Source organism: Anopheles funestus, chromosome 2RL, assembly GCF_943734845.2.
Source record: "Anopheles funestus chromosome 2RL, idAnoFuneDA-416_04, whole genome shotgun sequence".
NCBI lineage: Eukaryota > Metazoa > Arthropoda > Insecta > Diptera > Culicidae > Anopheles > Anopheles funestus.
This window is the reverse complement of record NC_064598.1, coordinates 22,068,609-22,178,774: the sequence shown is the minus strand read 5'-3', so window position 1 is coordinate 22,178,774 and position 110,166 is coordinate 22,068,609. Positions and strand designations below refer to the sequence as shown.

The 110,166-nt window shown below is 41.9% G+C and overlaps 5 protein-coding genes across 20 annotated transcripts; 3 read left to right on the top strand and 2 right to left on the bottom strand.

Annotated features, from left to right (window-relative positions):
• The first annotated feature begins 9,900 nt into the window (after positions 1-9,900).
• On the top strand, positions 9,901-56,840 carry LOC125766072 (cuticlin-4). Of its 3 annotated transcripts, XM_049431662.1 has the most exons (5): positions 9,902-10,587; positions 42,170-42,409; positions 52,170-52,679; positions 52,745-54,020; positions 54,316-56,840. In XM_049431662.1, exons 2-5 carry the CDS (start codon positions 42,350-42,352, stop codon positions 54,336-54,338), a joined length of 1,869 nt encoding a protein of 622 aa, XP_049287619.1. In that variant the 5' UTR covers positions 9,902-10,587; positions 42,170-42,349; the 3' UTR covers positions 54,339-56,840. The 3 variants fall into 3 exon arrangements, with proteins under 3 accessions (XP_049287617.1, XP_049287619.1, XP_049287618.1); XM_049431660.1 differs by having other exon boundaries at positions 9,901-10,587; positions 52,745-56,840; XM_049431661.1 differs by lacking the exon at positions 9,902-10,587 and adding an exon at positions 36,897-39,408 and having other exon boundaries at positions 52,745-56,840.
• Positions 56,841-58,450: 1,610 nt separating this feature from the next.
• LOC125764402 (signal peptide peptidase-like 3) lies at positions 58,451-83,095 on the top strand. 4 transcript variants are annotated; one of them, XM_049428602.1, is made up of 7 exons: positions 58,451-58,640; positions 61,267-61,480; positions 79,411-80,070; positions 80,152-80,274; positions 80,361-81,009; positions 81,077-81,197; positions 81,259-83,095. In XM_049428602.1, exons 3-7 carry the CDS (start codon positions 79,743-79,745, stop codon positions 81,325-81,327), a joined length of 1,290 nt encoding a protein of 429 aa, XP_049284559.1. In that variant the 5' UTR covers positions 58,451-58,640; positions 61,267-61,480; positions 79,411-79,742; the 3' UTR covers positions 81,328-83,095. The 4 variants fall into 4 exon arrangements, with proteins under 4 accessions (XP_049284559.1, XP_049284560.1, XP_049284561.1 ...); XM_049428603.1 differs by having other exon boundaries at positions 60,843-61,480; XM_049428604.1 differs by having other exon boundaries at positions 58,451-59,708.
• On the bottom strand, positions 64,518-66,148 carry LOC125764404 (fatty acid hydroxylase domain-containing protein 2-like). 2 transcript variants are annotated; one of them, XM_049428609.1, is made up of 4 exons: positions 65,691-66,146; positions 65,414-65,589; positions 64,866-65,323; positions 64,518-64,748 (listed from the first exon to the last, which is right to left on the bottom strand). In XM_049428609.1, the coding sequence occupies exons 1-4, from the start codon at positions 65,755-65,757 to the stop codon at positions 64,586-64,588; spliced, it is 864 nt and encodes a 287-aa protein (XP_049284566.1). In that variant the 5' UTR covers positions 65,758-66,146; the 3' UTR covers positions 64,518-64,585. The 2 variants fall into 2 exon arrangements, with proteins under 2 accessions (XP_049284566.1, XP_049284565.1); XM_049428608.1 differs by having other exon boundaries at positions 64,866-65,589; positions 65,691-66,148.
• Positions 75,703-78,755, bottom strand: LOC125764403 (solute carrier family 25 member 44). The gene is made up of 2 exons (XM_049428607.1): positions 78,306-78,755; positions 75,703-77,967 (listed from the first exon to the last, which is right to left on the bottom strand). The coding sequence occupies exon 2, from the start codon at positions 77,582-77,584 to the stop codon at positions 76,619-76,621; it is 966 nt and encodes a 321-aa protein (XP_049284564.1). The 5' UTR covers positions 77,585-77,967; positions 78,306-78,755; the 3' UTR covers positions 75,703-76,618.
• A 1,612-nt stretch (positions 83,096-84,707) lies between the features above and the next one.
• LOC125764401 (monocarboxylate transporter 13) lies at positions 84,708-109,831 on the top strand. Of its 10 annotated transcripts, none has more exons than XM_049428592.1 (11): positions 84,708-84,768; positions 86,175-86,607; positions 104,087-104,205; positions 104,291-104,836; positions 104,939-105,363; positions 105,463-105,665; positions 106,817-107,048; positions 107,125-107,303; positions 107,380-107,602; positions 107,704-107,935; positions 108,019-109,831. In XM_049428592.1, exons 2-11 carry the CDS (start codon positions 86,497-86,499, stop codon positions 108,284-108,286), a joined length of 2,538 nt encoding a protein of 845 aa, XP_049284549.1. In that variant the 5' UTR covers positions 84,708-84,768; positions 86,175-86,496; the 3' UTR covers positions 108,287-109,831. The 10 variants fall into 10 exon arrangements, with proteins under 10 accessions (XP_049284549.1, XP_049284548.1, XP_049284550.1 ...); XM_049428591.1 differs by having other exon boundaries at positions 84,715-85,622; XM_049428596.1 differs by lacking the exons at positions 84,708-84,768; positions 86,175-86,607 and adding exons at positions 92,335-92,463; positions 97,236-97,674.
• Positions 109,832-110,166: the final 335 nt, after the last annotated feature.

Here is a 110,166-nt window from a genome sequence, read left to right as displayed (position 1 = left end):
CAAAAAACCGTGTACGTGATTCCCGACTGATGCGGGAAAAGCGGCTTATTGATCGGGGCAAATAGTCCCGACTATTCGGTTCAGATCTGGTAGCACCCTCCGGCAAACGGTGGAGCAAACATTTGCTCGCTTTCGGTTTCACTCCTCGTTAGCGACGAGAAGACTCATTTCCCGACCGCATTACCGCAACTCATTCGCTTGCCTCGGGGTTCTCAGTCCAAAAACAAAACACAAAAAAAAGCGCCGACACGTCTCGGCGTATTGGGTGCTAAGGGTGAATGGTACAAAAATTGTGACCCGATACAGCTAGTGGCATGCGTGCATGCCTGCATGCATGCATGTAAGCACGAGATCGTTATCGTATCGTACGGCCCCCCCAGGGGTGGGGAACTACAATTCCAGGCAACGGAGCAAACCACAGCATAGCCTCGAGATCGGGAAGTGAAATGAAAGTGAGTTTCCTTTATCGGAGAAACAATTGTTGCCGGCATGTGGAACTGTGTTTGTCGTGCGTATGTGACACGCTGATGCCTGGGAATGCTAGCTGATTAGGAGTTTGTTTGCATGGTTTGCGTTTTTTTTTAGGTAGATCGGTAGATGGATTAGTTTTTTAAACGTCTAATCTTGTGTGTTGAAGAAATCCGTTTAGGGAACTTTTGTAGTAATGAATTTTGAATAAATCATGAGCAGGAAATCGCTTGCAACACTTTACATGTTATATTACTAATTATATTACTATCAATAATAACTTAGTTTTTTTTCTTAAAACATTTTTTCCTAACTAATTTTATATGTACGACAACAGAACCATTTCTTGTTTTCTGATTGCAACATTAATATATGTATAATTAATTGAAAAACAACGGCTCAAAATTGGGAACAAATTGTTGGGCAGCAGATAAGATAGGATTTCGTATCACAAATATCTCTTGCACAAATAGCATCATGCATCGTACCATGTCGGCTGCATGTGGACAGTTGATGTGAAATAAATTCTTCTATATCAGTGTTCTGCATCGCTGGTTTCCCTTTCGTTGATTGTGTGCCAAGTTTTGCGCACATTTTCCGTACGGTGCAATAGTTACCAGCTGGTGTTGTAGGTCATCTTTGCTACGGGGTGATAAGCCGTATCAAAACCATATCCACCAAACAAACCAAAGAAGAGAAGAAAGAAAGAGCCCGATCGCATCTTGTTAGAGGCTTTGTTGGCAATCATCTGCTGCTGCTTTCGTGCTTATGTCCTGCTGCTTCACCTTCCACCATTAGCTACAATCGGTTGCGTTTGAATGTGATTTTTAACGTGTTTTTTTATTTTATTTTCTCATTTCGTTTTTATTTCGGGGGAAAGTACGATCTCTTTTACCCTTTTTTCTTTTTTTTTTTGGTTGGGTAATTAGAAATGTGGCATCGTCACGGCGTCTGGTGTGCGTGGTTGTGCGTTTTTCCACTTTTTGTTGTTGTTGTTGCTTGGCTAAAATGACTTTTCACCAAAAACGTTGAGAAGGAGACGTTACAGAAGCTGTGAAGGAAGGGTGTCCAAATTTTCCAACAATCGTTGCGCAGCTTCGTAAGCCGATACAGACAGCGTCTGTGTTGTTCGCTCAATAAGAGTGATTATTTTGTGCCCCGACTCAATCCAAAGATTCGTCTTATCGAGGTGACGACCGTGGAATACACACGTGTGCGAAAAAGAAAACAAGCCCAAGAGGGGTAAGCAGGGATGGGGGACGGATTGAGAGGGATAGAGGGAGAGAGAAGCAGCATAAAGTATGATCGAGTGCTGCAGCAAAGAAGGCTCGTTCGATCACAATTGCTCTTTGGGTTCGGTGGACCGGTGAGGTTCGTCGCTTGATTTCGTTGAAGTCTTTTCGAGAGAGTTAATTAGAGGCACATACACAGGAAAGCACCGTTTGCCGGCAAACAGGGCCGATGATGTGTCAATGAGCCATCACCGGAGGCATACATACGACCTTACTGCACACGTACACGGCTAGAAAGCTTCATCAGCCCTACATTACAAGCCACCGCGATAACGCGACAACGTTGGTTTCGTACGATTGAACAAGTGCCATTGGGCAGCTTATCATTGATGTTTCACTTTCTACCGACACCGGTTCGTGTGGCTGGTGACATGAGGCAAGGTGCCAGCTATCACTTTCAACATGCACGACAAACCCAATAACTTGCCGGCATAGATGGTACGCGTCGAAGGGTCACCTCGTCGTATGTAGGCACGCGAGCATAAAATATGTTCATGCAGCGAATCAAAATGGTCACGATTGGTGTTTTTTTAATTTTAAATTTATTTTTATACACGCAATGTTACTCCCATGGATTGATTGCATTTGCTACGGTACATCCCTTTCCAGCAAAGTGGGAAGTGATAAAAGGTAGTACTTTTAGGGGCCAAAGCAAATGAAAAGTTTGAACCATAATTTGTGGAATCAAAGCTCAAAAATCATTAAAAATAAACATAAATAAATTAAACGTCAATAACATTTAACATTCCTGACCCTTACCGCCTACCTCCCTCAAAAAGGCGTGAACATCTTTCGCTTCTTCAAGCGAACTCCAGGAAAAACCTTCGTCGGAAAACAGCTCAAGGGGGAACACAGTGTTCGTGGAATGAAAAGCCCTCAATCTAGCTTTGGCATAGCTTTACCATCATCGCTTTGCAACAGAGTGTGCAACATCTGCTGGAACGGCAGCCCGGACGGTAGTAAAACGGTGTGTTATCAACACACCACTTAATGATGGGGGTTGTTGGCCTTTACCTCATCGCGTCGCGAATAGGAAGCGCAATACTTTGCCGATCGTTTACAATCGCGTACACAAGCAGATGCATGGGAAGTGTGGCAGAATGGTACTAAACGCATCGGCGGAGGTGATCGGCTGCACTTGCTTTGGAGCAGTAACTTGAGTAATGATCGTTCAGTTTTTAACGACCTATCTTTGATTTACGAGTGTGTACTCGTTTGTGTATGTACTTTTCCTTTTAATATTTGCTACCTTTCCGTTCCGTGAGGTTCGTTCTTCCAATTGCAGAAGTGTGTAGGGTGCATATCTTATCACTTAGACGGATGGTGTTTTGTGCTGTGCGGCGGAAAAAGTTTGCTCAAACGTTGCTGACGCGCGTGAGGGCGTTAGAAATGCGATAGAAAACAAGTTGCGTTCACATGCATTTCTAACGCAAAAGCATTCCATTTGTGTAGCAAGTGAAAGAAAATCGAAATTTGTCATGTTGGAATGGTGGCGTTTTAGTTGTAATTGAATTTTTAAACATCCGACATCCGGTTGGAATGAGATTGAAATGGGATTTTTTTTTAAATAGCATCATTTGTTTCTGGTTTGTTTGCAAAGGATTCTTATTTCTTGGAGAATATCACTAATTGAACCTTAGACATATTATTGCGAGGAGACACTCATTCAAAGCGATCTAAACGATCGTACAGCTTAGAGTATTGCGTGAGCATTGAAGCTTTTTTTTTAATAAAGGAGTAGAGTTATTAAATTCACAAATGAAGTTCTATTTACTCTTAGAAATATTACGCCTCTTTGCCATAACCATCCAAAGCAACAATTAATAAGATGTTTGTGTTTAAAATCAGATCAACCTCAAACCACTTTACGTAACATCATCCGGTATCAAATTTCAAACGCCACTTTTTGGGGAATCTGCAAAACAGAAAAGAAAACCCTTTTCCGGTTTCCACTTTCGTTTGCTTTCTCCGCTTTGGAAACGTCTGACTAGCAGTAAACCTAGCACATCGTTGGTTAGTTCGATTCGATTTGATTTCCAAAAAAACCCACCACCTTTCTAGCTGAGCGTAAGGTTTTGATAATTGAATTTCGATCAATTTCCGTACGATAGTTTTCCGCTTTGCTGCCACTATTTTATTACATTTCCATCGGCAATCTATTCAAATACGGTGCGCATTCGAACGCTTGTCAGCGTCCTTCAAGTTCGGGCAAGGGCGTACAACGGACGCGCCACGTAACGTTCATCCCCCCAAAAGAATGAAAGCCGCCCTGGGGAGATGTTTTTGTTAGTGCAAATGGGCAGACATAAAAAAAACACAAACACACACTTTTAAATAACTGCTTCCAGCCGGGGGGAAACGGTGGCCGTTCGTAAAATTTTCTTTCGCTCCGATGGTGCTCGAGGCTTTGGCAAGATAAGTGAACACGCCGTGTGATGAAACTAATTTCACTTTCTTGCAACCACTTTCGGAAACGGAAAAATTCAAATTTGATTTTCTTGGTTTCGGCTCAATATTTGGCGGACGGTATTTTCGCCGTACGTCGTTTGTATGATCAAGGATGCAAAGCATTGGAAAATTGGAGAAATGCTAGTTCCATGAAATGGAGACAATAATCGCAAAACAAAACGCATGTACACCGTGGGTGACTTTGGCAACAACCACACCCAGTTGTTATCCAAGTTTAAAAAGTGAAATTTTTAATAAAATTTTCGTCGCGCGACATTTACGGGCGCGAGCTCTGGATCGATTTGAATCGTTTGCGTATTGTGAAAATAGATATTAAAGTGACTCACCTTCTCGTTTTATGCGGTGGCATCGAAACCCTGGATGTGAAACAGTATTGAGTTTATTCATAATTTTTGGGTAGACAGTTTTACCTGTTCACTGTTGATGGAAGGCCGTGACGATCGTGCGTCAACAGATGGCGTCAGCCAGTGTGAAAGTATTTTACTTATTTATTTCCGGGTCGTAGTAGATTTGAAAAATAAAATTTGACATACGATCAGTATGACCCACATTAAAATATTTCAAATAAATATTTTTACGTATGAAGTCAGCCAATTTTCGATTTCTTCAGCAGAGTAGGTAAACTTATATAAATATTTTTTTTGTCATTTCACAATATCATACAACCAAACGTCATGTACCTAATGGTCACGGTTGTAAATCAACCTCTTCCGTCCGGACTAGACAACATTTATCACAGTTTCCATCGCCTTTACCGACACCGGCACTGTAATGTGAAAATGTCTTTTCCTCGTTTTTGCCCATTTGCGATGCATTTTCGCTTCAATCCCATTCATTTCATACGCCAGCCCTACGGTACAATGATCTTTATCGCGTACATCCAGACGATGAAGTTCATTTCTTCTTCTTCTTCATCTTCTTCTTCTCCCTACCTCTCTCTTTCTCTCTCTCTCTCGTAGTTTAAAGAAAAGCGCACAGCTTATTAAACGGGAGCAAAAATGAATCAATAAATCTGCACGCCACATCAAGCGACGAACCCGAAGTGTAAGTTAGAAGCACAGCAATTTGATTTATTTCTTCTGCGTTGCAAATTGAGACGAACTAAAACACGTGGACATATTTAGCGCTAAAGTGCATTAGCAACACAAACACACTCACATACGTACAGTTACACTTGTAGATTTAATCCTTTTCGATGGATTGTTTATCTCATTTTCTCTTGCAATATGGTTGCATCTGTAGTTGGGTGGAAAACAGCTCACCGGGCTCGTACATTCACACTTTGGATGGCATTTTAACATAGCGACACGTTTCGTGGTCATTGCCATCGGTACAGCTGCACTGGTTTTTCTTCCCTTGTTTCATTTCCCGATGGGATGCACGTAGATGCTACGCTCCTGTCGGCATTGAATGAACAAATAAGATCTGCACGGAGGAGAAAGAGACAAGTAGTAAAAATAAAAACAAAACTATGCCAATGAACTGTGCCGCGGATCGGGTCGGTCCGGTGCATGTGCATCCCATGTGCATTTGGGTTTTTGCTTGCTTTTATTTCGCTCCATCTCCCGGGCTTTCCGTTTCGCTTTCATGCGAACGGTTTTATGCGATCCGTTTTGTGATTCCGAGCCGAAACGAATTGGCCAGCGTCCAGTGCATTAGTTTCCGATGCGTTGAATATTTCCCTCCGTCGGTTCAGTTTCGTCTCTCAGGGGCTTTTGGTCCCACGCTTTCCTGTTTCTGCTGCGGTTGTGAATTGTGGAGCACACGTTGCAGACGCCTGCAGGTTTTGCAGACAGGGAAGAGAATACGATGGAAATGATTTTTGTGTTGTTTTTTTTCTTCTCTCTTTTCTGGAACTGACCACCGCCTGCAGCCGAAGCTGCAATGTCTGGCCCGGTACATGAACTGGTGCATCACTAACAAACCTTGGTGCAATGTGTGTGTTTTTTTCCTTCTTCTACCCTTCATTCCAGTTGGCCGCCACGGTGGGTAGTTGGCAAAATGAGGATTTGAAAAATAATAACCGTTTGAGACACTTTCTCCGTTTTCGCGTCGGTGGTTTTATTGGCACATCGTATACCACCATCACCACTAACAACGACTGGTTTGATCTTGTTCCTGAAGCCATCATCGATTGCTTCGAGTTTAATTCGAGTTCTCCAATCACCGATCTAAAGGACGGTAAACCAAGGCTTTCCCTAAAAAAAATCTTCAGAGGAGAATCGAAATCTTCCTGCTCACTAAAAGAGTATGCCATCCGATCGGTTTGGGGGAAGAAGTTTTAACGATTCAAAGGAGACAGTTGAAATCTTCGCAACCGCGGCTAGCAAGTGCGGCGCCTTCGTTGATAGTGATTTATAGCGATGTTTACCTGTTTAGTAAATTCATAAAATGAAGGAAAGGTGTACTATTTAGAGGATTATAATTGGAACTCGTTGTGACGGGGGTTCGGATCGCAAAGGACATAACAATTTCTTGAAGAAGAACAAAAACACTATGAAATAAAAAAATAATTGTAAATCCAATACACAATATATCCATATATTTTACTCAAAAAAGAATTTTATTCATCTTTTTATTTATATCATTTAGATATACTTTCTTACTTCAACCATACCCGCGAAAGAAACCCGTTTGCGTAACGGACGATAACAAGCGCCCACATTGCTTCGCAACAACTCTAAGCATTCCAAGCCTTTCGATACTGTACTCTCCGTGCAAAGATTTGCAGATGCTGGGAAGTCTGGCTTCATATGTACGAAAAAAATGCACTTACTTTAAACACTAAACGAAACTTTCTTTGGCATCTAACGATTCGTCGAAGCTTGCCAAGTATTGGAGTCACTTGTATGCATTTTTACGTTCGTTTTTTTTTTGGTCCACTGGTTCAATACTAATAACCTTGGCATGTCGACGATGAATCGGAAAACTAGGAACCGGTTCATTGAGGTACACTATCGGCCAACGACCATAGAGATTTACCGGAATAGGCAATAGTTTGTGGCAATGCACTTGCAACTATGGAGCGATATGCAGTTTATGTTGTGGCATGTTTTGACGTGGCTGTCTATGGGAGTGGCGCTTCGTAAGCGCATAAGTCATTGATGATTCCATTTTCTCTGTCAGCTTTTATTTTAATCGCCAGTCTGGCACTGTGAAAAAAGTCAAGCCAACAGAAAAAAAATGAAGAATCAATACTACTGTTTGGTTTTGCGTTTACTCTTATGAAATGCTACAAATTTTCGTTTGTAATTTTATTTTTGATTTGATTTTTGATAATTAATAATAGTTATTAATTATTAACAATATTTTCACATATTCCTAGCTTGGTACATGATAGACGATAACACGGGTTGTGAGGTATTTTCTACTTTCATCGATTTATACAAATTAATCTCTAGTAAATTAAAAATTACTAGACTTATTTACCACGTGTCTATCGATCATGTATGTTTTTTTTCTGGATTGTAAGTGAATATGCAAAATGCGATTTTTCGCCAACATTTTATTGAAAAGTTCCGTGTTACAACGTTTTTTTTCATTCCTTTCCCATTGGCAAGAACTTCCTCATCTCCATCGCTGTCAATCTTAACCGAAAAGTTCAATCAACCTGCCGCAAGGATTTGCAGCGTGTAATTGGGCTACTGTGGCCCGCTCCGCTGTTTCTCTACTGCTAGTAAAACTTCAATCGAAAGCGAAAGAAAAACAAAAACAAACAAAATTTCAAGCCTGCCACTGTTGTACGAAATTTCGTAGCGGCAAACAGACAGTGAACGAAAACAAATATGCAAATGAATTCTACACCGCTGTGTGGCTCACAGTTTTCCTGCCCGATCGAGTACCACTGTCGTTAAACTGTATGCTACCGGGAGCCAGAATTGGGTCATCACTTTCATTTTGCGGCTTGTTTGAAGAATGCGAAGTAAAGAGTAAGAAAGAGAATGAATAACTTAAAGCTGGTGGAAAATGAAAATACTTGGAAATTGAAAATATGGTTTTTGTGAGTGTGAGTATTATCACTAAAACCATATTATACCAAATAATATTTAATTTCTTTCGTTTCATGTTTATGTTTCATTTTGTTATTAATAATGTTAAGATTGGTTTAATTTATTTTTTTTATTTTATTACATGATTACGGCTTTTGCTGTATTGTATTGTATTGTAGGTTTAATGTTTTATAAATAATTTACAATTTAAAAAAAGTACTAAACAAAAATAGTATTAAGTAAAATTAGTAACCAGACGAATAAACAAAATCAGTTTATTAGATAAATTTAAATCGTTTGATGAAATATGATAATGATTATAACACATAAGATCTTTAAGATCGTAAGCGACGATAAAAAAATCTAATTAACTCTTTTCTTTTGTCTGCTCCATAAACACTTCTCAATAAACACCACTTTGATGTAATTTCTTCAAACTAACACACATGTTTTCCATAAAATGCTTGCTAAATCAGTAAGCCAGTGATGAGCCAAAAATGCACGGCAAACCATTTGTGTTGCGAAACATTTTATCATTTCACAGCCGTTGTCACGGTTGTTCCCTCGGTTGGTTTTGCGAAACTTCTCTCCCCTCGACGCGATCTAGGTGAATCGATAAAACCTACTAGAAAATGGTCTGATAATGTGTGATATAACGATATGTCACCGCACCAGTTCCAGTGATTCGGGAGTACAGTTTTCCGCATCTCGTCTTGTGTTACGAGGCGTAACGTATGTGTTTAGTAAAACGTTACATATTTATCACCTTGTCAAATGTTTGTCCTGGCCGTTGATTAATTGGTGTTGTGTTTTTTTGTAAAACCGTAAAAATTGAGGACGCATACTTAATATTAAAAACGTTGCAAAAGTTTCTATTATGTTTACGTGAAAGACAGTTACAAAGTTGCAATTTTCGAATGTGTAATTCAGTAGCAACTGGAGACAGAACGGAGTTTTTGAAATTGTTATACATAAAATGAATTATTTTAAAAGAAAAACTCAATTTAAATACTAATCATTGCTTCTTTCACACTTTCACACAGAACCTATTAAAACAAACAGACGCAAAGTTACTCATAACTACCGTTGCGAAATTTGTTTTCAGGACCGTTGTTACACCTTAGTCATCGACCACTACCGACTTGGAATGCGCAAATATATCGGACGGTAATGCAGTGATGGCTTGAAGCAGTTACATAAGCCGGATTTGTGCTGGTTTTGTGCTGCAAAATCCGTGTCGAATCCGAGTTCCCTTTCCTAACGCGTCACGTTTCAATGATACATACTGGTAGGCGTGAAGAACAAAAAAAAAACCGCAAAACCAATATGAGAGCATCTGCAAAAACGGAAATCCTTTAACGTGTGTACGTACCCAACTTCAAGGACGCTTTCGGGACCAGTTGATTCACCGGGCGGGGGACATTTTGATCCGGTATATACCTCCGAAACATCGGTAAAAGCGGTAAGTACCCTCTGACGTCATGTGGTGGTACGGTAGCAACCAAACAACAGCCGACGTGATGCGTACAACGTTGAAAGCGAAAGCTACACCACACACACCATACTACCGTTTCCGCCCATGGAACTCGTGTTCGGTTCAGTGTGTCAGTTGAGTGAGTGATGCGGCACACAGACGAAGTGGCCTTTGGTGCGAAGAAGCGACAGCATAGAAGCAGTTGCAGCACCAGTTCGATACGCACCACGAACCAAAAAACCCGAATGCGCAATCGACTACACGTAGTAAGCCCCCGGTAGTGTTACTCTCTTTCACTTGCGTTACCGCTAGAGGGCGCTCATTGTAATCGTGTGTGTGTGCAGGGAGGAGGTAAACAGGGGAGTAAAAGGAGGGCCACAACTTTCACGTCATATAAAATCGCCGTACAGACCGTGTGCCGGCGTTATTGCCATACCGAACGTCAATGCGAGAGCACACGAAAAGCTGCTCCGGTGGATTGGAGCGCGTTTTCCTTTAAGTGCAACACACTACCAAGTGTCGGAATAGTGGATGATCGTTGGTTGTAGAGTGAAATAGAAGAGAAGAAGAAAAAAAAACCATTCAAGCGAAAAACGAGTGCACACTGCCAGTGAGTGTACGACTTAGAATAGTCCTGGAAGAAGGCTATACGGCTGCTAATCAGTGTTGACAAGTGACGCGTCGCGCTGTACAACGAATTCCCCGTGTTCAAACTGATCGGATCACAACGAACGAAACGCCGACGTGAAAGTGAGTGTATGAAAAACGTTGTGCACTCACAGCACCCACACCCGGAACGGATATATTTTGTGTGTGTGAATCGGAAGCAATTTAGCAGTTACTCGTGAATTGACCTTTTTTGGCAGTTTGCAAGTCTGTTGGCAGCTAAGAACAGGTAAGAAAAAACCGTCGAGCTGCATTAGGAAGTAAAGCCTAGACCACATTTCATTGGAGATTAAATTAATATGATCAATCGATCGTCGCGATCGAACACATGATGCAGAGTTAGTGCAACGTGCAACTACCGGCTTGTCGGATTTGTCTGAAGACTTGAGTGAGGGGTTTAACGATCGCGATCCACGGCCAGATCTCGGACAAATATGCCCACATGCAATCGTGTCTTCGGTGTGCATGTATGCGGGTTTAGTGTGTGCTTGTGTGAATGAGGTGTATGTGCTTCAAAGTGCTCCAATTATGATGGTTGCTGGTTTAGGATAAGAAACTGGGAAACACTTTCCGCCAGTCCTGCATCTCATTTCCATCCTCCCAAAAATTCGTTGGCTATCCGGAAACGTGCAACAATGTGTTTTGTTGCTTCCAGTGTACCGAACGGTGCGCGGTACGGCAGGTTCGCCGCTGCATCCCATTCACTACTTTCGCTGCACCGATGCACCCCGATGTGCTGGAAATGGAGCAATCCAAACTAATAACAACTCGTGCAGATGCAGATCACGCACCACCATTGTGACGCAGTAGGAACTGCATCGCGCAAAGGAATGGTCTTTGTTTTGGCCGTACCTTTAGCTACGCTGCTCCCACTCATTACGCACCGACGATGATTGACTTTTGTTTCGAAGGACCGCTTCTTGCCCTGTCTGTCACACGATCCGTCAGATCGTTCGAACGTATCGTGACAGTGGCCCATGAAGGCTATGCGGCTGGAAACGTGCCAACGATCTGGCAACCATCGTTAAGAAATTGTGTTTTTTTTTTCATTCATTTGGCTTTGTATTCACTTTCCGTTTCTGCTGTCATCGGTTTGCACCAACACTGGTGCATTCTTTTAAGCATCTTGCATATCTTTTGTTTATGGTAAAGCGACGAACCTTAAACGCTGCAGTATGAGAAAGCGAGAAAGATCGAGCCCATTTTGCAGCCCTTTCTTTGCCATTCAAGCTACCGCATGGAGTAAAATTTACTTACACCCCATTTCCGCAACCAGAAACGACCCCTTCGATTAACCTCTTCACCAATATCGTAGAGCGACAGATAATAAAAAGCAGGTTTCAGCGAACGAACGCACTTGCAACAATGTGCAACAGCTGTATGCTGTTTGTCACTCTTTTAGCAATGCAATTTTGTACAGAGCCGTCAGAGGCATACAGTAAAGTAGGACGAAATTACAATAACATAATTTAGCGCAGTTTACGATTCCGGGTACGTGTTTGGATGCGTGTCACTTTCGATAAGCAGCTAAAGAAAGCGTTTAATTAAGCCAACAAGGCTTCATCTTTTGTTCCTTTTTAGTTGCGACTTCTTATCATATGAAGTGTGACAAATTTTTGACACACAAAGTAGTTTTACGTTTGATTATATGCCGTCGTCAATCAAGAGATATGAAGGACTTTTATAGCAATGATTTTTTTTTGTTTTACTAGCTCGTTATGATTTGACTCATTTGTTTGCAGAAACACAACAAATATGGGAATGCAACCGGATGTAAAAAAAAGAGTTGAAAATAAAATAAATACCTCGTAGAAAAACACGACACGAAGCTGCTAATTAAATTCATTAAAAGAGTTGACGAGTTTATTATTAATTTTGCTCCACTCTCAGCTTGTCTCGAGACGTTTCATTTTTTTTTATTTTTGCAACCATAAATTTCTGTTCCTGTTTTCGTTTCTCATTGAAGATTTTTCGTAAAAGTTATGGTTGGGAGAAACCAAATTACTTTCTTTTTATGTATCCATTCAATATCGCTCGGTTCCATTTCTAGTGCTGACATTCCACAAGAGGCAATAGAGTTTCAATTTGTACTTTCTGGTTTGCTACAGTTCGGATTTGATTAACGATTTAGCGTTCAACTATCATGTGAACGGGTACACGTGTTCACGTGTTTTTACGCTCAAAGGTAAAGCAAACAAACGGTCAAAAAATCGCTTTGAATGATTAATTGTGCTGCATACGTTACCTACTGCTTTAAATATTAGTATCCGCTGGTAAAGACAGCTACTATTTCTAAACCAACAGCTGATCTCCATGTGTCACGACAGTGATTACAAGTGGCTGTACAGGGGGACGGATACAACAAGCTAAACGAAAGCTGAAAGCACCGGAGAGTTCAAAACAAAACATAAAACCTTCACCTTTGCCCTATTTCTCGCATCCTTCGAAGGTACCGTTGTCAGTGGACCCTAGTGGAACGGACTGATCAACACCTTGGAAGAGTGTCAATTTCATTTCCAAACCCCAAATCGATACGCAACGTGACTGACTAATGCAGTGAGAGAAAAGGCAGGACAACCAAAAGGGAGCACCGGGAACAGTTGATTTATCTTACCGGTAGGTTCGTCGCCTATAAGCCGGTGCAAGCGTTGAAATCTATCGTTTTACTTTTCTATTGGGAATCAACAGGAGCATTTTTGTTCCCCGCGCTGGAATGAAGCAGGACGCGGCAAAAACGAAACAGAAAAGGGTTTATTTAAAAGAATGGAAAAGGAAAAACAGGAGAGAAAAAACATACCGAAAAATCGTAAAGCTGATGTGGGTGTTGAGGGTTTGTAGGAAAAAAAAGGTCATGCTAATGAATGATGATCGTTTACAGCATCTGGGTTGATCGTTTTCCTCCGTTTTTCTCCCCGTCGCGCTCAAACGTGATAGATGATAAATGTGATGCATTGTTTTGTTCGTTGTGCGCCGGTTCGGCAGTGTTTCGTGTGGTTTTCTGGAGCAAAGGCAGCAAACAACTGAAGTGAAATTTTTATTCACAGCAAATTCCTGCAGCAGAACGCCTGTGGAGTAGGTGTGCCAATCACGCAAAGTAAACATCAAATCAGTGCCAAGTGGTTTGTCTGTTAAGCTTCAAAAAGGTTCACATAAACTCGGCTTTTTGGTGAAATGGTTCATAGTTCGCCAAAAAGGTAATTCACTTGCAATGAAGTACAAGAAAAGGAAGAAATACGTTAAAATCATACTGTACACCCGTGGTTACCATTTTGCTGTACCGTGCACGATTAAAACCTGTTAAAGATTCGTCCGTTTCTTTTAGTGCACGGTCGAGTTTGCAAAACAATTCACATTACCGAGCCCCGCGTATGGTTATGATGCTCATAAAAGTTAATGAGTGAAATGGAGAAACAGATGAACTCGTCTGCAGATCATCTTTAAAATGAATTACATTTAATTTTAAAGCGTTTAGTGCTCACAAAGAATCGATTCTTTGAAAAATCGGAATTGCAGTCTTACCATATGGACCTGGATTTCTTTCTCTATCAAAGATGTGCCACGAAATTGAGCTATCTTTAAAGTTTAATGTTTTGTGAAATTTTAATTACATTATTACGTGAAAGTTGCCTCAATTTTGAATCCAAAACTAATGTAAAAATTGTGCTTTCTTTTCTATATTATTCAAGTTAATTTTCTTGTGTAATATTTTACATATTTCATGTGCTGGTGAAGCTTTTTCTGATAATTTTATTTCCTTTTTATTGGAGATTGTAGTTTTCTCATGACCTACCTGCACTGGACAGAACGAAGGAAATGTGTTAAAATGTAACCTCGAAAGCAGACAACCTGTGTGATGTTGCTATGCGCTCGCATCTCGCCACTGAGGTTAATTTCCACACCTAAGTGTTAATAGGAAGCTCGATTGGTATTCAGTTCGATCAATTTCATCTATCGATCGGTTCGACCTAAGGGCTGCATCGTGTGTATCCCACTTTCCCCCATTGTGATGTGCTAACTGTGCCCGGCGGGCACTGATGCACTCTAATAAATTCTTGTCTTCCGGTGATCGCTTTCAAACGGTCGGCGTGGCAAAACGGATCGGTCAGTTCTGTTATTTGAGAGCTTTTTCTGTTTTGTGCTTAAATATTCATCAAATACAGCAATTGGAGTAGAACAGTTTGGGTTTTTTGTTTTTCTTTTGTCATGACGTTGTACTGATTTAGCAATTAGTATTCCTCATCGCTTATAATTTAAATCAATGAAGTATAAGTTCACTTGCTATTAGTATGCCACCCTATTCGACCTTTCTTGTTTTAACAACATGTTCTTACATTCACCAACTTCGCTTTGTTACGATACTTTCACTTTTTTCCTACCTTCTAGCGTATTTTCTTTTCCACACCTTATTGTCACGCCGGTTCTCACTTCCTTCGTCGGTATTTCATGTTGCAAAATGTTGTCCCACCATTGCCAACAGTGCAACAACAAATGCCAAAAAGAAACAAAGAAAATGCAACCAAATGTTACGTCGGTCCCAATATCTGTTCCCCAAGCGGGGAACACTTTTGCAAATCCGGGACCGACAACGAGGCTCCCCAATAGCAAGTAGTAAAGAAAACGAATACAGATTGTACACATACACATCCACAAACCATACACCCGGTTCAGTTTCCCTGTGAAAAGTGAAACTGAATTCTAGCAGTTAAGCAACGAACCCCACAACGAAAGAAAGGAAAGAAAGAAAAAAAAAAACGTTTTGGGGACGCAACAGACATGCCGCTTCTCAGGTTTCCACTTCGCCGCCTGTAAGATTCGTTTCGTGTTCTGGCTCTGCTGGCGTCCATCACCCACATGGCACATGCATCCGGTTAGCTCTTGTGGGGGGTTGTTGTTTTTTTTATGATACTTTCGCTTTCGCGCTTCCCTACCAGCAGGATAGGGTTTGTGGTTTTGCCTTTGAAATGAAAAAAAAGGAAAATGAAAAATAAAACGCTGTAATAAAATTGCAACACAACCAGCGGAAAGGTCGTTTACTCGGTGCCAGACTTGATCGTGACTAACGATTGGGCCCTTGAAACCGTCGTGGTTTGCTGGGTGGTATAATAATTCTCTCCAACACAACCGCACGTTGACGTCTGGCCTTTTGTGGGAATGCTTGCGCTGTAAAATATTCCTCCGTACATGTTTGTACAAGCTTCCGTGGAGGAGAAAGTGTAATACTTAGCACCCACAATATTGCTTTTGATGGTTCAAAACGATCGATCACTTTACAACAAAAAGTTACAAACATCCGTAGAATGATCGGTGCTTTTCCATCTCCCATGTAACGCCTGATCATTCACTGAAGCTTAATTCGTGTTCATTTAATAAACATCCTATTGATGTTTTATTTTTGTTTTGTTCTGTGTGTTTCTTGTTTTCATTATTGCTCTCCTCTTAACTTGCGAGTTCCGGTTCGGAGAGTTTTCTTTCCCTTCCGCCTACTAATAACCGCCAGTTCCGTTATTACCGTACAAAGCTGTGTGTGTGTGTCCCTACGAGAAGTTTGTTGCATGGTGAGCAAGAAGTATTGAGGACCGTGGGGGGAATGCAAAATAACTTTCACTTTGCACACCATTCGGATGAAGTACCCAATGGATGAAGTTGCGCTTTTTGCAACCAGAGCAGATCGTGTCGTATGGGGGCGGTTTTCAAAGTAAGTCAGGTAAAACAACTCATCCGTAAGAGGGTTGGAAGAATCTATCTGAAAAGAAAAAAAATTTCAATAAGGGGTTGTTATAATAAAACAAAGTATTACGATAATATAAAATATTAAAAAGAATAACGCAATCGAACTCATTAACATACATTTAATAAAATATTTAAAATTCAATCATCCACCAAGACATACCTTTTCTACGCATATTGCTCATAAATCCTTTGTTTTCCTCTTCAAACATTTAATCGCTTTGGTTCATGCTCTTCCAGCTACTAATAAAAGACTACGAAACCGTCGAATCAGGTCAACCCAACCCCGGAAGGTTTATCGAATTTGCCGGAATCATCTTCAATGTTTGCTCAACTGGGCTACAACTTGTGTTGGATGATGTTTTCTGTTGTTTTTGTTGCTCTTTCTATTAAACTTAATTAAATCCCCCTGATGGTTAGCCATGTTACACCGCCATAGATTAGTGGCCGGACCGTGTAGTTCTGGTGTAGTTTTATATAACTGCACATGAACGAGTGTGCACGTGGCGGAACTAACGCAAGCTCATTGAATCGCCAATTGCCAGGTGGCGAAAAAACATATACTCCAACTATGCTGTACAACTAGCGCCGAAACACTGATCGGGTGATAGTGAGAAAGTGCCCTGAATTGTGTACCGTTTGTGGTTGAGATGAAGACCATTTAGTTTTGTATTTGTTTCATGCTTGACGCCCGATAGGAGTTGTATTGCTGGGTGGGATTGTGTTTGTTGTGGAGAAGTGATTTGGTGATTTTTTGTTTGTTTATAGTAGATGTTATCACTAAAAACTTAGACCTTTGTAGTGACTTTTCGTAAAAGAGAATATTTCTTATAAATTCGTTTGTGCCATAACATATTTATAAAATTTTATACCTCACTGTAATATTATTTGTTTGAATTTAAACATTGAATATAAAACTAAGGAATGTTTTAGTAAAATAAAAATAATCCGTTCATCGTGATTTCTCCACGACTGTTGAAACATTAATCTTCGTTACATTTCAATTCATGCCAACAGATTAATTATAATTGCTCACTTCCCTTTCATGCTAGCAGTAGCGTGTTTATAAATTACTCTATTTACAACACGTTTGTATTGCCACACCAAATGAACCAAAGGCAACTGGGAAAAACCGAAGATCAACAGAACAAATCAATTAAACTATCGTTTTCGATAGACTTGGCTGGGGGGAAAATTCAAACAAAAAGGTAACGCGGTTAACCGTCACACCATATTTATGTCCGAAATTGCCTTCCACTGAACGTCCGAACAATCGAAGGAGATGATCATGTTCAAACGATACGTTTCATCGAAATGTTAGCAACTGATAGTGCACTATTAGAAAAACATTATGATACATTCACCTTTTTACGCGTGATAATGTCCATCAAAATAGCGATCGAGATTACTTTTGCTTTCTGACAATAATTATCAACTTTCTAAAAAAAAAATGCTGGCTGCTGAGTCTGTCCAGCGAGACGCATAATCATACACACATTAGATGCCAAAAATTGGCCAAATACGCAGCAATGATACCCACCCAGATAGTGTTACTTCGCTCAAACCGAACCTTATTATTAAAGCTTGTATCCTATCACATTAAAAATAAATGAACCAGACGCGAGGGGGTTTCTCGCTTGTGGTGATGAAGTCTTTCGAATGAACGATAAAATGTAATTGCCAATGTGTCATTTGTATTGAACACTGACGCCTGACGGTACAATGAAAATGACTCGTTTTATGGTAAAGCATATAAGAAACACATCCCCATTACCTTCTAGTGGTTCGGTGGTACCATTATGATGTCACTTTTTTCCCATTTCGCGTCATTCTATTCCGATCCGATCCTTAAACGAACGGCAAAGAAGGTGACATTATGTGAAGATGTTTTAGACACAGAAACGAACTAGAGACGGTTTCGTGACACATGGAGAGAAAGTGTTTGGCGTTTTTGCTAAAAATGCGCTACCATCATCCGTGTGACAGCGACTGGTGATCGTCCTCCATCGGTGAGCGCGATGGACAACCATTAGAGGCTGACGGTGATGACTGGCGTTCCTCTTGTTTGGTTATTGATATAATTTTCCACTCAATCCACCATTGGAGAGATGATCCAGTTTGCGTGCAGTGGAGCTCATCGATCGTCGAGCTGAAAGCGTAGGAGCGTCACTTCACCTGTTGTGTCCGACAGTGAAAGTTCAATCCTGTACTTGACGCCCATACCTGTACAACTCTTCTGTTCGAGTGGTGTGAACTTAAGCGGTGAGAATGGAGAACGTGATTTCTCCACCGTCGGTACCCTTTTTAACCCACCTCACTCATGCACCCACCAAACTTCAGATGGATTCTTCATCGTTTGCATCGAATGGGGCAAGATTTATGTAAATTTTTCTCCCACTTTTCCTCTCATTTCCTTGATGGATGTTTTCCGTCACTATGTGGCGAACGATCGCATGGCGATCATTACTCATCGGAACACATCGGAACGGAACGGCGTCGGTTTGATTGGCAAGACTAATGGATGACTAAATACCATTAGTGTGCACGGTGACGGAATGGCGGAAGGTTTCGGTCAAACGATACAACCGATCCTAAAAACAAATTCCTTGTGAAAAGCAAAAATAAAAGCCCATTCATCCACCAGTGCACATCGGAAGGAAAACGAAAGTTAACTACACACTTCAATTATGAGATGCAAAACCATACATTTTGAACATCTTCACTAAATACTAAAGAGAAACATCCACCCGTCAAGGAACGTTTGGCTTAATATGCAACAGATGCTTTGGTTTTGCTTTTATTTCACTTCCAAATCCAATCAATCGACGCAAGCAAACGGGATTATCGTACGCTTTTATTGCAGTGTACTAAAACTCCCAAACAGCCATGTTTTGGGAAGTTTACGCTTTAGCATAGCATATTTGTCTGTGGGAGGAGGGTCATAAAGCTTCATCCGACCGATAGCGTCATAAAAGGAAAACTTGAAACTCGTTCGAACATTGTTTGTCATTTTCTGCCCATACCAGTATCCTGTCCATCACCACACGAATGAAAACGAAAACTCATACCAACGTCACTTTCCATTTCTGTGGTAAGATTTTCATGTTTTTTTCTTTGTTTTGTTTTTCGTTCTAGGTAATAAACTGACCCAACGACGGTGGGGTTTCTTACGTCAGGGCTATGAAAAAGGCCATACAGGCCACCTATTCCAGTGGAGGTAATTTGTGGGAGCTTCTTGGTGGGAGTCATAAATCTCGACTCGAATCATAGAATCGTAGCGGGAGATTTTATTTATTTATTTTAATAGTCAAATTTGATAAAACCAAACATTGAGACGAAGGTCATCCATCGGTTTGATCGGCTTGATAACGATTTTTCCCCCTATTTTTCCGGCATAAATTACCCAGTGCAAGCTTTCGATAGACACACATCGATCAGTCGATGCAATTAAACGGTGAATAGATGCTGTTTGATTGAACTCCCGGTGTCGTAAGATGAAGGGTGGGATCAATTTTAATATTACTACCATTCTTGGGGCTATTAACCTTACGCCACATAAGAACGGAACACAATCGTAAATCAATCAGCCGATGGTTGCCGTTTGATTTGGCACCGGACAAGACGGAACGGAATGAAAAGGGGGAAAACGCAACAAATTAAAACAAAGAATGAAAAAGCCAAGCCGGTCATTGGGCACTTGAGTGCGAGAGGGAACCGAACTATGGTAGCTACAAGAATGCTTATTAGGCATACCAATGACCTTTCGGTGAGATAGATATGTGGTAGAAATCGAAAGTTGTTTACTTTTCCCCGCTGATAAAATCCATTTATCTTTCCTGTATGATAGAATATTTTCAACTACACTTGGCCAGTGAACAAGGAGCTCCAGTGGCTTGAGCTTGGACGGCTTCTGTAGCCGGGTGTAGATTTAATGATAAATGAAAAGCCTCGGCGGCTTGGAACAAATTAATGGTGAAGGATGTGAGAAATTATTTCTTAACCTGTCATTTATTTGCTTCTTACAAGTGAAGAGCGTACGATCGAATGATCTTGTACAAACATACTTTACAGCAGAAACAGCTTTAGTAGGGGAGAAATCGGATAAAACATTATTATTGTAAGAATTGTTGTAGATTCTTTAATTTAGTATAGAAACAATGTTACTCTTGACAACTTTGAAAAGTAAAGGGCTAAGAAATTCTTTTCTAAAACTGAAACAAAAACTTCTATCTGCTATTGAATACATGTTGTGAATGAAAAGGAAAACCCCCTAAATAATTATATAGCATCAAACCAATTTTTCCCTCAAACGAAGAAAGAATCTCGCGTTTCGGTATAAATGTGTGTACTCCTAAGGTTCAAGGTGAAGTGTGTGATTAAAGCGCATTACCAAGTAACTTACTATGCTATTTTCCAATTTGTTCATCTGCGGCTGCTTGCCCCCCCTTTTCCCATTTCGTGAAACTAATCATAGAGACGAAATGTACAGAATGGAAAACACTGGAAACATACCCTTAAGACACGCCTAAAGCTAAGCCTACGAAACTTTGTTTGAGACTGTGAGTGGGTTTTTTTTTCAAACCACAAACGACGACGATTTGTGATCATTAAGCATGTTGGAGCAGACACACAAGTCTGGAGCAATAGAGCAATTGTGATCCGGGAATTACTTCCCATTTCTCATTCGATATGGTTCATTTTCTACTTTCCGGGTGTTGAAAGTGAGTTCACTAGGACAGGAGTATAGATGGAATGTATTTATTTTATTGAGAAAGGTCAGTCCCATTGAAGGAAAGGAATCAAGTTTATTTGTTTGTTGTGTGCTAGCAGGGCCAATGACCTGAACGAAGGGAAGGGAACAAAACTCCCTTCTGATTATTAACATTACTTTATCTTCAAAAATCCACAAATAATTGCACAAATCCATGCAGACACTTTTATGTATAAATAGAATGTATTTTAATCCGGTATAAAATTTAGATAAAAATCCCACCGACAAATTTATCGACCAGTTAAAAGCTAAGAAGTATTAAATCTCTAAGGCTTGGTTATGTTCATCTTGTTCTCCCGTACTTCAGTAGTTTTATGTTGCCCGTTAAATAACATCAGCCAATCATTTGGATGCTTCATAATGTTGATTGTCGATTTTTTCCGGACTCAGCTGGAATGTGACATGGATCGTAAAACGGAATCGGTAAAGAATATCACGCAGGAATAGCTTCATTAGAATTCCAACCTATCAATTTCACACCCGATTAATCCGTCAATTATTTTATTAACTCTCACTTTTCGGAACACGCCGGCAGGAAAGATGTCGATGGCCTACAGTTGGTATGGTGCACGTTTGATGACAAGTGCGGATTACCATCGGCTTACATTCCACCCATGCTTGGACATCACTTTTTCAAACCTTAAAGCTTCATTGGAAAAGGGAAACCCTTTCATTTGACAAGTAGAATAGTGTTGGATGTGGGTTTGGTTTGTTTACAATCCCCTTCTAAAACACTTGAAGTTTTTGACATATCTTGGCAGTGAAGACTTTCAACGATTGTTCAGTTTATCGGTGCTTTTGATCGAGTTGTTGTTCACGCATTATTGGAGGTCAAGAGTGTATTTAAATAGTGCTTAAGTGGAGTCACTTGCTCAAGAAAAACGAGAAATTTAAAATGTTGCTCTCTAAACAGTTTAAATATCGTTTAACGATTAAATAAGTAAGTAAGATTTCCTTTGATACAAAACTTGTAAGGATGACAAAATCGCTAACAAACGGAATTCAAACGACCTTCAGTCAACCTTCCCGGCTACAGTCAATGGCCTCTGGCAGATGCAGTTTAGAATGCACTTGCAAACTGGATTCCTACATACCTGAATTCCTTTGCATTCCGATCGTAAACATCCTGCAACTTTCATTAGACGGTTTTGAACCTTACCAATGGTTTGCCACCATGGCTCCTTGCATGCTGCCGTGAGTCGTTCGGATTCCCGACCCAACCATTACAGATGACCGACGTATAGCTTACTCCCGGAATTGAAGTCACGTTCTCTTTCTTCGGTTCATTGAACCAACGGACTACGGGGGAAAAAGTTTTCTCTTTGCGCATTGCCATTCGTTGTACCTTTCGGTCCACAGACAAAACAGGTCCCGGAAGGTACGTCAGTGTGCCAGCGGGTTCCTTGGTTTGGCGTCAACTTTGGAGAAGGAAAAAAAACACGAACAACAAGAGAGAGAGAGACAGAGAGATGGACCGCCTCACCGAGATAACTGACCGATGCAGCAGCTGTTTGTTGTAGCTTGCGCTGTTAGAAGTGACAGAACAGGGACACGGAACCCATTTCTTCTCTTGCGCGCTGGGTTGTATTTTTGCCGCGTCACGAGTCAACTTCAAGAGCTGCCTGACGTCTTTCTACGGGCTCGTGCCCCACAGCCAAACTGTACTTAGCCGTAATGGGTTTGTAGCAGCTCGTGGCGGAAAGAAAGTGAGCGTGAAGCGTGTTTAGCGGACAGTTTTTTTCTCCCCTTTACATCCATCCTAGATCGGATTGGCATGGTGGAGTTTTTGGGACAAGCAGGCGCTATTTTGTGAACCGACTCGAACGATGATGATGTCGAAGGTCGGGTGAATGCGTTTTGGACATTGAACGAATGGACGTCCTCTAATGGGCAAACATAATCCAACGTGTCAAAAAAAATGGAGGTTTCTTTCACCGATACCCGGGAAAGGTTGAAGAATCTCCTCACCGAGGCGGGATACACTTGTCAAGGGCATCAATCGTGGGTTTTTTTTTCCTTCAAGTCATCCACTTTATTCGGACGTATTGGGGATGGTAATGATCGTTCGATCTTGCAGTACGTGCCTGCTTTGAGATGCATTATGAAAAGATGTCCAGCGCACAGGTTTCACTCTCTCGTGTGTGATCGACATTTTTCTGCACTGTTGCGACCCAACACTCACCCGACTCAGCATCTAATCAATGGCCGGGGGGTGTGGCAGTGTGTGGTGAGTATTTTCTTTCTTGAGCCCAAACGGGTACCCGAACCCGATAGTGATAGCCATCGTCAACGCCATCATTATCAGCAGCATCATTACTGCCGTTGATGGACCGTAGCACATGGCATTGAAATTCAATCACCAAAACCAAAACCTTCCCATCTCAATCTCTGCCTACCTACCCCGGGAGGGGGATGGATTCATCCGATCGTATCCTCAATGTGTGCAGCGTGTGTATATGAGAGAGCGCCCCCTATCGTAAATCGCTCAAACGAACGAACGAACACGCCGTGCACTAATTGCGCACCCGGTTTATCGACGCTTTCTTCTCCCAACTTTCTCGGCACAGTCGCAGCCACCAACAAACAAACGGTGAGAAGTGGCTGGGCGCCACCTTTTGCCATACTTTGCCGATTGGTGTGTTGATGGAGGGAAAGGTAAAGGGGGGATTGAGGAAGGGTTGTTTGGAGTCAAGCTTTTCGGAGCGCATCAATAATATATGTGAAACTTTTCACGGGACCTAATTTAATTAGCACAGCGAGCAAGCGGCCACCCAATTACCAATTGAAAACGTTCAGACGAGTGGTAACCGGCGTGTGACAAAATGTGAAAAAAAAAAATCCGTTGCAAAGCTAAACAGCAACGAGCGCCGGTAAGTGAAAACTTCCAAACCGACCTTCACTCGGGGAGGTGAAATAAAGTGAGAGTTGGTGCAGTTGGGTACGGTTGTCAAAAAACAAAATCTCTAAGCTTAAGCCGAGTTCGTAGTTTGTTACGCATTGAAGTCTCTCTAAAATTGATTCCATCTAACACGTACCGTACAGTGATGCTTAAAAGCATTTTTTTCCTCTTTCTCTCGTCAATTTTGTGTAAAAAAACGATCAACAGATTGACGAAAGATGTTACAGACCGTGCCGTTTTACCATTGCCAATTATTTGCAATAGGAAAATTTCGCAATTTTCAACTGTCAACTCATTTGTTGATCGAGTAGCAAGATCTTTGTTTGTAATAAGTGGGACGATTGCAGTCTTTGATGTCTTACAGTCGGCTACAATCTGGCTTTCTTTCGGTAATATGTTATGCTTTCAACTCGATTTATCTACCCTTCTCGACGATGATACTTCCGTAAAGCTTGGTGCAGAATCATGGTGCGGATGAACATGCTTTATACCAACCCGGTCCTATTAGCGTCTTACATGAAAAACTAACCCTTGCAGATGCACTGACAAGACAAACGTAAATTATTGAATAAAAAAAAATCGTTTCCATCCTATCCTCCACGTGAATGCGGTGTGGACGCCGCGGCTCAACAAACGGCACATAGACAAAGTCCAGTTTGTATCTATGTGTGGTTGTGTGTTACCCAGCTACCGGATCGTTCATGCGATGAAACTAGGTGAACCAGATAGTAGGAAGCTTCCTAGTTCCGAGTGGCGGAAGGTGCGAAACCTTTTCTCCTTCTTATCGTATCCACCTTGGCTGCAATCGTTTTTTGCCTTCCGGAGTCACAATCGTACCATCGTGAACGGAATCAGATGGAATGGTTAACATTTTTCTTCTCTTACCACTTTTACCAAAGCTTCAATGGTCAAGGTGTAGAGAAAAAAACTGGGAAAGCAAAGAAAGAAAGATCGATTTCCAAAGTCGGCATGATAATTAATCATTTTTATTGATGCGGGTTGAGCGTGTTTTTTTGTGTGTGGCTGTTGTAATATCAATTGAACCCTTGGTATTTGTTTGATGAACGGTTGCAAGCCATAGCAGTGTAAAAAGTAGTGCCAATTGTGTGATACATCTGTTAAAGGTATGGATTACAGTGATTGTGACAATTATTTATGGAGCTATTGTGTTACATAAAAGGGAGAAAACAACACCTCATACCATGTTTCTACATATTCCAGGGTAAAAATGATATATATCCGGTTTTACTGAACAATTAAGAATACATTTAGACATGGTTGTTTAGTTAAAAACATGATCCATTTTAGCTTTTTTCGTGTAGTGTCGTACAATGTTAAGCACTAGAACTACCGGCAGCCAATAATAAACTTTTACAAACTGCTTTTAAACATTCGATAATATAACCTCTTTTCCTTCGCTATCAGAATGTCTGTATCTTAGAATGAAAGTGAAACTTTACTAACGGGCACCCTTGGGCGATGAACCACTTTCGCCAAATACCCGCATACACGGTAGCGAAATGGCGACATAACCAAACAACCCTCCCGGAAACGGTGGAGTGAGGCAAAGGGTGACACAAACCCGAACACACCCATAAACAATAGGTGAACGGCCCGTTGTCACCCGCGGTGTTTGTCGCCTTACCGAGCGTAGAGACCACCCGAGCGGTACACCATTTATCGGCGATATGGTGACATGGGACCAACCGTGAAGCCCATCCACCCATTTTATGCAATCCAATTTTTTGAGGTAAACGAAATTGATCCACCACCCGTTGCGATCAAAGCGTGATCACGTGTCGTGTGCGGTGACAAAAACACATTGTTCGATGTCAGCGTACCGCATCCGTATTTGTTTGATTGCGCATCGCATTTTTTCACTATTGTTATATCGGCTGTAGGACGTTTGGTTGGTTGTGGTTGCGCAAAATGTGCAACAGTATGTCGCATAAAAGCAAAGGAACCTTAGCGTGAACAAATGGTTTGTGGAAAGGTGAAATGTATGGTTTGTTTTGAACTAGTAAAACTGAAGCTGGAGTTTTGCTGGAGGTTATATCATATGCAGTAGACCATATCAGGATCAAGATTTTACAAGAAAAGATCACTTTTTTTCTCAACATGTTTGCATAACAGACGAATTGATATGAGCGTTTAGTGTTTTGCTAGCGTGAAGTTAGAAAGGTTTTGCATTTTTATAAAATATGATAACACCTCCAATTGTATTAGCATAAAATTTCCTGAACTTTATATTTCTATCATCAATTACGGTAAGTTCGTTTAAATAAGCATCACTGTCAGCACGTTTCGATCAATGGGATAGCAAAAAAAAACCGCCGGTTGGGTGTTTTATGTTTTAGAAAGTTACACAGCACGCTACCATGCTGTCCCACTGAGTCCTGCTCCAGTTTCGATCGATGGCGCTACGTCAACCGTCCCACGAGTGTTGGTTCCCAAACTTTAGAAATAAAACTAAGCGAATCAAAAAAAAAATGTTAACCAATAACCTGCACCAACCCCACCCCTCAGCTTCAACCCAGGAGGGGGTTAGTATGCTGGGGTGAAAATTAACCGAATTAGTCAGCATTAGCTGCAGGTTTGTGTAGCACCTTGGGATCAAAATTTCCTTCCCGGTGCGACTTAACGAAACGTGTCGAAGAACTGTGCCCGACCCTTGCGCCAATGGAATGCATCTTGAGGAAACCCGTTCGGCGCAGTGACTTACACCGGACGAAAACGGGACAAAAAAGTTTCACTCCCGAGGCGACTAAAGCCAAAGTGAATTTACTATCACTTTTTTTGGCGGGTCGTATCGTGGTGTTTTTCGTACACGTTCACGTCCCGGCTCGTTCCCGCATCTAGGATTAATCAATCAATCTACACCGAAAGCGTTTCCGTTTTCCGGTCCTACTGTGGGTCTCACGAAAATGAAATATTCCACGCATGTACAGCTAATGGACACTTGGCGGAGTAGTATTTTCTTTGTGTGGGTAAATCCTTTCCGTGGGTGGGTGTTGAATATTGATGTGATAAACCGCATGGAATAAATATGAAGCTGATGATATTGAGAGCATGTTTAACTTTCGGCATGTTTTTGTGCATGTCAAATGAGGCAAGGCTGCCAGCCCTGATTACAGGTTTTTTTTAAATATATAACAACAACCGGAGTAAAGATAAATTTATGGACATCAGATGGCACGATAAGAATATCAGGCATAACACGATCGCAGCACATGATAGTCCGAGACTAGCTATAATTTACGGTGTGAGCGAAATATGTCTGATGCATTTGTAGTGTTTTCTGAGGCAGTTATAATATGATCTACTGTACAGTAGAGCGCTGAATATCCAAGTACCTTTTATCCGGCTGTCCCATGAGAAAAAAAGAACAGATTTACTTTGCACAGTGTAAATAAGAAAATTGACATTTAGCTTTATAAAAAAAAGTTTTCCCATTACACACTAAACTCTAATATTTATCAATAAAAAGAGTTGTACCTATTATCCGTGATATTCGCTTATCCGACAAGGGCTGAGTTCCGATGAGCACGGATAATCGGCGCTCCACTGTATTTGTTTCTTCCGCTGCTAACGTTACTTTAAGTTCGCGTGTAAGCCACGTAAATATCGCGTTATTTTTACAGTTTATAGTGTTTACTAAGCAAATTTCTAAAATATAAATAAGTCGTTAATTATAAAGTTTATATAATGATCTAAAAACCGTTTAAAAAACGTAAAAAATAGCAATATACAACTGCACCGTAAAAGAGTGATTATACGTGCTTATCATTTTTTTCCAATTTATTTTAACCCGCATGGTTTCACCGCCATCAAGCGAGCAAAGAAAATGTATGAAAATTTCACCAACAAACCACGGCAGCCAACCCATTTAAAACTGTGAAAAGAAAAGTTAATTCAAAATAAAAAAAACACTCACACACAAGATGAATACCAATCGATGATGAAGTCAATGAACGAACGATTTCAATGCCATCCCTGGAAAGGAACGCTTCCGAAATAATAGCTTCAGCTAAGAAGCAAATGAGAGGAACGAAAAAAAACACATACTCACACACACATGAAATAAAACTTCATGCACGACCAGTTAAAGAAAGACAACGCACGCATCTCACCGGTATAACCTCCCAAAACAAGGCACATTAACTTTCATCTTCTATTTTTTTTTTCAACTTCCCTCTTTCTCTCTCTCCTCATTGTGCCATCTAATCACTGCAGCATCGTACCGTTTGCGTCTCGTGCGCAAAATGAAAGTGAAAACCCATGTTTGGAAACGATCCGCAGTGGGCAGGGCAGTTGAACTCTAGTTTTCCTTCGCTTCATGTGCGCAATTGCCTTGCCGAAAAGAAAAGCCTAATTTGGATGCGCGTAAATGATGTGTTGCGTGAATTGGTTTGGAGGGAGATTTTTGGGAAGAGAGATTTTCTACACGTGAAGCTAGGCTTTACTCTTCACCTGGGAAGGGGGTGGGGTGAGATTCGATGTGCCTTTGAGGAGGATGTTTTTCTACGTGTGTTTTCGGATGTTTTTGTTGTTATAAAGGTGCTCTTAGTTTGAGGGGTTTTTAGCAAATCTCACTAGGAAACAACAAAAAAAAATACTAACAGTATAATCGAAAGCTGCTTCCGTTTTGAGGCGCTCCATTAATGGGCGCGAAGGCCGCACAGGTTACATTTTCTCTCGAGACGATTATATGCGTATACAACAAAAAAAACCCACACGTGCTTTCTTCAGCATCAGTATGTTTTGGAAAAATTTGGCTCTTTCCATGACGAATAAATTGATTCATCTTTATATCGATGTAGCACCTGTTATATATTGAAGAACAGAAAATCAAAATAATTATTTATGTACACAACACTATTGTTACAAAACTTTATATACATAAGCAATAAAATTCATTCAGAACTCGGAAGTGCTTGTCACTTCCTTGGTTACATAATTCTTATGCCATCGATAAGATAATGGCGTGTCTCAATTAATCTGTTTGGGTTTACATTTGCTGTTTGGGTAACATTTTTGGAAGTCGCACAGTACTATTAATGTTTTCTTCCGAGTCCTAAGGTGCATCTACCGAACCTCAAAGTACCAAAACTGCATTCTGAAGTATTTATTTCAATTTCCCCTCGACCCTCCGCAAGCAAAAAAGGTAATTCCGAACAAATTAAAAAAAAACGGATAGCACTATTTCTGCCGCCTTATAATCATGTTCCTTTCGTGTCCGTTTTCTCTAACCATCACTTTGCAATGCACTCAGCGAACGCAACAGCCAAAACTGCATCCATCCGGAAGTTTCCTTTCGGATATGTCAATCATAGCCAGGCTGCGATCATACTACACCCAAAAACAAGGGAAAATTAAGTGAAGGATAATGAAAAGGAAAGGACAAGAAGGCAAACAGTTGCTGTGTGAGAATGAATTCCTATCTTTTTGTGTGTTACATTCCGCGTCACTAACCGAAAAGTGTGTGTGTTTGGGCAAACAAAATTAGAAATAATTGATTGACCAGAAAGATGCTGTAGCAATTCCCGTTTTTAAAAAAGTATGGTTTTTGGTAGCTCAGTCATTCGTCTTTTGATGGTCGCATGTTCCGTATGACTTCGGTCCATTTATGTGTCGATTCTTCTGTGTTGCATTCGCATCACAGACAACACAAAACAGATTTAAAAATTTGTCTCGTTTGAATAAGGGTTTTCATGGTATGGGATGGTGCAACATTGGGACGATTACTTTACGCCATCCGCAAAGGTCTATTGAGTTGTGTTAATGTTGATGGTGTTAAGGAGTTCTGTTAGTACTTTCTTGGAAATGGTCACAAATGATGCTTGAAGTGATGGTGTTGTTGGTTCAATACTTGCTTAGCTGATAGAAGATAATAGTTGTGGAATGATTCAACGAGCTTTCTTACTGATTATCTTTTTTTTTCTTTTTCCTTTTGTTATAGGTAAGAAGCACCAGAATGCCGTATGCTGCAAACAAACTCATACAATTCCATCTAGCTGATCTGTAAGAAGAACAGAAAAAAACATCTTTCCATAAGCTATTAGATGTTATTGTGAGTACGTACGTGTCGTGAAATTCTAGTTACTAGCAAGGGATTTTGTGAAAACATTTGGTTAAGTTAATTAAAAAAAATATATATATTTGAGACAACAATAATTGCAACATTAAGAAAAACTTCCCCATCGGTAAACTTTTAGAAGTGAAATTTCTTTTCGTTTGCTGCTTTTGATTCGGAAGCGGAAAATGCCGACTTACGCTGATGAATCAACTTAGCATTCATCAAGTGAACGATGAGGCCGAATCATCAACATAAATTGCTGCTTTTAACCCTTCGCCGAAACGCCATTAGCTAATTTCGTTCACTCCCTTCCTCTCTCTCTCTCTCTCTCTCTCTCTCTGTCCTTATTTTTGTACTGGAAAATCCACTCGATCATGATGAAAACGAGTTGCGAGTTTTCCGACCACCTTTTGTGCCGGCTCTTACAATAGTGCTACTTGCTCCTAAACAGATGAACTGCAACAGCGACGGCAGTTATCAACAACAACAAAAACGCACACTTTCTAATGGATTAGACAACCGCAAACCTTGAGGTGGCGTTCATTTTTTTTAGGAATATAACTATGGTCATCAAAGGAAATGATCGTGCGAAATCGTTCAGGTGGAAAATTTCACTCAAGACCCCTCTTGTTTATAAACTAATGTTTGTAACTTTACCTAAACCTTACTGTTATCATTTCCTTCGTTCATTTTCCCTTTATTTCATGATTTACCGTCGCTAATCGGTTTCCGACTTCGGTATGTGAACGTTTCGAATGGTTTTTCCCCCCAAATTTTTGCAATCCATTTTCCGTGCGTTTTTTTGATCACTGTTTATCGTGCTGATAGCAGGCGTATTATCAGTAGGCCGTTTTTCATTCCACGCTACACTCGCCACAGCCAAAAGGTCAATAAAAATTGAAAGTTTTTCACCATGTGGCGTGGCAAATGGCGAACGTGTGCCGACTTTCGTTTCCGTGATCGTGTTAGGTGATTGGGTAGTATAAAGTAAGCAAGTTCAGCTAAGTTACACATAGAACGAAAGGAAGAGAAAGAGAGAGAAAAGTGGTGAGAGAGAGGCTGAAGCAAGTGGCGTAGTTGTTGGGGCAGATCGGACGGATCGATTTGTGTCGGGTGCTAGTGCGACACGGAAATGCAACCACGCACGGAATGCAAGCAGGTTTCACTCTTTGGCCACTAGTACCACAGCAGCAAAAAGAAGCTGTTTCATGGGATCCAATTGGGTCGATGACCACGTTTACAATCGAACGATCTTTGGAATCCATAAAATGTCGATCGGGTACATTGCTCCTTGTTTTTTTTATTTCTGTTTTCTTTATGACCGACAAATTAATAGGCAAAGAAGATTGCCAAAAGGGGGAGAACGAATAGATGTAGTTCTATGTAAAAAGAGGAAATTAATTAACATAATATCGGGTTAACACATCGCAGCAAAAGCATTCATGTTGTTTGTCAGTCATTTTTGGAACAAAAAGCACCAGGAAAGGAACCAGTGACCATGGCCCCAAAAAGCGTAACCTTTAAGTGTATCTCGGCGTGATAAATGTCTCGCGCATTAGCCGCCAACACCCATTACACGCACCTTCGAAGAGAGATTTTATTTTGTGATTTAAATGAGGTGCAATTCGTCGGAAGACGAACATTCTATCGACAAGTGGATTTTCATTCTAATTGCGCCCGTCGGGAAAATAAAATGATGGACACTTGAACCGATGGCCCCGTCACAATCGTTCGACGAAGAGAAGGAAGCTACACCTTTCAAGAGCTAAGCTTTAAAAGCCTCTGTAATGCGTGATGTGGCATCTTTTTTCCTTCTCCTCCTCCAACGGTATGCTTTATGCATTTGGTGTTCATCACGAGACCGTAATTTATCATTGCGAGGGTTACGGCTTGGTGCGAGCGTTTGTGTCATTTGGCTAGAGTGATGTTTCTGGGTTATTATGGCAGTACTGTTGTGTCCGATATCAAAAGTGTTGTTTTCCAGTTAATGTGCAATCCAAATGATTTGTTTTGGGGGTAATTTATTATCCTTATTAGGGGTTGATGTGAAGTAGATTTGTAGCACATTCTTCAACAGCAATTGAACAGATAGCAGCTAGGTTGTGATGATGGTATATAAATACTTGAAGATGGTTATCAAAATAGCATTTTAAGTTTTATTATAGTGGCTACAATGTTGCTAAGCCATAAATCAAATAATATAAAAAAAATTGTAAAAACTTTGAACAAATCTTAAATTAACAGTACTTTTACATTGTGAGTTGAACTTTAAACGTATTTAGATGCATTACTTAAAGACAAAAAAACGATTTGGTAGTTGATTTTAGGTTAAGTTTTCTTTATAAAATTTTCTTAAATTTCATCGCAGAATGCAGGCGAGGATTGTCTAATGTGAAAATTATGAATCTGATAATTTAAATCCATTCTAAACGTTCATTCCTCGATCACATTTCATCTCGTTCAGTGCTACCAGATGTAAACATTAGAAGGCAAAAAAACGATACAACACACTAACAAATATCGATTCGATTCATCTCGTACCGTAAGCGAGTAGGCCGTACGTGCCTAAGCTACGGTTTGCGGCCACCAAACCGAACGTCATCCCTTTTACCCAGTGACGGTTGTTTACAATTTCTCCATCCAACAACCGTTTGAACAAACGTGTGTCTTTTCCTAAACGTTCACATTTCGCCGTACGATCACCAGGATCGCTATGTGATCTGTGATCTGAGTGAGTGTCTGAATGGGTGTCATATGTGTAGACAACTTTTGTTTTTGTTTCATTCTCTCATGCATCGAAGGGAAATAGCAAAACGCAAATATTGTGGTCTCAGGTTTGTGAAAACAAAAAAAAGAGAGTGTAAAAGATATCCCCCCATACCTAGCTCAGCTCAGTCCCATTATCAGTGGGTCAAGTTTTTTGGAACAGGTTTCTTCAGTTTTGCTTTTTCGTCTGGTACGTGGAAACAAGCACAATCCTGGACGTTTCGTGTAGGTATATAAAAAAGTCATTGTGACGTTTGCGCAAGAAAGTGCATTAAAGGTCGTTACATTAATGAAAAAAAAACACACACACACTTCACAACATAGGCATCTGGTGAAAGAGGAACAGCGTTAGAATAAGGTTTTCACATGCTGCTTAACCAGTAGCGGTGAACTATGGTTAAAGACACAATTAAAATTCCTTTCACGTGAGTTCCACGGGTAAACAAGCGATTGCAAACGTTTTTATTTTTTTATTTTATCTTCCATTTTACTGCTACGGTTCCCTAAGCCATTCAGACAAATTTCACGGCTATGATGGATACGTTAAAGATACCAGATAGGGCATTTTACTTCCACCGACCGACCATACACTTAATGTCAGTTTTAACGAGTTCCCCTTTTTTGGTTCGGTTCATTCGGATTTTGAACATTTGACAGCTTCTATTTGTCATTTGTTCGCGTACAGTAAAGTTTGGAGCAACAAACAAACACATTACACTCGCTCAGTCACCATTGCTTGCTTTCATTAACCATTTCTCTTGGTGATTAGGACTCAAAAAGAAAAAAAAAAGATGAATTTTGATTGATATCTTACCGAACACATTAGCGTACGCGAGGAGAAAGGAATATTTTACGCTTGATCGTCCTTATGCAGGATATGATGAGCGAAGATGAGCTCAACATTTCCCTTAAACACTGAAGGTTTTCGGGTGTTTCTTCCTGTGTGGTGTAGCATTCATAAATGCCCCAATCAGCATCGGTATTGATCGAATGTGCGGGATACAAAGCGGATCCTTTTTTTTCCCTTTAATGGTAGGAAGGATAAAAGCACAATGTTAACCCGTTTGATGAAGCGTGGAATTGAGCGTAAACGAAGCGTATTTTCTTTTAACCTGGTGAGCTTATAAGCTTGAAGCTAGTGGGTACTGTTTTCTTTCTTTCTATTCCAATCATCATAGAAGGAAGCCGCCTACCGTTCCGTAGTTAGCGGAGGAACGAAAGCGAATCCTTTTAATACATTTTTAATTATAAACCAACCCCTGCCTCTTTCTGCTGAGCTAGGATTACCAGGTGGATAAAAGGGATTGAATGAAAAAAAACAGTTGTAGATACAGCCCGTTCTATTCCGTGTTCCCAGGCGGGATTTTTATGCCACTAAAATGGATACGTGCATAAATTGATTTAAATTCCTTTTCTTACATAAAAGTAAGGAGAAAAACAAAAGAAAATGATTGAAAAAAAGGGAAGCATCTAGCTGGACGAATTTCATTTCAACTGCGAAGAGGAACAAAACGAGGTTCATCGCTTGTTTGACGTATACCGCGCATTGAAGTTGTTTGTATCCATTTCGGTACGGTAACGCCCGCTTTGTCTTGCAATCGCAGCAACTGTTCGCGATATTGTAGTAAAGCTTCCAAAACGTCAGATTTTTTGTTGTTGTTTTAATTTCCATTGCAACGCTCCCTGTCATGTCAGCATGCACTCCTGTTGCAGTGAAATGGAATCGATGAGCATCGTCATGTGCCAACCGCGGGCACCGTAAACGTGGGTGAGCACAATAAATCAATCACTCTCGAAGGGTTCCGAAAAGGTCCCGCTCAAAAATGGGTGTGCGTGTGTATGTTTTTGTATAACAGAGCGCACGCCTCGATCGATACATCGCGCAGGAAGCGACGGCTAATGGTGTGTTGATCGATTCCAGGCGGGTGGTTTTATCTCCCAGCTCTTGCTTACCGAGCCCACCTGCTACGCTACTGACGACGGACTGACAATGGTGCGCTTATGGATGTGAGATGGGAACTTTGTCCGGTATGTGAGAAATTTGTTCAATTTAGTGTAGTCATTAGATGATTCTTCTTCATTCATTGTAAGCTGTGACATGTGAAAGAGGGAATACGAAAGAAAGAGTTTTCATATCAGTTGTTAATTTTAATATTAATTTTAAAAGAAATTCAAATAGTGAGGAAAAAAAACTACGATTGATAAACATGATTTCTGTTGGTGAAAAACTTTATTAAAGAAATTTAAAGCTATACCTCATAGAAACGTTCCAACCGTCCAACTGCTTTCCATTCGGAATCATAATGGAATAATTCAGTTGCTACTCTGAAGGCGGAACTGAGATTTGTGAAATTGTTACAGAAGAAGAAAACAAAAAAAAACTTTTGCCAAACACGTTTGTTTTGTTTGTGCATTTAATGTTTCCTTTTTCGTTTCACTCGTTGCCTTTTAACAGCGTCTTTAGTGTTTGCTTCCTCTCCCAAAAAAACCGATTTCAGTACTGAGCTTAAGGAAAGTCGAACAGTACTTTCTTCGGCTAAGAAAAATACCGACCAACATAAAATAAAGTTTATTTATTGAACGACCCATCTGCGACAAGCACCGGTTTTTGATCTCGTTTTTATTTTTTATTTTTTCTACACGCAATAAAACCTCACGGTATACGTTAACCATAATATTTCTTCAGAAGGTGTTACTGTCGATGTCGTTGTTGTTTTTTTTAACTATAAACTGTTTGCCTTCCTATAGCTGGCTCTGCATTTTTTTTTCTGCACTAATAGCAAGGCAAATAAAGGGTATCATTATTTTCGCATTATCACATCGCACCGTTTTAACGTAGAAAGTCAATATTGAAGCTTTCCCGAAGAGTGCCAGGAAAGGGAAACAATCATTCTTTGTTAAATGTTTCTCGAATTGTCTTCTCGAATATGTTCAGTGGATTCAATGAAACTAAAGAGTATAAAATGCGATACAAAATTATTCTGATGCAAATAAAAACAACCGAATTCAGAATGCACTTGATGTTTTCCATTCCATAACGCACCGCCCCGTACCATAAAGGAAATCAATAGGAACGCTGTTTTTGATTTCATACTTACAATCCAAAAAAACAAAAAAAAATCAAGACAGTTTCACTTTTTCTTAGCCACAACAATTCGCCCATTTTAAATTGTCAGATGATTGCGGTAGAATGAACCACCGGAGAAAGTCCCATAATAAACGTGCTTGTGCACAAGGAAAGATCGAAGCGAAAAGCAGAGAGAATGAAGTCAATACTCAAATAAACATACTCCACATCCGGATTGCTCGACTGTTCATTGCCCCGTCTGCGTTATGAACAATCATCATTAGGTAGTAAAATCACCCTCCCCAAAAAAAAACCGAACTCGTTCGATCGATCTGAAACAACTTATCGAGCATTTTTGGCGGCATCATCCGTAACTGCCAAAAGCACAAGTTTTAACCAAGGGCAGCATCAGCATCGTTGCTAAACGTCGATAATTAAATGACAGCTTTAATTTTCGGATGCCTTCACTTCCGTCGTTCGCAGGGATGCTATCGGTTTAAATTAATGCTGACAAATAACCACGAACTGTTGGGTGTTGTTGGTTCGGTTGGTATTATGTGTGCAAGTGTAATTGGTAGTTTTTTGGTATTCTTATAGCGAGTTTAAGAATATAAGTAATGTTTTTCTCTCGCTAGGAAACATTTGTCCTATTCAAATGAATATCTACAAAAAAATACTCTTTCTACTATTTTACTAGTTTGGCATTGTAGACACAATTTTTAATATTTAATGAATTAAAAAATATAATTTGCAAGAATGAATTATTTAATGTACAAAAAAAACAGAAACTTTCTGGTTTCTCACTTTGTTTCAATTTGTAATTGGAAAATTACACCCCAATCCCGTAGCTCGCGACAGCGAAAACAGCTCCAAAACAGCGAAAGCACCAGTTCCAATTATTGTCCACCGGGGGTTCCGTTTTGTGCCACCTTGGTGAGTATGGCAGTGTATTTTTTGTCGTTGTTGTTTGGTCCGTTTGGTTATAGTAAAAATGTTGCCTCCAACCATTTAATAACCGCGCACCGTTGATAAGGCGCACGAAACAACAATAATTACGCGCCTCAAAACCCGGAACCACCACCACCGATTGAGTGACTTCGATGCCGGACGTTCAGTACAAGCGACGAACGGTGCACCGGTACGATACGTAATGATCGGCGCTGAAATAATTACCCCATCAGATCCCCGCTCGGGACGGGTTCGGATCGTTTCTTTCATCTTACATCGGACCGCCAGTTAGTGACCCACATTCGGTGGTGGTCGGTTGTTGTTTCGGCTTTTTTTTCTTTCTTTCTTTCTTTTAATTCCTTTTTGTTACCCAAAAGGTGCAAGTGACTTTGACCGTTGTCTCGATTGCAAAGGAGAGACGATGATGAATATATGTATACAAAAAAAAAGAACAAACCCTCCACAAGGGAAAGTGATGTGCAAGGGTCGCGAAAGCCAGGATCCAAGGGACAAAGGGTTATCCATCATATGATATGGGTTAAAGTTCCTTTCTTGGGTGCGATTTTTAAATAAAACCGAACACTAACTAAGGTCTGTATTAACAGTTTCCTTTTGAAGCCGTAAATAAAATTGGGAAGGGAGAGAAAAAAATATCTAATCACCACAATACCAGTCCTATCTGTGCGTTAGTAATTCGCTTCAAAACCTGCCTCACATGAGTGAGATGAAAAATAAAAAAATGTTACAATCATCCACCGTGCAAGCTTTCACCCGAATAATGGTCCCGTGCCGTTCCGAAACTTCGAGAGCGTGAACAGCCGCACGATGAAATCATGCATAGCGACCAGCGAACAATTGCTAATGCATTACATCTATTGAGCAATTTCACTGCACCGTGCTTCCACGCTCCACAGGACGTTGGCGATGAGTCACCGGAAGCAAAAACGGATCTAAAATCGTTCGACGCCACTCGCACACACCAATCACGTAATGCGAACTGACGCAAAACTCCCTACTGCCCTAGTCTCATCCCTACCAGAGTGTTTGCATTTTTGTTTTCTACCCGCAAGACGGTACGGAAGTAGGTCGTGGACAGTCTTGTAATCGATCATGCGAAGGGATTTTCCAAAAAACGTTTCTGCTTAACATCGTGCGGAAAGGGATGGTTCAGAGCGGAGTGCAGAGGTACAGCAATTAAAGGAAAACATGACGCCCGACCCCACTTGTTCGGGCTGATCATTATGAAAAATAAGGAAAAATGATCGCACGCGAACGAGCGTAGCTGGTGGTGGTACGAGAGACTAAGACTATTCAGTGGAGTGGTCATAAAACATTCAGCAAGGCGCCAAATTATCCACATCCGGCTCCAACACCGATGGCATCCGGTTGCAGGCGTGGTAAAATTATGCAAGCACAACTATGGAAGGTTTTGTCTTATGACGATCACGACGAAAAGAGTTTGCAAACGGTAAACAATTCGTTCAAGGGCATTGGAGATACAGACGGGATACAGGAAACAAAAAGAAAGTCTCCAAAAACCTTGGAGTTGGAACCAGGATGGAGTCCAGGAACAGCTTAGTATTAACAAAATGCTCCCATTTTTTTCTCTTACCGTTTAATCAAGCATTTGAAAATATAAAACAATTGCAAATGTATGCAGCAGACAATTGAAATTCCTTGTCCGATACCAAATTCAGCTTGCACGGTAGGATCGACCCGGGCACAAAACTTTCTCGTTTGAATGATTTATCAGTGCGCAAACATCGCCATGATCATGATCATCATCATCATCACTCCGATTCGTTTGAGTGTCTCGTCAGTTAACAAAAGACACACGAGGAAACCACTCGGAGGGGGTAACTAAAGAGAAGAAGAGACGGGATTGGAGGAGTCTTCTGGAATTCGATATAACTGCGTACCCCCTCATTGGTGTTGCTTACGAATCCGACCAACCCATCCAATCGCTCTAATGTTCACAAAAGCATGGTGCAAAAAAAAAAGCTCCCCACTCACACACACGCACACACACACCAGGTTGGACACTCACGCAACGAAAATGAAAGTGAGATCACCCGGGTTGCTCCGTGCTGATGGGCGAATCCCTCCCTCCCCAACAATCAACCCGGCACGAGAAAGTTGCCCCCGGTGTCCAAATTTTCTCCAACTCACCAGACATCTTCTCTTCCAACATTGCCAAGCGAACTGAACGGTGAGATAGAGCAGCGTGCGATTGGGACTTGCCCATTCCCTATTTCTCTTCTCGTACGGCCGCAGTAGAAATGAAGCTGCACGCAAAACGAATGAGTGAAGGCCACCGGCTCGGCAGCTTTCCACTTGGCCGGCGAGTGAAGAAAAGAAAGTCTTGCGCTGGCGAGCGAACACGCGCAAGAGAGCTAGAGATAGAGAGATAGAGGAAAATTGGAAAGCATTGAGCATCCGAGGGGCCTGCGTAACGGGCACTCAAAACTAGCAAAACCGAAGCGCTCGGAAGGTGCGCACCGGTCTGGTAGCGTTTAGTTGAGAGCTACTTTCGAAACGAGACGGTCGCACGACGAAACACACGGTACACGGTCCGCGAGACACGTCCGGAACACGTCGGTCGGTCCACCAACCAAGGGTTAGTTGTTTGGTTGTTAGGGAAGTACTCGCACCGAGCTAGTGGAAAACCCCGCTTGGTGGATGGTTGTGCGAGTGCAGCTATTGATCGTTGCACTAGTGGTTGCAGTGTTTTGCTTACGATCTGTAATTCTGGATGCTGGAAATCCTTGCAAGGCTTGTGCTTTAACGTATTGAAGTGTAAGTTTACATCGAGATAGTGTGGTAGAATGATTGTTTTTCGCAGCACCTCAATTCTATATACAACCACGAAAATAACTGCGTTTTGTCGCCTGTTCACCTTAATCCGAATGGAAGGCACTCCCGTTAATGCGCACCGCTTACCGGCAGTTAAAGCCCATAAGAAATCGATCATCTCCCAGCGTATAGTATCGTAGTGAAAATATAAATATATTTCTCCTAGTGACCCAGATATACTACACCTGTGCGTTTGTGTGTGTGCGCGTTTTTTTTTGCGATACTAAACCGGACCCATCGGCAAACGAGTGCGTTTTTGGAATTTTATTATATTTTTATTCCGACACACGCGAGGAAACGGCAAACAACAGCTACTCGCGTATGTGATGCGCATCGAAGCCGAACCCCGAACGGCTACCAACGGATCTATATACGCTACAGCTATATGTGCGGAGAAAATGTTTCGCCCCCCGCCCCGGGAAAAAAGGGATAAATGAAAAACCGAGTTAGTGGAAAAGCAGATTTTGTCGAAGCGATGAGCGGAATTGATTTCGTTAGTGGATGATTTTCTTCTGTGCACCTGTTCGTGTCGTGGCACCCGTTGGGCTGTTGGGTGTTTAACTGGTGTTGGTTGTGATGAAATAAATGCCAAACTGCCCGTTAAAAATTATCCATAGAGAAAAACACTGTGTTAAATATAAAAAAATATTTTTTACCAAATTAATACAAAACTTGCCCATATTAGTGACATTTACCGATCATTTGAACTGTGGTAGTAGTGAAAGTGGAAAGTAACTTGGTGCATTTACAAGATCGAGTAGAGGATTTGAAATTGCAAAACGTCAAACAAGCTGTCAAATAGTACTAAGCATTGAGTGGTTTTGTTGTCTCACTAGCGTACTATTAAGTGAACTATGAGCATTAAAAAACCCGCTAAAACTAACATCCTCCGTTGGCAGCTACCACAGAAGACAACGTGAAAGTGCCGGTTTCCGGGATGTGATGCATGTTCCGAATTCTCATATCGATCAATCATCGCGTTAAAAGTTTGAAGGAAAAAAAATGAAACACCTGTGGAATTAGTTCAAAGATGCATGTGGCTATTGGAATATGATGGATTTGTGTGATGTGAAATTTAGGGAATGACAGAAGAGACATCGAGAGCGAAAGACCCCAATCCGAAATGAACGAATTTAGAAGGATAAACGATGGTGGCGCAAACGATCGAACACGGATCGTGCGGTGTGGCTGTGAAAGTGAATGAATGGCAACTGGTTTGTTTGTTGGTACGGGTCGGAACCGGATCTGGCTGGGACGAATGTTCAAACATGTTGGAGAATGTATTTTTTTCTTCTCCCTTTGCCGCTGAGTGTGTACTGCATAAAGGAGAAAGTAGACTTTATACGCGTACGATTACTACTGGGTTATTTGTTTAACGATAAGTTTACTGGTTTCTGTTTCTCTTTCGATTGAGTTTTATTCCCAAAAACCATACAGAAACCATAACAGTTTAAATGCTGGCCCCATTCCGTGAAAGAGCTTTAAAATATCTGCCCTGCTTCTGTGTTCAGGTCCAGAACAGAAAGCAACTCCCAACTATTAAGCTCCCAATAGCTCAATTACCTGTGCGGTAAATTCTTGCTGCTCTTGTTCTGAACGTTCTCCCATTCCAGGCAGCAACCAAAAAGCTGCTTCTGTTCTCGTCTAAATCACCCCGAAAACCCCCGGAATGAACTGCGGAAAGGTGTAACATAAACAAGAGCATAAACAGAAGCGCAGAAAACCGCTAAAATGAAAAAAGGTGCAATAAATAATCGGGTCAGTTGCCCGGTAGCCACACGTTGAGGTGTCCGAATGGCGCTAGGCCCCCTTCTTCCGCTATCCGGTTACATCCCTCCGACCAGACCGACTACACTGTCCCGGTGGTGCTTTCGTTTGGGGAGATTTTCATTTTGGATAGTTTGTTTTCGCAAGTTCCTTCGTTTTGCCGCTTTTGCCTCATCATTACAGAAAAGAGCATCATTACGTAATTTGTCCTGTCCACCGTGTTTCGTGTTCCGTTGCACACGAGTTCAAAGCTCGAGCATCAGAAGTGGCAAGTGTTTGTGGCCGGCGATTTACCGTTTTGTAGCGGAGCATCTGCATGAACCCAAACGGAATGGACCGTCTCGTTTACTGCTTGAAGGCTTCAACATAAATTGTTGAGTTTAAAAAATGTACCTTTCCGAAACTCGTGACCAACTCGGGACTTACCAGGCTGGAAAAGATGGATTAATCTTCATTTGGATTTTGTAGCGCCCCGTCACGATTTTCGCAACCTAAGCCGCGCTTTCGCGCACGATCGATACAGTCAGTGAAGGAAACCAAAAATGCTTCAGTGCTTTAGTTAAACTTGAAAATATTTCTCTTACTCCCGAAAAGCATTTAAGATAAGAAGCTTTCGTACGGGAAGCAAACGGGGTAATAATCCGTTTATTTGAAATACCATATCGAAAGCAAAGTAAGCTGTATTGAATTAATATCGTGATTAAATAGATTAAAGTGGTTTCTTAACTCAACTGTGTATCGTAATGACCGACTCTAACTTATAATTGGATCAATGTCGAATTGAATAAAACATTCAATAATGTGCATTGATTTTCATTAAATGTTCCCTACCAACTGTTCCCCCCGAAAAAAGTAGCTTTCCTCATTTTCTCTGTTTTACCTTTTTCTTTCTTTCATGTAATCACCGAACACCGATGGGAATTTTCAACAACCGCAGATAACGGATAATCTGTACCAACCAAACGCTGCCATAGACTGTTGTAGTGATATTTAGATAGAAAAGTGAACGAATAAAACAAAACAACGAACAAGGACAATCGCACAAAAACCTTGCGCGAACACGAACGACGAACACGAGCACAAAAACCTACGACAAACAAACGAAAAGAAAAACAAGATGGGCAACCGAATGCGATCCTTGGTCGCTACGTTCGTGCTACTATTCACAGTACTCGAGGTAAGTCCGGTGTGATGGAAATTGATTGGTAAAAAGAAAAGCGATGGTTCCAAATGGCTAACGCCTCAGGTTGATATTTTGTTTGCTGGTAAAAAGGAAAACCCGGCGAGCAAATCATTACACACTTTTCTATCTATTGGTGACGCATTTTCATCTCAATTTTCTATTACCAATGCAACGTAAACCAACCATTTCTATGTAGGGAACATAGAGAAAAAAAGGCACGATAAAATGAAAATGAAAAACTAACCCACCACTACTTCGTTTTCCACCTGGCAAAAGGCGAACGATCAACAGTTATGGAGCTTCTCTCTCTCTCTGTCTGTACGATTCCCGGCCACGGTGCGAAGGTTATTTGTAATTTGATTTGTATTTACTGTGAAGATTTTTTTTTCTCCCCCATTTTCAAACAACTCCATTTGCCCTTTCGGCGATAACCATTTAGCTGCAATCAAGGTGTGCTTCAGAGTGGTTGTACATCAACTCCGCGGAACGAACTCAATAACAGACTGTTTTTTTTTGGTTTCTCTCTTCCCGATGGGCAATGATGTCCTAATTTCCCTCCAAGATCTATCCCATGGGCGAAAGGTTTGAGATCAAAAAGGTTATCTAAATGGTTTAGATAACTTTTCCTTGGGGTGGTAATTTTACCGACAGTTTTTATACTCCATCGAAGCATCAAAGCACAATCACACATTGGTACAATATCGACACAAAAAAAAGCATTGCTACATTTAGAGCAGCATGCAAATGTGGGTAATTCAAATTTGTTTTGCTATCGTTCATGTCCATTTCGTAAGATCGTTTCACATTGATTGTGAACGATCACGTAAGGCGTAGACATGTTTCCTGGTAAGCAGAAGAAATGGTGTTACACTAACATAATTTGATACTTTTTTGTGTTGTATCTATGTAAGTACAAAGCAATCCACTAATGCTGCGCAAGTCTTGCGCATGTGATTGATAAGATAAAGATTACGTGAGCAGTAATTATTCGAATTGTATTTTGTGTCTTGTGCGGGTTTCATTGATTTGACGATAATTTCAACGACCACATTGCTATTATCATTTGAGCCAATCAATTCAACTCACGTACGAGTGGGTAAAGGAATGTAACAAAACTAGAGTAACGACTGTAAGACTTTAAATTATTATGTTTTTTTGTGTTTTTTTTTCTTTTTCGAAAAACATGTTTAATGACGTCTTCAAATGATCATTCAACTTGAATTGATTTGATTATTAAAATATTGTATGCTGTAATCTAAAAAGCATTGCTTGTTATGAAATTCCTTCATTTTACACACATTTAAATAGGAATATAATCTGCAAAAAACAGATTTTAAAAATTCTTGCGTTGAACAATAAAACAGCAAGATGAAGATGAGTTAAATTTCTTCATAATACTGCTGACACTTTCATAAATTATGCTTCCTTTACAAGCACATAACAACGTCGACGAATCCCCCGGACATTGTTTTTTTTATTACCTTTTCACTCTATATAATTCGGTGCAATCCAACATTGGTTCGGGTTTTATTACACCGACATCGGCTATAAAATGAACCGAAATAAACAAATGGCTGCCATTCGTCAACGCATTATCTATTGGATTGTTAAATCTGTGTAACAACAACAAAAAGACGAGTTCCATGTGAAAAGCTCCACCAGCTGTCGTCTGGTGGAAGGGTGAAAACATTGGGAAAATCAAACCTCAAGTGCAAACTTTCACCTTCACGAAAAATGTTTTTTGCGGTTTTTTTTGTTCAAATGTTTTCCACGCAGATCACATTGAGTGACACGGCTACATTGCATTATCTCGGGATTTTCGTTTGGTTGGGATACAAAATGGGTCGTTCATACTGTACCGCGGCCACACTGGGTTTTCCCATTGCGCCCGTAATAACAATAGAATAGGTGCCGACTGATCGTTGCATCGCAGATCGTAGAAGCACACAAACACACAGCTGGTCGTAAGCTCATTAAAATATAAAACTGCACTGCGCTGTGCATTATTTTGTGTCACTTTCACCTTTCAGCCGGCATCAGCGAATGTTCGCACACGGTCGCAAAAGTAAGCCTGTGCGAAAATCGACGGGAAAACTCTCACTAAAACAAAAATGAAAACACTTAATAAGATCTTCATTAATGGTGGTGGTATGAAAATGGGCGAAAATCTGTTAGATTGCCAGTGTGATGAACTAAATCGATCGTCACCTGCATTCATAAAACGGACGTCCAAATCCACAATTGAAATATGGTGGAATTTTCCTACGAATGATTGGCAAACCGATTGTTGCTTAATACAATTTTATTTAGTATGAATGCTCCGCACTTATGCATTTCCTTCAGCACTGGTTTGAAATTAAATCGATTCGCTTTTTCTTTAAACCAAGTCCTTTGTTGGAATTAGTAAGGAAGATACGTTGCGTTGAATGAAATATTGATACCGTCGATATATTTTTATTGCATTCCATTCTCATTAATATTTCCCACCACATAACTCTCACAGTAATGGAGCAAAGCAAAAACGATTCTTGTTATGCGGAAATGGTGTAGAATTTGGGTTTTTCATTACTTCGTTTCTTCGCTATCCGCTCGTTACCTTGAGGTTATTTGTTTCACCGCTAAATAGCGGTTTACCGAAAAAAATATATCTACCCCAATCATCCATCTCAACATGTTCTCCTCAATCGAAACAAAAAAAAATTCCACCACGACAAGTGCAGAGAATTTTAAGTAGCTTTGTTTGTTTGCATTTTTTGTTCTGTTTGCAAATTCTATCGGTAGTTTTTTTTCTTGCTTCGTCGATTTATTTGTAAAAGCGATAGACCAGAAACGGAAGAAATGAAAATGGAATTATTAGAACACATTTTGCCCCGTTTTGGAGAGAGGTTTTTTTCTCCTCATTTTACATACTTAATTCGATGATAATCTAGCATTATGCTTGTTCATAATAATGCTAATGCTTATCGAATTAACTGTCGGTTACGTTTTAGAAGGGAAAACAATAAATCATTTTTAGTAAGCATAATAGGTATAGGTTTCATATTTTTCATCGTGAACTTGATTAAACTTGTTACATTTTCATTTACCGTTGTAGAAAAGGGCAGTGAAGAAATGATCTCAAATTTCATTACAAATAAATTATTCCAAATCACAATGGATTCTGTTTCGAAACTGAGATCGTAAAATATCCATTTTCGGTAAAAAAAGAAAAGAGAAACGAGGATCGTCTCGTGATCCTATTTTGTGGTTAAAAATTGTACTATATTTTAAAAGAAACCTGTCACATAAACCGAGCCAAAAGCATTTTAAAGACAATTTAAAGGAACCGTTGTTTTCTTTTTACGGCCGAAAGAATGGCTTGTAATTTATAACATTTCAATTGAATGCCAATTTTTATTCCCATTTTCGTACGCATGGAATTGATAATATAAATCTTCACCCAGCGAACGTCTTAAAAGGTGCAGAATTTACTCGAGTTTCGGGTTGTTCCCTTTGGGATATGCTTCTATACCGTACGGGCGTTCAATGAAAGGGAAAAGGATTTTGCTGGCCGGTTCTTTGTCGTTTGCAATTGTAGTGAAAGTGTATCACTCAGAACAGACCGGACTAACCCCTGTCTGGCTTCCCAGTTTTCCCCGGGGGTCAGTTTAAGACCCGCTAGTTTGTGGGCAGACTTCGACCATTCCCAGCACATTTTACTCAATACGCCTCGATGCACTCGGTTGAACCCGTTATAAATGATATACGATTACATCAGCATGACCTAATTTAATTTCCGTTCGGTCAGCTGCGGCCGTGCGTCTATTAGTTTGGGTAATGTTTCACAAGTTTTTATTTCATTCTTTTCTTTGCTCCTTTCGCATCCTTGTAAGCGATTTTTGTCGAGAAGCTTTTGAACATTGAATAAAGCTTTAAAGGCTTCATCTAAAGTATTTCAGCGAGATTAGCGTGCGATTGATTGGTACATTTTAGTTTCATTATGCATTTAAGTAAACAGCAAAAAAAGGACTTGAAGCTCAAGATTATAATAAAAACCACACTACCCAAAAACAACATGTGTAACGGAAGCAGAAACGTATTAGAAATCGGTATACCCTACCAAAACCGATCGCATTGGAACAGTTCCGCTCCATAAACAATAGCTTTCCAGCAAAGAGGAAGAGCAAGCGAGATACACAAAGTGAAAGAATGAGACGCCGAGGATGTCGGAAAAACACCATGTGAGTGCCGTTTTATTTTTGTTTCGAAAGGAGAAAATTTGAAAATTGCATCCATTCAGCTGCCCTGCTGCACGGATGCCGTCACGGATAACTATCGGGTGGAGAAAAAAAAGATTTGCTGCTGATGTTGTTGCGCGTTGTGAATTTATTCATATTTCTCACTTACTTTAACGCCGTACACTTCTTCCTTTACTCTTTCCATGTGTGCGGAACGGTTCGGAGCACCATCTCACACACAAGCTGATGATGATTTGTGAATCGTGCTGATCATCGTGGTAAAGAGGGTTCGTCGCTTTAGTGGCGTTTCAATCACCCGGTGCGCAAATGTGTACGTTTGCCAGACGTAGGGTAACGCGAAAGGAGAAACTTTACCACCGTGCGCGAGAGTTTTGTATCGTGCGGAAACTTTCACTTTGCTTTCCACTTCATGGCACGGGCCACGGTTACCGTCTGCAGGCCCATTGAAGGGAAGATCAGTGTGTACGTTCCCCTCGATGGCGGTAAGGAGTGTCAACATTGCTCCATACCGTAAGGCTTTTTTTTGTATTGGATTGGATTAGAACCCATGGTGAAGCCGTACTAGCGTCAGCAAACAAGATCTCTCCTCGGTCAACAGTGGTTGCGCTAGTGGCCGTGAACCGGACGGACACCAGCTGGAGTGAACCTTCAAACACCTGTCGGGCAGGTTTTGCCGTGCGAACTGTCATTCTTAAACTTTCGCTGAACGTTTCTCCCGCTTCGCAGTGGAATCAGCAAAGCGATCAGATGATCTTTGATTTATGATAATCCTTCATTTTGGATTTGGCTCGCTCGATAGTCATTAGGTGGGCTTCGTTGTGTGCGAAAATGTGTAGTGAATGGGCCATTTATGGATAGCTGATTGATGTTTATTTAGCTGAACTAAAGCTTACCATCGTGGGTTGTTATATGTTGCTATTTTCCGGCTGCTTTGACATATCGATCCAACATCGATCGTTGCGTATTGAATGTTAATGTTTTAGCTTTCTTTTGGGAACTCTTTTCAATCCAATTGATACGGAGTTATAATGATCGTCTACATTTATGTCTTTTAATGACACATACCGGCGTACTCCCTTGTCACCGGGCTTTAGTCGCTTTTGGGGCGTTTCTTGATTCCGAAAGTCATTCGAATCCGATCACCCACCACAAACAAGCCTTAATCATGGGTGTTGGACCCGGTCAGCCTCCTTTAGGATAGATTTTTAAATGAACCACTATTAAATCGTTAACCGAAAATTAGTGGCCGGAATCGATTTTCGATTAACGCTATATATTTCAAAGTCCCTCGTACAGACCACGTGTGAGTGAGCATATGTCAGGAGGTGCAACTTTCAAAGGTTGCCACCTTGTTTTTTTCATTTCTTCTATCTATCACTCTCGAGGTTCAACCCTTCAACAAATTTTGCTATTTTGGATACACTGACCCAGTTCCTATCGGAGATCTTACCTTTCGTTGCTTCGGTTAGAGCGGGGCAAAAACACCCCTCGGAAGGGTAAGCGCAACAGGCCACCCTTGTAGTTGGAAGGCGATCAGGACAAGAAATTAATTATTCCAAAGCTAACATTTCTCCGTCCCCGGATCGGCGTTTGGATAGATGTGAAGGCACTGCGATCGGTGCAGAAAGTTGACCGCGAAAACGAAGAAATGGTTGGATCACTTTTTCTTTCTATCATGCTATCGTGATGAGGGTTCCATGGTGAAAACAGGATCGTTCATTCATTTATGTTGTCATTAGTGTAAGGAGGGTTATTCATTTTTTATCGTTCGCATGATGAAACGAATGTTGTTAAAGGTAGTTCCGGGGTATCAAAAGGCAACACATGAAGACGGATCGCAGGAATGTGACATCCAGTGTGGTGTCATTAATCATGCTTGGTTAAGGTGGTCTGGCAGAATGGTACTTTTTTACAATTAACTAACAGTATGAAATAAAAGAAAATAAATAAATGTTTTGATGCTTGAATCTAGGTTAGAAAATAGGAAAAAAATAGAAAATTGTCGTGTCAGTAAAACAATATACGACACTAAAAATATATCTCTTCTAGTGAGATCTAACGATCAAACAGAAAAATACCTATCGATATTTTTTTATGGAAAGAATCGATGTTCCGTGTAGCCCGGCAGGTATGCAAATCGAGTTCTCGATCTCATCCGTCGATTGATTAAATTAATCGATAATTAGCGCAACCATCCTACTGACAGTTTGAAGTACACCTTTCGTAGCCAAGCGTAGGACAGCTCGTTTGATCGACCACTGATCGATTAGTCGACAGGGTAATGATCACTCCCTACATCGTTGTTTACTTAGAGCTTGCTACTACCACTCGCACACGCCCAGTCCCCTGCATCAGCGGCGTATTACGATGAAGCAAAAAGCTTCTCTAATTATTTCCGATTCCATCCGCTAATTGACTGGAAGGAAAGTATCCGTTGATAGGACATAAAACGGATTCCAAAATGTCTTCTCTCCGTCTTGAGATATCTGTTGACTCGTACACTTGTTTTCAGTGCATGGTAAACCTTCGTGTTGTTGACTGGTTTTTTTTTGCGTGCAAACGTTTCAATGCACGCTGCCCTACTCCCACTGCCGCTGAGCGTGTTTCCTTCTCGCTTTCCTTGATATGTTCCCGTTTTCGAAGCGATCCAATCAAAATACGTGCGTACTGGAGGGATGTATTTATCTATCTGTCACTTGAAGCGATCCGGAATTCCGGATACCGCATAGTGCGTGTGGCGTGTGGCCTGTCTATGGCCGTCGGATCGGCATGGCATCGATTCGATTCAGTTCGCTTGTAACGCTGAAAGTGCCAGACGGTAGTGGAAAGGAAATCGAAGAAGAAAGTGTAACGACGATACTAGCGGCCTTTTCTAGGGCACTGTCGAGCCGTAGCCGCAATTATGACCATACCTGTCCACCGATGCACCACTGCATTGGGGTGCAGTTTTCCAGTGCACTGGTTTTCGCGTGCAACCGAAGAGATCGAGGATGGTGGCTCGAGGTGAGGTATCATGCAGTAAAGCAATGTGGTTACATTGAAGGGTGAAATAGAGATACGTTGCACGAGCAGTGATGGTAAAAGATGGAGAAAGCGATTTGAATAATGCGTCAAGCGGTGGAATAAAGCTTAAGACGCAGTGGATAAAATGGTTTCAAAGTAGGAACTAGCTGAGGGTTAGTGATCGTCAAAAATAAGCCTGTTGTTTTGGTACTGTTCTACTGCATACTCGCTTAACTAATCCGGCAAATTTTCTACACTGCACTAGTATCTACTACGAAACAAAGGTGGCTTCATTAAACGCAATTTTGCGCACCAACACAACATGGTTTGCTTTCGTGACGTACACTGGTGCACATCTTTCGATGTATTTTAAACGATCCAGCGCGAGTAGTGTATGATAATGTTTCAACGTAATTTTCATCCCAATGGAAATAGAAAGCCGGCCACAACGGTTCACCGGATGTTTTGATGCATCATTCACAACCCTCACCTGCTAACTGTGTTGCAGGTAATGCACTTTCTTCTACTGGTGTAATGAGTAGTTAATGTGATACAATATTTCACGGTCAGCTTCTCGGCAAGAACTGTGGGGAATGAAAGATGCCCTACCGTAAGCGGCATTTTCCATCTTTTAAGTCGTACAAAATGGTGTTAAATCAATCGCGCTACATATCGTAATGAACCTGAGACGCGATATTTTCCGCGTACTGTTATTCGACAATCATTTGTTTCTCCCAACCCGACAAAGATTAAAATTAACAAATTTCAAGAGGCGTATATTGTTTTTCACTGGCCCTCGGAGGTAAGTGCTAATTTATGGGCGAAGCCGTTGGACATGCGGCATTAGGCATTCTCAAACGCGCCAGTACACTTTCTTCACACCGGCCCATCTGTAATTGGGTTATCAGTCACGCATCTTTAAAGCTTAATGCCAACGCCACCGGTGGGGTTTGCCGTTTAGCTAGCTATAAGGGAGCAAAAATCGTTCGTCAAAATCGAATTACGGAAAAGCACACATATGGAGGGGGGAATTTTTTTTTGTAGCTCCAGCAGAAACAGTAGCCGTTTATCTGGACTGGCCCAGAAATAGATGGAAAGCTTCTATAAAGGATTATTTGCTAAACGAACGCAATCGTAGCGTTGTGTGAGGTTTTGCAGTAATTAGAGCGCAGCGAAATACGAAGGGGATTTAGGAAAAGATCGAACCGGTTTGTTTAATAATCCGCTAGATGGCGACACGATCGTGTTAGAGATTTTTTGTAAGTATAGATGTACTAAGAGAGAGAGAACGTATGCAGTTTAGCAACACAATCTCCGATAGATGACAATGGAGATCTCGTCTTATGCTCGATACTACATATCTGGTACTTGAGTTCTGGGTAATTTCTATTTTTTCCCCGGTTAATTTCGTCCTTGTGAATATTCGACTTTGTCTTACGAGACGGAACCGTATAAAACGCACTCGATACAAGTAAGAATGATAGTGTTTCGCAATGGCTGCCACACCCTACCCGTACGTCCAACGATCTACGATGAAGAGAAAGCGCATCCATCCGCCTGTATACCGCGGCCGTACGGTACCGAAGACGAACGGAATGCTTACCAACTTCACCGTACCCCAGCACAGGCAAAAGGCCGCTCTAAAACCGTCCAACACTTGACCGCATGTGTGCACATGTCCAGTATCGGTCGCCGTATGGCTATCGTGGCCGTGTACAAGAAAGCGCAAGGAAAATCTGTACCGGTTTCGTTTAATTACTGCTATGTTGTGTTACTTTTTTTTCTCTCTGCTGTTCATTCGTGGAATCATCTCATAAAGCGTATGTGGGCTTCGGTTCGGCACCACAAATGGACGACGGTGGCAGTGTTTTATTAGTGGCCGCTCCTCGCCGATGCAGTTCGTACGTGTGGAGCGATATCTTCGCGGCCGGAGGCTTCAGTGAAAGAACGGTACCAGTTTGCAGGCATGCATGGGGGATGAAGGGCACAAGCAAAAAAAAAGCAAAGGAGGCTATATGCCTCTTTCTCCGCATGGTCGGGTTTTGACGAGAAGGGGAGAAAAATAAAAATCAAACACACACATACACAGGAACAACGCAGCGCATTTGGGAAAGCGAGATATCTCTCGTGGGTTGGTTGTTAAATGAAAGCTAATCGTAGCGCAGCATTTTCATGCCATACTGTAGGTTCATCTCGGCCAAATGGTACATATCCAGTGCTGCGCGGTGGAATAAATTGAATCAAGTTAATTCGCGGGCATTGAAATGGAAATTGTAGAAAAATAGAAAGTACAGTCGGTTGTGGTTGGATGAAAACAATTGCAGAAAGATGAATAAGTTCGCTGATAAGCTTGATTGTTTTGCTTATCTGGCAAGTATGTCGCTCGCCCGTGAAGATGTCACGATATGATCGGCAAACTAACAAATATGATGACATGTGCTTAATCGTTTCCTTTTGTTTCTTAAACGGAAAAGAGCTCGTTGCTAATGTGTGTATACAATTTTCTTTCGCAGAATGTCCACTGTGATGCACCGTTGGTCGATTCGGCAGCACTGCCACTGGAGCACAGAGCCGTCTACGGTCCGCCTGCACCATCACCAGTATACGGTACGCCTGGTTTGCTGAGTGGCGGCGGAGGTAGCGGCGGCCTTCTCGGAGGCGGTGGCGGTGGCGGCGGCGGAGACGACCCGTGGCCACTGTCCGCCTCGAACGACAGCCCGCAGATCAAGCATCTGCAGGTGCAGTGCGAAAAGACGCATATGCGCGTTAACATCGAGTTCGACCGGCCGTTCTACGGTATGATCTTCTCGAAGGGCTTCTACAGTGATCCACACTGTGTGCATCTGAAACCGGGCACCGGTCATCTGAGCGCTACCTTCGAGATCTTCCTGAACAGCTGCGGTATGTCCAGCTCGGCTAACCATAATGCGGCCAGCTTCGGTGGTCCGACACCATCCGGCAGTTATGTCGAGAACACGATCATCATCCAGTACGATCCGTACGTACAGGAAGTTTGGGATCAGGTACGTATTCGGCGTCGGCATTCGTTCGGCTGTTCAACACTAATGATTGCCTTTTTTGCTTTTAGGCTCGTAAACTTCGGTGCACGTGGTATGACTTCTACGAGAAGGCGGTCACCTTCCGACCGTTCCAGGTGGATATGCTGCACGCCGTTACGGCTAACTTCTTGGGCGATAATCTCCAATGCTGGATGCAGATCCAGGTTGGCAAGGGTCCTTGGGCGTCCGAGGTTTCGGGTATCGTAAAGATCGGTCAAACGATGACGATGGTGCTGGCAATCAAGGATGATGAGAACAAGTTCGACATGTTGGTGCGCAACTGCGTTGCCCACGACGGCAAGCGGGCTCCGATTCAGCTGGTCGATCAGCACGGTTGTGTGGTGCGGCCAAAGATTATGAGCAAGTTCCAGAAGATAAAGAACTTCGGCCCGTCCGCATCGGTGGTATCGTTCGCCTACTTCCAGGCATTCAAGTTCCCCGACTCGATGAACGTACACTTCCAATGTGTGATCCAGGTCTGCCGGTACAACTGCCCCGAGCCGAAGTGTGCTGGCGGTGACTACGGACTGCCGGCGCTGACCGGAAATGGCATTTCGGGCGAGTACGGTGCACCGGGAGCACTGAGCGGCGAATATGGACCACCGCATCTATCGGAGTATGGCGTACCACCAGCGGCCTATCCCGATCCTCGTCATCCTTCCGACGCATCTGGTGCGTACTCGGAAAATCAGGACAGTGTGGTACCGGCACCGCAAGCACAAACGTCCGCCAACTCGGCCGAGAACAAATCGGACGGCCCAGTAAATGCGAACGATCGCATCGAATCGCAGGCACAGTCATCGAACCCAACGTCGAACGATATTCACGATCACATCAACATGCCACCGCCACCACCACCAGGACAGACGTCGTACGTTACCGTGACCAAGCAGAAGAAGGACGATGGACTGTCGGGTGAGAACAGTGGCAATCTGGTCAGTTTGGGCGGTCGGCCCCGGTCGGTCGAGGGACTGGATGATCTGCGCGGTGTGCGCCGACGACGGGACACGATGTCGGTTGTGATCCGGCCACGTATCTACAAGCGCGACGCCCAGGAAATGACGGACGTCAATACGGAGCGCATCATCCAGGTGGTGGCACCGGGAGACGTCAACTTTGCGCTAAACAACGCGTCCGGCAATGAGACGGTCGTGATTCAGTCACAGCGTACCGTCGATCCTGAGACGATCTGTATGTCGGTGCCGAGCTTTGTCGGTGGGCTGGTAATGTTGTTGCTCGTACTTGCCGTCGCATCCCTAGTGGCTGCCTTCCTGTTTGTGCGTGTGCGACACTTCGACCGGAAAGGTACGTCCACCATCCGCCGGCCACACTTTGTACTGTCCGAGCTGTGGACCTAAGGTCGGACACTTTGTTGAGCCGGATTTCTCTTATCGTTCGTCTACTTTTTCTTTTCTTTCTTTCATCTCACGCCATCACGACTGTCCCTATCGTTTGGTTACGCTCGGTACACCACCGATGGTCCACACTGATGCACTCTTCAACCATTTTGGGGCGGCATTCATCACCATTGGCACTACGGCGCACTCATGTCTACGCACTCTGCAAAAACTCTTCACACCACCATTTGCAACTACCACAGCCAATCCTTTCTCCGGACACTAAGCGACAACTTACCGTGGGTCGTCCTCGTGCCTGAAAAACTCGTCAAGGAGTAATGCTAGCCGGGTGACCCCGGCACCGAACGATCCCTTGCGAGTGTGGGAAACTGTTTTCCCACGGTTCTGTCTGCAAATCTCGACCACCAATGGGGCACCTTCATCTTCATTTTGTAAACATCTTTCGGCACAGTCGCTGCAGACGAACTCTTCTGTTACCTGAGCACCACCATCAAGCATTCTCCATCACACGATACATATAGACAGCTTCCAGAGGGATCGAACATATACGTCATCTCCTTCGCATGTAGCAAAAGGGTATGCTTCCGAGTAGGTAGAGCGCGGCTAGTGCTAGTAAGAAATCGAGGGACCCAAATCAAATTGTACGAAACGAAACACTAGAAACACTCTCTTCGCAGCATCGCGCACCGTTCGAAGTGGGCGATGGGACTACTCCAACAGCCTTCGAGAAGACACTAACCCACCCCATCCAACATTCAACCTTTAATCTAGCAACAAACAAAAAAAGCCGTCTAACACCTCATACATCATCGTCATTTCCTGAGCGCGCTTCTAGGCGCACTACTAACACGATTGCCTGTTAATTTATTACGATTATTATTATATTATTATTATTATCGATTTGGGTACTACAATCGCGAACGAACGAATCGTCCCTCACTCCTCTCGGTTCAATGATTTCCTTCTCCTTTCTTTTTGCGTTAAGCGTACGATACCAAACGAATGTGTATTACCATACCACCAGCAGTTAATTTATTGATCCTTGCCTGATCCCAATCCACACTTTGTGGTATCATCCTGTACATCTTCATCTAACCATGTCCCACAATCCACAACTCAACCCTGTTCGGTATTCCCATCGGCATCACTCCACTGTTGTTTGTCGTGTGCGTTTGATTTCTGTTGCAAACAGAGTAGAAAAGATCACACAAAACTCTTACCTGCTAGGGCAAGGGCATTAGCAAGCATGAAATTGGAAGCACCACACTTACAGCACCAAAATTTTGTGGAGTTGACACGCGTGTCATGAAGGGCAACAAGAAGTCATCCCACTTCGTGGGGAAGTGCATCGCAAGCGAAGAGCTTACCCGACTGCCGTTCCTTGTTGCATCGTTTCGTGACGTGCTGCTAGTTTGTAATGGAGCTTATTATATTAGTTATATCTCACCCTCAATCTTATTCATTAGAGAGAATGTCGTCCACATTGGTGTCCATGAAATGGTCCGTTAGGTTATGTTGGGTGTCGAATTCATTCACAAGAGTACGCCATTCCACCATCCATACCGTTACCTCCCTTTTTACATCCACTCAGGGCGATCTACTCCCGGTGCCGGGAGAAGAACCATCAGGACATCGATATGGGCGCACATTGGACCTTATGAAGGACGTGTATCTTTGCTTCAAAAGAATATTTATTTATTCCCTTAATTTTCTACCTACTTTTCTTAGTCACCACGTTCCTTTTTTCTTCCAAACACCAAACAGGCAAACCGTCTGTTTTTTACACACGCACACACGTGTTCTATTGCGTGTTCGATCGCTTTTCTTCTCCACTCCGTCGTTTACGTACGGTTTTGTTTGCTAACTTTTGGAGGTCTTGTCTCCCGTACCATTGTTTTGTTTTGTTTCTTCAAAAGTGTACTTATGCACAAATGCGACGAAAGCAGGGCTTTAGTGTGTTCGATTTAAATTTTAACCGTTGGTTGGATGTCACCACTAGTCTTAACGGAGATGTCCGGTTCGGTTCAGGAATTTAAACATTGGCCTAACTATAAACTTTCTCTTTGCGTTGCGTTGTTACGCGCAAGTACGACTGCGCGAGGATGCTGCGCACAGCAACAGAGATCCGCGTAAGGGATCTAAACGCACGAGCATACTACAATCAAAATAGGTTAGAAAAGCTTAAAAAGGTTAAAATGTAAGCTCCCGGTAATAATGGAAACGAATCAAAGTAGCTACCCCGGTGTACGAATATTTTGGTGATTGTGGTTGATAACAGTATTGTTTTTTTTTGTGTTTTGTGTTTGCTCCAATCGTTCCCTGCTTTACGATTGGGACGTTAATGGTAAGGCGTAAAGATCGCACACGACACATGTGGTGCGAAGAAAAGCGACTGAAGAAGGAAAAAAAGGATTAGGGCGATCGTAAGGAAAAAAAACTTTTGAAAAAATTATTCGAGAGAAAAACAGTTAAGGTTAGGGAAGATTTGTTTTCTCAGTTTTGTTTTCTTGCTAGGAATGTGTATTATTTTGTTTGGTTTTTCCCCCCTTTTTGACTAATTTCCATTCTCTCGCAAATCTAGTGGAAACAGGCAGTAAACAGGTGTGTGTTGTTGTGTACTGTAAACTCGTGAAATCAGTTTATCGAAACGTAGTTGCGGTACTACACTTCCTTTGCAAATAACAGCGACGTGGATATTATTGTAAATATTTATTGAAAAGAAAGATAGTTGAAGAAAATAAAGTGATTAGTAATGAATGATAGTGTATTTTTGTTACTATTACGACATTTTTATTTTTGTACATCCAGCAATATCACAAAACCTGATGGTAAGTATTAAATAGTATTAACATTCAAATGGAAAATGTTGGAATTTTCTATTCTGAATAATTTGGTTAATATATATTGTGAACAATAAAAAAATTTCACAATATTCAAAATTCACGATTGAATTTGTGTATTAAATGGTTAAAAAATAATTAAATCAAATTCGTTGGTTGAACAGAATGATTGAGACAGATCGACAAAATCTAAGCCCGTCACTACATGCTTAGCAATTGTCGCGTTTGCGAACCCCTGAAGGAGATTTCGGAGATTTTCAAATTTATAGGTTTTTTTTTATTTTTTCATTAATGAATGAAAAATCTTGTTTTTATTTAAAGCATTATTTGAGTGAAAGTAAAATTATTTAAACAAGCTCGCAAATACATGAATTTATAAATTTTATTAAAATTGCCAATAAAAAGAATTGGGAAATTTTCAAGTTTTGAGATTTTTTTAATTTTTTTATTATTTTTCATTTTTTTTTGTTTAAAGCATTTTTTGAGTGAAAAGAAACTTATTTCAACCAATTCGCATTAATATAAATCAATTTAAAAATTTTGCTAAATTTCCCCAAATACACGTATAGCAACTTTTCGCAACTTTTTTTATATGGAGTTTCGCTAAATTTTCTGAATCGCGTTCTCAAACGCGACAATTGCTAAGCGTTTTAGTGACGGGGTAACTGCCTGACTGGATGCAAATAGAATTAATGACGTTCTAGTTCATAATAAAAAGCGAATGTAGCTTACCTTTCAGAAATCTTTGTAATAAATGTGATCATCATGCGATCATAACAAGATATTTTAAGTAAAATTTAACAATTGTTTCAAAGACCTCTATAAGGTGTTTCACGAGCCGGTCAAAGCTTGTACTAAAATGTTCTAAAATTAATATGCCATCACAAGAAAAACTTGTGAGCTTTTCTTGGCAATTATTTCACAAACTATTAGTTAGGTAAATTGCAATCTTCGTAGAAAAAACCAGGATAACTAAATAACAAGATTTTAATTATTTAAATCAATAAAAAATCACCGAATGGGTTGTACAAAAAACCGAAGTAAATTAAGTGTTTGCATGCAATTTATGGTCCAAAAAATAGATTATCTTTATTAACTCAAGAAGGAAATCAGTAGCATCTAGCTGTGATTGAAAAAAAAAATTAACAAGAAAAATTTGAATAATGAAGTCTTTTTATAAACAAAAACTATCAAAAACTACAGTTTGTACATTGAAAAATAAAAGAGACACAAAGTCAAGCGACGAACCCTGCCGACGGTGTGCAATATAGAGCATTCAACTCTATCATATAGACAATAAGATCCATGTTTACAAATGTTTCCTATTCAGCGGCCATTGCGATTGTTAGCCCTTGAAACAAACAAGCGATTAACAAGGTAATTTTGTTAGGCAAATACCTTAATTGTTCAGTTAATGCTGAAATCATTTAACAATTTATCAGTTGTTTTAATAAGTCCACCTTATTGAATATGTTTTTTAATTGAAAACGGGGTATTATGTAGTTTACCGACATTATAATTAATCCGTCAGCAGCTGGTTTGTTCCGCATATCAAGGTTGTACCCTGGGTGAAGCTATTTGGATATCCGGGCCTTGTCATGAAAGACCACGGATAAACGGGACGATTGTATACATTCGTTCGTCTCAGCTCGTGTACAACACAATTATGGTGTAGCAACTTTTCTTCGAATAACATTACGGGTGCCTGCTGTTGTGAATGAATTACGGTTTGTGGAATTTCCCTGCTTCTCGTAGGAAGTAATCTATTGGAAATAAGTTGTTTGTGAATGCTAATGGACAGACAATGGAACGGGGGGATTCGATTGTTTTGGAATGTGCAGAATGTCTCATTGCTTTCGCTGTATTTCATGCATTAAAATTGTGGAACAGATCTTGAGCACCAAAACGTAAACAAATAGAAAATATGTCCTTTTTGCTCAGTGCGGACAACGAAAAATCAGTTTTTCCAAGCGCTTGTGTTACTGCACAAACCAATAAGAAATGAGAAAATGTGAACTTCTTCCAAGCAGAAAAGTGTTTTGCATTTAGTGTTTATCCTATGTGCTGGTATAAGGGATGGAGATAGATCATAATGAAGGAAAAGTATGAGTAAAATGACTAACAAAAGAGTTCAAAGAATGCAATTTCATACAACGAAAGTGTTGCAATGGTTTTGCACTGAAGAAGTTAAAAACAAAAACAAAAGGAAAACGCTCTTTACAAAAGAAAAGAAAAACACTACTTTGGTGTATTTTGTGTACTAATTATCGATAATATGTGGCTTATTCGTAAAAACAAGAACGGACAGCGTAAACAAAAATGATGACAGATGGGGTGATGTAGTGAGTGAATGTGACCCCAGATGCAGTTGTGATGCATCTCTGCTGTGAAAAGTTTTCACACCTCACGGGCGGCTCGGAAAAGTTACCACGCGTGTTGTGTGTGTGTGTGTACACGTAGAAAAAGTTCCTCTGTATTGGTGCGCGCTTGTGTGTGTGCGTGTATGTAAGAGGTCTTGAGAGGAAAAAAAGCATAACCCAAAACACGAACAGAAAGAGGTGGTGGACTGGGGGGGGAAAAAGCGAATTGAGCCGAGTGCCAAGTAGTGGTGGGTCCCTGAATGAAAGCTATGCTCTGGCCCAGAAACACGAACGCATAGTGAAACACAAAACACTCACCATAACAATGTTGGCGATGGTGGTAATCGTTTCGTTGCTGCCGTTGTGTTGTGTCGTCTAGTAGTGTTTGCGGTGTTTCTTCACCATTGAACAATATCGTTGTTCGATTTAACTCCGGTATACTATTTGCATCACAAATCCAAAAGTGTTCCCTACTTGTGTAAAGAAAGATTGTGCATAATTTTCCTTACATCCAGTGAAGTGAAAAACCGTGTGTGTGGTCATCTCTCCGAAAAGGAATTGTTCTGTGTTCCGCAATAAAGCTGTGCAGTGTTAATAACCAGCCCATATTGTTATACTTCCTAGAAACCGACATAACAAAGTTGGATTTCCACTTTTTGGCGCGTGGGAAGCACAATGTCTTTCCTGCATAAAGCTCCTCACAGTGAGCAGTGAATGTTACAAGCTGTAAATTATTTTCACACAAGAAAGAGAACGAATAGTAGTAACCCTTTCCTTGCGCGTTGGAGCAAGAAAGCGTGAGCATGAGTTTACATACCTAGCAAGTGAAAGGCATCCACTACAATCCACGATGCTGTGCGCTTATTCGAATGCTGCTCGCAGCTGCTTCTATAGTGAGCGCAACCATCTCACCATATAATGAATGAGCCGGGAAGCTAAAGGGAAACCTTACGCAAAAGGAGCTTGCCATGGTAACTAGGTTACATTTGTAGCCCTAACTCGATGCAAAGGAACTGTTTTTCACACCTTGAAGGGTTCCCCAAATAGAAAGCAAAGAATAAATTACAGTGGGTAGTTGTCAACTGTACCCTTTTTTCACATTACCTCCTGACGAAGGGCAAAACGTCAAAACCTCTGCTTGCGATGGTTTAATGTTTCCCCACAAGTTCTATTGTGTTATTCACACCATGAAAAAAAGTAAACCCTTTGCCGTGCCCTACTAAATGTGGCACCGTTTGTTTGTCTGTCGGGTATAGTAAGCTACGCTTTTCCGGCGTGCCCGTCTTTTCCTCGTTTACCAGCTTGCCGCGAGAATGAGGTTGTCATACAGCATTGATTGATTTCATTCATAACGCAAACCTTTGCGGCATGTTATAAACAAACATACGGCTATGTTTGTTTGTTGTTTTGTTTTACTTCCTCTATGTAAAACAATTCCATTTGCTGCCTCAGTGCTTTATGATTTAATTATAAACCCAGTGTCCGGTGTGCCCCGGGTTGGGATATTGTAAAACACACATTAATGACGAAAAGGAAAATATCATTTTGTTTCGATTATTACCCAATCAGCTGTATCAGCGCGTTTTTTGACAGCAAAGACGGCGGCATCCATTCGCTTCGCGTGCTGGTGCGTAAATGAATCGGTGTGCGTAAGCGTGAGAATGCGTACGAGTGGTACGCACAATAGCGAAGGAATCAGTGTTGCGTTGTGCGGGTGTGCGTGCCGGGGAATTGTGGCACTGTGCGATGTTGTGTATGCGCTGACCTTTTCCACTGTTCTCTCTGTGCGTGAAACGCATCGAAGTGCTGACTCCCATAAGGTGTGTTTGGTTGCAAACCGAGCGGGCCCCCCGATTCGTTCCCAATTCCCGCAAGTGTATTGCGGAATAATCGCATGTTGGAGGTGGTTGTAACGATCTCATCTCTCGTCTGTTTTAGTTGATAGTAAAAATTAAAATACAAATCTACTCATAAAACCCCCTTCCCCCTAAAGCGTATTGGCACATCGCGCGAGGATCATTCAGGACAACTAAACTGGCTCTAGTGTGGTGCCGCAACGACCAAATGGTAGTGCGAGTGTAAATCTGCGAGGTCAACTCGACGTGTTTTTCACTTGGTTTGTTTGCAACCAAAACGGCAAAGTGGACGACATTCACCGACAACAGCCAGCAGCGAACCGGGACAGAACCAGTTCTCTACGGTCGATGGTAAGCATTAATAATCGTTTTTTGATCAACACATGAAAAGCAGGAAACAATTTTTGGGCAGGTAGTAGTAATAGAAAGTGAAACTAACAGTTTCAAGGTTGTTGGGTGCCATTTATGCGGTGTCGATCGTACTTACCTTGTCTGGAGTGATCGCATATTTGTTATATCTTTAAAGAAGTTTTTTTTTATTTAATCAGACGTAAGATGACTGATCATCTGACGCATAATTTCATTTTTATGTACTTTTAAGCACAAGCTATTAATCATGCTATTATCTTATCGATATCATTACTTTTCGAATTTTAGTTTTGAGAATTTTTTTTAGCAAAATCACTGAGAGTATTGTAATCGTTTATATTTTTATAATGTCTCTATAAAACATGATTTGTGTCTTTCTTGATTCCAAGTGCCCGTTGCATATAAAACTCACAGCCAAATATGGCAAAGATACGAATTTCCATGGTAAAATTAGCTAAACTTCTCTTCTTCTTTCTTGACTTGACGACCTCAAAGGTCATGCCGGCCATTTCTGGATTACTAGACTTGTTTTTACCACATAGTCGGATAGTCAGTCCTTGCTACGGGGGGGACACGGTCCGGATGGGGTTTTATACCCTGTCCTGTCGTGTGGACCGGCGCCGTTTAACACATACACCACCTGACCGCCCTTACACTAGGAAACATTAAATACAATTCGGTTGTAGATCATTTCTATATATGCAAAATATCAATACTAGAATGAAGGATAAGCGATCATCTTGTGTTTAAATACGAAATGAGAAGGTTATCAGTAACTTATATGTAATTTATATTTCTGTCAAGTAATACTGTTTAAGGAACAGTGTAATGTCACATGGAGAAATATATTGTCTGTTAATGTTTTCATGTTGTTTCGCACTCAGGCTATAAGGCTTTATGAACATTTTGTAACGCTACAAAAAGACCATTTTTATACATGGCTTTTTACTTTCTAAAAATTTCCCACCCATAGGTATTGCTTAATTTTATTTATAATATTGCACATATTGATTCCCAGTGCAATGACTTTTGCTAACGAATTTCACTCTCGCATGTGCACAAACACCCATTCGATGCCACGGAAGATTAAACGTTTTTGCACACCAACTAGTGCTAAATTTCAATTACCGGCAACCAAAATTGAATGCAATTTACCCTGATCGGGGTTCCAATGCATTGGGTGTAAATGTGGGAAAATTTGAAAGTGATGGGTAGCCACATTTTAGAGCCACACCATCCACAAACCGTCCGTGGTTTCATCAAAACTACTCACGGTCAGGTCCACGTACTTTACGTCCAATCATAGATTCGTTAAGGTTTTTCGAGATTAGGATGGTGAAAAAAAACATAAACAATTTCCCTTGTCGGAACCAAAAATGGGGTGTGAACATTGATGGAAATTGTGATCATGAAGTGTGTGTGTGTGGTGGGGGAAACTCACGCTCATTATCATCATTCATGTTCGTCGTGCACCTGGGACGATTACTTCTGGTGTGAAGTAGTGTTTGCAGCCCACCGTTTCGTTGTTCATACTATTACTTTCGTCTTTTGCAATGCAAATTCACTTTTCCCGTACGTTACCAATCAATTTTCCGCCTCCGTGGAAGTATCGGAACATTTTCAAGATAGGGTTGGACCGGAATTGATATGTTCCTGTTCAGCTGCACCACGATGTTGACTGTTAACAGAATATAAATAAAATCTAAGCCAATGTTCGGACCACGCAACCGGAAAAGAAAAATGCACCCGGCTCTGTTACGATTGCTCGAGGATCGAGGATCGAGTCTATAGTCTATCGATGCTACATAATAGATAATGAATCGATGCATTAAACCCGCGAAATTACGAACGAACGCACTCAACGGCAGCGGATTTGTTTGTCATGGCATTGGCAGTTATTTGTGAAGGCATTTGCATAAACAGTTTGGGGCGGGAAAAAACCATTGTCGAGGTGGTATTTCATCGAACCGGATAAAGTGGTGATTGCATGGCAAACGTATGGTGCGATGGTACGAAATTCACGCATTTAAAGGACCAAAATGGAACAGACACAACAACAGAAGCAAAAAAAAAAACCCCATCGCCAACACTACCTACTTCCCGATTGCGAAGCGATCAAAAATGGTGGAACAAATTTTAGCGTGACTTCAATCGAAATGGAGATTCGCTACGCAATCGATTGCTTTCTTTTATTTACATCTTCATTACTGCTTCACGGTATTAATAGTATGCGGTATGATAATCAGATCAATCCATTTGCTCGACGGACATTCTGTTGCCGGTAAACCGTTTCATGCGTGCAATGTGTGTTTTGTCTGGCATTCGAATGTACGATAGCAGGGAGTTCCTATTTCCTTCGTACCGAAAAAAGGCATTTTTTGTCGTTTATTCATATATTGATTAATTGCTTTGTTACAGCTAGACAACTCTGAGGCACAATCGATTAATTTTATCCACATGATATTAGCATTTCTTACCGAAAAATTACATGTTTTAGGCATTCTTCAATGAAACCTCATTTTTATAAAATCGTCAAGTGGTATATAACGATTATGTGATTGATATTAAGAGCGGCCCAGTGGTGTATGTGATAAACGGCGCCGCTCCACACGGCAGCACCGGAGATCAAAGCCTATCCGGACCGCGTCCCCCTTAGCAAGGACTGACTATTCGGCTACATGATAAACAATACTTTAGTAAGCCAGAAATGACTGGCATGGTTACCCTAGAGGAGGATATTAAGTCAAGAAGAGAGATAGAGGGAGAGAGAAAGAGAGTGATTGGTATTTCTTTTCAGTGTTGTTGAGAAACGCTTAATAGATTTATCAATTGCAAACAAAATAAATAAAAACAAACCTGCAAAAGGGTGAGCAAGCAGAATTTGTGTTGTAAATCGATTGATTCTTATCGCTTTAATAAATGATAAGAGGATAATGTTTCTTTAACACTTCCCATGCTTGGGCACAGTCGAGAATAACACCATGTTTTGCTTTCAAATTCCATTAACTTACCAAACAAATTTCTATTGTACTGTATACCAGACTAGTTTTGCCTTTTTTTTATTTATAACCGTTTACTGTACACACTTCACTTTTTGTGCTGCTTTTTCTTGTCGTCCGGGACCAGCTCGCGGGCGGATTGGGCACCGAGCAACATCTGGTGCCGCTGATAGTATCGTGACGCACGGAACTGTGCATCGGAACCGTGTAGCCAGTCGAGCCAACCGAACACACCGTAACACTGGTTAAATCTGGTTTTGGGTAGAAAAATGGAAACGAAAAGAAAAGAAGCCGTAGAAAGAAAACCGATTTCAAACTCTTGAGGATCTTGCGATCGCTTTAAATATAGTTTTCGTTTCACTCCTTACTTCATGTGATGGTAGTCGTGCGCTTCGTTGCTGCTCAGGAATGGCACGTGATACCCGGAGTGTCCGGTGATGGTGTCCTGTATGACAAACGTTAGCCACAGGGCCGACGTTAGTACGTGACTGCGCATCAGCTGTATGCCGATCAGCGGCGGTAGCAGATTGCTGAAGATATGCTCGATCGGATGGGCGTAGATGGCGGCCCAGGCCACCGGTGCAGTGAACTCGTGGTGCTGCTTGTGTATCAGCTTGTACAGATGCTTGGAGTGTAGCAAACGGTGGCTGTAGTAAAACCCGAGCTCCCAACCGACGGCACTGATCAGCAGATCACGCACCACCTCGAACAGGGACGGTAGGACGCGCACGTTTACTACTGCACCGCTGGCCAGCAGAGTACGGAACCCGAACAGCGTTATCGGTACGCTGAGCAGCAGCTGATTGATCAGTACGGTGCGAATGATCTGTAAGAACCGAGAGAGAGAGAGAGAGATCAGCAGTGAGATCGCACTTTCTCGCCGAGTCGCGAATACTCCTCTCGATCGCTTTCTTACCTTCTTCAGATCGGTCCACTTGAGAGGTTCATTAAGGCCTGGTTGATTTTTAAATTTTCTAAACACTGATGGCCACTGGAAAACGTCCATAAAGACGAAGAATGATCCGAGCACCCAGTAAAGGGTGTGAATGTAAAGGGAGAGCCCCCATACGTACAACCGTTCCGGTTCATCGCCTGCGCCAGGGACAGTGGGATAACGTGAAATGAGACAGATATAGATTAAACCATCACTTTTGATCATGAGCCTGTGCCAGGGAATAGATCGAATTGCTTACCAACTACGTCCAAAAATGCATCCCATCGCTGCTGGAGGTAACCACCACTAGTATCGTTCAGTTCCATCCTCTACTAATCTGCTTCTGGCTGAGTCAAACAGCAGCCGGTCTTTACTGCCACTGAATGTTTACTGGCGTTCGAAATTCTACCACAAACTTGGAACCGTATGGATGTCGATGATTAAATGATAGCCGCTCTAGTTTTGTTGTTTTAGAGCGAACTTTTTTCCCTACGCTCTTTTTGCTGATTCTCAGGCTCAAGTAAATCCACCGAATGTACTCATGGTACGATAAGATAAGAAACCTTTGCCCCCCAGGAGTGTGTGCGCGCTTTGGGTTGGGTTGTGGAAGAAAGTGGAACGACGACGTTTGTGGCTGAGCAATTGATATGGAATTAGTTTGGTCGTTGAGAATTAGGTGAAAAATAAAGAATTACATCGAAGTAGATTAATTTCTGTACAAATTAGTGTTCAAGTCTTTTCCCCAAAAAGTTTGATGTTTTGTTGAGGAAAAAATGTTGGATTTTGTGGTGGCAAATTACTTTGCCATGATTATTCTCAAATTCTGATCCTTTTTTCCAACAAAGCTCATTTTAAACGTAACAGTTGAGTTCGTTATCCACTGATGGTTTGACTACCTTGAATCAGCTCGTAGTATATGACATGCTTGTGATCCCACCACAAACGGAACATTGCTTTCTGCGAGAGTATCTTTCGCTTTGGTGACGATTGAACTTGCTTTTTTGTATTTTTTTAGGGTTATAATGCATTCTACTTTTTAGAGCAGAATGCTTTTTTTTTCTTTTTGCTTCCTAGGGCAAACGACAGGCCTCAATCGCGCTTTTCTTCCTATTAAAGAATACAAGATCAGCTAGTGTTGTATTGCTTTGATTATGTTTTTTTTCTCAGTTAGAATTGCCCGGCCGTATCAAGACTTATTTTACCACGTAGCAGGATAGTCAGTCCGTGCTACGGGGGGACGGTCCGGATGGGATTTGAACCCGGTCCGGCCGTGTGGACGGGCGCCGTTTGTCACATGCATCACCGGGCCCCCCGTTTGATTATGTTTAATGAAGTTTAATATTTGTTAGCTCCCTTACATAAGTTTGTCATTATACACTTTACAGTTGATTACGACAAGTTATGAAATTGGAAATAGAAAGCCCTCGTACGGACGTGTACTGCAGAGTGGACATTTTGTTTTATTCAACCGATAACATTGGTCGGATGTACACTTATTTCGTGTTTCAGCACCTCCCACTCGTATCGTAAACAAATCATGCAAGAATATCGATCGATTAGTGATGAAATACAACTTTCCATTCGGTTTGAAAAGCGAAAACGTCCCATCAACTTTAATAAGTGTAATTGTACGACGGTATGTGTTGGAGCTGTACGTTAGCCATGCAGAGACGACGCTTACTGGCTGCCATATCATTTAGGTCATCGGCAGCAACATGTCACGACCGCTGCTGACCGTGTAAAATGTTACATTTCTTTCCCAAGCTTTTCCACGCTTTTCTTACTGTTTTTTTACGGATCTATTGCAGGTAGGCTCACTGGAACTTCCCATATCGGTTGGCTTTTGTTTTTTGGTGGTTTCATTTGCCTCCGAGCAACATTAATTCCTAATTCGCAAAAAAAAGAAGCGAAACAGTCAAACGAAAGTGAGAAACACAGAAACTTGTTAAGCGCGCCTAATACTAAAACAAAACACACAAAAAAATCCCAAGTCACATTTGGGGTTTGCGCCGGAAAGTGAGTAGCGCCCGTAACCCGCGATTTGCATTTGCAAACCGTTTCGTCTGCGTTTGGTCGCGTTTCGAGGGCAGTTTTGTTGCTGAATCAATCTGGCAAATGGTTGATCTCTCTTGCTCGTTCGCTCAAAAACACTCGGCTGTGCCACAATCAATCACTGTCAAATTGGTCAACGTAGGTGCCTTGTGGCTGGTGACTTTTCCAGCCCTTTTGCCTATGGGTTTTGGGGGAAGGGGTGGCGTTTGTTACACGTTGGTTTTTTTATGGACAGGGAATTTTGGGAAAATGGCGGTATGACGGTGGGAATCGATGGTGGATTTGTTTAGCTTCATCGTTTCTCGTCCATTTTCTGCATAGGGGTCACCATACGCGGTTGGTAGTGGTTACTCTATGGCATCCATTTGGAGGAAGCCTTTTAGGGGTACTATATAGTAGGAACTGACACTAATACCGCTTAGCAGGGCGTATACATTGAACAGTATCTTGAAGTGAAGCATTTAGAATTGTTTAATTACTTGTCTGAATTCTAGTAAATTATTTCACATTTTTGATCACTTTTATTTTTGATAATTTCTTTTTAAATTTCTGGATATTCTGGAATTCCTTTTTAGGGCAACTCTCTTCTCTCAAAAGATTATAAAATAATAGATCAAATTGTGATCTTCTAGAATTGTGATCTTCTAGAATGCAGTAGGATTGTCGTAATAAACATTGCATAAACAAACAAAATAGGCAATAATTTGTAGTTGAAGAATAGTACGAACGTATTGGATCAACTCATAATATATAACGGTAGGTTGATCCCACCATTCGCTTTTAAGGATAAGAAAAGAGGAGTTCCTGATCGATCTCCATTTTTGCACCTCTCTATAAGTACCAAAACTTTTCTACATAACTGTTATATCTTTATTTCTACTAATTGTAATGAAAAATTTTCTACAAACATTTCAACCCGTTGCCAGTAAATTCTTTCGTTGGACATTTTTTCGTCTTCCCTTGACGCTTAAGCCTGGTGCCTTGCTGCTCACAGTTTTTTTTTGTATCGCTTATACCATTATGCAACTTGTGCTACACATATTTTGAGCATCATTTCCGTCCTACCACAAACACCGCAGCACTGTTTCCTTTCCACTGTAAAAACAGTCACCACGCACACCCCATCGGGGCGATCGCAAAAGCTTTGCGTTGGAGTCAAATTGCTGTAACTACTTAGCGCAGCAACAGGAAGGGATAGGTCCGATGGCCGATGTGGCTCGACGTTCGGTGGTTACATTTCTTCCTCTTTTTTTACACCCTTTCCTTTTCACCCTTTAGTTCGGTTTGTTCGGTGGCCTGGTCGAATGGGGCTAGAAGCTTTGTTTTTGACTGCACGATTCAACGCGAAGAAAGGCATACGGATATTTACCGCTCCGTACCGCTTCCTTCACAGTTCTTCAGTGATCCTGTGTGCAAATGGTGGTGGTGAAATTCGATCACTGGTAACACACACACACCCGCCGGACGATTTGGAGAAGGGCACGGCACAAAACGGCGGCCGCCCATTCGACAGCGTCACACACGACGGGTGAAGCGAACGTGGAAACCGTATCACGTTTTCCTTCCTTATAGTGGTGCGCATTGGTGGACGCTAAACGATTCCCGCGCGAAAACGGTTCCATCAGGGCTGGATGGGAGTGAAGGTAGACGCAAGAGTGTGCCTGATGAATGCCAAGTCGAGTAAGGAATTTAAGATCCTTATTGAGTAATAAGCTACCAGTAGGTGTTATGCCATCGGGGGGTTCGTTAGGAAAGACTTTGAAGTTGTCTGTGGCTTGAACACTTTACATTAATTTATTCTGCGTTAGTTTATAGCGCACGAACGAAGTTGGAATAGTTAAAATAAATTCTTGTGTACTTGTATATTGAATAGTTGAGTAGCTGTTTATGGGCTAAATATAGCCAAAAACAACTTTTAAGTTTGATTACAAATACAATTTGTTATTTTTTTACAAAAGGTGTCCGGTGTCACTTTCATGACATGACCATAACCTCTATAATGATCATACATGTGTTTCTCCACAATGGGAACGATTTCTTTTCCAAGTTTAACATACTTCAATTAGATCACTTTCGACTCAGAAACCACAGAAAATCATAAAGAATCATCAGGTCAAAAGTGAAACATGCATCATGCATCTGTTTGCTCTCGGGTCCCATACCTGAAAAAAAAACATGTACGGTAAACTCCAATTCTACACACGATACGCCACAAAATCCCACCGATTCCCCGTGTGAAGTGAGAGCAGCTTGAAAGAGAAAGTAGTCTTCTGCGACGCACCACCGCGTTTGTGGTGCGTACGAATCACCGAATGCACCATACTTGCTCTCGAACCCGGTCGTGCAACAAAAACCTCCGTGTTCCGTTTTAATTTCCAACTGGTTAGCATCAAACTGGTGGGTCTTGGTCCTCCGGAAAGGCAAACCAGACGTAAGGAAATTGAGAGCCCGGGAGGGGGGGATTAAGTAATTGCAGTGTTTGTGGCAGACATGCGAGTGGTCAGTATGGAGATGAAAAGTTTTACATGCCTTTTTGGTTGATTCATACCGGGAGAAACCGTTTCACTGTACTTGCTGGACATTTTTTTATTACAAAACAAAAAGTGGTGAAATTGAGTATTTTTACTTTATTTTTGTTTTGGAATTTTTTAATTTTAAATTGTACAAAACTTCACCACTAGTAGAGTAGTAAATTTTTGAAGTAGTAGAAATTTAATCCAAACTTTTCGTTTTTTTTTTTGGGAAACCAAAACCGTTTCATTATGTGGTCAATAACGTCCGATTCTAGGTCACGGTAATATAACCTCAAACTATTGCTGGAACTTCCCACACACAGGTAACATTGGCCACGGATGGGAAGTGAGTCGAAATGGTAATTGCTAATTTAAGCACCAGGAAGCATATTACTGCCACCACCACCACCACCACCAGCATGGAAATCTGAATATGGATCCCAATTTCACATTACACACTGAATTGAATGTGCACGTGACTGGTGTGGCGACCATGTGTTCAAGGCTGAGTAATGATTTGTATCTCACGCTTTTCGATGGTAGGCTTTACATATTTTATAAGGGCACATATTGTTTGGTACTCGATCGATAGTTATCACTTTCATCAAGCAGCATAAAATAGAAATAAACATGTGTTTTTTTGGTGCACAAAAAAAGGAAGAAATCAATTTAAAAAGAAAAGCAGCGGAAAAAGATCATTCACAACTTCTACCCGCCCGATCGTCGATGGAGCGGCGTTACCGATGTGCCAAAGTTTTGCGATGACATAAGTTAACAACAGGAAGGAGGCAAAACCAGGAAACATTAGTTTGGTTCGGAAATGAGAAGGCAGAAAAGAGAGTGAAAAAAAAAGAAGTTTGGTTGGGCTCCCTTTTTTTGGAACACGTATTGACAGTGTATGGTGGTAGGCGCAGTGGTGCATCATCATACGGGCACGCAGCACCATACATTTATGTTGCATCAGACCTCGTCAGGAAGTACTATGTATAACCACCAACAAATGTGCCCGGCTCTTTGTGTATGTGTGTGTGTGCATAACCGGGGCGAGAAGCGTAAAATCTGTTTCCATTTCCCGGTGGAAGAAAGCGATGGAAAAGGAAACGAGCGATATGGTATACGCAATAGTGTGCGCAGCCACTGTTGGGTACTTTACTGGTTGTCCTCCGCTGCGTCTTGTCTGTCGATTTTGTCAGTCGTATATGTCAGTTTTAAATTGGTTAATTTTTGGGGTACATTAATTGCTTGTAGTTTATCGTCGTGCTCAACTCAATAGAATAGCCCATAATAAGGGTCGCTTCTTTATTAATAGTAACCAGCATATCAGTTCGATGCGTGTTTGTTTTGAACTGAAGATGAAACTTTAACAAAGAAATTATCACTATATATGATGTAAAAGTGAATCGCTGTACCTTTTAGGTCGCTTAAAACATAATTGAATAGAAGCAACAAAAAAACACGGTCATGAACTTCATTTCCCTGTCTCGATCTTTGAATTAATGCTTTATGTGTTATAATTCCCTTAAAATCACCGAACCATTTTTCTCCTCAAACCTCAAGCACTAACGGGTTTGTGCCGATAGAACGAACCTGCCATGAACCGTGAAAGCAATTTATGCTCACAAGTGTGAAATTTAATTTTTTTAACCATACTTACGCACCACAGGTGTCACAATGGGAGCTATGGGCCTGTGGTTACCGACCACAACAATGAGCCTAAAACAATCGCAACTGAACGAAATCGTAGTACTGCGCTTAGCAGACCGTAAAAGCTTGCGCACTGACAGACTGTAGGACAAAGTAGTGTTCCCGGTAACGTAACAGTGTGATATAATGTGTCGTGCGTTGTAGCGAGGCTAATTTGACGATCGTAAAGGATGTCTGAACTAATTTTAAATTTTTTATTTAAAACTAGACATAATATCCTCAAGTTCTTTACTTGAGAAAAAGCATCTAAAGATCTGATATTGGAGAGTTTGTTTTACTAAAAAATAAAGAATATTTTTTGGAGCTGAACTCCATTATTTGTCGTTATATTGATTTGAAATTTTAATTACATATTTCTGACACAATAAGCTTCGAGTAAACGCAGTAAAAAATGTTGTTTTTTATCATATAGGGCCACTCAGAGTCCTTTCAATCCGCGACCGCAGTTAAACCGCAGATTTATAAGATCACTAGAAGAAATTACATTTACTACCAAATTTGTCTATTTTAGTTGTTTTTTTGGACACTCTAACATTAGCACACTGTATACAAAAAGATTATAAATTGTTTGTAAACGCTGATAAGTGAATAAGCAAAAAATCCTTGACGACTTTTCCGATGATCTTTCGATCGCCTCTTCGTGCGATCGTGCCTATCAATGTCTCCCCATCGACTTCAGCTGAGTGATTGAGAAAGTGCAGTGCAAATCATTATGAAGCAATATAAATGAATTGCAATCAGATTCCAAACTCTTCGCACCTTTCGTGCGCTTTCATCTTCCTTTTCGAGCGCAAGTTAAGCAATCCGGGTTTCCTCATTCCACCTGTCGAACATTTTCCACGACCTTTTTCCTTTTGATGCTTTTTTTTTGTTTGGTTTTCCACCACGACCCATCCGGTCATACATTTCCACTTGTGGAAACCGACCGATTGCCAATGGGAAAATGCGCCGAGGAAATAGTTTGAGGAAGGAAACTAAGGGTAAAAACTATGTCATACTCGTCGCCATTTTTCAACCTCCATTTCGTTCCACACACACACACACACACACGATCGATCGATGAGGGGTATTACTATTTCTTCATCCGGTGGTGGTGTTTTGGTTTCAGTGTATTCTTGCTTCCCCGATTCGTTGTTTCACATTTTACTTCACCAAATTGCAGTGCATTGTGATTCCTCACCGGTTCGCGTGTATCTTTGGGGAATGAGCGCCATTGCGTCCATTGCTGCCTTTTTTGTTGTTGGTTGGCCAGTCCAGCGCCAAACCTTCAGATCTTTCATAATATTTTTTTTCTGTCCATTTTTCTTCTACTACCTTCTGTCTGACTCTTCTGCATGATGTTTGCCGATAGTGCATTGGTCTATTGTTTCATCCCCCTTTTCATTTTGGTATGGGGGGTTGGTCCACTTTTTTCCTCCCCTTCCACCACAAGGCAGAAACAATTCTCTGAGGGTGAGCCTACTGGTTCTGGTGAATCGCAATCGTGGGTAGGACAGGACACCACGTGTATTTATGAATGTGATTCCATTGTTTCAATCCACCAGTGGGCAGCAAGAAGTGAAACAGTTGGCACAGATTTCCTACTCATAAAAGCTAGGTCGGACTAAGGCGGGAAGGATAGAAACTGGCACAGCGCCGACCCGATGAAGCTAAAGAGCCGCAATTGTTTGTTTTTATAACAGGTCGCACGCGAACGCGATTGCAGCAACAGGCAGACGGTGTTGCAGTGAGCACGTCCAAAAAGGCCGATAGTGTGCTACCCGATCCGTAAAGTAGCAAACATCTTTGCTAACCTTTTTTTCTAAAAAAAAAAAACACTTTTAGCTGCAACCTATAACCTCCACCGACACGAAGAGGATAAAGCGAGCGAACTCGTCTCGCGCGGAAACCTCGCCGCGTTTTAAAAGGTGACGCCACTAGATATTTGCCTTAATGGTGATAAATGAGTTTGCACAGACGTGACCGTAAGCGATTTGTGATTTCTTTCCCAGCCAGGGGGTTTTGTGTTACCCTACTCTACGCTTAGCAATGTGCACCATTCGCAATTGGTTAATCCTTTTTACTTTGCAACGGCTGGTTTGACTCGTGTCGATCGTTTTACACTTGGTAATGGAACATAAGGTAATTGTTCTACACAAGCTTATTGTAATGAACGTGTCATATTGCAACCAAGCCACAATCATTAAGTTAAAAAAAATATTATTAATTCTTAAACTATTAAAAATTAATTAAATTAAAACAAAATCTATAAAATAGCTATACACATTCCAGCATGATTTGCTGATCGTGAAGGTTTGAAATTTAGAAGCAAAAACAAAAAATCATTCCAAGGTTCGTCGCTTTATGTCTTCTGAAATATTTCAATGGCTAATTGAAATTTGTGCAACGATTGATCACAGCACAAGATAGAACACAATTGATTGCTAGTGGATAAAGTTTGCACATTATGTTAGAAACGCGCCACTCCAATACAATTCGATTTCATCCATGAATTGCTGCACTGATCTTAAGTCACTGCTTTTGCATGATAACAGCGCTTGATTCGCGTTTTAAAAATCTGTGAGGAAATCGCACAAAACTTAAGCTTCCTCATCCAATTTCCATGCTTCTTAAGAACAACCCCTCCCATTATCGCGGTCTATCATTTAAATGCGGTGATCTTGTTTTTGGACGAGCTATTCACCAAGCAAAAGGTAGCCATACCTTCCCCTCTTTCTATTCCTACCGTTACTCCCTCGCCGTCGTTTAATCGAAACGCCCTGCGTGGCCTCGTGACCCAAACCATTCCAAATTGGTCTGAAAATGGAAGAAGAGGAAGATTGTTTCGTGATGATCGTCGGTGGAAGAAAATCATCATCGTGAGAATACGGTTGTCTCCGATCGCAAAACTAGAGCTCGGTTGATCCATTTAAAGCTAATCTTTGCATTTTCATCTACTTCAGCCCGTTGTTGTCTGATCTGGTTACCTGTTGTTGCTGTTGCCTGGGTCTTTACTCGTTGCACGGCGAGTGTCATGGATTTTATTGTATGCCTTTTTTTTATTTCGCTCAGCTGCGATCTTTCGATTTATGATTTCGTTATGAGGCATGCAACCATTATCAACAGACTTCATCCGTTTAGTACGTATCGCTAGGGGGTATCAACGATAATAAGCCAACACCAACGCCCAACATTCATAGTTCCGAATAGGTTTTCCCGTTGGATCTTCTCGTTAGCAGTGGGCAATTAAAGCAAACCCACAACGGAACGTAATCCATGTCCAAATGTTTTCATCACGATCGCGTGTTTGAAGAACTTCCCAATAGTGGGTTAAGAATCTTACCTACCTCGAGTAGAAGAAATATGCATTTACAACGGGGGGCCACCACTAGCACCTTGCGCCTTCACGGGCACACCAATCACGGGAAGCAGAATGCACCTCTCTGTACTGTTTATACAGCTCTTTCACCAACGATTGCCCCAAACCACACCAGCACCGGTAGCACGAACGCAATGCATTAGACACCGAATGGCATACTTTACTCATCTTTCCACGGTTTGTTTTTATTTACATTGCTTCTCTTTCCATTGTTTCGTTCAACAACGGTGCTGAGGGCGGCTACGTTACTCTGTATATGTATGTGTGGGGGAAAGGACGTGGGAGAAATTCATCAGCAAAGCAACGGCAGAAATTTAACATAAATAATTACCACAAAATCGCGTCACGATGTAGTAGACGGTGTTAGGGGAAGATTCTTCTGCTTCTTCACCTGCTTGCATCCGGATGCTGCTTCGCCCCGACACTTGCGTACTTGTACGCTGCAGGCTTTCTCTTTTGCATCATTAAAAAAAATGGTTGAATATTTAACTCTATGTGCATCAATTAACATCCTGCACAGGTGGAAGCTTGGTTTCTTTTCTATATTTTTTCTACCTGCAAATTATAATATGATCACCATGTGAATCTATTCGGATAAAGAATGATTGTGGCGCAATTCTCAGCCACGTGTATACTAGTTTCGGTAACAGTTTAAACGTGTTCGCTTTATTAAAGCTTGTTCTGTTTTATATAACTTTTTGGTTTCATTTACGCTCCCTTCCCCCAAACGGGAACACACGGTAAAACTCTCTTGCGCGTGTACAATACCAAACTTCTGCGCTGTGTTTCCTATTGTCAAGTTATTATTTTGTTTCACAAACGACAACGGCAAAACTAAAAATCCTACCTCTTTCGCGTTTTTTTTGTTGTTGTGTAGAAATAAAAGTAAATGTGATACTGTGTACGGATTGACTGTTCAAGAAGTCAACCGTATTCAATTGCTTTTTTTCGAGAGCAACTCACTTGATATACAAAATAAAATATACATATTTGCAGTGACTCTGAACTTAAATAATGATCTACGATCCAGGCCGGAAAGGCATTATTGAGTGGAAGGACATTTACAAGAGATGCATAGTAGCTGCTACAACTGCGAAAGTGTGTGCGAGATACGTTCTACATGCAATGGATATTGTCTGACCGTTCGCCTCGTCCCTTTTTGGAACGATTTGTTTTATGGGGATTAACTTATAATTTTCACACACACACACGCGTATTGTTGTGTGTGTTTCCCCGTGTTCTCTGATTCAGCTTATATGTTGAACATTAATTTTTAAACCTAGATACGCGTAAATATTGCACATAAAGTTTTTAGTTCTAGTTCTTGTTTAACGTAAATTAGTTTTGTTTCATCTTTCACTTATTCCTACGGTTCAAGGATGGTGGGGAACACGGTTAATCTACTTTTAACATTGGTTTCCTTAGCTTCTACGATCCATGGTGAGATGTACACAACACTGGTGTAAACGAATCTACAAACGAATGAACATTATACTACGACGAAGATACATTCTACCACCAACAGAAAGAAACGTCCATTCAAAGCACGATCATTCGTTGTTACCACCTGATCATGTGCCGATACTGTTCGTTAACCGAAACTCGCTTTATCGTTTCATAGCCAAGGATGATGCTGAAGGAAAATGCGGCCGATTGCACTAATCGTGCCGTTAGTCCCTTAAAGAACATGTGAAAATGTTCCTCATGCCACAGCTCCCGGAAAGCGACACTCATCGAATCGAGCCGCTGGACCTGTAATCGTGCCCGCACTATATCGAGCGGATTCGTTATGATGGTTGTGGTGAAACCACCGAAACTACCGGCTACACACTGCACAAACAGATGGGACACCCACGGTGGTACGATTTTTAGTAACTCGTCCTGATACAAATGATAAAACGCCCACCACATGGCCGAATTTGGTACGTACGCCATCAGGCTCGCCGTATACCCCCGGTAAAATCCACGCACACCGTCCCGGCGGAGAATTTCGCGCGCAATGTCACGCGTAATGCGTAACCGGCTGCTACCCTTGTCGAAGTTGATACCGAGCGGGTTGACCGCACCGTTCTTACCGCCGTGTGCTCCCATCCCGAGTACCATCGCGTGCTGTGAAATCACATCGAACGGTACGATAATGGTTTGACCGACGAGTGAGGCGCAACCACCGGCTACGAGTGATTTTGCACGCTGGTTTGCACCATACTGGCCCAGCACATGGCGCACGCCTTCGTACGTGCTGATGTAGAACACACCGCTCACAATTTGTACCGAAGAAATCCAAAATCCTCGGTATAACCCTGGCACACCCTCGGCACGATAGATTTTGATCCCGGCGTCGATCATCCCTTTGTAGATGTCGTTCCGGAACTGTACCTGTAGCTGCGTTTTGATTACCGTCAACGGGTACAGGGCACAGCGGACCGAGAATGAGCTGAGCATCGAGAGGGGGAAGAATTTTCGCTTATCCATCATGTCCCACTCGATGGTGCGCAGAAATGTTCCGTTTGTCCCACCGTCAGCCATTTTTTGTTGCTACTGGGTGTGTTTGTTTTTCGCTAGTGTCGGGAGAGTTTTTTGTAATCGCAATGCGCACGCTATTAACAGCTGATGCTGCGGCTTCAATGACTTTATCTAGCTGATAATCGGGTTTCTGCTGTCAGTGTGCGTGTTTGCCGTTGTATATGATGTAAATCCCTCTAGGCGGGAGTGACGTCACACCAGGGGCTGACCAGATGGCGCAATACGTTCCATGTAGCGCATCACGAACCGAAAAGCAACCAGCGCCGGGTGCGGTTGACCTTGATATGGGGTGGCAGTGTCAGGACAGGTCAACTGGTTGTGTCAACAGCCGCTGTTGTGCGTTGGTTCACCGTTGCTTTAGTCGATTAACTCCGGAACCAATAATCCTGCATAAAGAAAGCGAAAATCAGTGACGATTATCAGGCTGCGTTTTCCCTTTTTAGTGTGCCGTATTATCAGCAAACATTTATTCGACGGTAGCTCCTATCATCATCAACCTCATCACAATATACACATGACGGTCGGGAGTGTAGAGTTCGTCTCAGGCGCACTGTTTATGTAATGTTATGTAGCGATGATGTTCTTTCTGCGAACGATTCGCAGTTGCTTTTTCACTCTTTCTTACGGTCAACACGCACATTCTTTCTCGATTCGCATCACGGGCATCGTAGTTTTTAAGCTGCCCGTATGAACAATCCGGAAGTCACATCCTTAACTCACTTACCTTCGTTTTGCACTGCAACGCCTTCGCCGTTCTCCAGTGTCCTTCATGGCATGGAAGGGTCCTCGAAAAATATGACTTGCCAAACGTTTTAAGGCTCGGCAGTTCGGCTCTAGCAACTTTTTGGCCAGTTTCCCATCAATACACTGTACCGCTGGAACCGGATGGACTTCATTGTGCGCAAAAGACTGTATACTGTTGATATATTCACTAGAAAATCTGCCTGTTCCTCGAAATGATACTCGAAGCGAAGGAGAAAACTTTCTACGATTTTGTGTGTTGGAAAATATGTAGAGAAAACAATCAATGTGACAGCTGACGTCTAGTGAAACAGATATAGCTCCGCTCCGTTTGCATCGTTATCTCTTTCTCTCGTTGCTAAAGAGCTGTCAGTTGTTGTAAGGTGGGTGCCATAATGTTTATAGCAAGTTTGACGCAAACTGTTTGGAATGCACAGTGTGCGTGAACACACAAAATTTGACTTTTTTTTAATTTATTTTGTTCCTGAACTTTTGTTGAAAATTGATTCAAAATTGTATAAATATCATTCATAAACATCGTTTTATCTTTCTTTAATATTATCTTATTGATTTCATTCATTAACAAAATTTTCCAGACTGTTTTTTGACTATTTTCTTTTAGATGTTTTGTTTTCCATGATTTTCATATTTTTTGTGTAATATTTTGACTTCATTTAAAATTTTCACTGCTAATGTTAAAAATGATCTTTGGTTAATAGAGTTTTACGCTTTTTCACATCATTTTACCTCATTGCTCAACATTGGCATTTGTTGACAGCAGCAAAAAGTGTTTTTCACCATCAGCTGGATTGTTTGTGTGTGAAAAAAGCTCCTTTGAAGAAAGTGTGCCGATGGCGACCCAACTGTTTACACTGATATTGTTTGCATAATGATAAAGTGAGTTCCATTCTGGTAAACGCTTATTTCCTGCGTGTGTTTGCAATGCTGCGATAATCGACTTGGTGTTTGATTTTAGGCATCGAAAAGCATAATTCTCCATGGTGCCATTTGTGTATGCCAACAGGCATGTTTATGCTTTCACTTACGTTTTTTTTCTCTCCACTTTTACCTTCTCACCTTTCGTGTAGATAAGAAATCAACCCGATTCTGAGGTGCGTCTCGCAATCGAACATCTGCCATCGGTTTAAAGAAGGTTCGGACTACAACGCAAACGGGCTCACGATGAAGCTGGCACAATAAATCCTCGTTGTCCGGTACTTTGCTCCAGTTTGGAACGAGCACCGGAGGGCGAGCTTAGTGCGAGGGTGGGTGCGTAAGGACAATCACTACCTTCGACTTCGTTGTCGTGTGTGGCTTTGTGGATCGGTAGTATTGGTAGCACTCGATAAGGCTCATACACCCGACAAACGACGCCCCGCCGCGTATCACCAGCTCTCTTACCTGGCTCGGCCGTACCGCCATGTCGGAAGGATTTGGCAACGGCCAACAGGAAGGAGCAGCAGCAGCAGCGGCAGCGGCAGCAGCAGCAGCTGCGGCAGCAGGACAGCTAGTAGTGGACGATAACCTTCTCGGGCACGGTAGTGGTGACGGTAACGAATACCAGTGGGCGTACGGCACGATCATGGACTCGTCACGCGTCTCGACCTGTCTCATCTCGATGCTGCTGATCGTGTATGGCAGCTTTCGGAGTCTGAACATGGAACAGGAACAGCGGGAAAAGGAAAAGAAACGGCAGAGCGAAAGCATGAACAATCTACTCACCGGTGAACCGGTTCAGCAGGAACAGAGTAAGTGCTAGAGCGTTAGTAAGAGAAGAGTTGTTCGTGTTACTTTATCTCGAATGGTAATGGTTTGTTTTAATTTTACAGACAAATTTGCAACACTGGACACAATGCACGCACTGTGTCTTCCTCTCGGAGCATCGATCTCACTGCTCGTAATGTTTTTCTTCTTCGATTCGATGCAAATGTTGTTTGCCGTTTGTACAGCAAGTACGTGTCAGCGCCTACATTTGCCAAAAATACCCGCAACTTCCTCTACTATACTCAGACATTTCTTCTCTGCTTCCCTGTTACAGTTATAGCCACCGTTGCACTAGCGTTCCTGCTGCTCCCGATGTGCCAGTACATTATACGACCGTGCACGGACGGTAACCGGATATCGTTCGGCGTGTGTGGCCGGTTTACGGCGGCAGAACTATTTAGCTTTTCGCTTGCCGTATCGATCGTTTGCATCTGGGTGCTGACCGGCCACTGGTTGCTAATGGATGCTATGGGTATGGGCCTGTGTGTGGCCTTCATTGCATTTGTGCGACTTCCGAGCCTGAAGGTGTCCACGCTGCTGCTGACCGGGCTGCTCATCTACGACGTGTTTTGGGTGTTCTTCTCCTCGTACATCTTCAGCACGAACGTGATGGTGAAGGTGGCCACACGGCCCGCAGACAACCCCGTCGGTATTGTGGCGCGCAAGCTAAATCTTGGCGGTATCGTGAAGGAACCGCCAAAGCTAAACCTTCCGGGCAAGCTAGTGTTCCCAAGCATCCACAACAGCGGACACTTCTCGATGCTTGGGCTGGGTGACATCGTGATGCCGGGGCTGTTGCTGTGCTTCGTACTACGCTACGACGCATACAAAAAGTCCCAGTCGACACAGACGGCCGAAACAGGCGTTCCACCACCGAAAGGAGTTGGCTCGAAGCTTACTTATTTTCATTGTTCCTTATTAGGGTGAGTGGTGTGGCAGCAGAATGAATTTTTAATCGCAACAATTATATTCCATTTTCTCCACTTACAGTTACTTCCTCGGATTGTTAACCGCGACTGTCAGTTCTGAAGTATTCAAAGCGGCACAACCTGCGTTGCTTTATCTCGTACCGTTTACACTGCTACCTCTGCTTACGATGGCATATCTGAAGGTAAGTGCTGAAATCCACCCTTCGTGCCTTAAATCATTTCAGTTTGTTTGTCTTTCCACAGGGTGATTTGCGGCGCATGTGGAGCGAACCGTTCATCATACAGCAAGCGTCGAAGCAGCTAGAGGTATAAAACCACAAATGCTCTCCGCGAAGGATTAACACAATACAGCAACAAAATGCTCTGTACGCAACCTAGTATTAAGTGCAACTAACTACACACACACACACAAGGGGGAGAGATATAGTGTAATGGAAGGGAGAGGACTCTACTGCAATTATATGCATACCCGTATTAGGATTCGTGCTAGGTCGGGTCGGGCCGGCTGTGTAACTGTATGAACAAAGATTTTGGAACAAAGATGAATGACGGCCCCCGTTTTCTGGCATGTTTCCCGCAAATAAAAAAACACACACACACACACTCGCGGCTGCTCGGTTTCATTCCGAGCGCGGCCGATAGTCGGTGTAAGTTAGGATTGTGGTTAGGATTAAACGTATTAAAAGAACACAACACAAAACCCGTGAATGGATGGAACAGCAACAGAACACAGCAGTAATGGCGCGATGAATCATTTAATAAGGTAGTTTAACAATATTTGAATGTGATTAGGCGTTAGGGAATTAGTAGATCGCGTTTCTGTGTTTGAATATGTGTGAGAGTGTGTGTTTTCAGAATGCGGCGAAGTAGTAGCAGAACACGCAAAAAACGCATTCAAATCAAAACAACAAAAACACGCAAGGAGGTCTGAGATTGAGCACCGGCGCATATGTATATGCCCATGTGTGCAGTAATGTAGGGCTTAGGATTACATCTCATTTACGCATCGTCCTGTACAACAACCTGGTCGCCTATCCCGTTGCATTATTAACCGTTACATATGGATGGTGAGCCACATTGCACAGCAGTGCAGTGCGCTCCTTTTTTGTGCGTTGGCTTGCCTTCAGTTCAACTTCATGCGCAGTTGTGTTCTATCAGCGCAGCGGACGTTTCCGATACTGGGACAATTTATTCTTTCCCGTCTTACAATGTTTATTCCCAATCACTTACATTGTTTTCGCTTTAGTGTTCCGTATGAGCTTGATTTACTACTGTACGTTAGAATGCTGTTTTTTAGCATAATGATGCATTCATCTCTACTACTCAATTTCTTCTCGTATTTTTTTTTCTCGTTCTCATTACTTAAAACGTATTGGTACCTTTATACTCTTTATCATCCAAAAAAATGGCTTTCTTTTTGCTTAAGTGAGGAGAGGAAAAATTTCTACAATACACACGTACCTATAGGCGTAATTTTGCAGCTCCCAGCTTAGGCAGAATGTTCGGTATCGTAACACACACAAGCCGACATGAATGGTGGTTGTTTAAAAAAAAAACACGGATCAATCAATCCGACACTCAGGCTCATCCGGATGTTGTTGACTGATGCGAAAAGAGAGAAGAAAACAAATCCCTCATGTAAACGGAACTGCATATAGTAGATAAAACACTATTTTAACTAGTTCCGCGTGGTTGATCCATGTACATGCAGCACCTTTTCGGTTGTTTCGTTTTTTTTTATTTTTCCTTTCTATCCATTTCAAATCTTTTTTCTATCGTTCCTTTCATTTACGATCATAATCATCATCATAATTCCCTATCCAAAGCCAGAATAATGTAACCGGTAAAAATGCTTTTCTTTGTGTTCGAAATCCAGTTCGCAAACGTGTGTGTGTATGACAAAACCCGAACTTCGATATACATAATGTGATAATTCTTTCTTTATTATTTTTTTTTATTGTTTAATTTCATATCTCTGCCCGTCTCGAATGTATACTTTATATACGTTTTTTTTCTATAATCAAAAGTACTGTTAATAATAGTGAAAAGAAATATAACTTTTAATTTTTCCAGAAAAGAATCAACAGCGTTATGAAAATGTGGGGTCTTTTTCTCGATCATGATGACCAGAGGATGTGAAAAATTATCTCGTTTTTTTTAAGTAAGGTATGGAAAACATTAGCTTCCGAAATTGTGGTTTCAGAAAGTCCTATGTTGGATTATATTCGAAAGGCTTGCACGGTAGTCACATTTCATAGTGACCGCAGCTACTTGGTATTTTCTGATTGCGAACGTTGCATTATGAGATTTGTGTGGAACTTCACCATATAAATGCACTGCTCCACGGTACATTTCCGGAGATGTTAAACAATTCGGCGACCAGAATGAATCACAGGTTCCAGTGATAGCATCCGTTGTTCCATAGTTCTTCATCCCAATATCGGTGCAGCGAATGGGATTAGCTACGCAGCTCGTAAATTGACATGCATTTCCATCGGCGTAGTAATCAATTATTTCATCGCTGATCAAATGCGGATATTTTCGTGAGACAATATCGACAGCATCCGTAATGATTTCGATATCTGTTATTATATTTGGTAATCCGTACTTATCCGGCATTACTTCGTTGGGGTTCCTCAGCGCTGGGCCACGAACGTTACAATACGTATCTGTTAGGTTCCAAGTAGCATTTGGAAATGGAGAATGATCATAGAAGTATTTGCGTTGATCATAGGGTGCATCGTCCTTAGATAGCTATAGCGTAACGCCTCAGGTTCGAAAACGTGATATAGCATGGATCGTACACATTTATCCCGTCAACCGTTTTGTCCTTCGGGATTTGAGGTAGATATTGAATTGAATTTGCAGTAAATTTGCCAAGTGCCGCTATATAGTTAGTGATTGCTCTAAAGTTTGCGCCCATTGCACAGAGCATACGCATGATATCAATGCTGTGATCAGTTCGGAGGAATTCGCTGGAATTGGAAAAGCATACGCTTGCATGTTCTCTGGCGGCAGCAAGCTTCAATTCGACAGCGAGCAACGTCGTACGGTACAATGCTCCTGCTAGTTCGTGGATGTTTGAACTGTTTAACTGACGGATTTGCAGGCGAGCTAGTTTGCAAACTAGCGCTCTGATGATAAAGCCAGCTCCACGGGTAGTGATTGGCAAAATGATGGTCCTTGCCTGTGTCGGGTATCCCTTGTGCTCCATGGCCGAAATATACCAGACCGTTGAAGATCTTCTCTTGATTCACTGAACGTTACTGGAGATTGTTTGCTATTTGAATAATTTTTGTAACACTTATGCGCATTTACTATTGTAGCACGTTAAACAGCTACCGTGAAACAATTTTACAACAAACAAATGTTACCGACAGTTTTCAGCGGCAAAGTGCATGCTTTTACGAGAAAAAAGTACAATAGCGGCTGCACGAACCGCGCTTCGAGCACTTTGACATTCAGCCAACCAAGGTTTCGATACGCAAGGTGTAGGATTTAGTTCCATCACCAAGGTACACACGTCGCACACCGCGCGCGCCAAAGCGCTATAATAAACGAGCCCGTCCACAGAAACAACAAATGCTCTTGCGCTCTCTCTCTTTCTCTTTCTCTCCACTTCGCTCGCTCTCTTGTTGATTGTTTATGGAGCGGAGCCTACGGGTTTTTTTGGGCAAAAATGACGCGAGTGGCGCAACGTTTTCCAGCGGCCGTGTTCGCGTTTCCGTCGTCTTAATCCTTTTTAATCAACGGGTATACCTGCTCATAAATTTCGTTGTCACTGGTGTAGTGTGCCCGCCCATCGTTCCGATCGTTCCCACCTGGCGTCCGGACCGTTATCAAAGCTATCGGCAAGCGGGCAATCAAGTCGACCGACCGAAGAAGGGAAAGGTGACAAGAAAAAAACATATCGGCTGCCAAAACCAGGTGATAAGGCGGGAGGGTAGCCTGGAAGAGAAACAAAAATTGAATAAGAAACAAACAGAAGAAAGAAAGAAAAAAAAAACGAATCGGCTATCCAGAAGCAAAAGGGTCGAAACTTGCAAATTGTACCAAAACAGTGCTCGCTCGCTATCGTGTGTCGGTTTTCGGTTTCTCGCAGCCCTTGCGAACCATCCGCTGAGCTGCTCCATCCAACCGAGTGGGGTGATTATTTTAATGCTCCTTTTAGTGTGCCCATGCGGTGTGGATGCAGTAGTTGCATAGTGCGAGAAGCTCAAAGTGTGTGTTCGTATCGCTGTGTCAGCCTGTCGCAAATTTGCTGCAGGCAAAACAACTATAGAAATCAAAACGGGCAATATACACACGGGCTGCAAATAAATAATTGTGAAGGATAATCGATTGGTTGGCTCCTGTTACCTAGGGTGTTGCATGGTAATGGGAAGTGGATTTTCCCAGACAGCTGCGGTGTTAAAGTGTACGGGAAGAAAGTGTATATACCTAGTCCGCGAAAAGCGTACTGCAACGCGTTAAAAGCCTGCAGAAAATCATAGCAATCCGTGATAAACAGGATTTACACTAGCCGTTTCCCTTCCCTTTCCCACGTTCCATTCTCCATCGAACGCATGCGGTGGAGAAAAAGAGAAGTAGGCTCATTGCATGCATACGTAAGTAGTGTTTGGGGATATCCTCACTGCAGGTGAATGTGTGTGTGTGTGTATGCGTATGGCTGTGTGCGCACCACATTCCTTTTTTTAAAGGCCTTGCTTCCAAGGTAAGTGGTGTGTGAGGGAGCGCGCGTGTGTGTGTGTGTGTGTGTCAAAAATTGAAGGATATACCGCCCATCGTTCCCATTCTACGCAGGATAACGAGTTTTGTTATCCTTTTTCACATTGACGTCCAGTCCGTGAGTACACTAGCAGCAGTACAGTCTGTAGTTTGGCTGCGTGTGCATCTTGTCGCGGAAAACCTAAACCAGGGTTTTGCGCCACCAGAAAACACCCCCCACCCCCGCACACCACCCGGGTTGGGGCGATCCGTGACAGGATGTAATTATGTTGCACACTGCTGTGCATCTTTCGTTCCGTTACTCGGTTAATTCTATTGTTGTGGGCATTAGCACAAGTGCATTTACGGAAATCAGTGCATATATCGAATTAAAGTGATTGAAATCGACGTGATTGCCTCATGGTTGCCTCTTTTTCTCTCTTTTTGTTGAGGTAATTTACGCAATACCTCGTTAAGCAGCGTATCGTTGTGCATCCTTTCCCTGCAAAGTGTTTCTGCGTGCTTTGTGCGTGCGTGTGCGTATCGAAGTGTTTAACCGTTCTGATACTACACCGACAGTAGACCATGTCCTTCGGTGGTGTTTTTGTGCAGCAGTGGTGAGAAGGTGTGAAGTAATCCACCACCAGCACGGAGCAAGTTTAGTGCCATTACGGCCAGAAGAGCATCCATCAATCCATTTCCCGCACACACACACAACAAGAAAGGGAAATTCTTCGTGGTGTGTGCGTAGTGGTGGTGTAAGCGGGAAGAAAAATGGGTCAAGCAGCGAGCCAGGAGGATGCGGAACAGGGTGGTCAAGCCGGCGGTGAGGAAGAGGACGACGACGGTGGCATCATCCCGATGCGATCGGACCGCTTCCTTGTGGTGAGTATAGCGAGTGACGTTCCTTCATTCATTCATAAGTTAAGACGTTTAGTTGTGCATTTTTTTCTTCTTCGTTCCTTCTCTCTCTCTCTCTCCCTCTATCTCTTTACTGTTGCGTTGGCCGGTTTTTGTTCCGGGGTGTGTTTTTTTTTATTACTAAATTCCGCCGTTTGTATGCTGTGTTACGCCATTATTCCTCACCCGCGGAAGATTGTTGTTGTTTGCGTTTTCTTTTTGCGCATAAACACCATCTGCGTGCGTTTCGGCAGTAGACGGCGTAGAAGGAAGAATGTGCGACGAACCGAAATGTCCTGCGGAACCGGACAGTGAAACAAGTGTCCATGAGTAAAAAGGCATGGTGAAAGGGCTTACTCAACATATCAGTTTACTAACAAACCAAACGGAGAAGGGAGGAGGTCACGGTCGAGTATGTTATGCGACGCGTGGACGATGAGAATGCAAATGTGGAATGTGTGTGTGTTTTTTTTTGTTTTGTTTTGTTTTCATGCTTTCTCACATTAGTAGCCTGTACCGATTGCTCCATAATAATAAGCGTACGAACCATTTGCGTCTTTCTCGGAACCCAGTTCACTATCGCGCGTAGTTCTTTTTTTATTTATTGTCACCCGTTGTTCTCTTTTCCTGCTAAAAAACTGAGACGCCATCCAACGGCAACAACAGTAATCGCGGTTCGGTGCCTGCACGTGCAACAGTCTGCGCTCCCCCCATATGATCGAGCGAGATGTATTAAATGGAGATGATGATGCTATTATACTGTTGTTTGGTTTGTTGGACGCATTTTTTTATTTTGTTGCTTCTTCTTTCCCCACTCTGCTATTAATTTAAGCGATGTCTGTGAGAGTTGGTTTTTTTTACCTAAAATAGCATTTATGCGTACGATGGGTTTGACAAAGGATAGACACGGACACGTGCTCAAGTAAGCTTTTTTCTTTATATTTATTCACTTTATCAACAATGTTGTTTGAAATGTTTCAAGCAGCAGATAAAAACACTTCTGTTTATTTAAATTTTATTTCTTTTATGCTTTGAACAAAATTCCACAAATAAGTATATTTTTGGAAGATTCGTTTACATCCAAGCCACATGAATATTATTTCTTTTTGGATGTTAATTAATGAAGACTGTAACTACCGATAAAATATTTCAAATTTTCCAAAAGAGCACCCAATAAACTTTTCAGTAATTAAATATGGTTTCATTTGAAATTCAATGTGAAAGGTACGGAATTTTTACACGTGTATGGGAAGTAGAGAAGGGCCAAAGGGTCAGTTGAGTATGGGAAGGGGACATTAAAAAAAACGTCTTATGTACGTTCAGTTTTTGTACATATAAAAATGTACAATACACCTGTAAATGTATACTTTCAAACGAAAATACTTGCCGTTAAATATCCAAAAAATGACGTTTATTTGGAGTTATTTGGAGTTTTTGAGTCAACCCTTAAAATGTTTATTAGTTATTCAGGAACAATTGGAATAAAGTGTGGAGGAAAGAGTAAAAACATTTGAAGAAAAAATCTACCTTTTTGCGATGTATAAATGGAAGAAATATTTTCAACTGCTTCTAATCCAATATCATTTGCAAAAACCGTACAAACCAACATATAGCAAATGTTTTCGTAGCTATTTTTGAAATCCACTGTACCGGACACAATGCCACCGCCATTGATGACAGCGTCAGATCCACACACAAAAAAGGGCTGCCGTCATCCATCCTTTTTCTTATTGTCATGCATCTGACGACCGGCTGGAGCGTTATGGTATGGGACGGAAATTTAATAGCCTCCGCGAACGCGAACAAAACGCATCGGCATCGACGTGACCAGGACACGGGACACAAGCCACGGGTGTCTGTTTGTAGTGTGGCATCGGGTGGCTAACACTTGCCTTCATCATCATAATAACGTTTTACGATAGGGGTTGAATTATTAAGTAAATACTTTTCACCGAGAGCGCCTTGAAACCCCATTGCCTCGATATGGCAACGTTGTGCTGCTGGTCTCATCTGGATAACTTGTTGTGGTGACGATCGGGTTAGGAGACTTGGTTCATTTTCCCAAATGCGGAAAAGCACAAATAAGCTCTCGTAAGGAATGTAATGTGCTGTACATATTTTATAGAAATATTTTTATTTCCTTTAACTGGTAGAAGGTAAATCAGAATTGGATCCAATCTTCAATTTAAATAGAACAATTTAAAACATTCTTGTTGTGTTACGGGTAACAATAATTAAATTAGCTCTACTTATAAATATACAATGGAAGGCCGATTATCCGTGCTCATCGGGATTTGCCCCCTGTCGGATAAGCGAATATCACGGATAATAGGTACAACTATTTTTATTGATAAATATTAGAGTTTAGTGTGTAATAAGTGGATTTTTTTCCTAAAGCAAGATGTTAATTTTCTTAGTTGCACATTGCAAAATAAATCTGTTCTATTTGGTCGAAATTGATCCAATTGTATCATTTCCTATTGAGGCTTTTATTTCTTGCCATCACCGGTTTGCAATTAACATGCCAATTAGCCTTTGGAACTGTCATTTCCGTCGTTTCCGTCATTGCACGGATAATGGGACAGTCGGAAAAAAGGTACCCGGTTAATCGGCGCTCCACTGTACAACAATGTAGTAAATTTAAATCCATTGTTTTAAAAACCATTTTATTTTACTTAATGTGTGGATTTAATGTGTAAAGATTTCTCCATCTCCAAGAAAGCCAATGTCCAGTGTTATATTCGATCTGATCACAAATAAACATAATCAAATAGACCTTCCGAAAGCAAATCCCTTAACGGTTGCCAATGACGAACAGCATTTGGGCGCGCTCGTTCCACTGTTCTATGCTAGAATGCAAAATGCAAATATTTTTATCGAAAGCTTACGTTAAATTATACAGTTAAACATTGCCCTGACCTTCCTCCGATCTTCTGCCGCTGTCCATAAAATCAACAACAATTTGAATTGAACTCGTTTCGAACGGTGAAAAAGATTGACGTTAAAGCACCAATCAACAAGCCCAAGTTCCAATTCCGCCGGAGGTGTAAGAAAGTAGCATGGTCAAAGCCCGGGACTGATGTTGCCAGGATATAATGTGATCAGTTTATATTTTCACAATTAATTATCCATTTGATTTTGTTTGCTCAATCGACGTAGCACTCATCCGACAGACTTTGCCTGCAGCACGTTTGCAGTACGTCAGTGGCTCTTTGTTGAACTGTTCCACTTGTTCAAAGTGTTCTGTCCACTAGTGACGTTCGCCTTGTTAATTGTTGGAAGCTAAAATTCGAAATGTACTTTTGCAATTTGTACATATTTTCATCATACGATCAGCTGAACATTGGGACATAAATAAAGTGTTTCTTGTTGTACAGTTTAGGTGCGTTTAGCACGTACCTTCGCCTCCACCATATCACAACCGCTTCCACGATACCGGCCGTGAACGATAAAACTAGCCTTGCTTATTCGCGACAGCGAGAATATACACGAGAGAGAGAGAGCAGCAGCAAAAGCACGCACGACGTCACTGTGCTGGGAAGATTTCGATCATTTTCCCTCAGGTGCGATCACCAAAACCACCGAGCGTGTGGCTGTTTAGCGTGCAAATTAATAGCCTACAGGGATATAGGGATGCAAAAGGAGGTGAAAATTCATTTAGTGTGTTAAATGCTTGCGTCAACTTGTTTCGTGTTGCTACGAGTCCAGTTTGCTTTGGCCAGACGGTGTGGAGTTGGCAGAAAGTTAGACAAAATGAAAATGTTCCTAAACTCGTGGAATGTTTCTTTTCGGGGGAATAATTTCTATGGGAATATGGAAGATTTGGTGATAAATTGATGTATTTAAAAAAAAATCATCTCCAGGGACTATTTTTTATTTGCTTTCACCACGTTCGCAACCATATTGCTCTAAATAGCCTTGCTAATTCATTGCATTTTATTGTATACATTTTAGTTCAATTGACGAGCCCATGTTGCTGGCCACATGTACTTTGAGCAGATGTGCAAATTTGTTTCTCTGGTTACATTTGGTTTTGTTAACATGTCCTTTTAACATTTGCTGAGCTGATTAGCTGCCAGTGACGATTTTTATCATCAGATCAACATACGTAGATCGACGTAGATATATTCAGAATAATGTTCAGGAGTTATTGCTGGGTTTGAAATCGTTTTTTTTCATGTACTGTTTATCAAGATGTGAGGCGTTAATAACCACCTATACTTTAGCCAATACGACCCAAATAATGTGACAATATTATATCGTAATTTCAAGCCACGAATTACGCCCCGAAAACAATGTGAATTATAAATATAATTAATTGCTATATTGCTATTGTTTGATCTTTAAACATCGTTAAATAAGTACGAAAAGATTAATCTAACAAATGAAACATCATCTCAACGGAAACGATCTCCTTAATACAGACCAAAGATCTACAGTGAATTCCAATTTAGTGTGTTTATTTTTAGAAATCTAGCATCGAATAATCATATCACCTTTGTTTATCCATGTTCCACACACACACACACATAATATGGTTTGGTATGATCGTGCTGATATGTTTGCCGCGATGAAATGTAGACCGGATCTCTATTTATTTCTCCGTTACGGAGGCGTTACACTGTGCGTTACGCACGATCGATATGGTGCAACTACAGTGAGTGCTGCGTAAGTGAACATCGGCTTTAGTGAGTAACTTACTACAGTTGTGTGAGTGCGTCGTATACTTATTATGTAGAGAAGGAAAGACAACCAGATTTTGTTTGTGGAACATGAGTAAAATTAATAAATTAAACAATTTTAAAGTTATAATTAAACCGAAACCTAGATTTTGGCTATAAATTTTATATCTTTTCTACACTTGTTAACATACTTAACATATCGTTTACAGCAGCAAACTCAAGTATCAAAGCTTTTATTATATTCAAATAGTTTATTAACAAAAATTGTTTTAGCAAATGACTCATTTTTTCAGTGGTTTTCACATTCCAATCCTCAGATTAATAGAATCTGGAGCTCTGCTGTTTGATTATAAGCATTTTCTGTAGTATTCTTCCATCTAAAAAAGAGGAGTCTAAAATTCCCAATTTTTCGCGTTACGTTATACTTGAATCATCCCTTACGCAGGGGCGCCAAACATATCATACATGTGTATTATCGTCCACCACCCACCGAGAGAGGGCGCAAGTACGAGAGAGAGAGAGGGAGAGATCGAGAGAGAACAAGCACTAAGGTACTGTTGCAATGCGTTATGACCACTCAACAATACCCCACCATCTTACGCGCCATCCCATGCACAAATGCGTTCAACCATTATCACTTACCCCCACCCCTACCGGGGGGGTGAAATGGCGGGGGTTGAACAGCGCCTTTGTGTATGTGCGGGTGTGTTGCTGTGTTGTTATTTATACCCAAGACACTATAGTCAAGCCGCACTGAAGCCGTGCATGGTTGAGCGAAGTATGAAAAAGACAGAGGACTAAAATGTGAACCGTACCGTAGGGGTGGTGATGATGATGATGATGGTACACTCAAACACTGCGTTCTGAGAGTACGGTACAGCGGAACGGTAGTAGTTAGTCTGTCTCTTGGGGTTGCCCCCATACAGCTAGATCCCACCAATACACACTTGCCTGCCGACTAGCGGCACCCTCTAACCTCCGCCAGTTGTGGGTCAGCAGTCCATCGAGCCGTCCCGAACCCGATCGCGATTCTAGCTGTATGACCGTACCCCGAGCTGATGGTGAATTTTCCGTCAAATCAGTTTTTCGCCCACCGTTCGCACCGATCGTCGTGTGTCGGAAGAATCCCGGTTTTGTCGCGGGTGGAAAAACAGTTCTGGTACAGTTTACGAAGAGTTTGTGAACATTTGGTTGAGGTGCTGTGTTCATGATGCTTTTCACCATTAATAGTGAACCGTAGTTAGTTGTTAAAGTGGTGTAGATAGTAGTGCACCTAAGGGAATTTGGTGAATGAAGAGTGTTGTACGAAGCGAATTCCTTTGTTGTGTTCGAATGTTGTATCCGGCTGGTGCTGTTGCGCAGACCACCGTTGTAAGGGCTTAGAACAAATCGATCGTTTTGCTCCAGGTTGTCGTTTGTCATTCTCATCGCCGTTCGTTGCTTTTGCGCCCTACACATTTTTGGTCTCGGTGCATGGTAGCCGACACGCAGCAGTGGGTTTTAATCCGTTCGGCTAATGTGTACGGTCTGTAGCGAAACCACATCCGTGTGTTGATATGTTTCGTCGTATATATTGTAGCTCCGTTGCATTACTCAATCCCGAGAAAGTGTACAGCTGGTGGTACACTTTTTTTCCTGAATCATCTCAGCCGTGATACATGTGATTCAATGTCTTTATCCGATCGGAAGGCAAAGATTGGAGTAAGGTTTTCTCTCCGGAATTCACGCTAGATGGGAGATCAGTAGATCTGTCTCCTACATACAACTAGTGGAGCGTACTCCTCGTGTAAGCAATGTTCGCACACGACGATGCTATCCATCCCCGTTGGTGGTCCGTTTCAGTCATTTCGGTTTGCTAATGTTTGACCATCATTCGTGGGAAATCTACATTTCTTTTACAGTGGAAACACTCGCGAGTAACCATGATTCATGGGGTGAATATTGCCATCCCCTGGCAAACGGAAGACTTTTTTTGTGGCGAGTGGATGCTGCGGACAGCCGTACCTAGGCCGGGACGTCGGGCACACTTGATCGGAACCCCCGGTACCGGTCATTTTTGTGCGGCTATATGGGAAGTACGGACGTGCGTTTATAAAACAAAAAGCGGATAAAAAAAGAATCCTTTGGCGGAGATCGAAAAAGCGTTCGGTTGTCAAGATGCGAAGTAGTAGAGAACTCACGCCACACAAGTATATGTGGGCGGTGGTGCTTACCCTTGCAACTTGGTAAGCCGATTGACAAGAATATCGTAGTTTGGTGGTAGTGAAACCAACACCAAACGATCGACAGCGCACTAGTGATCACTGCGCCGGTCGCATTCGTAGCTTGTGGAGATACGGGGTTTCTCTCACGTAAGATCGCCGATCGTACTGAGAGGAAGGTACTCTATTGTGAGCTGTTTTGAATTGTTTATACAAGAAAGTATCGAAATGGATTTATAACGTTCTTTTAATAGACTTTTTATCGATCCATTTGCAGTATGGTTAATTATAGTAAGAATCAAGAGTGTACAACCGATCGTCAATATTGCCTCTTGTATGTGGTGAAAGATATAAAAATTGTCTCAAAACAGTCAGCATTCGGACTTCCGAACGCATGCTAGAGAATGAGCAGTTCTTCAAACAAAACAAATCAAACCAAACAAACTCGCGAGTAGGTTTCGCTACACAAAAAAAGAAATCCCACACGGCGCGTTTATTTTGGTGCGTTTGATTGTATGATTATTTCGCACACTAGCGAAGCAAACAGCTGTTCCTGAGTGCTGTGCGCTAGTAGTAGTAGCTCTATCAGTTGTATTGGTACCACAGCATTAAAACAGAAAACGGCATCAAAACATGACCCAAGTGTGTGTGTGTGTACTTCAAAACATTGGCGCGACTCCACCTCTATCTGTGTAGCGTGGTGCCCTAATTTTACTCAGTTCCGCTCAGGCACTAAGCTGTGTACTAAGTATTTCTTTACTTACGTACCAAAGGGTACAGTAGTATCCGTACCAAACGGAAGCAGGCGTTATGAGTGGCGGCTTTATTTACGTCTTGATCGCATCACAGCATTCAATCCGTTGCTGATCCATTGTTGATAGTAGGTCGGTAAATTGGCGCAATTGTTGTGTGTACCCGTCTTTGTTTCGGTGGATGGCCGAATTGTATTGTAAAAATTTGTTTTTAATCTCATTCCATTTTTCGTGATGACGTTTGCTCTCGGTGTGCCCTGCAATATATGTATACTTATCGATGCGCGTACACCGCGTGTCCGGTGTGTTAACCGTAACCGTATTAACCTTGTGCGCGTATATGCATTTACCGTGTCATGTTTAGTCATCGGCCTAACTGGCCTCGTTTCGTTTGTGTGTGACGGTCACCCGTGTGTGTGTGTGTGTATGTGCATTAAGGGTTCTTTGTGTGCTGCAAAAAAGGTTCGATAATGTACGCGAGCCTGCTTCTGACTGCTTGTTTTCACTTTCCGTGTGAGCTAAATTTCAAAACACGAGCGCACTAAACGATGTATCCGCGCACCGCAATCGATAAGCAATCGATCAACCTTTGTAACAGTAGGTTTTGTGCGGAAATGATTTGTTGTTTGCTTTCGCTTGGTTGTCCAACGATGTACAATAACTTCGCCGTTCCGTGCGCGACGTGATAAGGGCGTGTTTGTGTAGGCGACTGCTAACAGTGGCGCGTATGTCGGTTTATTTACTGCGTTACTGGGTAGAGACCTGGACAGATAAAGTATGGTGACAGTGTGGTCCGTGCTGAGTAATTTGAAGAGCATAAGGTTTAATTGTTCTATCAGCTTAGCGGGTGTGTATGTTTATCGCGAATATGATCGAATTCCACTTGGATGCTAGAGAGAACTTCAGTACACTATCAAGTAGAAGGTTGTGATTTTCTATTGAGCGTGTCTTTAGGGGAATTATCTTTCCCCCTGCCTGAAAGGGAAGGTCCCACCGAAGGTGTTTGTCACTTGGGTCATAAATCATACCGGTTTACAGGTTGACTTCGTACACACCACCCTCTAAATTATACATCTCAGGATTAGCGTGCCGCATGTGTCGCGTCGATCGCAAATGGGGATGGAGTTCGGTTCGATCCAACACTCCGCGCAACTGTTGAAGAATTAATGAGGGTTCGCTGTTTGCATATTTTTTATTATTGAATAATGTACTAATTAGATATGCTGCATAGGATGCTGCTGTAAGCATGTATTACTGTTTAATAGCAAATGGTTGTGCCTCTCCTTGGTATTGTTTTCATTTTCTAGGTCACAGACATGATTGCATGACAAAATGTGACACTCGCTACTGGCAGGAATCGCTTTCCAGCTGAAGTTGTCCTTGATTTGTGAGGGCGTCTGCTTCATAAAGGCGAGGCTTGTCGCATGCTGAATGGCACACACACACAAATATCAAATGCACTAATACACGCACTACCGCATGCAAGATCAGCATCATCTCAAGAAATTCCGACCGTAACTTCTGCAATCGTGACGTGCCATAAACGATCGTGCATACGCTAGATCGAAGTGATCTGTTTGGCGTGTCTGAAGAGGCGGGGATATCACAGTATGCCGTTGAAGGTTATGGCGCCAAAACCGGTCGCACACTAGGTCTCCATTTTTTGTTCCGCGCATGGTCAATACTGATGAATATGCGCAACTGGGTGAGCGGTAGGCTGCGATGGCGGCCACGCGCCTCGCCAGCTGACATTCGGAACTTTCCGAGTATGCCTTGCCCGTGTGCGTGCGTGTAAATCATGAAAAGGTAAAGAGCAAGGGATGCAGGGGAGGAAATGTTTGTCCATGCTTTCATGAATGGGCTCGGAGCGCAAAACAACAAAACAAAAACAACACGATCGCGTCTCCACGGTTCACGATCGCAGAGGTAAAATAGTAAACAGTATTCCGTGGTAGGTGAGTGAAGTTGGTTGTGGTAGCTTCAGTCGTGCTCGTAGTGTTCCAATATTGGTGGATCAATGTTAAAACAGTACTTAGTACGCTGGTCGCAATTGCGCACGGATGAAGTTGAATAATTTTGGATGTCCTGTACATTGGGGTTTTCAAGGTTAGGGATTTAGATGTCCTTGGAAGTATAGGACATACCTGGTGTAGTATACAAGATACCCTCGATCACCTGACGACGGTGCGTTCAAGTGCTGGAAGCTTTATTCACTACCAATTTCTTACTTTGAAGTGGTTTGTGTATTTCCTCCCTTCTGGAGGTCATCATTCAACGTAGACAGTTGAATGGAGTGGAAGCGTAGATTAATCTCCGAATGGTATGCGAAGTCATAGCTCGGTGCGTATTTTCCACCGCAAGTGGTTTGTGGCAAGCAGAGTCCGCAAGACGTGTACACCGATTGGTAACATGAACGCTAACAGAGCCGTTTTGGTTGCGAGATCCGTTTATCAGTGCCGTTCGTGGTACTATGGGTTGGCGATTGCCAGTCCGGGATGATAAGATAGAGCGAATAATTGTGCCATTAATGGTGTAAGGCGCTGTCAAAAAAAATAACCCACACTGTACCCGAATCCGCTTGTGGAGCTAAGGGCGACGGCGATGACGATGATGACGACAATAGTGATGTAATAAGTTCGGCGTGATAGGACAAGGAAGCTCAGCAGTTTGCCGAGATTAATCTCGCGCGTTCACAGTTTTGAATGATCGCTGACCAAAAAGTTGTAGCGTGAAAGTAATAGATTTAGTTGTTTGAGAAAAAACCTTGGAGTCGTGTACTATTATTTTGTAATTTCAAGCAGATGATCTTGATACAATTGATGTATATTCACGTACGATAGTAGATTCTTTTTTTAGTGATCCTCAAAATCCTTCAAATTAGCGGTGAAGTGCGTCATGATTTATGAGGGAATCCAGAGTTCAATGTTTAAGATCTTCGATCAGTGGTGTTTACAGTGGTTTTTTTCCTCAAATTTCAGCTGCTGCCCTAGAATAGTAAACAATAACACAAAGTGTACTTAAAATTTAACTATAGACAGCACCAATTACAAGTATTGCAAAGGAAGTGTTTAAGAAGATAATAAAAATTGTATTAAATTGCATAGTGATTGACAAAGAGCCACCAGTTAGTGCGGGTGTGTATGTGTGTAAAATTGAATGCGAAACGTATAAAAAGCATTCATCCAGGTTACCAGTAAATGCCGAATGATTAAAGTTTTCCGTGCACTGTAACTCGCGCTGTGACAAGATATATTAGCAAACGTTCTTTCCTCACGTGCTGAGGTGGAACTATCTTCACACCCCTAGCTGGGTGGGTGGCATACGTGTGACCAGATCCACCATCCGCCGTGTTTGTTAGCAAGTGTATCAGTGCAGCCTGTAACATAAAGCATCATGGCCAGTAAAAAGGCCCGACGGGTAGGTGTCGCACACTTTTCGCTTTGTTTTCTCCACCCTGCATTGATAGTTGCCCATGTGACCTGCCATAAATTCTTTCATTAATTGATTGCAAACACGCGGACGAGATCGGTCATCATCGTTTGCTGTCGGTCTACAGTTGGTGTAGGTGTTGCCATACCATGCATGGTTGCATATTTATCAGTTCGAATAATGATCGTTAAGAACGAAGTGGAAGGTTGCGAATAAAAAAAAATGGGACCCCGATGGTATTGGACTCCAGTCGGTTGGATACATCAACGTTGCTAAGTCGTTTGCACGGTGTTATTTATGTTTTCTTTCATTTTTGGGATCCGATGAAAGGATCCTTTCTATTATCTCCTTCCCTCGTACAGCTGACGATCACAAGTATAACTGGTCGGTGACTGCAGTTTGCAGCTAAAGACATGGCTGGATACTACCAACCAACCTTTTGTGAAGCCTGGGCCCGTGTGCGTAGGATAACGTGGCTAACATTGACCTGGATTTTGTGCCGTTTTACTATTTCAGCTGTACGCTTCACCGTATATAACGGCGGTAAATGCGTTTGGAGCCAATGTCGCGTTCGCTGGTAAATGATGGGAATGGTATGGAGGTTTTGTTGCATCCGCTGGTCCGTTGCATGTGCATTCTTCAACCTTGACGCTGTCGAGACGTCGATATTGGGGATGTTGGCATTTCGTATACAGACTGCCCTGTAATGCCGGATGGTGTGTGAAGCAGCAGGAGACGTTTATTATGTGCTTTTCGTTTACGCTGTTTTTTTAATGGTTGTGTTCGGGGTATGAGCAATGAAGAGAACTATAATTTCCGAACGAAGCGATACTTCGATGGCGCCAGTTTGGGGATGGTAGAATGAAAACAAACATGAGATATGATATATGTAAACGATTCCGGATGTCCGGAAGTCATACGAGAGACATGTGCAAACTGTCCCAACCACCCATATGTACATTAAAATGAGTAATGAGTTATGAAAGATTCTTGGAAAAGCACTTATTAGAGGACTTTACAATCGTTAAACAAATGCCAAAATATCGATGTAGTATTAGATTTGTTTTTCTAGCACGATAAGGAAAGATTTCTTCCGTCAGGTTTCTCATGTCTCGCGACATGATTAACCGTCGTTCGATTTAATAACCCATAAGCGATGCCTCAATATCACTGTTCAAACAGCACGAGATGTGTAGTTGGGAAGTGTGCAAACAGTAAGAAAATAACTTCTCCACTCTGGATGCGACTTCCAAGTGCTGATGGAAGTTGATGAGTCGTAAGCAAGTTTCGCAATGTACGGGGCGCATATAAGATTCGATTACGAGAATGAACCACCCTCTGAAGGAAGCGTTGGACATGTAACCCTCTGGACGATATCTCTCATCCAAGAAGAGGGAATCCTCATGGTGGTCGTGTGACATTGGAGTGGACATAAGTGCTCCTGTGGGTGTTGGTGGTATCGTTCCAAACGCGAGCCACAAACACCGACGAGAATCCGCCGACAGAGATAGAGGGATAGAGACATACGATCTCTGCACTCCTACCGAGATAGTGGCAGTGCAGCGACAACACCATCGGGACATCAACGTTTAATTGGCTTTAAAACAATTTCCAGTACGAAAATCGCACCATTCCGTGTTCGGTGTTAGTTGCGTGCCGATATACAACACGCGGTCGATCTGCGCGGTTTGTCCTCTGTCCGAACTGAAGCACGGCAGCCACCCCGGGGAACGTCTTCTCCTGTAGGGCTAAGCACGTGTGTTTAAGTGTTTCAACTCGTACGAAGATCAGTGGTTTTGTACATCGGAGTTTTACTGAGTTATGTGAAACCGATACTAGGTGACGGTGAATACGGTTTGTGACAATTACCGGCTTTTAACGGCTTCAGTATTATTACTGCGTCTGGTGTACGAAAGTGTTCCGTGAACCATGACTAGTAAAGCGAACAAAACTACGGTGAGCTGACGATGAAAACGAGCGTTTGAAATGTTATTTGTGGTGTGGATATATTTCCTTCTTCTCATCTCAGAAACATGGCGATCATGAAGCGAAACAGTAGTTGAGGGAAAGTGATCGAGAATCGTATATTATTTAATTGGCATTAATTGAGCTGTTTTGATGGATGCAAACCAAAATTCAATTCGGTTTGGACGAAGGAGAAGACATAGGAGTGGCGAAGTGATGATGATCGTACATTGTTGCATTGTATGATCATTCTTCGTGATTATGTAAGGTTTTTTTGTTGGGAAATAATGTTGAGGTTTGACTGCTAAAGTAAAGTTAATGGTTCTATATCGTACATAATTCTTGGAACTCAGAGATTCTCTTTTTTTGAATAAGAAATTATCACACCACTTGCAGTGTGTTCTATCAGCTAGAGGTACGGGGAGATTTCATGCCATACCACAACAATACCTGCAATAAAAACGTCCAATTCAATTCGTTCAATGTCCAATAAATCTAACGTGTGTCTCGAGTGGCCTGCCCTTCGCTAGATGGATGACCGTGGGTTTGACAAGAGATACGTAATAATAGGAGTACTTCAGATCGCATCACTGTTGCGATCCCGCCCCGGGCATTTACGAATGTGCTAACGATAATGATAAACTCCGATAATGGCAATAATAGTGAGCCAATGCGTGGCCGATGGCTAGCAATATCTACCTGACAGCGTAGGAAAATGGATCGCACATTATTCGACCATTCATCTCGCGTATCTTATCTGGAGTGTGTTCTTTGCTCCTTTACTACCCACTCGGACGGTAATCTGTTGGGAAAATAGGAATTTCGAATGGACGAAGTTGCCAGGGAGAACGGACGGGGCGGTGCGTTGCATTTCTTGGAGTGTGTGGAGTGTCAGGCAGACATTCCTTTCGATGAGTGTTGTTTGTTTCGAAGCGTTGCTACTCATCCTTATGATTGAACTACAGAAGCCGGTGAAGAGGGAAAGAAGGTCGACAGTGGAATAGCCCTTTCAAGCGGCCGATAATTGAGCACACGTGACAACTCCATCAGCTCGCCCGCTTTCTTCCATTCCGCACACACAATCCACCTGTCGTCGAGGGTGTGCGTATGTGAAGCTGAATGACAATTTATTTTGTGCTGAGTTTTCCATCTTTTCCTCCCTGATGCACAATAATACACTATTTGATTTGATCCGACGTTTGATTATGTTCCATTTTTCATCACCGGTTAGGTGGTTCGTTAGGTGTGCCAACCCTAGGTAATCGGGTGGACCTGTTTTTAAGGGTAAATACCTTCGGACGTGCGCATTCTAGTGAACATAGCGGATAGCGAAATTAACGTAACGACGGGGAATTACTACTCTGAATGGGGGGATAATATTGTTCCACAATGAAGTTTAACGCAACATTGTTGAAGATTTTTTTTCTCTTCTTAAACACCCCTATATGTGGATCGAGTGAAATTATCGCTACACAAACACCCAGAAAGAGTGTTATAAGCAATTAATTTTTCCTTTTCATCAACGAGCTAGTACTCCCTGCTGTGCGTCGGTAGTGACTCATCGTTCACTCTATCAGCTGACCCTGTTTCTAGCTTCATAAAGGAAAGGCATCGGTCAGAAAATGGTCTAAGACTAAGAATAATACGACACAAAGCATGGCGCTGTTATTATTTGTGCAACTGCAAACATTCTGTTTCTACTCGAAAGTGTACGACGCGTTTTTGTTCGTTCCTACAGTTTGGTGTACTTCACTGTAGAAAAATGAATAAAAGAAATGTACTACCGGAAGGGGAACTTCACAGTTTATTCCTCCCTTGTAGGGTTTTCCCCTGCCCTTTCAGATGCTCTTCAACCCAAACAAAAATGCCGCAGACGCGTGTTTGTTACTGTTCAGTGTGGTAGGAACACGACCCTGGAATTGCGATAAATCGTCTCATATGCCACAAAGCATCTGCTGCGAAGGGAAAAGAAACAGCTCAGCTGGTCATTGACATGTTTGCCAGAGAGAAAACAGCAACTGTTCGTAATGAGTTAGAAACAGCGAAAATATATTGTATGTGAGGCTATTATTTGGTGTAAATAATTAAATAAATAATTGGACCGAAACGTATTTCTGCGAGATCGAATATTCCTTGTATTCCCTTACAGAAGATACGCATTTTAATATAAGTAATTAGGCTTTAACTAGTCTATGAAATGAATTTCTGATATAGTCAGTAGTACAGACATTGTGTTAAAAACAAGTATTCGAGAGACATTTATTATTGCTATGGACATCATTAAAGTGATTTTCCTCATATCCCTCACGAATTAGTGACACTCGTGGAACGGTTCGATACCTACAACAAGGTGGAAAAGCTAAAATATCTACAACGATTTCCATTACATATGTTCGCCGTCTGTCGTCTACATCCTTTGTATGCAGGTGAAGTGGACAACCTTTCCGTCCTCCCTTTCTCTCTCTCTCTATCACTCTATTGGGTGACGTTTGTGTGTACTTGAAAAACGTTTGAAATCTCTCTAGTTAGTTCCACCCGAAAAAACCACCTGTTGACGGGCATGTGACGAAGGAATATGCTAAAAGACCCGGGCATCGGGCGTGAAAGCATTGCCGTCCGCGTATCTACAGTATCTGCCAATACATCCTCCCGTTTGCTAGTTACGTCCAGGTCCCTTCGCGTGACGTCCTGTTTTTTCCCACACCCCAGACATCCATTGTGTGTGGTGTGGTTCTGGTTTTGGTTGGATGGTTTTTTGTGCTCTATAAATAGGTTGTACCATCGCAAAAGTCTCGCCTTTGCCCGTACCTGTACCGAGACCGAAACCGACAGTGGCACGGTGTCGCGTGCCACAATCAGCAAAAACGTCAATGGGAACAACGGAAGCGTCGTCTCCCTGTACCCGTCTAGTGTACGGGCCTTCACTACCGTCGCACACGGTAGACAATGTGGCTGCGGTCGAGGTTTTCGATCTCTGTTTTGGGTTAGGTTTGTTCTTTTAATACCTTTCTTTCTGTAGCGAATTACTGAGCGACCGATGACAAATTGACGTTATGCTCCAGTGCATATGCGCCTCATCTGGGTCAAAGGCAAGGATAATAAAGCAAAAGTGGGAACTACTTGAAAGGATAACGTAGCATTGGATTATTATATGGAAGTGTTGTTTGCTGCCTGTTGTAAGTGGTTATGCAGCACCAAAAAAAGAAATGCTTATCGATATTTCAAATCCATCAGTGTCAGTGTTGTCACGTCGTTAACTAAACTATCTATCTACTAGAAAGCAAACTAGCAATTCATTGAAGTAGATTGGAGGAAAGGAATTTTGAAATATTCCTTATGTTTGTCTGCAAGAAGGAATGGTTTGGTTATAAGTAAAAAAAGAGCATTTGAAAGGAAAAATAGTCTGATCGGTGAATGTGAAACTAATTACGATAGAAAGAAAGATCAGATGATGAATGTGTGAAGTTTCAAATGGAAATAATCGTTATCCAGTAAAGGTTGGTAGTAATTAGTTTAAAAAATCCAGAAAATAACCTTTTTTCGAGCTTCTTAGTGTATGTATCTCCTTAAAGCATTCCAAAAAACTCTACGTACAGCTGCCCGATGAAGAAATGCTTTCGTTTGCTAGGTCCATTTCGATCCTCAACACACGATTGCAGATGCAACAGCGTTCGTGAACAATTCCCTTAATTAAACTGCGGTGACGAAATCGTTTAACACGCTAACGACGCACGATAAACGTTACGCAACGTTACGCTACCATTCCGGTGATCTGGATTGCTGTGGGGAAACGTTGGTTTCTGTTTCTGGCTGAAAATTGTCCACTTCTGCCCAATGGAAAACGAGTTAGATATATACCATTTCTCTCATTTGTGACGATTACGAATGAAGCCGTTTGCTGTTTGAAGCAAATTTGACCCAATAGTTCTGTTGATCTGCCCAGAACGCTCAAGCAAATTCATTAAAGAGACATTCCCTTAATGGAATGAATGTTGTCGAGATGTTGACCAAAATAAAATATACCCCCCACATACACTAGACAGCACGTTGTTTGAATTCTTATGTCACCGTGTTGGCCTCTTTTGGGTGCAATGTCTCCAATTTTGCCCAGGAAATAGCCTGTTGTAGAGGGAGGAAAAGAAGGGTCACTGTTTTGGGCGCCTCCATTCCAGCGTTTATGTGTCAAGGCAGATGATTGATGGATTAAAAAAACATAACCGACATTTGATGGGTTCGTCGTTGTTTTTTGTTTTCAACCTAAGTGGTTTTCTTTTCGCGAATTATTATCATTTATTGGGGGTCGTCACAACGGCACAGTAAAGTAAACTGCCAAAATATATATTGAAGGAACAAAAAACACATTATCATAATGGCCGCCCAGTAGTTAATAATAGCTGAATATTGTCTAATGTAATTTTTTTTCTCTTCTTCCCAGACGGACAGTGAAATTGCGTGCGAGGAGGCGGCACGATTGACGGCAGATCAGGAAGATCCTTCGCCGGACGACGATGAAGGATGTGATTACCATGATATGCCGCCACCACCGGACGGTGGGTTAGTATCCTTCTGCCGTAAATCTTTTTATCTTGTATTGCACTTGCACTAATCGATTGTTTCCTTATGTTGGCTTTCCTTTAAGGTACGGCTGGGTGATCGTATTTGCTTCCTTCATGTGCAACATGATCGTGGACGGTATCGCATACACGTTCGGTGTGTTTCTGAACGAGTTCGTAGTTTACTTCGGCGAGGGCAAAGGCACAGTGGCGTGGGTCGGTAGCTTGCTCAGTGGCATGTACTTAAGTGCCGGTCCGGTCGTGTCAGCACTTGCAAACAAATTTGGTTGTCGGGCGGTCTGTATTGCCGGCAGTATCATTTCCTGTGCGGCATTTGCGCTCAGTACGCTCAGCACCTCGGTAACGATGCTGATGCTCACGTACGGCGTGATGGGTGGCATCGGTTTCGGTCTAATCTATCTGCCGGCCGTCGTGGCCGTCGGTTACTACTTCGAAACGAAACGTTCGCTAGCGACCGGTATTGCCGTGTGTGGGTCCGGTTTCGGTACGTTCGCGTTTGCGCCACTCGCAAACTTGTTGCTGGAGAACTTCGACTGGAAAAACTCGAACCTGATCCTGGCGGGTTTGATCCTGAACTGTGCTGTGTTCGGTGCGATGATGCGGCCACTTACGTAAGTGTAGTGCCAGTATTATATGGACAACTAGAGTGATCGAGTGGGATGTTCTTAACCGTTGCTATCCTTGCTTGTTTTATTCCACATGCCATACATCAGTTACCCGAAGGACGATAAAGTGAAACCATTGATGCAGCGTATGTACGAGGAGAAGCGACTCCAGATGGAGCGTGGCTCAATCGGTGGATCGTACTTCATGGTACAGCTGCCCGACGGCACGATGGAGAAAAGACTGAAAGCACCACTGAACGCTGATCCCGGCGTACACTCTAGCCTTGCACTGGACCAGCTGGCGGCTCAGCAAGGTGGCATGCATCCGGTTGCAACGCTGCCCACCATTTCGGAGTTTAAGACGCAAGAACAGAACGGTAGCAGCGGTTCGTCGTCCGAATCGAGCCAGATTGAGATGAAGAAACCGTTGAACAAGAAGCGCAACACAAACTCGGAGTCGGATGCGGCCGACTACGGTGGTGACAATTTGCCCCGCAATGCCTCACAGCCTGCCTTTACCAGCCATCAGTCGGGTACGGAGTTTATGCAAAAAAATATTTCTTACTGTTTGTCTTTGCAGCGCACATAAACAGCTATTCTGATCGAGTGTTTGTACTGTTTGGTAATTTTAGGAATCCCGAAGAATGGTTCCGTACCGACGTTCGATCGCGTCCGCAAACACTCGACTGGAGAGCGGTTCAAACCATCGCTGGCAGCCATCAAGGCTAGCTCGCGGGGCGATGTCGGTAGCAACGGTGACGTACGTAAATCAATGCATCTCAAACTCTCGCGCGGCTCAGTCAATGGAAGCAAAAATAATAACGCTGAGGAATTCGTTAGTAGCCAATTGTTTTTATTGAATTATTTCCTTCCAATTCTTTAACAACAAATCCCCACAAACTATTTGCCCCCCCTGGTGTTTCAGGCATTTTAGTGCAGCCGAGTTGTCGAGTTTTAGCCAACAACTGCATCTAGCTATGATTAGAATGGACTTTTGATTTGTCTCGTGATATTTATATTTCGTAGTTATACTAATATTCAACTTTTATAGGCTATATTTAACTGCATACTATTTACAATTTTAGTATTGTTTTTTAGTAGCATTTTAATGCTCTTAGAATGGTTCTAGCTCTACTAATAACAACCGGTAGCACTTTACAGTATTCAAATCTTCCAACTAACTCTCCCTACAATGTATGTGCAAATTGGCAAATTGTGCGCGCGTGTGTGTGTATGTGTATGTGTGAAGTAATTGCCTAAAATTAACAGTGCGATGTGGAAAAAAAGGTTTATAATTTTTACACCTCTTTTACGTTCCTTTGGAGAATGGTTGTTAAATTTAGATTTACTCTTGGACGGTAACCAAACGATATGCATCAGGATGCTGTCCGCGTTGGGGAACAGTATAAGCTTTCTCGCGTACGTGTGTGAAGCTCTCTATCTCTATCTACTGCTCTTTCCTTAGATGCTAGACAGTCTGCCGGCCATAGTAACAAGTAACGGATGCAAAAAAAAACGAAGTAGAAAAAATACAAACAAATCAGCGCTATTATAGAGCTCTCATTAATTCGCCCACGCGAAGAGTTTTTCGTCATTCATTTCCCCAAAGGGCATTCAGTGCACATCACATCATGCATTGCTTTAGTGAACGCAAGGAATTTTCGTAGCAAAACATTTAGTTAGTTCCATTGCTTTGGTCATAGTTATGCTGCGGTTTGTTGAATATCATAATTGGACGCACACACGGTCAGCGTTTGAAGTGGTGCAAATGTAACATTAGTTTCGAAATGATGAAACTGCTTGATAGCTTCATTAGTAGTAGACACGACCATAACGCGCTTTATTGCCATTTCGCCTTACTTCACTTGCACAACAGACACCTTTACACTTCTCATACACCTTTCAGTTCGCAACATAAATTTCTATTATTGATTACTTTTTTAATTCTTTATGTAAAAACGTTAAAAAAAACAACCACATATATAGGACGATGGTAGTATGTTTACCTCAAAAGCCTCGCTGAAGGCGGATCGTCCGGTAATGGTCCGTCCGCTGTCACGTAAGGACATCTTCTACTCCGGCTCCGTCACAAACCTTAAAGAATTCCAGTCCCAAAAGTCACTAACGAACTATCGCAATTCCGTCGTATCACTGACCAAATTCGAGAAGGAGCATCGCAATGATGTGCGAGATGACGTAGAGAAAGGAAGGGAAGAACGTAAGTAGAGTGTAGCGAAACTCCAGTATGTGTAATGTGTCATTTAACACTAAAATACCTCACTATCTCACTACAGAATACGACCTATGTCCTTGTCTGGTGTTGCCGGAATCTTTCAAGAATGCGATCGGTGCCATGATGGATGTCAGCTTGCTGCGCGATCCCGTCTTCATGATGATTGGCGTTTCGAACATCTTCGGTATGGCCGGTCTGTACGTCCCATTCGTGTACCTGGTCGATGCGGCCGTTTTAGATGTAAGCATCCGTCGCATAAAACTGTGTATCTCCCCCTCGGTAGTTGGGAACTCATTCCGGTATGCTTCATTTACAGGGAATTGAACAAAACTCGGCCTCTTTCCTTATCTCGATCATTGGCATTACCAACACGGTGGGACGTATCGTGTGCGGCTATGTGGCGGACTTTCCGCAAGTGGACGCCCTGTTTCTCAACAACATCTGTCTAGTCATCTCCACCGTAGCGGTCGCCCTGACGCCTTTCTGTCATACTTACGCGGCGTACGTAGCAATGGCCATCGCATTCGGTATTGCCATCGGTAGGTCTATCGCTTTATCACTGTCGGGTGACACATTCATTCACTGATCATACTCTCTGTGTTTTATCACGTTCTCGCTACCCTCGTCCATCCTCGTTTAGCTGGCTACATTTCACTGACGTCAATTATTCTGGTCGATTTGCTCGGACTGGACAAGCTTACGAATGCGTTCGGTTTGTTGATTCTTTTCCGTGGTGCTGCCACGATCGTCGGTTCACCGCTGGCCGGAGCTCTGTACGATGCCACACAGTCTTACTCGATACCGTTCTTCGTCGCTGGCGGACTGTTTGCCCTGTCGGCCATTACAAGCTTTGCCGCACCGGCCATGAAAAGGTAGGAGAGTTATCAGCCGATTAAATCAATGAGCAAGAAGTGAGAATATTAATTGTCTTTTTTTCTCGTTGTACACTTTTTAGATTCCGCAAACAATCGGAAGCACCCGTACATGTCGAGGTGCTGACACCAATCGATGAGGAACCGTCGGAAGATTTGGCAGACGATGATCAACCGATCACGATGGTACCGAAGATCATTCAAACCGCCCCCAGCCCGTCCACGGAGCAACCAGTGACTTCGAATATCACCTCCACTACCACCATTAACGATGATCGCAAGCAGACACAGTCAAATGGCGGCACGAAGGACACCGACAAGGAAGTGAGCCAGATGGAATCCGTTTTGTAACGTGTAACCCGTCGGTACGGATCGAGTAACGCGTGTACCAAAATACGATGTCGGAAAACATGCCAACACCGAATGGGATGGAGTAAGCGGCAATGGTTTGTGTCGTCAATGCCTAACGTCCACAGGATGCTCATCTAAGCGTGATCGATGAACCTCATCTCCTTCTCATCCACCTTGCTTACTTATAAGCAAAACAGTTTAAAACGCCCAAATTTGGATGGTAGGATGCGGGTATGGTAATCGAAAGCGATTAAACGAGTAGTTAAAAAAAATCCGGAAGCGAGGAAATGCGTGCGTTAAAAGTGGCCGCTACCGACTCCAATGTTTCAACTAGCTAGTGTTAGGCTTACCTAATTATACCTAATGATGAAGATTTGTTTTGATTATGTTATTTTTAATTAAAACAAACGAAATGTTTTTTATCGCGACGTAGCGAATGCGAGTATGCGGGGGAAGTATAGTGTAGCATCAAGTGGAAATGTGGAACAATTTGCAGTGCAAGCAGAACAACTAGAAAAGTAAAAGAAAAGAAAAACAAGCGAAAAAAAAATACACACACAGCGAGAGCAAAAGAAACAAAGTGAAAAGCGGAATGATAGAAACATAATCGTGAACAAAACAAACCAGAAAAAAACAAAGATGCAAACGTTAGTGTCATAGTAAGATACGAAAGAAGCGAATGAATGTGTTAGAATGTGTGCAAAGCATAGATGTAAAAACTAAAAACCGAGAAAAAAAAACAAACAAAACGATTATTGCGTGTAGTTATGGGACGACGGCGGCGGCAAGTGACTATTTAATTTTAGTTTTCTTTTAAAGGTTTGTTTATTGTTTTTTTCTTCTTCTTTTCCTTATTATTCAAACATTCGGTAAGCATTGTTAATCTGTTACGGAGGCTTGTACGATGCTCGATCGTACTTAGTTCTCAGTTAAGATATTTTAAGGTTTCGACGCCATATCCATGCTGATTTTCTTACGTTGTTAAATTGTTGGTACTCAGTACTTATAGCTCGTTACGTTCCGGAACGGATGATTAGTGAGGAGGTGTAAAGAATTAATTGTGTAGCACCATAAGATGCTACAATGCAACGCGGGAGGAAATTTGATGGTAACACAAACAAAGCTCACGAACAGCAAAAGGAGTAACAATAGTATGAACAAATCTCTACCAATTTGCTTAGCCAGTAGTAGACAAGCCGCAACCGATAACAGCAGTAACAGAGTGTGTATGTGCAGTGCTTAAGGGATGAATGTAGAAGCAACACACAAAAAACCGCCAGCCAACCTCTATTTACTAATGAAGCTCACTCACATTCACACAAAACACACATGCAAACATATGCAGATACTATTCTAGCTACAAGAATGAACAGGCACAACCGAATCGTGTGTTGGCCACCATCAGGAGTAGACAAAAGTTTTATGAAAATACAACAAAAACAAAAACAAAAGAAAATTGTCCACATAACGTGTAAATGCTAGCGAAAACTCAACAGTCCCTAAGGTAGCGTTGTGAAAAGTGTAATAAAACAGAAAACAAATGAGTATTAGCTTCTTATGAGTTGTAAATACATACATAAATAGGAATGAATGAATGGAAAGAATATGGCACCGCCGCTAGTGGTTCCAGTTTCGTTATCGTCAAAGTTGTACGATTAATTCCTAACCTGTTGCTGCATGACAAAATGGCCATACTAGCTTACCCGGCAGAAGCGAAACGAAGGAAATAATTAGCTGTAGTTTATGCGAAACAACAAAACAAAAACTAATGTAATAGGAAATAATAACAAACTTACAAATGGTGGAACATGATGAAACAAAAGGAAACAGTAGGCTGATAATGAATGAATGGTTGCTTAGCTACGAGGAAAGACACATCC

Bases quoted from the DNA above. Each gene is read 5' to 3' on its own strand.
- LOC125766072 (XM_049431660.1), top strand. From the start codon at position 42,350: ATGGGCAACCGAATGCGATCCTTGGTCGCTACGTTCGTGCTACTATTC. The intron at 42,410-52,169 runs GTAAGTCCGGTG...TTTCTTTCGCAG, and splicing joins TACTATTCACAGTACTCGAG to AATGTCCACTGTGATGCACC. The intron at 52,680-52,744 runs GTACGTATTCGG...TTTTGCTTTTAG, and splicing joins TACAGGAAGTTTGGGATCAG to GCTCGTAAACTTCGGTGCAC.
- LOC125764404 (XM_049428608.1), bottom strand. From the start codon at position 65,757: ATGGAACTGAACGATACTAGTGGTGGTTACCTCCAGCAGCGATGGGAT. The intron at 65,590-65,690 runs GTAAGCAATTCG...TCCCTGGCGCAG, and splicing joins TGCATTTTTGGACGTAGTTG to GCGATGAACCGGAACGGTTG. The intron at 64,749-64,865 runs GTAAGGAGTGAA...ACCCAAAACCAG, and splicing joins CACGACTACCATCACATGAA to ATTTAACCAGTGTTACGGTG.
- LOC125764403 (XM_049428607.1), bottom strand. From the start codon at position 77,584: ATGGCTGACGGTGGGACAAACGGAACATTTCTGCGCACCATCGAGTGG.
- LOC125764402 (XM_049428602.1), top strand. From the start codon at position 79,743: ATGTCGGAAGGATTTGGCAACGGCCAACAGGAAGGAGCAGCAGCAGCA. The intron at 80,071-80,151 runs GTAAGTGCTAGA...TTAATTTTACAG, and splicing joins ACCGGTTCAGCAGGAACAGA to ACAAATTTGCAACACTGGAC. The intron at 81,198-81,258 runs GTAAGTGCTGAA...GTCTTTCCACAG, and splicing joins TTACGATGGCATATCTGAAG to GGTGATTTGCGGCGCATGTG.
- LOC125764401 (XM_049428592.1), top strand. From the start codon at position 86,497: ATGGGTCAAGCAGCGAGCCAGGAGGATGCGGAACAGGGTGGTCAAGCC. The intron at 104,837-104,938 runs GTAAGTGTAGTG...GCCATACATCAG, and splicing joins GCGATGATGCGGCCACTTAC to TTACCCGAAGGACGATAAAG. The intron at 105,666-106,816 runs GTTAGTAGCCAA...CCACATATATAG, and splicing joins ATAATAACGCTGAGGAATTC to GACGATGGTAGTATGTTTAC.